At 45.1% G+C, this 144179-nt stretch overlaps 1 protein-coding gene across 2 annotated transcripts; it reads left to right on the top strand.

Annotated features, from left to right (window-relative positions):
- The first annotated feature begins 69998 nt into the window (after nucleotides 1-69998).
- Nucleotides 69999-135769, top strand: LRRC28 (leucine rich repeat containing 28). Of its 2 annotated transcripts, none has more exons than XM_077263388.1 (10): nucleotides 69999-70137; nucleotides 95592-95813; nucleotides 96202-96242; nucleotides 109950-109987; nucleotides 112455-112592; nucleotides 116899-117105; nucleotides 123910-124012; nucleotides 132321-132496; nucleotides 133468-133627; nucleotides 134676-135769. In XM_077263388.1, exons 2-10 carry the CDS (start codon nucleotides 95610-95612, stop codon nucleotides 134746-134748), a joined length of 1140 nt encoding a protein of 379 aa, XP_077119503.1. In that variant the 5' UTR covers nucleotides 69999-70137; nucleotides 95592-95609; the 3' UTR covers nucleotides 134749-135769. The 2 variants fall into 2 exon arrangements, with proteins under 2 accessions (XP_077119503.1, XP_077119504.1); XM_077263389.1 differs by lacking the exon at nucleotides 69999-70137 and adding an exon at nucleotides 70188-70535.
- The last annotated feature ends 8410 nt before the right edge of the window (nucleotides 135770-144179 follow it).

The raw sequence follows: 144179 nt of genomic DNA, 5'->3' as shown, positions 1-144179 counted from the left end.
CTTTGCTGTGCACAGTGCACAGGCTTCCTGGCACCTGCTCTGAGCAGGCACTGTGAGGCCACCTCCCTGCAGAACCCGGATGCAGCGGCCATTTTGGATCCGGGCCTGCTGCAGCGAGGAGGAGGTAAGAGACCCTCGGAGCAACGCGATCACATCGCGTTGCTCCGGGGGTCTCAGGGAAGCACGCAGGGAGCCCCCTCCCTGCGCGATGCTTCCCAATACTGCCGGAACACTGCGATCATGTTTGATCGCAGTGTGCCGGGGGTTAATGTGCCGGGGGTGGTCCGTGACCGCTCCTGGTACATAGTGCCGGATGTCAGCTGCGATAGTCAGCTGACACCGGGCCGTGATCGGCCACGCTCCCCCCGTGAGCGTGGCCGATCGCATATGACGTACAATCCCGTCGGTGGTCATACGGGCCCACCCCACCTCGACAGGATAGTACGTCTAATGTCAGAAAGGGGTTAAGCAGGGGTTGTCCAGTAGTGGACCACTCTTTTAGCTAAAAAGGGCAGCCACAGACAGGTTACAGGTACTAATTAAAGTTAATTGCATTACAAATAAATTAGATTGCAAATTATTCTGCTGGGAAATTTTGCAGCACATGATCCATTTCACGATGAAGATTACCCAAGCATTGTATAATTGATGTTATGAAGAGTTAAAAGTGGATGACTTCAATGTTTTAAGGGCTGCCTCTTTGCACCAGATGGGAAGTAGATTTAAAGCGTGAAGACGATCATCAGTTCTATGAAAACAGCATTTTGCATCTGTCAGAGAGATGAAAACTGGACATAAGATGTTGGAAAATAAAAGCGGCTGGCACAAAAGAACAGCTGGGACACCTCCTGGCAGTCGTGTGGTAGAAGTTTACAGCACTATAGAAAATACTAATTAAAATAGTAAAAAAATAGCGGTCCGTCGTGCAGAGAAAACGTTCATAGGAACGTTTTTTGTGCACGTTGGAAAATTGGTCAGCGACGCATCCTGCACTGCCTGTCACTGGCTACAATGGAAGCCTGACTGTCACACACAGGAATCCAGCGACGTATCACGTTTTTACCTTCTGAGCATGCCCGGAAGGATTTTCAAGTCCGGGAAAAGGTCTCTCTCTCTCTCTCGTCCCTGGACATTTAATTCCCGGAAATTTGTGGATGACGCATCCGTCATTACACTGGATGCGTCACACACGTTTTTCCCTATTTTCGTGACGTCCGTCTATACATAATTTTGCTGTACAACAACGGACAGCAGAAAACGCAAGTGTGAAAGTAGCCTTAGCAGTATTACTATTTCTGAATATACAGGTTTTTTGATATTCTATTTCTCAATGTTAAAATTATAGACTGTTCATGTCTTTGCCAGTGGGCAAACTTACAAAATCAGCAAGGAATCAAATAATTATTTCCTTCACTGTATTATGCAACCCACCATTCTAAATATAAATTGTAATCCACCACTGTGCCTCAACTAACTATAAATAGCCACTTTCCACACCCAATAAATATATAAATTAATTAGCACATGCACTTTTCCCCCCCAATTCATTACCAGTCACACTCCTGCATCATCAACGCCCCCCAGCCTGTACATCTCACTCACCTGATTCATTATTTTTGCATGCCCCCCTCCGCCCCAGTTCAGTATGTCATGTCCTCTCTCTCCCACTCCCACTCTCAATTCATCATCATTTGGTCTCACCCAACTACCAGTCTCAATTCATCATCATCATTTGCTCCCCCCTCAATTCATTATTATATACTCAAAGTGACCAATGATCTTCTGACAGTAAAATGGAACGATGACCACTCTCTTCTCATTCTTCTTGACCTTTCTGAAACTTTTGACACAGATGACCACCATCTCCTATTCTCCATGCTCCAGTCAATAGGCATAAAGGACACTGCTCTCTCCTGGTTCACTTCCTATCTTTCTGGCTGCTCCTTCAGTGTATCATTCGCTGACTCCACTTCATCTCCTCTTACTCTTACTTTTGGGGTCCCTTAGGGCTCAGTCCTTGGCCCCCTTCTCTTCTCTCTCTACACAGCCCCAATTGGACGGACCATCAGCAGATTTGGCTTTGCTGATGATACAAAACTTTACACATCATCCCCTGACCTTACACACGCTGTACTTCAGAACACCAGTGATTGTCTGTCCGCAGTCTCCAACATCATGTCCGCTCTCTAAGTCAACCTTTCCAAAACTGAACTTCTTCTGCTCCCGCCGTCTACAAACCTCCCAAAATCTGACATCTCCCTCTCCGTGGGTGGCACCAAAATAACACCCCGGCAGCAGGCACACAGTCTGGGTGTTATGTTTGACACTAATCTCTCCTTCACCTCCCATATACAATCTCTTGCCCGCTCTTGCCACTTACACCTGAAGAACATCTCTAGAATCCGCCCCTTTCTCACCATGAAAACAACAAAAACCCTCACTGTTGCCCTGATTCACTCCCGCCTGGATTACAGTAAAGCTCTATTAATTGGTCTCCCCCTCACTCAACTTTCCCCTCTCCAGTCCTTTAATGTAGGAGCCAAGGTTGTCCATGTGGCTAATTGGTACTCGGACGCGTCCGCCCAGTTGTTGCACTGGCTGCCCATTCACTATAGGATCCAATTCAAACTGCTTGTTCTCATCCACAAAGCTCTCCACAGTGCGGCACCCCCCTAAATCTCCTCCCTCATTTCTGTTTATCGGCCTACCCGCTTGTTATGTTCTGCAAACGACTTTTGACAAAGCCTCTTTCACACTTCCGTCTTTTTGTTTCCACCAAAATACATAGTTTTGTGGAAAAAACAGATCCAGCAAATGTTTCTGCTGGATCCATTTTTTTCTCATAGACTTGTATTAGCGACGGATTGTGACGGATGGCCTACTGTTTCATCCGTCGTAAAATCGCTGTCCGTCGGGTGGAGATAACGCACATAGAAATGTTTTTTGTGTACTGTACGTCGGAAAATCGCTCAGCGACAGATCCTGCACTGTCCGTCATTGGCTATAATGGAAGCCTATGGATGCAGGATCTGTCGCTGACCTTCAAAAGCAGGAATCCAGGGATGGATGCCGTCTTTTGAAACTGAGCATGCCGGGAAGAATTTCCAGTCAGGGAAATTCTCTCTCGCTCTCTCTCTCTTTTTACTATTGATGCTGCCTATCCACATTGGTGGATGATGCAAGACATGATGTCCCAGATGTGTTCAATCGGATTCAGGTCTGGGGAACGGGTGGGCCAGTCCATAGCTTCAATACCTTCATCTTGCAAGAACTGCTTACACACTCCAGCCACATGAGGTCTGGCATTATCCTGCATTAGGAGGAACCCAGGGCTAACTGCACCAGCATATGGTCTCACAACGGGTCTGAGGATCTCATCTCGGTACCTAATGGCAGTCAGGCTACCTCTGATGAGCACATGGAGGGCTGTGCGGCCCTCCAAAGAAATGCCACCCCACACTATTACTGACCCACTGCCAAACCAGTTGTAACGCACGCGCCGAGACTGGTTGGCGCGGGCGCCTGGGGGTGTGGCCCCACTGGACCACAGACCGAACTTCCCTGGAAGGGGCGTAACTAAGTAGCTTCCTAGGTGTTCACTGGAGCCTCTGATGGTGAGGACAGACTTGTGCAATAGGAAGCTACCAGGTACCACTCCAGGGTGGAGTCAGACTGTGGATGCTGATCCCACCGGGGACAAGACACAGGCAGGCAGGCACAGTTGTGGCACTGGCTGACAGACGGGTTTGGCAGAGGCCCAGACGGGTGGACTGGTTTGACGGATACAGGCAGGCAGACAGGTGCGGCTGGCACTCAGGCAGACAGGCGGGCACGGCTGGCACTGGCAGACAGGACTGATACTCTGGTAGGAACTGGTATTCAGATGGTTGTATGGAAACAGGTAAGAACCTGTTCAGACTGGAGAACATAAAGAAACAGGTAGAGACCAGTACGGCAAGTTGCAGAATAAAGATAGAGCAAGAGTGGAAGCAAAGCAGAATCACAGGAGGCGGAGTAAGAGCAGGAGGTGGAGCTAAGAGTAGAGAAGGAGAAGGCAGAGCTATGAGCAGAGAAGGAGAAGGCAGAGCAAAGAGCAGAGAAGGAGAAGGCAGAGCAAAGAGTAGAGAAGGAGAAGGCAGAGCAAAGAGTAGAGAAGGAGAAGGCAGAGCTATGAGCAGAGAAGGAGAAGGCAGAGCAAAGAGTAGAGAAGGAGAAGGCAGAGCAGAGAGTAGAGAAGGAGAAGGCAAAGCCAAGGACGGAGCTGCAGGAGGTGGAGCCAAGAGCGGAGATGCTGGAGGCGGAGCCAAGAGCAGAGACGCTAGAGGCGGAGCCAAGAGCGGAGACGCTGGAGGCGGAGCCAAGAGCGGAGATGCTGGAGGCGGAGCCAAGAGCGGAGACGCTGGAGGCGGAGCTAAGAGCGGAGACGCTGGAGGCAGAGCCAAGAGCGGAGACGCTGGAGGTGGAGCCAAGAGCAGAGACGCTGGAGGCGGAGCCAAGAGCGGAGACGCTGGAGGCGAAGCCAAGAGCCAGAACCGCAGGAGGTAACGCCAAGAGCAAAAGAGTGCAGAACCACAGGTTGTGGCGAGGAAAGCTGAGAAGCACAAAACCACAGGTTGTGGCAGAACAGAGCAGAGAGATGCAGAACCACTGATAGTGGCAAGCAGAGCAGAGAGATAAGGCGGAGGTACACACAGCAGAGTGGGAAAAGACAAATGACAAAGAAGGAACAGGAACGGACATAGACCAGAGTTCAGACAGGAACGGACACGGATACACAAACAGAACACAGATGAAGGCCTGCAGTATTGCAGCCCTCTGAGACAGGAAACAGACACGACCTGGCAGCTCAGTAGCAAATGCTAACTGAGGGGAATAGTTTGCTCAGGCATCCTCCAATGGGTGAGGATGCTTTATGTATCAGAGGCCTCAAGACTATTGGCCAGGAACACCCCAGGGAGGTGCACACAGTCTCAATAAGAATCCGGAGTGGCTGGCGCCGCCCCCCTATGCACACAGCCAGGAAGTGTACACAGAGCAAGCCGCCATGAAGCACATGGCATGGAGCCGGCAGCAGACAGAGCTCACAGCATGGCACTGAGTGAGTGAGTTGATGTGACAGGTGTGACGGGGTGTACGGCAGAGCAGGAAGGGACAACAGGCCAGGGGATGATTCCACAGATTTATTATCAAGAATGCTGGAACAACACATGCAGATAGATCTACAGAGTCCACAATTAGTCCAACGGAACAGGTTTGGGGGCACCTCCCGATAATCCTTGTGCCAGCTAACAAAGCAATAGTCCACACGAGTCCAAAGGATCCCAAAACAATCTCACGAATGACGAGATATGTCCTCAGCTCAAGTCTCGCCCCGTTCGCTTCCGCAGTCACAGATGGACATGGGGTCTTGCCTCAGCTAAGAATCCCCACTCCTTCTCCTTCCAGCATCAACTCACATCTCCTCTCAAAAAGAAGAATGGATTGTCTGAGCTCCTGGGATCCGCCCATGAAGGGGGTAGGGGTCACACCTTCTGTTCAATGGGTGGGTCCACCAGAAGATTCTATTCTGGTCGGCTCCACTTAGGGTACTGTCACACTCTGCAACTTTCCAACGATCACGACCAGCGATACGACCTGGCCGTGATCGTTGGAAAGTCGTTGTGTGGTCACTGGGGAGCTGTCACACAGACCGCTCTCCAGCGACCAACGATGCCGAGGTCCCGGGTAACCAGGGTAAACATCGGGTTACTAAGCGCAGGGCCGCGCTTAGTAACCCGATGTTTACCCTGGTTACCAGCGTAAAAGTTAAAAAAAAAAAAAAAACGTACATACTCACATTCCGGTGTCCTTCAGGTCCCGTGCCGTCTGCTTCCCGCTCTGACTGAGTGCCGCCGTAAAGTGAAAGCAGATCACAGCGGTGACGTCACCGCTGTGATCTGCTCTTACTTTCCGGCCGGCAGTCAGTCAGAGCGGGAAACAGACTGCAAGGGACCTGACGGACACCGGAATGTGAGTATGTACTGTTTGGTTTTTTTTACTTTTACGCTGGTAACCACAATAAACATCGGGTTACTAAGCGCGGCCCTGCGCTTAGTAACCCGATGTTTACCCTGGTTACAAGCAAACGCATCGCTGGATCGCTGTCACACACAACGATCCAGCGATGACAGCGGGAGATCCAGCGACGAAATAAAGATCCAAACGATCTGCTACGACGTACGATTCTCAGCGGGGTCCCTGATCGCAGTAGCGTGTCAGACACTGCGATATCATATGGATATCGCTGGAACGTCACGGATCGTACCGTCGTAGCGATCAAAGTGCCACTGTGTGACAGTACCCTTAGTCTACGTAGTATGTACATTTGACTAGCCACCTGCTGTGAGGAAGAATGGCTATTCCTTCACTAGTTGACAAAGCTTAATTACATTATAGCTTAGGGCTGCAAGTATTGGGGGAAGGAGACATATTGTTACAAGTGAACTCCCAACACAAGAAAATACATAAATTACAGCTAACAGAAACCAGAGAACAGTTACATACATCAAATGGCATATTATTCAAATACAGGACAGGGCAAAAGTACATATCATGACAATCCCTTCCCCTCCCAATTTGTGTACGTACTAGGGACCTTTACAGGTCGCTGGTTAAGTACACACAGGCAGAGCGTAACTTACATGTGGCTTCATGCAGCCACGAATTGGCATCGTAGCTCTCCCACATCATTGCCCAGGAGAACATCTGCAGGCAGACCCCCCATCACCCCAACCACACATCGCCTGACCCCAAAACCAAAGTTCAGATCCACAGTGGCTGTGGTAATAGTCCTCCATTGTCCACCAGCCAGTTCAATGACAATACCAGGTCCTCTATGGATTGCCTCAGGCCGAACCACTCGGGGATCAGCCAGTGTGAGGAAAGCCCCTGAGTCACAAAATCCAATAAGTCTCTGTCCATCCAGCACGACCTCCTGCAAGTGCTTACCTCGATAAGCAGAAGTAATCATAGCTGCAGGTCGCACACCATAAACTCCTAGTGGTGCAACATGGGTGAGTGAGGCCCTAGGCCAGTCCTCACGTAGTGGTGACACGTCTTCCTCCATGGCACTTGGCTGTACATAATTAATAATACGACTGGGTACAGGATCAATCCTCATTTGAACAGCTGGGCAGGAGGCTTGCAGATGCCCTGGCTGCCCACATCGATAGCATCTGTGCTGGGTCTCACTCCATCCAAGGCGTCCTCTTGGGCGAGGGGTAAGGGAACCTGGAGGCCTGCTCCCACCTGAAGGTGCTGTAGCGGTTTGAGGATGACTCCTCCATTGGCTGGCTGGGCATGAGGCCTGCAGATGCCCCGGATGCCCACAGCCATAACACCTGCGCTCTGCTACTTCCTCTCCTCGTCGCATTTCAGAAAACGCAGTAGAAGCAACTGGAGGCACATTTACATGGGTATCAGCATGAGGTGGTGGCTTAGAGGAACGGGGAACAATGGGGACAGAAGAACTGGGGGCCACCGGTGTTGTGGGGCTGGTAGGCCTCTCTCGATCCTCTAACAGAACCCTCCACTGAGGCTTGATGGTGAGAGCCTCATCAGCGAGAGATGCAGCTTCTTCCACTCTCGCTGGTCTCCTCTCACGCACCCATTCCCGGATCTCAGCAGGGCACTTGAAGTAAAACTGCTCTTTTAGGATAACCTGGAGGAAGGTCTCCCAGGTTAAGGCCTCCTCTGCCTCCAGCCAGCGATGACATATTTGTTTGAGTCTATGAGCATATATCTTAAAAGACACTTCCCCATCACAGGCTAAAGTACGGAACTGAGTCCTGTAAGTGTCTGGCGTCACAGCATAATGTTCTAGAATAGTCTGTTTAATCTCCGCATACTCACGGTTCCCCCGAGGGTCCATAGCTCTATAGGCTTCAGGAGCTCCACCCTCTAAGAGCCCCACAAGATGTCTGACTCGCTCCCTTTCCGGGAGTTCCATTAATCGACACTGATGCTCAAAGTCCTGGAAGAAGCCCTCAATGTCGCCTACAGCCTCATTAAACGGCTTGAAGTCTTTGCGGGACACTCTGGGGAGTTCCCTCATGGTGGGTGCTGGGGTTACAGTCTGTCTGGAGCTTCTAGCTGCTTCCAATGCGATCTGCCTCTCCAGCAATGCCATCTCCTGAGCTCTGTGAATGGCCTCCCTCTCCCTCTCCTGAGCTCTGTGAATGGCCTCTCTCTTATCGTCTATGATGGCCTCTTCTCCCAGCAATGCCAACTCCTCCTCGTACCACACAACCCACTGACTTTTTTGGGTATTTACCTCCGGCTGCAGTCTTTCCTCCATTTGCTGTGAGGATCCTTCCTCAGCGTCATCTTGCAGGCGAACTCCTTCCAAAGCCTCAATTAGCTGCTCCTTGGAGAGTCCTTTAAAACGGACTCCTACTTCATGGGCCTTTGATTGTAGGCTCCCCAAAGTCCAGTTCTTGTACTCTGCTGTGCTGGTTCCCGATGTTGGGCCATTGTCCTCCATTCCTTCTGCTCTGATCCCGCTGCTTGCCACCAGTTTGTGACGGGGTGTACGGCAGAGCAAGAAGGGACAACAGGCCAGGGGATGATTCCACAGATTTATTATCAAGAATGCTGGAACAACACATGCAGATAGATCTACAGAGTCCACAATTAGTCCAACGGAACAGGTTCGGGGGCACCTCCCGATAATCCTTGTGCCAGCTAACAAAGCAATAGTCCACACGAGTCCAAAGGATCCCAAAACAATCTCACGAATGATGAGATATGTCCTCAGCTTAAGTCTCGCCCCGTTCGCTTCCGCAGTCACAGATGGACATGGGGTCTTGCCTCAGCTAAGAATCCCCACTCCTTCTCCTTCCAGCATCAACTCACATCTCCTCTCAAAAAGAAGAATGGATTGTCTGAGCTCCTGGGATCCGCCCATGAAGGGGGTAGGGGTCACACCTTCTGTTCAATGGGTGGGTCCACCAGAAGATTCTATTCTGGTCGGCTCCACTTAGGGTACTGTCACACTCTGCAACTTTCCAACGATCACGACCAGCGATACGACCTGGCCGTGATCGTTGGAAAGTCGTTGTGTGGTCACTGGGGAGCTGTCACACAGACCGCTCTCCAGCGACCAACGATGCCGAGGTCCCGGGTAACCAGGGTAAACATCGGGTTACTAAGCGCAGGGCCGCGCTTAGTAACCCGATGTTTACCCTGGTTACCAGCGTAAAAGTAAAAAAAAAAAAAACGTACATACTCACATTCCGGTGTCCTTCAGGTCCCGTGCCGTCTGCTTCCCGCTCTGACTGAGTGCCGCCGTAAAGTGAAAGCAGATCACAGCGGTGACGTCACCGCTGTGATCTGCTCTTACTTTCCGGCCGGCAGTCAGTCAGAGCGGGAAACAGACTGCAAGGGACCTGACGGACACCGGAATGTGAGTATGTACTGTTTGGTTTTTTTTACTTTTACGCTGGTAACCACAATAAACATCGGGTTACTAAGCGCGGCCCTGCACTTAGTAACCCGATGTTTACCCTGGTTACAAGCAAACGCATCGCTGGATCGCTGTCACACACAACGATCCAGCGATGACAGCGGGAGATCCAGCGACGAAATAAAGATCCAAACGATCTGCTACGACGTACGATTCTCAGCGGGGTCCCTGATCGCAGTAGCGTGTCAGACACTGCGATATCATATGGATATCGCTGGAACGTCACGGATCGTACCGTCGTAGCGATCAAAGTGCCACTGTGTGACAGTACCCTTAGTCTACGTAGTATGTACATTTGACTAGCCACCTGCTGTGAGGAAGAATGGCTATTCCTTCACTAGTTGACAAAGCTTAATTACATTATAGCTTAGGGCTGCAAGTATTGGGGGAAGGAGACATATTGTTACAAGTGAACTCCCAACACAAGAAAATACATAAATTACAGCTAACAGAAACCAGAGAACAGTTACATACATCAAATGGCATATTATTCAAATACAGGACAGGGCAAAAGTACATATCATGACAATCCCTTCCCCTCCCAATTTGTGTACGTACTAGGGACCTTTACAGGTCGCTGGTTAAGTACACACAGGCAGAGCGTAACTTACATGTGGCTTCATGCAGCCACGAATTGGCATCGTAGCTCTCCCACATCATTGCCCAGGAGAACATCTGCAGGCAGACCCCCCATCACCCCAACCACACATCGCCTGACCCCAAAACCAAAGTTCAGATCCACAGTGGCTGTGGTAATAGTCCTCCATTGTCCACCAGCCAGTTCAATGACAATACCAGGTCCTCTATGGATTGCCTCAGGCCGAACCACTCGGGGATCAGCCAGTGTGAGGAAAGCCCCTGAGTCACAAAATCCAATAAGTCTCTGTCCATCCAGCACGACCTCCTGCAAGTGCTTACCTCGATAAGCAGAAGTAATCATAGCTGCAGGTCGCACACCATAAACTCCTAGTGGTGCAACATGGGTGAGTGAGGCCCTAGGCCAGTCCTCACGTAGTGGTGACACGTCTTCCTCCATGGCACTTGGCTGTACATAATTAATAATACGACTGGGTACAGGATCAATCCTCATTTGAACAGCTGGGCAGGAGGCTTGCAGATGCCCTGGCTGCCCACATCGATAGCATCTGTGCTGGGTCTCACTCCATCCAAGGCGTCCTCTTGGGCGAGGGGTAAGGGAACCTGGAGGCCTGCTCCCACCTGAAGGTGCTGTAGCGGTTTGAGGATGACTCCTCCATTGGCTGGCTGGGCATGAGGCCTGCAGATGCCCCGGATGCCCACAGCCATAACACCTGCGCTCTGCTACTTCCTCTCCTCATCGCATTTCAGAAAACGCAGTAGAAGCAACTGGAGGCACATTTACATGGGTATCAGCATGAGGTGGTGGCTTAGAGGAACGGGGAACAATGGGGACAGAAGAACTGGGGGCCACCGGTGTTGTGGGGCTGGTAGGCCTCTCTCGATCCTCTAACAGAACCCTCCACTGAGGCTTGATGGTGAGAGCCTCATCAGCGAGAGATGCAGCTTCTTCCACTCTCGCTGGTCTCCTCTCACGCACCCATTCCCGGATCTCAGCAGGGCACTTGAAGTAAAACTGCTCTTTTAGGATAACCTGGAGGAAGGTCTCCCAGGTTAAGGCCTCCTCTGCCTCCAGCCAGCGATGACATATTTGTTTGAGTCTATGAGCATATATCTTAAAAGACACTTCCCCATCACAGGCTAAAGTACGGAACTGAGTCCTGTAAGTGTCTGGCGTCACAGCATAATGTTCTAGAATAGTCTGTTTAATCTCCGCATACTCACGGTTCCCCCGAGGGTCCATAGCTCTATAGGCTTCAGGAGCTCCACCCTCTAAGAGCCCCACAAGATGTCTGACTCGCTCCCTTTCCGGGAGTTCCATTAATCGACACTGATGCTCAAAGTCCTGGAAGAAGCCCTCAATGTCGCCTACAGCCTCATTAAACGGCTTGAAGTCTTTGCGGGACACTCTGGGGAGTTCCCTCATGGTGGGTGCTGGGGTTACAGTCTGTCTGGAGCTTCTAGCTGCTTCCAATGCGATCTGCCTCTCCAGCAATGCCATCTCCTGAGCTCTGTGAATGGCCTCCCTCTCCCTCTCCTGAGCTCTGTGAATGGCCTCTCTCTTATCGTCTATGATGGCCTCTTCTCCCAGCAATGCCAACTCCTCCTCGTACCACACAACCCACTGACTTTTTTGGGTATTTACCTCCGGCTGCAGTCTTTCCTCCATTTGCTGTGAGGATCCTTCCTCAGCGTCATCTTGCAGGCGAACTCCTTCCAAAGCCTCAATTAGCTGCTCCTTGGAGAGTCCTTTAAAACGGACTCCTACTTCATGGGCCTTTGATTGTAGGCTCCCCAAAGTCCAGTTCTTGTACTCTGCTGTGCTGGTTCCCGATGTTGGGCCATTGTCCTCCATTCCTTCTGCTCTGATCCCGCTGCTTGCCACCAGTTTGTGACGGGGTGTACGGCAGAGCAAGAAGGGACAACAGGCCAGGGGATGATTCCACAGATTTATTATCAAGAATGCTGGAACAACACATGCAGATAGATCTACAGAGTCCACAATTAGTCCAACGGAACAGGTTCGGGGGCACCTCCCGATAATCCTTGTGCCAGCTAACAAAGCAATAGTCCACACGAGTCCAAAGGATCCCAAAACAATCTCACGAATGATGAGATATGTCCTCAGCTTAAGTCTCGCCCCGTTCGCTTCCGCAGTCACAGATGGACATGGGGTCTTGCCTCAGCTAAGAATCCCCACTCCTTCTCCTTCCAGCATCAACTCACATCTCCTCTCAAAAAGAAGAATGGATTGTCTGAGCTCCTGGGATCCGCCCATGAAGGGGGTAGGGGTCACACCTTCTGTTCAATGGGTGGGTCCACCAGAAGATTCTATTCTGGTCGGCTCCACTTAGTCTACGTAGTATGTACATTTCACTAGCCACCTGCTGTGAAGAAGAATGGCTATTCCTTCACTAGTTGACAAAGCTTAATTACATTATAGCTTAGGGCTGCAAGTATTGGGGGAAGGAGACATATTGTTACAAGTGAACTCCCAACACAAGAAAATACATAAATTACAGCTAACAGAAACCAGAGAACAGTTACATACATCAAATGGCATATTATTCAAATACAGGACAGGGCAAAAGTACATATCATGACAACAGGCAGGTGGGGAATGGAAGGCCATGCAGTGATGCCGGCAGGGTTGTTACACCAGTCATGCTGAAGGATATTGCAGGCAGCAGATCACTCTCCACGGTGTCTCCAGACTCTATCACGTCTGCCACATGTGCTCAGTGTGAACCTGCTTTCATCTGTGAAGAGCACAGGGCGCCAGTTGTGAATTTGCCAATCCTGGTGTTCTGTGGCAAATCCAAGTGTCCTGCACGGTGTTGGGCGGCTGTGAGCACAACCCCCATCTGTGGAAGTCAGGCACTCAGACGATCCTCATGGAGTCAGTTTCTAACTGTTTCTGCAGACATATGCACATTTGTGGCCTGCTGGAGGTCATTTTTCAGGGCTCCGGCAGTGCTCCTTCTGTTCCTCCTTGCTGAGGTAGCAGTCCTGCTGCTGGGTTGTTGCCCCCTATGGCCCCCTCCATGTCTTCTGGTGTACTGGCCTGTCTCCTGGTAGCACCTCCAGCCTCTAGGCACTAAGCTGATAGACACAGCAAACCTTCTTGCCACAGCTCACATTGATGTGCCATCCTGGATGAGCTGCACTACCTGAGCCACTTGTGTGGGTTGTAGAGTCTGTCTCATGATACACCACGAGTGTGAAAGCACAACCAACATTCAAAAGTGACCAAAACATCAGCCAGAAAGCATTGGTACTGAGAAGTGGTCTGTGGTCCCTACCTGCAGAACTACTCCTTTATTGAGTGTGTCTTGATAATTGGCAATAATTTCCACCTGTTGTCTATTCCATTTGCACAACAGCATGTGAAATTGATTGTCAATCAGTGTTGCTTCCTAAGTGGACAGTTTGATTTCACAAATTTGATCTACTTGGAGTTATATCCTGTTGTTTAAGTGTTCCCTTTATTTTTTTGAGCAGTGTGTATATATATATATATATATATATATATATATATATATATATATATATATATATACACACACACAGTTATATGAAAAAGTTTGGGCACCCCTATTAATCTTAAGCTTAATGTTTTCTAAAAATTGTTTTTTTTGCAACAGCTATTTCAGTTTCATATATCTAATAACTGTTGGACACAGTAATGTTTCTGCCTTGAAATGAGGTTTATTGTACTAACAGAAAATGTGCAATCTGCATTCAAACAAAATTTGACAGGTGCATAAGTATGGGCACCTCACCAGAAAAGTGACTTTAATATTTAGTAGATCCTCCTTTTGCAAAAATAACAGCCTCTAGTCGCTTCCTGTAGCTTTTAATGAGTTCCTGGATCCTGGATGAAGGTATTTTTGACTATTCCTCTTTACAAAACAATTCCAGTTCAGTTAAGTTTGATGGTCGCCGAGCATTGACAGCCCTCTTCAAATGATCCCACAGATGTTCAATGATATTCAGGTCTGGGGACTGGGATGGCCATTCCAGAACAGTGTAATTGTTCCTCTGCATGAATGCCTGAGTAGATTTGGAGCAGTGTTTTGGATCATTGTCTTGCTGAAAGATCCATCCCCTGCGTAACTTCAACTTTGTCACTGATTCATGAACATTATTGTCAAGAATCTGCTGATGCTGAGAGGAATCCATGCATCCCTCAACTTTAACAAGATTCCCGGTGCCGGCATTGCCCACACAGCCCCAAAGCATGATGGAACCTCCACCAAATTTTACTGTGGGTAGCAAGTGTTTTTCTTGGAATGCTGTGTTTTTTGGCCGCCATGCATAACGCCTTTTTGTATGACCAAACAACTCAATCTTGGTTTCATCAGTCCACAGGACCTTCTTCCAAAAATAAATTGGCTTCTCCAAATGTGCTTTTGCATACCTCAGCTGACTCTGTTTGTGGCGTGCTTGCAGAAATGGCTTCTTTCGCATCACTCTCCCATACAGCTTCTCCTTGTGCAAAGTGCTTCTTCTCTGCCTTTCTGATGTTTTTCTTGGCCTGCCACTTTTGGCCTTAACAAGAACTGTACCTGTGTTCTTCCATTTCCTTACTATGTTCCTCACAATGGAAATTGACAGGTTAAATCTCTTAGACAGCTTTTTGTATCCTTCCCCTGAACAACTATGTTGAATAATCTTTGTTTTCAAATCATTTGACAGTTGTTTTGAGGAGCCCATGATGCCACTCTTCAGAGGAGATTCAAACAGGAGAACAACTTGCAAGTGGCCACTTTAAGTAGCTTTTCTCATGATTGCATACACCTGGCTATGAAGTTCAAAGCTCAATGAGGTTACAAAACAAAAAAAAGTGCTTTAATAAGTCAGTAAAAAGTAGGTAGCAGTATTTAAAACAAGAAAATGATAAGGGTGCCCATACTTATGCACCTGTCAAATTTTGTTTGAATGCAGATTGCACATTTTCTGTTAGTACAATAAACCTCATTACTGTGTCCAACAGTTATTAGATATATAAAACTGAAATAGCTGTTGCAAAAAAACAATTTTTATAAAACATTAAGCTTAAGATTAATAGGGGTGCCCAAACTTTTTCATATAACTGTATATATAGCCACACACACACATACATGTATATGTATTACACAGAGCCCTGTTTTTATTACATACCGTCCTGTGTTGTTAGCTGTATATTGCAATGATGGCTGATGGAGCATGGGAAAGCTTCTTTTCTAAGTAGCTGATGGACTGGTAGTCTGGTCACCTCCATCAGCAGTCATTTTATATCTAACAAGAGAGGGGACTATGTAATAAAAGAGGGTGCTGAGAATAACAAAAATTACAAGAATACACTAAGCAAGACACAGCACTGTACATAACAGCAGAGGAAGCTATATAATAAGTGATGGCATAATATATAACTAGAAAGGATGGTATGTAATAAGGGACGGTGTTATACATAATATAAGAGAAAACTATGTAAATAAGGATGGTGTTATACTTAATAAGTGAGTACACTATATACTAATGAACTGTGTTATACATAATAAGTAAGTACCCTATATACTAAGGGACTGTGTTAGACATAACAAGTGAGTACACTATATACTAAGGGACTGTGCTATACATAATGAGTACACTAAATACTAAGGGGACTGTGTTAGACATAATAAGCAATAATAACGTCTTCCTCCACCTTCCCCTGTTTTTAAATCCATTATAAATCCCCCTTCCTCTCATCCCAATCCACCACACCCCTCATTGTCCTCCCCCTGCATCCCATTATTGTTCTCTCCCCCACCACCCCATCATTGCCGATTCCACCACCTCCATCATTGCCTTCTCCCCCTCCACCCCGTCATTGCCCATTCCACGACTTCCATCATTTCCTCCTCACCCACCACCTCCATCATTGCCCTTTCCACCATCATTGTCCTTTCCAGTACCGCCATCAATGCCTCTTCCCCACCACTCCATCATTGCCCATTCCACCAGCTCCATCATTTCCTCCTCCCCCACCACCCCCATTATTGCCTTTTTCACCACGACCATCATTGTCCTTTCCACCACCACCATCATTACCTTTCCCCCACCACCCCATCATTGCCCATTCGACCACCTCCATCATTGCTTTCTCCCCCACAACCCCCATCATTGTTCTTTCCACCACCTACATCATTGCTTTCTCCCTCACCACCCCATCAATGCCCTTTCCACTATTTCCATTATTGCTTTCTCCACACCACAATAATTTCCCTCTCCATCAACCCCCATCATTGCCTTCTCCACCACCACCCCATCATTGCCCTTTCCACCACCACCATCATTGGCTTCTCGCCCACCACCTCCATTATTGCCTCCTTCCCCACCACCCCATCATTTCCTTTCCACCACCTACATCATTGCTATCTTCCCCACCACCCCATCAGTGCCCTTTGCACCACCTCTATTATTGCTTTCTTCCCCACCACCCCAATCATTGCCCTCTCCATCACCCCCATCATTGCCCATTCCACCTCCATCATTTCCTCCTCCCCACCATTATCCATCATTGGCATTTCCACCATCATCATTGTCTTTTCCGCCACCACCAACATTGCCTTTTCCCCCACTAACCCCATCATTGCCCATTCCACCACCTCCATCATTTCCCCCTCCCCACCATGATCCATCATTGACATTTCCACCATCATCATTGTCTTTTCCGCCACCACCAACATTGCCTTTTCCCCCACTAACCCCATCATTGCCAATTCCATCACCTCCATTATTTCTTCCTCCCAACCACACCTATTATTGCCCTTTTCACCATCATCATTGTCCATTCTACCATCTCCATCATTGCCCTCTCCCCCACCACCCCATTATTTCCCTTTTCACCAGCCGCATCATTGTCCTTTCCACCACCTCCATCATTGCGTTCTCCTCCACCACCCCATCATTGCTCTCTCCGTCACCTCCATCATTGCCTTCTCCTCCATCATTGCCCTTTCCTCCACCTACACACACAGTACTATTCACTTGTCTACACGTTCTCCCGCAGCGCTACGCACGCACACACACCACTCATCTCTAAACAAACACACACATCCGTATGTGTACACACACGTATGTACTTGTGTACACACAGAGCACCTCTCTGCACGCTCTCCCACAGCCACAGCATCACAGTGTCTGAAACTTCCTCTCTCTGGCACAGCCACGTGCTGAATGATGATGTCATCCAGCCGCACTGCTGACTGCTGTGTGAGATAGGAAGTGCGGGCAGGAAGCAGGACAGATCACTGCAGCTCCACTCCGCTGCCATTTTCTCTTGTAGGCAGTGGAGCTGCAGCGATCTCTCCCTGCCCGCCGCACATGAGGGCAATCTGGTCAGGGGCCCCCCCCCCGGAGCCTCAGGGCCAGATAAACAGGCCAGATTGCCCTACTTATTAGCCACCCTGAAGGGGTCCCCTCCACATCCGGGCCCTGGTGCAGCCACACTGGCTACACATGCGATAGGAGCTCCTGTGTATAATGTTACTGGTGATCACTGTATTACCTGTACACTAACAGTATATTCAGAGCTCATGTGCATGATGTCACTGATGATCACTATATTACCTGTACATTGACACTATATACAGAGCTCCTGTGTATAATGTCACTGGTGATCACTGTATTACCTGTACACTGACACTATATACAGATCTACTGTGCATAATGTCACTGGCGATCACTGTATTACCTGTACACTGACACTATATAGAGATATCCTGTATATAATGTCACCGGTTATCACTGTGTTACCTGTACACTGACACTATATACAGAGCTCCTGTGTATAATGTCACTGATGATCACTGTATTATCTGTACACTGACACTACATATACAGAGCCCCTGTGTATATTGGCACTGGTGATCACTATGAGGTGGTAATATGTGGTCTGGTCATGGTGTGGTGGTATTTGTCCCTTGTATGTGGTATTATTCGGTCACTATGTGGTGGTAATATTTGGTCCAGACATAGTGTGGCGGTATTTGTTCCATGTATGTAGTATTATTCAGTCACTGTGTGGTGGTAATATGTGGTCTGGTCATGGTGTGATAGTATTTGTCCTTTGTATGCAGGGTGGATAAAAATCAATGTTTTTTTTAAAAAATCAAAAAAATCGGATTTTTTTGATTTAAATCGGATTTTTTTGATTTAAATCGGATTTTTTTCAATAAACTGCTTTTTGAGGAAAATATTTTACCATCCAAAGGTTCTTCCATCATGAGATAAAGCTGAGTTGTTTAACTCAGTAGAATAAAGGCTGTATATGTGTAACATTCACAATGCCATGCTCTTCCAGAGGTTTCTGTAGGATGCTGACTATCCAACAAGTTTGGGCATGTCAACTGAATGGAAAAAGAAACTAAACCAAAAGTGAAACCAAGCTAGAAGTGTGGAATTAAAGGGGCAGTATGAACAAAATGTGGAGGCTATTAATAGTTTATACAATTAAGACATGCTGCTTTTAAACACCTACCTATTGCCATATAGTAAAACAAAAAAGATTTTTACTTACTTTGGGGTCCCCCCCTCACCCTGGCGTTAGATCGTTGCCCCTAGTTTCGTCCGTGTAACTATGGGCGCACATGCGCACTGCTCTCACTTCTCATTTTAATCGTGATTTATATTAAAAAAACCTTTTGATTTAAATCAGTGATTTAAATCATGATTAAAATCATGATTTAAATCGATCCGATTTAAATAGAAAAAAATCTTTTGATTTAAATCGTGATTTAAATCATGATTTAAATCGGCGTGATTTAAATCAATCCACCCTGTTTGTATGTGGTATTATTGGTCATTTTTAAAAAGTGCCACAAGCGTCTACCTTGTCGTGGTGGCGGTTTAAAAATTAAAGTTGCCAAAACAAAAGCTGCTGGCTATGTATGTGAAATGGTGTTCAATTTGAATTGTTAATGTGTAATTGGTGAGGAAGTGGCGCAGAAGTGGAGTTTTTCCAAGAGTGTGCGGTGGGACTGTGGAAGGTTTGAGGGGTGGAGGCGGGGCTGGGTTGGAGCCTGGGCAGAGTTTCAAGGAGGCCTAAAATTTTTGCCCGTATGGAGCCCTTAAATTCATGAGGGCAGCCCTGGGTGCCTTGTTCAAACTCTCTGCATGACCCGGTGAGTCTACTGAGTGATGACATCACTCAGAAGCAGACAAAAACGGTTCTGGACATCAGATAAAGCAGGGGTATGTGAGTGTATTAATAAACTCACACTACATTACATGCATATACACACATTTAACCACTTCAACCCAAAGCCTCTTTTCACCTTCCTGACAGGCCAAATTTTACAATTCTAGCCAGTGTCACTTGATTTGGTAATAACTCTAGAACACCTCAAAGAATCGCAGTAATTCTGAGAATGTTTTTTCATGACACAATGTACTTTATGAAAGTGGTAGATTTAGGTCTTGTTTTGCATTTACGAAAATATGGAAAATACAGTGGGAAAAAAAGTATTTAGTCAGCCACCAATCGTGCAAGTTCTCCCACTTAAAAAGATGAGAGAGGCTTGTAATTGACATCATAGCTAGACCACATCTATGAGAGTCAAAATGAGAAAACAAATCCAGAAAATCACCTTGTCTGAATTGGCAAGATTTATTTTGCAAATTATGGTGGAAAATAAGTCAGTAGCGTAGCTAGTGGGGGGGGCAGAGGGGGCGATCGCCCAGGGCCCCGCACTCTGAGGGGGCCCACCCAGAGCTACGCTACTGCAGCTGCATCAGCGCACGCTGTGCGCTGATACATTTACATTCTGTGGCAGAGCAGGGAGAATCAATCTCCCTGCTCTGCCGCTATGGGGCCCCTGAGCAGGCGGGAGGCCAGCAGTGGGCCCCCCGCCTGTCATCGCAAGGTCAGCTGTTTCGGCATCTAGCGGATACAGCTCACTGCATTGATGAGAGAAGGAGCGCTACGCTCCTTCTCCCATCATCCCCGTCAGCGTCTGACGTGACCGACGCCGACACTGACAGCAGGCGCGATGATGTCACTGCCCTGCGCCCACTGTCAGGAGATGAGCGGGAGCAGGAGCTCGGAGCACCGCTGGAACAAGGAGGAAGAGAGGTGAGTATTTATTGTTTTTTATGGGGGCTGCGTTATACTACAGGGTCTGCCTATGGGTTTGCTGCCTTATACTACAGGGTCTGCCTATGGGGGTGCTGCCTTATACTACAGGGTCTGCCTATAAGGGTGCTCCCTTATACTACAGGGTCTGCCCATAGGGGTACTGTTTTATACTACAGGATCTGCCTATGGGGTGCTGCCTTATACTACAGAGTCTGCCTATGGGGGTGCTGCCTTATACTACAGGGTCTGCCTATGGGGATGCTGCCTTATACTACAGGGTCTGCCTATAGGGGTGCAGCCTTATACTACAGGGTCTGCCTATAGGGGTGCTGCCTTATACTACAGGGTCTGCCTATGGGGTGCTGCCTTATACTACAGGGTCTGCCTTTGGGGTGCTGCCTTATACTACATGGTCTGCCTATGTGGGTGCTGCTTTATACTACAGGGTCTGCCTATGGGGGTACTGTCTTATACTACAGGGTCTGCCTATGGGGGTACGCTCTTATACTACAGGGTCTACCTATGGGGTGCTGCCTTATACTACAGGGTCTGCCTATAGGGGTGCTGCCTTGTGCTATATTGAGGACTATCTGGCACATTATACTATATGGAGGTTATCTATGGGGCCATCATGCAGTGTGTGGATTACAGGGAAGGGGCCATCATACAGTGTTGGAGCCATCAAACAGTTTGGGGGCTACTAAGGGGTCAGTATACTGTGTGAGTGGTACTATACAGTGAGGGGGCATCCACCCATCCGAACCGCAATTACTCTGTATGAACATGATTTCAATTTAGAAGAGAAATGGCGTGAACTTTGGGTCAGTGCAGCAGACAGTGAGCCTCAAACGTTTCCTCACTTTCAAAATCAACCACCAAGGAAAACCTGGGTCACTTTGAATCGTATCAGAACAAACTTTGGTGTCTGTGCAGATCTTATGCATAAGTGGGGAAAATCTGACTCTCCTGCCTGTGACTGTGGAGCTGACCATCAAACAATTCAGCACATTGTCGAGGAATGTCCCCTCAGATCTTATACTGGTGACAAGAATGATTTCTATACTGGAAATGACAATGTTATTGCATACATAGAAAATCTCTATATCCGACTCTGATTTCTGTTCCTTTGTTCTTTTCAATCACTGTTTATCATTTATGTATTCTTATATGATGTTTAAATATATGTTCATACGAGTAAATAAATAAGGTACTATACAGTGAGGGGGCATTGTACTGTGTATAAGAGAGCATCATACTGTGTATAAGAGAGCTGTACAGGGGGAAACTTGGGACTTTATTAAATGTAAAGTGAGCACTTATTGTTATAGGGGAACTCAGGTTACTGTGACTGTCAAAGGGGCGCACAGTACAATATCACTTTCTAGGGGGTAAAATATGGGCAGTGTTTTCTAGGCCACTTGCGCCCGGCATCTATATATATAAGAGGCATCGTGATTTCTCGCTAATCCCGTCCCCTGCACAGTAGCTCCGCCCTCCACCACATCACCACACATAATCCTGCCCCCCACAAATCCCGCCCCCCACCACATCATTACACATAATCCCGCCCCCCCACCACATCACCAAACATAATCCCGCCCCCCCAACACATTACCACCCATAATCCCGCCCCCTCACCACATTACCACACATAATCCCGTCCCCCCACCACATTACCACACATAATCCCGCCCCCCACCACATTACTACAGATAATCCCACCACCCCACCACATTACCACACATAATCCCGCCCCCCTACATTACCATAGATAATCCTGCCCCCCACCACATTACCACACATAATCCCGCCCCCCACCCCATTACCACATAATCCCGCCCCCCACCCCATTACCACATAATCCCGCCCCCCACCCCATTACCACATAATCCCGCCCCCCACCCCATTACCACATAATCCCGTCCCCCACCACATTACCACACATAATCCCGCCTCCCACCACATTGCTCCAGATAATCCCGCCACCCCACCAAATTACCATACATAATCCCGCCACCCCACCACATTACCACACATAATCCCGCCCCCCACCACATTACCACACATAATCCCGCCACCCACATTACCACACATAATCCAGGCCCCCACCACATATAATCCCGCCCCCCCACCCCATTACCACACATAATCCCACCCCCCACCCCATTACCACACATAATGCCGCCCCCCACCCCATTACCACATAATCCCGCCACCCACCACATTACCACACATAATCCAGGCCCCCCACCACATATAATCCCGCCCCCCCACCACATTACCACACATAATCCCGTCCCCCCAACACATTATCACACATAATCCCGCCCCCCACATTACTACAGATAATACCGCCCCCCCACCACATTACCACATAATCCCGCCCCCCCACCACATTACCACACATAATCCCGCCCCCCACCACATTACCACACATAATCCCGCAACCCACCACATTACCACACATAATCCAGGCCCCCCACCACATATAATCCCGCCCCCCCACCACATTACCACATAATCCCGTCCCCCCACCACATTACCACACATAATCCCGCCCCCCACATTACTACAGATAATACCGCCCCCCAACACATTACCACATATAATCCCGCCCCCCACCACATCACCACACATAATCCTGCCCACCACATCACCAAACACAATCCCGCCCCCACCACATCACCACACATAATCCCGCCCCACCACCCCATCACCACACATATTCCCGCCCCCCACATCATCACCACACATAATCCCGCCCCCCACCACAATTAATCCCACCCCCCCACCACCACATATAATCCCGCCCCCCCACCGACATCACCACACATAATCCACCCACCACATCACCACACATAATCCCGCCCCCCACCACATTACCACACATAATCCCGCCCCCCACCACATTACCACACATAATCCAGCCCCCTCACCACATTACCACACATAATCCCGCCCTCCACCACATCACCACACATAATCCAGGCCCCCCACATCACCACACATAATCCCGCCCCCAACCACACATAATCCCACCCCGCACCCCATCACCACACATAATCCCGCCCCCCCACCACATCACCACACATAATCCTGCCCCCCCACCACATCACCACGCATAATCCCACCCCCACCACATCACCACACATAATCCCGCCCCCCACCACATTACCACACATAATCCCGCCCCCCACCACACTACCACAGATTATCCCGCCCCCCACCACCACACATAATCTCGCCCACCCACCACATCACCACACATAATCCCGCCCCCACCACATTACCACACATAATCCCGCCCCCCACCACATTACCACAGATAATTCTGCCCCCCACCACATTACCACACATAATCCCGCCTCCCACCCCATCACCACACATAATCCCGCCCCCCACCACATCACCACACATAATCCCGCCCCCTCACCACACATAATCCCGCACCCACCACATTACCACGCATAATCCCGCCCCCACCACATCACCACACATAATCCCACACCCCACCACATTACCACACATAATCCCGCCCCCCACCCCATCACCACACATAATTCCACCCCCCCACCACACACAATCCCGCACCCACCACATTACCACGCATAATCCCGCCCCCACCACATCACCACACATAATCCCACACCCCACCACATTACCACACATAATCCCGCCCCCCCACCACACTACCACAGATAATCCCTCCCTCACAACATTACCACACATAATCCTGCTCCCCACCACATTACCACACATAATCCCGCACCCACCACATTACCACGCATAATCCCGCCCCCACCACATCACCACACATAATCCCACACCCCAACACATTACCACACATAATCCCGCCCCCCACCCCATCACCACACATAATCCCGCCCCCTCACCACACATAATCCCGCACCCACCACATTACCACGCATAATCCCGCCCCCACATCACCACACATAATCCCACACCCCACCACATTACCACACATAATCCCGCCCCCCCACCACACTACCACAGATAATCCCTCCCTCACAACATTACCACACATAATCCTGCTCCCCACCACATTACCACACATAATCCCACCCACCCACCACATCACCACACCTAATCCCACCCGCCCACCACATTACCACACATAATCCCGCCCCCCACCCCATCACCACACATAATTCCACCCCCCCACCACACACAATCCCGCCCCCACCACATTACCACACATAATCCCGCCCCCCACCACATTACCACAGATAATTCTGCCCCCCACCACATTACCACACATAATCCCGCCCCCCACCACATTACCACACATAATCCCGCCCCCCACCACATTACCACAGATAATTCTGCCCCCCACCACATTACCACACATAATCCCGCCCCCCACCACATTACCACACATAATCCCGCCCCACACCACATTACCACACATAATCCCACCCCCTCACCACATTACCACATACAATCCCGCCCCCCCACCACACTACTACACATACTCCGGCCCCCCACCACATCACCACACATAATCCCGCCCCCCACCACATCACCACACATAATCCCACCTGCTCACCACATCACCACACATAATCCCGCCCCCCCACATCACCACACATAATCCCGCCCACCCACCACCACACATAATCCCGCCCCCCCAACATCACCACACATAATTCCACCCCCCCTGTTGTGAATTCCGCTCTTGGGCTCCCTCCAGTGGTTGTAAGTGGCACTTTTGTGAGTTCTGCTCTTGGGCTCCCTCCGGTGGTTTTAAGTGGTACTGCTGCTCCTTGGATTTAGTAGTCAGCAGCTGCTTCCACTGATTGTCTTTCTGGCTCGGCTATTTAGCCTGGTTCTATCTTTCAGCCTGTGCCAGTTGTCAATGGTTCCTGGTTGGATTCACATCTCTGCTTGGATTTCCCTGATATTCTGACCAGTTCAGCAAAGATAAGTCCTTGCTTTGTTCTTTTGCAGTCCACTTGTTGTGGACTTAATCTTTCTGTACTTTCTATGTTTTTTCTAGTCCAGCTTGTCAGTATGGATTTATTCAGTTAAGCTGGAAGCTCTGCGAAGCAGATTTACCCTCCACACCTTTAGTCAGGTGTGGAGATTTTTGTAAACTCTGTGGTGGATTTTTCTAGTTTTTAATACTGACCGCACAGTATTCTGTCCTGTTCTATCTATCTAGCTAGACTGGCCTCCTTTGCTACATCCTGGTTTCATTCTGCGTATGTCATTTCCCTCTCCACTCACAGTCAATATTTGTGGGGGGCTGTCCTATCCTTTGGGGATTTTCTCTGAGGCAAGATAGCTTTCCTGTTTCTATCTTTAGGGGTAGTTAGTCCTCCGGCTGTGACGAGGTGTCTAGGGAGTGACAGGAACATCCCACGGCTACTTCTAGTGTTGTGTTAAGCTCAGGAACTGCGGTCAGTACAGGTACCACCTCCTCCAGAGCATGTCCCATGTTGCTCCTAAACCACCAGCTCATAACAGTACAACTGGCCAAAAATGAATTAAATGCATCTCAAAAGAAGGAAAAGGAAGTTCTGAGCCATTTTTTTTTTCTGCAGTCTGTTTTGTCTTTTTTTTCCTCTTAATCTCTGGGTGGTTCAGGATTTTGGCGCTGGCATGGATGTTCAGGGCTTGTTTTCTCGTGTGGATCAACTTGCTGCAAGAGTACAGAGTATCCAAGATTATGTTGTCCAGACTCCGGCTTTAGAGCCTAGAATTCCAACCCCTGATTTGTTTTTTGGGGACAGATCCAAGTTTTTGAACTTTAAAAATAACTGCAAATTGTTTTTTGCCTTGAAACCCCGTTCCTCTGGTGATTCCATTCAGCAGGTTAAAATTGTCATCTCTCTGCTGCGTGGTGACCCTCAGGACTGGGCATTCTCCCTTGAATCAGGGGATCCGGCATTGCTTAATTTAGACGCATTTTTTCAAGCGCTCGGATTATTGTATGACGAACCTAGTTCTGTGGATCATGCAGAAAAGACCTTGTTGGCCCTGTGTCAGGGTCAGGAAGCGGCAGAAGTATACTGCCAAAAATTTAGAAAATGGTCAGTGCTCACTAAATGGAATGAGGAGGCTCTGGCAGCAATTTTCAGAAAGGGTCTTTCTGAAGCCCTTAAAGATGTTATGATGGGGTTCCCCACGCCTGCTGGTTTGAGCGAATCTATGTCTCTAGCCATTCAGATTGATCGGCGCCTGCGTGAGCGCAAAGTTGTGCACCATATGGCAGTATCCTCTGAGCAGAGTCCTGAGCCTATGCAATGTGATAGGATTTTAACTAGAGCAGAACGGCAGGGATTCAGACGCCAGAATAGGCTGTGTTTTTACTGTGGTGATTCTGCTCATGTTATTTCTGATTGCCCTAAGCGTACTAAGAGGGTCGCTAGGTCTGTTACCATCAGTACTGTACAGCCTAAATTTCTCTTATCTGTGACCTTGATTTGCTCATTATCGTCCTTTTCTGTCATGGCATTTGTGGATTCAGGCACTGCCCTGAACTTGATGGACTTGGAATTCGCCAGGCGCTGTGGTTTTTCCTTGCAGCCTTTGCAGAGCCCTATTCCTTTGAGGGGCATTGATGCTACATCGTTGGCCAAGGATAAACCTCAGTATTGGACTCAGCTGACCATGTGCATGGCTCCAGCACATCAGGGAGATTGCCGTTTTCTGGTGTTGCATAATTTGCATGATGTTGTTGTACTGGGTTTTCCATGGTTACAGGGACATAATCCGGTATTAGATTGGAAATCTATGTCTGTGACTAGTTGGGGTTGTCAAGGGGTACATAGTGACGTTCCTTTGATGTCAATTTCCTCTTCCCCCTCTTCTGAAGTTCCTGAGTTTTTGTCGGATTTCCAGGATGTATTTGATGAGCCCAAGTCCAGTTCCCTTCCTCCACATAGGGACTGTGATTGTGCTATTAACTTGATTCCTGGCTGTAAGTTCCCTAAGGGCCGACTTTTCAATCTGTCTGTGCCATAGCATGCCGACATGCGGAATTATGTTAAGGAGTCTTTGGAGAAGGGGCATATTCGGCCGTCTTCCTCACCATTGGGAGCGGGATTCCTTCTTAATAAGATCACGGTCAAATTCCAATACCCTTTACCTTTGCTTTCTGATTTGTTTGCTCGGATCAAGGGGGCTAGTTGGTTTACTAAGATTAACCTTCGAGGGGCATATAATCTTGTTCGTATTAAACAGGGTGACGAATGGAAAACTGCATTTAATATGCCCGAAGGTAATTTTGAATACCTTGTGATGCCTTTCGGGCTCTCTAATGCTCCTTCTGTATTTCAGTCCTTCATGCATGATATTTTCCGCAATTATCTTGATAAATTCATGATTGTGTATTTGGATGATATGTTGATTTTTTCCGATGATTGGGAGTCTCATGTGAAGCAGGTCAGGATGGTATTCCAGATCCTTCGTGATAATGCTTTATTTGTGAAGGGGTCTAAGTGCCTATTTGGAGTTCAGAAAGTCTCTTTTTGGGGTTTTATTTTTTCTCCCTCGTCTATAGAAATGGATCCTGTTAAGGTCCAAGCCATTCATGACTGGATTCAACCCACATCTGTGAAGAGTCTTCAGAAATTTTTGGGCTTTGCTAATTTTTATCGCCGTTTCATTGCCAACTTTTCCAGTGTGGTTAAGCCCCTGACTGATTTGACGAAGAAAGGCGCTGATGTGATGAAATGGTCCTCTGCGGCTGTTGAGGCCTTTCAGGAGCTTAAACGCCGATTTACTTCTGCCCCTGTGTTGCATCAGCCGGATGTTTCTCTTTCTTTTCAGGTTGAGGTTGACGCTTCTGAGATTGGGGCAGGGGCCGTTTTGTCTCAGAGGAGTTCTGATGGTTCTTTGATGAAACCGTGTGCCTTTTTTTCCAGAAAGTTTTCACCTGCGGAGCACAATTATGATGTCGGCAAGCGGGAGTTGTTGGCCATGAAGTGGGCATTTGAGGAGTGGCGACATTGGCTTGAGGGAGCCAAGCACCGCGTTGTGGTCTTGACCGATCATAAGAATCTGATTTACCTCGAGTCGGCCAAGCGGCTGAACCCTAGACAGGCTCGATGGTCCCTGTTTTTCTCCCGTTTTGATTTTGTGGTCTCGTATCTTCCGGGATCTAAGAAGGTTAAGGCTGATGCCCTCTCTAGGAGTTTTTTTCCTGATTCTCCTGGAGTCCTTGAGCCGGTTGGCATTCTTAAGGAAGGGGTGATTCTTTCTGCCATCTCCCCTGATTTACGGAGGGTGCTTCAGGAATTTCAGGCTGATAAACCTGACCGCTGTCCTGTGGGGAAGCTGTTTGTTCCTGATAGATGGACAAGTAAGGTAATTTCTGAGGTTCATTGTTCGGTGTTGGCTGGTCATCCTGGGATTTTTGGTACCAGAGATTTGGTTGCTAGGTCCTTTTGGTGGCCTTCCTTGTCGTGGGATGTGCGTTCTTTTGTGCAGTCCTGTGGGACTTGTGCCCGGGCCAAGCCTTGCTGTTCCCGCGCTAGTGGGTTGCTTTTGCCGGTCCCTGAGAGGCCCTGGATGCATATTTCCATGGATTTTATTTAGGATCTTCCTGTTTCCCAGAAGATGTCTGTTATCTGGGTGGTTTGTGACCGGTTCTCTAAAATGGTCCATTTGGTACCTTTGCCTAAATTGCCTTTCTCCTCTGATTTGGTTCCATTGTTTTTTCAGCATGTGGTTCGTTTGCATGGCATTCCAGAGAATATTGTGTCTGACAGAGGTTCCCAGTTTGTTTCTAGGTTTTGGTGGGCCTTTTGTGCTAGGATGGGCATTGATTTTTCTTTTTCTTCGGCGTTTCATCCTCAGACAAATGGCCAAACTGAGCGAACTAATCAGACCTTGGAAACCTATTTGAGATGCTTTGTGTCTGCTGACCAGGATGATTGGGTGGCTTTCTTGCCGTTGGCCGAGTTTGCCCTTAATAATCGGGCTAGTTCGGCTACTTTGGTTTCGCCTTTCTTTTGTAATTTTGGTTTTCATCCTCGTTTTTCTTGAGGCAGATTGAGCCTTCTGATTGTCCTGGTGTGGATTCTGCAATGGACAGGTTACAGCAGATTTGGACTCATGTGGTAGACAATTTGACGTTGTCTCAGGAAAAGGCTCAACGTTTTGCTAACCGCCGTCGGTGTGTTGGTCCCCGGCTTCGGGTGGGGGATTTAGTCTGGTTATCTTCTTGTCATGTTCCTATGAAGGTTTCTTCCCCTAAGTTCAAGCCTCGGTTTATTGGTCCTTATAAGATTTCTGAGATTATCAATCCGGTATCTTTTCGTTTGGCCCTTCCAGCCTCTTATGCCATCCATAATGTTTCCCATAGATCTTTGTTGCAGAGATATGTGGTGCCCGTTGTTCCCTCTGTTGATCCTCCTGCCCCGGTGTTGGTTGATGGGGAGTTGGAATATGTGGTGGAGAAAATTTTGGATTCTCGTTTTTCGAGGCGGAGGCTTCAGTATCTTGTCAAGTGGAAGGGTTATGGCCAGGAAGATAATTCTTGCGTTGTTGCCTCCGATGTCCATGTCGCCGATTTGGTTTGTGCTTTTCACTTGGCTCGTCCTGATCGGCCTGGGGGCTCTGGTGAGGGTTCGGTGACCCCTCCTCAAGGGGGGTACTGTTGTGAATTCCGCTCTTGGGCTCCCTCCGGTGATTGTAAGTGGCACTTTTGTGAGTTCTGCTCTTGGGCTCCCTCCGGTGGTTTTAAGTGGTACTGCTGCTCCTTGGATTTAGTAGTCAGCAGCTGCTTCCACTGATTGTCTTTCTGGCTCGGCTATTTAGCCTGGTTCTATCCTTCAGCCTGTGCCAGTTGTCAATGGTTCCTGGTTGGATTCACATCTCTGCTTGGATTTCCCTGATATTCTGACCAGTTCAGCAAAGATAAGTCCTTGCTTTGTTCTTTTGCAGTCCACTTGTTGTGGACTTAATCTTTCTGTACTTTCTATGTTTTTTCTAGTCCAGCTTGTCAGTATGGATTTATTCAGTTAAGCTGGAAGCTCTGGGAAGCAGATTTACCCTCCACACCTTTAGTCAGGTGTGGAGATTTTTGTAAACTCTGTGGTGGATTTTTCTAGTTTTTAACACTGACCACACAGTATTCTGTCCTGTTCTATCTATCTAGCTAGACTGGCCTCCTTTGCTACATCCTGGTTTCATTCTGCATATGTCATTTCCCTCTCCACTCACAGTCAATATTTGTGGGGGGCTGTCCTATCCTTTGGGGATTTTCTCTGAGGCAAGATAGCTTTCCTGTTTCTATCTTTAGGGGTAGTTAGTCCTCCGGCTGTGACGAGGTGTCTAGGGAGTGACAGGAACATCCCACGGCTACTTCTAGTGTTGTGTTAAGCTCAGGAACTGCAGTCAGTACAGGTACCACCTCCTCCAGAGCACGTCCCATGTTGCTCCTAAACCACCAGCTCATAACACCCCCCACCACATTACCACACATAATCCCGCCCCCCAACACATCACCACACTATTGTTTTTAACTTCATTTTAAGTTAATTTACCACCTGCGTAAGCGCTATTGAATGTTGTAATTATTTGCTTTAGTTTAATCACCAGCAGCGTTAGATAGCAAAGAGCGTGCCGAGCGTTAGCAGGCTGGAAACATCTAGTTACTATATTATAGAGGGTTGCTTTAGAATTTAGAGGGCAGAGAAAACCACACAGTAGGTGCCATAATATGGACACATATGGCAGCAGTGGCTCAGTATTGGGATATCAGCAAGATGAGGAGTTTGTGCAGGTTGGTAATAGATGGTGATGGTTGGAATATGAGACGTGAAACGTGTCTTTGTTGCAATTTCTGCAGCCGAGTCCTGGGTGGAAGAAGTTGTCATGTCGGTCTGGGCCAGATGGAAAAGACGGGAAAAATGAATGATTCCATCAGAAAGAACGTCAGCGGTAAGTCACCATCTATAACTGCGCTGGGATCTCTTATATGTTCTATAGGGCTGGTATCTACCACTGACCATATGACGGTAATATCCATGTTGGTCTTTATATAGAGACTAGATGGTGGCCCGATTCTAACGCATCGGGTATTCTAGAATATGTATGCGTAGTGTATAGCACAGCCCATGCAGTACATTGAGCAGCCCACGCAGTACAGTGAGCAGCCCACGCAGTACAGTGCGCAGCCCACGCAGTACATTGCGCAGCCCACGCAGTACATTGCGCAGCCCATGCTGTACATTGCGCAGCCCATGTTGTACATTGCGCAGCCCACGTTGTACATTGCGCAGCCCACGTAATATATTGAGCAGCCCACGTAGTATATTGCGCAGCCCACGTAGTATATTGCGTAGCCAAGTAGTATATTGCGCAGCCCACATAGTATATTGCGCAGCCCACATAGTATATTGCGCAGCCCACGTTGTATATTGCGCAGCCCACGTAGTATATAGCGAAGTCCACGTAGTATATTGCGCAGCCCACGTTGTATAGTCACGTAGTATATTGCCCAGCCACGTAGTATATAGCACAGCCCATGTAGTATATTGCCCAGCCACGTATATAGCACAGCCCATGTAGTATATTGCCCAGCCACGTAGTATATAGCACAGCCCATGTAGTATATTGCCCAGCCACGTAGTATATAGCACAGCCCATGTAGTATATTGCCCAGCCACGTAGTAGATAGCACAGCCCATGTAGTATATTGCCCAGCCCATGTAGTATATTGCACAGCCCACGTAGTATATAGCACAGCCCATGTAGTATATTGCTCAGCCCATGTAGTATATTGCCCAGCCCACGTAGTATATAGCAATGTGGGCATCATATTCCTGTTAAAAAAAGAAATATAATAAAAAATAGTTATATACTCACCTTCCGGAGCTCCCGGATCCAAGCAAAGCGATTACCGACGCTGTTCATGCGCTCCGGTCTCAAGAGTGCATTGCGGTGTCACGAGATGATGACGTAGCGGTCTCGCGAGATCGCTACGTCATCATCTCGCGAGATCGCAGCATGGACCGGTTACTGGAGCGTCGCGAGCGGGAAAGGCCTGTTGTCGATCCGGGGGCCGATGGACGGTGAGTATATAACGATTTTTTTATTATTATTATTTTTAACATTAGATCGTTTTACTATTCATGCTGCATAGGCAGCATGAATAGTAAGAGGTTGGTCACACAGGGTTAATAGCAGCGGTAACGGAGTGCATTACACCGCAGCATAACACGGTCCATTACCGCTGCCATTAACCCTGTGTGAGGGCAGACTGGAGGGGAGTACGGAGCGGGCACTGACTGCGGGGAGGAAGGAGCGGCCATTTTTCCGCCGGACTGTGCCTGTCGCTGATTGGTCGTGGCTGTTTTGCAACGACCAATCAGCGACTTGGGTTCCATGACAGACAGAGGCCGCGACCAATGAATATCCATGACAGACAGACAGAAGGACAGACAGACAGACGGAAGTGACCCTTAGACAATTATATAGTAGACTAGATTGTGGCCCGATTCTAACGCATCGGGTATTCTAGAATATGCATGTCCCCGTAGTATATGGACAATGATGATTCCAGAATTCGCGGCAGACTGTTGTGCCCGTCGCTGATTGGTCGAGGCAACCTTTATGACATCGTCGCCATGGCAACCATTATGACATCTACGTCGATACTGTGCCCGTCGCTGATTGGTCGAGGCCGCCAGGCCTCGACCAATCAGAGACGCGGGATTTCCAGGACAGACAGACAGACAGAAAAACCCTTAGACAATTATATATATAGATTATCTTCAGTAACATCGTTGTCATCTGCTGAGGTTCTCCACTATTAGGGTGCGTTGCCGAGTTGTAATCAAGGTTACCTGGTTAGGGGCCCACTCAGAAGCTTAGCCCCTCCTGAACCAAAACCCTAGCTACGCCTCTGAAATAAGTATTTGGTCACCTAAAAACATGCAAGATTTCTGGAACTCACAGACCTGTAACTTCTTCTTTAAGAGGCTCCTCTGTCCTCCACTCATTACCTGTAGTAATGGCACCTGTATGAACTTGTTATCAGTATAAAAGACAACTGTACACAACCTCAAACAGTCACACTCCAAACTCGACTATGGCGAAGACCAAAGAGCTGTCGAAGGACACCAGAAGCAAAATTGTAGCCCTGCACCAGACTAGGAAGACTGAATCTTCAATAGGCAAGCAGCTTGGTGTGATGAAATCAACTGCGAGAGCTATATTAAATTTTCCCATAAATATTAAATTTTCCCACAAAAATGTTACTTTAGCCCAAAATTTTTCATTTTCACAAGGATTACAGGATAAAACTAAGACCCAAATTCCTTGTGCTATTTCTCCTGAGTACGCCTACACTGTGTGCAGAATTATTAGGCAAGTTGTATTTTAGAGGATTATTTTTATTATTGAACAACAACTATGTTCTCAATCAACCCAAAAGACTCATAAATATTAAAGCTTAATATTTTTGGAAGTTGGAGTGTTTTGGTTTTTTTAGATTTGGCTATCTTAGGAGGATATCTGTTTGTGCAGGTAACTATTACTGTGCAGAATTATTAGGCAGCCCATACCAGTACCCCACCTCCACCTTGCTAGCATCTGAGTAGGAGTGGAGCTCTCTGCCCTTTACTGATCCAGCCTCTGGCCCATCAAGAGTCACTCTCATTTCATCAGTCCATAAAACCTTTGAAAAGTCAGTCTTAAGAAATTTCTTGGCCCAGTCTTGACGTTTTATCTTATGTTTCTTGTTCAAAGGTGGTCGTTTTTCAGCCTTCTTTACCTTGGCCATGTCCCAGAGTATCGCACACCTTGTGCTTTTTGTTACTCCAGTAACGTTGCAGCCCTGAAATATGGCAAAACTGGTGGCAAATGGCATCTTGGCAGCTTCACACTTGATTTTCCTCAATTAATGGGCAGTTATTTTGCACCTTTTTTGTCCAACACGCTTCTTGTGACCCTGTTGGCTATTTGCCATGAAACGCTTGATTGTTCGGTTATCACGCTTCAAAAGTTTGGCAATTTCAAAACTGCTGCATCCCTCTGCAAGACATCTCACAATTTTGGACTTTTCAGAGCCCGTCAAATCTCTCTTCTGACCCATTTTGCCAAAGGAAAGGAAGTTGCCTAATAATTAAGCCTACCTTATATAGGGTTTTGATGTTATTAGACAACACTTAATTGGTAGTTGGCTCTCAAGCCTGAACAACTTGGAGTAGGACAACATGTATAAAAATTATCATGTGATCAAAATACAACTTGCCTACACAGTGCATATCCGAAATGTGGGGGGGGAACTACAGTTTGGGCACATGGCAGGGCTCAGAATGGAAGGAGTGCCATTTGACTTTTGAAGCGCAAAATTGGCAGCAACAAACAGCGGATGCCATGTCGCATTTGCAGAGCACCTGATGTGCCTAAACAGTGGAACCCCCCACAAATGACCACATTTTGGAAACTACACCCAAGGAATTTACCTAGAAATGTGTAGACCATTTTGAACCCACAAGTGCTTCACAGAATTTCATAATGTTGAGCTATGAAAATGAAAAAATAATTTTTTCCCACAAAAATGTTGCTTTACCTCCCAATTTTTAATTTTCACAAGCTTAGCAGGAGAAAAATGACCCCGAAAATTGCTGTGCAATTTCTCCTGAGTACGCCAATATGTACAGGAAAACTACTGTTTGGGCACATGGCGGGGCTCGGAAGGGAACAAGCATCACTTGACTTTTGAAATGAAAAATTGGCTGGAATAGATAGCGGATGCCATATTGATGTGCCTAAACAATGCAAACCCCCCCACAAGTGACCCAAATTGGAAACTACATCCCTTCATGGAATCTGTCTAGAGCTTTGAATCCATAGGTGCATCACAGAATTTGATAACGCTGAGTCATGAAAATTTGCTTTAGCCACAAATTTTTCATTTTCTGTTTGGAGATTTTTTTAAACATTTTTATGGGTTTTTTTTCTCAATAAAGATTTAGTGTTAGCATGATTTTTTTGCCTTTGCTCCAGTCCACTTTTTCTTTGTATGATACATCGTGAACAGAAACCACAACGCAAGTGTGAATAGAACTATGCAAATAATTACAAGGCATATCCAATCGAAACACAGCCAGCGATGCGGACACTCACATGTTTAGACAGCACATATACATGTAGGATATATGTACCTACTGTAGCTTATGTAGCGTGGTATTTGAAGAGAACCAGAACACGGAAACAATCCTTATACTATAAATAATATAGTACCAGCTATATTATAAAAGAAGAAATACGCACATTAATAGTCTGTTTATAGCAACCAGCATAAAACCATCAAAGCAAGGAACAAAGTATGCAATCCCTATAAATAGTGCAGGAGTTCTGGTACATAGGACAGTGGTGCCCTCTACTGAAAATTTTTGGTACAATCAAGATTCAGGAAAGATATCTTTGTACCATGTTAGCCAGTAGATAGAAAAATATTTAGATTTGAGAGTCCTCAGTTGTTGATGCTTCTTAGGCTGTGTGCACACGTTCCGGATTTTTTGCGTTTTTTCGCTTTAAAAACGCGATAAAACCGTGAAAAAAACGCTCACACTAAGCATCCTATTGAAAGAATGCAATCCGCATTTTGTATGCATATGCTGCGTTTATTTCCTGAGCGGAAAAGCATTCCGGAAAAAAGCACAACATGTTCATTAATTTGCGGAATCGTGGGGATTCCGCACACATAGGAATGCATTGATCCGCTTACTTCCCGCATGGGGCTATGCCCACCATGCGGGAAGTAAGCAGATCATGTGCGGATGGTACCCAGGGTGGAGGAGAGGAGACTCTCCTCCACAGACTGGGCACCATATAATTGTTAAAAGAAAAAAATTAACTATAAAATAGTGATATACTCACCTTCCGATGGCCCAAGGAGTCCTCCAAGCTCTAAGTGGTGCATGCGGCGGCTTCCATTCCCAGTGATGCTGTGTGCGAAGGACCTGGGATGAAGTCGTGGTCACGTGACCGTGACGGCATCCCAGGTCCTTCGCACACAGCATCCCAGCCGCCGCGTGCACCGCTGAGGAGATCGGGTGACGTCGGAAGGTGAGAATAACCATTTTTTTTAATTTTTTTTACTATTTTTAACATTAGGTCTTTTTACTATTGATGCTGCATAGGCAGCATCAATATTAAAAAGTTGATCACACTTGTCAAACACTATGTTTGACAAGTGTGACCAACCTGTCAATCAGTTTTCCAAGCGATGCTACAGATCGCTTGGAAAACGCTAGCATTCTGCAAGCTAATTACGCTTGCAAAACGCTAGTGTTTAGTGGGAATACGCATGCCAATTCCGCATGCGATATACCTGCGGCAGGAGTTGCAGAATTGCTGCGGAAATTTTCGCGGCAATTCCACAACATGTGCACTTAGCCTTAATGACTAACTGAAAAGTTGGTAACAAAATCTGAAGAAACACATTTATACACAACAGGGCACATAAATAATGCAATAGATAAGACAAGTGACATGAAGCAGAACTATCATTATGGGAGAGAGATACAGTGGTGGCCATAAATATTGGAACAGTTTATAGATAAGGAGTGTAAAAGTTTTATTGTCCTCTGATTGGGGTCTGGTTCTGTGTGTGATGATTCCACAAGATCTGAGGAGCAAATTCCTTAACTGATGTAGAAAGACATAAATCCATGCAACACATTAATTCCTGCACTGAGTGTGTCAAAGGTTGCCATGAGTTTATCAGTCTCTCTGAGATTTGAAGTTACCTTTTAATACAAGTAATTTCATGTGCATGGTGCTGTGATCAGGGATACAAAAGTGTTTGGCTACAGGTAGATCCATTCTTTTTTCTCTTTATTGTGCGATGAGAATTCATCCTTGTTCTAAGCTTTTGCCCTGTTTTCCCTACATACAGACCCGAAGTTGGACATTTAGTACAAATAAGTGCACCACATTAGATGTGATGCAGCTGAAAGTACCTGGGATCTTGTACAGTAGTCCTGATGTGAGTTGGGGATCTTTATCTTGTCCGTAGTCATTATAAATGGACAGGTTTTACATTTTTTCTGATTGCAGGGAAAGGTTCCTGTCGCTGAAGGGGAGGACAGGGAGCTTCTGACAGTGATGCTTCTTAGATTTGGGGGCTGCCTAAAGCACAGTAGTGGGGGGGTCTGGAAATATGGATTGTAATCGGGCATCTTTTTGTAGTAAAGGTTGTAATTTCGGTGCAACTCCTCTTAGTACCTCCAGATTTGGATTGTAGGTGACTACTTGAGGCACCCGGTTATTTTCTTCTTTAGCTTTGTAATGTAGGAGATGATTCCTTGATATTCTAGTTGCTCTTGTAATTTTTTTTTTAATTGTTCTTGGATGGTAGCCCTGATTCAAAAAGGTCTTTCTGAGGCGACCAAGGTGTTCATCTCTATCCATGGGGTTGGAACATATACGATTGTATCTGATGCCTTGGCTGTGAACAATAGAGTTTTTATGTGTTTTGGATGGAAACTGTCCCATTTAAGGTATATTGGATGGTCGATTGGCTTCTGATACAGGGATGTCTCTATTTCATTATTCTGTAGCTTAATCATGGAGTCCAAAAAGTTAATTTTAGTACAGGAGTAGTTGAGTGTTAAGTTGATGGTGGGATGAAATTGATTAAACTGATTCATGGAACATCTTTAGCTGTGTCTCAGACTCCATCCAGATGATTAAAATATCATCAATGTAACGGTAGAAGGCCAGAGGCCTCATGGGACATGAGGACAAAAAGTAACGTTCAAGATTGGCCTTGAAAAGATTTGCGCACTGTGAAACATTTGGTACAATCAAAAAAATCTAGATTCTGCAACCTTGAAGTTGGTCTGTAACACTATTACCAATTTCTTATTGTATATATTGTATAGAGCTAATATGCTCTGGAACATTGTACACAGAATGGAATCTTGTCATTCCTAATCATCTCTGTTGTAGCCTGTGCTATGGTTATTGCCATGCAGTACATAGCGCTGACTACTTTGACATCACTGACTACATGGATGATTCTGTGAGTGATTGGAAGAATGTGCTGTGGTCAGATGAGACAAAAATTGAGTTCTTTGTCATTAACTCAACTCGCCGTGTTTGGAGGAAGAGAAATGCTGCCTATGACCCAAAGAACACCTTCCCCACGGTCAAGCACGGAGGTGGAAACATTATGTTTTGGGGGTGTTTCTCGGCTAAGGGCACAGGACTACTTCACCACATCAATGAGAGAATGGATGGAGCCATGTACTGTAAAATCAAGTGACAACCTCCTTCCCTTCACCACATTAAAAATAGTTTGTGGCTGTGTCTTCCAGCAAGACAATGACCCAAAACATACAGCCAAGGCAACAAAGGAGTGGCTCAAAAAGAAACACATTAAGGTCATGGGGTGGCCTAGCCAGTCTCCAGACCTTAATCCCATAGAAAATTTATGGAGGGAGTTGAAGCTCTGAGTTGACAAGTGACAGCCTTAAAATCTTAATGATTTAGAGATGATCTGCAAAGAGGAGTGGACCAAAATTCCTCCTGACATGTGCGCAAACCTCATCATCAAGTACAAAAATGTCTGACTGCTGTGCTTGCCAACAAGGGTTTTGACACCAAGTATTAAGTCTTGTTTGCCAGAGGGATTAAATACTTATTTGTCACAGCAAAATGCAAATACATTTATATAATTTATACAATTTGATTTTCTGGATTTTATTTTTCATATTCTATCTATCAATGTTAAAATTAACCTACCCTTAAAAGTATAGACTGTTCATGTCTTTGTCATTGGGCAAACATAAAATCAGCAAGGGATCAAATTATTTCCTTCACTGTATATTTTGTGCCATATTCTATGCCCCTAAGCTCATGTGTGACTTTCAGCTTCTCCATCCTAAGGGCATCATCCACAGAGATCTCAAGCCCAAAAACATCTTGGTAGTTTACAGGATATGTAAAGGTCACAGATTTTGGTCTTGCACTTGAGAACATGCTTGAAGAGCACACAGACACCCAATATGTTGTGAGCAAGGAATTTATGGCTTCTGAGTAATTAACCATGTTAGCATATAGCCACAGACAACAGATGGATATCTGTCCATCTTCTTTTGACATACCCAACATTTCTGTCCAGGGCATGTCTGTATACATTGCCACATACAGGGGACATTATTAAGGGGAATATCTTAATATGGGGATATATATATATATATACACTGTATATTTGCATGTGTGGTTAGCATGCAAATACATAAATAAATTTACAACCTGGGGCACTTCCCTTCTACAATCCCCCTGTTGTCGAGAACACGACAATGAAATTTGAGGGAAGTGTTGTGCTGGGATTTATTTGCCTACTCAACCGCAATTATAACTTGTGACAGTTCAGGATGGAGTGAAGCATAATTCTGCACTTAGGTTCCTAGACATCATCCACACGGCCATCAGCTCTTCCCTGCTGTTCACCGTAACCCAATATTTCCATCCATAGAGTACACCTTCTTCTTTCTTGGAGTCTTATTGCAGTCTTCAGTCTGTTTGATGCGGTCTTTGCTGTGTTCATGTCATCGTCAATCTTCAGGTATCCGCCTATCCCAAAGTCATCTATCTCCAGTTGTGATTGGTGAGACTCTGGAGCGGCTTCACCCTCACAGTCCATAGGTCAGTCAACATCATCTTGTGTGCACCCGTCACCCTGCCAGACTTCACGTTACTCTCCTATAGCTTGATTCATCATGATTTTGATTATGTCTGGCATGATGAGACTGCTGGATGTCACTGGTTTTTGTGTTTTTTTTGGCCTTGCAGACTCAGGCACTGGAAATGACTTTCATCAGACATGCATCAGAAACGACTTCCATCAGGCTCTTCTCCTGTAGTCTTGATTGAAAATCGTTGATGACGTTCCTCCATGGATAGATGCGCATATCTTTACTAGGCAGGTCAGAATGTCTTAAGTAGGGAGTGATGTCACAATACCTAAGTTGATTGTGGGAAAGAACACCGTCTAATTCTAACCAACATTCAATCCATCCCTTACGAACTTCATCATTGCTAGGGTTAAAGTGGGAAATACCTTAGAAGGCAAGGGGACCTATTCCAAAAGTACCTTACTCTTTTTCCCCATTCACACAAGAAAACCCAAAAGTAAATCTTTATCTCTCCCCACCCAAGACATCAACAGTAATCAATATTTACAATGCTCTTGGTGTTCAGGACAGAGTTGAGGTCATGTCCTGAACACTCTTAAAAACAGATAAATAAACAATTTACAAATCATAAGGTTTCAAGACTTTTGATGTTAGTTCCTGAACCTTCTTCGTTGGTTGCATTTGTGCACTTCTGTCTGGTTTTGTTGTATCTGGTCAGCAAGTCTCTTTACCCTCCAGTAAACTAAGCACAGTCAAAGGTAAATCACAATAACCAGGATCAGAAGGACTATCACCGGATGAATAAGAAAGTTAAAAAATGAGGTGGCTGTTGGGATATAGCCAAATAAACTCTCCCACCAGGACACTTTTGAGTCTTTAGCTAAAGCGTTGGTAATCCCTATGATCTTTTTCCTATCATGTTCAAGCTGGATGGTGGCTTGATCCTCAGCCTCTTGAAGATTTCTGAGTATATCATCCTCTTGATTGAAATCTAACAAGAGACGCTTGAGCTTGCAACCAATACCAAGTGGAATCTTCTGCAGCCTCATGGGAGTGTCAGGGCAGATGTCGATTCTCTTCTCCGGCGTTATTGGAGTTCTTCCCTGCTGTTCTGCGACATCTACACCTAGGATGGGACTAAGGGTACAATATGCTCCTTGGAGTTTTCCTCTTTTAGTACAGTTAGTTGTATATATAGAATATGATATTTTGCCCTTGATACCAACACCAATACCCTTGACCGATGTATTTGAGATGGGAGGAGGGTATTGGGTTAGCCTTCATCTCACAGGATCCTTCAGAGTCCCAACACTGGTGTCTAAGCACCCAATCTTGACTACCTTGGCAGAGGATGGCATACTCTTTCCTCCAACATCCCTCTGTATTAAACAGATAAGGATGGCCTCCCTCATAAGTTAAGATGTCGGAAGGGAGCTGTGGATCAAGTTCCGTCTGGTTGTTCACAATTCCAAGATTAATGGCACTGTACCCCTGTCTGAGGTTACCTGATACAGGTGCCAATGAAGATGCAGTGCAGGTGAGATTCTGACACCCATGTCAAAGAACCACTCACCAGTTAGTATGGTTGGCTGCAAAAGGGGAGATCAGGGAGCTTACTCTTTGTCGGAGGTTAAATGGGTAGTGGCCCCTATATAAAGAGGACAAAATATGTTTCAGGTTGTCTGAGAGTTCACTCTGGACTGGCGTACATGCTAGGGCAAACTGAACTCTGACTTGCACTTCCACCAGGCGTGCAACTAATCTTCTAAACTTCTCTCGAAGAGCCGAAGATAGAGAGGTAGTGGCATCAATGTGCGAATGCTGTAAACCCTCTAAGGCTGGTTTCACACTTGCGTTTTGATCTGCAGCGTTTTAAAAAAACCGCATGTGGTGAAAAAACGCATGTAAACGCGGTAAAACGCTGCGTTTTTTTGACGCATGCGTGTTTGCATTGGGTAAAAAAAATGCGGCGTTTTGACGCGTTTACATGCGTTTTTTCATGCGTTTGCGTTTTTGAAACGCATGCTGAGAAGTGTGTGACAGCTGCCAATCATCAAAATCAACTAGAAAACCCACTATAAATAGAAATAGCTAGGGTTAGGGATAGGGTTAGGATCTCTAGGGTTAGTGTTAGGGTAGGGTTAGGGTTTGGATCCCTAGGGTTAGCTTTTTATTAGAAGAATGTCCTGGTCACCAGGTCACTGATAAGCCACCCCCCACCATCAAGGTGATAAAGGGATCCAAACCCTACCCCTAACCCTGACAAGCCACCCCCCACCATCAAGGTGATAAAGGGATCCAAACCCTAACCCAACCCCTAACCCTAACAAGCCACCCCCCACCATCAAGGTGATAAAGGGATCCAAACCCTAACCCTGACAAGCCACCCCCCACCATCAAGGTGATAAAGGGATCCAAACCCTAACCCTACCCCTAACCCTGACAAGCCACCCCCACCATCAAGGTGATAAAGGGATCCAAACCCTAACCCTACCCCTAACCCTGACAAGCCACCCCCCACCATCAAGGTGATAAAGGGATCCAAACCCTAACCCTATGACAGTCAATACTCTACGAGTTTATATTTTTAGTACTCTATAGCAATACCGTATCTTGGGGTGTCCACATTGAACAAAGCTTTTTATTAGAATGTCCTGGTCACCAGGTCAACATAATAGCCAATTCCTATGGATCCCTAGGGTTAGGGTTAGGATCCCTTTATCACCTTGATGGTGGGGGGTGGCTTGTCAGGGTTAGGGGTAGAGTTTGGATCCCTTTATCACCTTGATGGTGGGGGGTGGCTTGTCAGGGTTAGGGGTAGGGTTAGGGTTTGGATCCCTTTATCACCTTGGTGGAGGGTGGCTTGTCAGTGTGTATTCTTGTTTTTTTCTATAAAAACGCATGCGTTTTTAATGCAAGCAAACGCATGTGCTTAAAAACGCATGCGTTTACATAGACAGCAATACGTTTTTTTGCCGCAAAAAAACGCATGCTTTTTTTGCCGCAAAAAAACGCCTCTAGAAATTACTACATGTTGCATTTCTGCAAACGGACGCATGCAGCAAAAAAACGCATGCATTGTTAAACGCGGCAAAACGCGTACAAAAAACCGCATGCGTTTTTAATGTTAAACATAGGGAAAAAAACGCTGCAGATCAAAACGCAAGTGTGAAACCAGCCTAACACATGGTTTACATCAAGCTGAGTTCTGAATACTTCCACAGCATGTCGAGCAATGTCCCGAAGTTTACTTCTCAGGACTTCCATATCCATAGTGTTCAGGACACCCACTCCCAATGCACCTTCACCCAATCCCACGGCTATTGTATCTCTCTTCCCCCTAAATTTCCTATGTCGGGGATCATCTTTACTTACCTCTTGTCCTGCCTCTAACCATACTCTCATCATGTCAATTTGGTTCCTGTAACAACTCTGCTGGCATCATGGCATGGCCTCGCATCTCTCACACTATCTTACCCACTGTTCCAGGTCATGTTGTGGTTTGTTTCATGCCAGCTCCATGTTCTGTGTCTCTGCTCTCTGCATGCTTCATGGCTGTGTGTATAGGGGGGCGGCGCCTGAACTCTCTGGTTCTTATAGGAATCAGGTGCATCTGTCTAATCTGTTTCTGACCAATTACCAAGAGGCCTCCAGTATTTAGTGCAGCTCCACCCAGTGGTCTGGGCCTGTGCAATGTGTTAGCTCAGTGTTATGATCCGGTGACCTTGGAGCCGCATGAGAGACTTTCGCAGGAGTAGGTGGTGCCTGTACTAAAAGCAAACTCTAAACTGACACCGCAACTAGAAGTAGCCGTGGAGTGTACCTAACATGTCCTAGACACCTCGACACAGCCGGAGGACTAAATACCCCTATAGGTGGAAATGGGAATTCTATCTTGCCTCAGAGCAGAACCCCAAAGGATAGGCAGCCCCCCACAAATATTGACTGTGAGTATAAGAGGAAAGACACACGCAGGCAGAAAAACAGACTTTAGCAAAAGAGGCACTTCTAGCTAAATAGAAAAGGATAGGATGGAATTCTAAGCGGTCAGTATTAAAATCCTAAAAATATCCACAGCAGAAAATACAAATATACTACATCTAACTAAAGACATAGCAAGTATATCTGCAACTCCTGAGAATCCAGCATGACTGAAAAATCCAAACAAAGTCTAAGCTGGACAAAAACACAATGAATTGCACTGAATTGCAAAGCACACTGCATGTGTGCACAGAGACAAAAAACAGACACCAGAGAGAGATGCAATCCCTCCAAGAACAATGGACAACTGGCCAGGAGTAATGGATCCTGCACACCTAAATACCTAGTAAAGCTGCAATCAGCAGAAACACCTGCCCTGATTACAACCCCAAGACAACTGCACTACCACTAACAACCACCGGAGGGAGCCCAAGAGCAGAATTCACAACAGTATGTACAGGCAGGTAGCAGTGGTATATACAGGCAGGTAGCAGTGGTATATAGAGGTAGGTAGCAGTGGTAGGTGGTATATAGAAGCAGGTAGCAGTGGTATATAAGAGGCAGGTAGCAGTGGTATATACAGGCAGGTAGCAGTGGTATATACAGGCAGGTAGCAGTGGTATATAGAGGCAGGTAGCAGTGGTAGGTGGTATACAGTTAGGTCCATATATATTTGGACAGAGACAACATTTTTCTAGTTTTGGTTATAGACATTGCCACAATGAATTTTAAACAAAACAATTCAGATGTACTTGAAGTTCAGACTTTCAGTTTTTATTTGAGGGTATCCACATTAAAATTGGATGAAGGGTATATGAGTTTCAGCTCCTTAACATGTGCCACCCTGTTTTTAAAAGGGACCAAAAGTAATTGGACAGATTCAATAATTTTAACCTCTTTCTGACCTTGGACGGGATAGTACGTCCGAGGACAGATACCCCGCTTTGATGCAGGGCTCCGGCGGTGAGCCCGCATCAAAGCCGGGACATGTCAGCTGTTTTGAACAGCTGACATGTGCCCGCAATAGCAGCGGGTGAAATCGCTATGAAGCATGGCAAAAGTTTTAAAAAAAGTAAAAAAAAAAATATGTGAAAAAAATATAAAAGTTTAAATCACCCCCCTTTCGCCCCATTCAAAATAAATCAATAAAAAAAATAATAAAATCAAACCTACACATATTTGGTATCGCCACGTTCAGAATCGCCCAATCTAGCAATAAAAAAAAAAAAAGGATTAACCTGATCGCTAAACGGCGTAGAGAGAAAAAAAATCGAAACGCCAGAATTACCTTATTTTGGTCACCGCGACATTGCATTAAAGTGCAATAACGGGCGATCAAAAGAATGTATCTGCACCAAAATGCTATCATTAAAAACGCCAGCTCGGCACGCAAAAAATAAGCCCTCACCTGACCCCAGATCATGAAAAATGGAGACGCTACAGGTATCGGAAAAGGGCACAATTTTTTATTTTTTTTAGCAAAATTTGGAATTTTGTTGCACCACTTAGATAAGAGAACCTAGGCATGTTTGGTGTCTATGAACTCGTAATGACCTGGAGAACCATAATATCAGGTCAGTTTTAGCATTTAGTGAACCTAGTAAAAAAGCCAAACAAAAAACAAGTGTGGGATTGCACTTTTTTTTGCAATTTTACCGCACTTGGATTTTTTTTCCCGTTTTCTAGTACACGACATGCTAAAATCAAAGATGTCATTCAAAAGTACAACTTGTTTCGCAAAAAATAAGCCCTCACATGGCCATATTGACGGAAAAATAAAAAAGTTATGGCTCTGGGAAAAAGGGGAGCGAAAAACGAACATGGAAAAAAGGAAAATCCCAAGGTCATGAAGGGGTTAAATAAAATGTTCATTTTTAGTACTTGGTTGAAAACCCTTTGTTGGCAATTACTGCCAGAAGTCTTGAACTCATGGACATCACCAGATGCTGTGTTTCCTCCTTTTTGATGCTCTGCCTGGCCTTCACTGCGGTGGTCTTCAGTTGCTGTTTGTTTGTGGGCTTTTCTGTCTGAAGTTTAGTCTTTAACAAGTGAAATGCATGCTCAATTGGGTTGAGATCAGGTGACTGACTTGGCCATTCAAGAATATTCCACTTCTTTGCTTTAATAAACTCCTGGGTTGCTTTGGCTTTGTGTTTTGTGTCATTGTCCATCTGTAGTATGAAGCGAGGACCAATCAGTTTGGCTGCATTTGGCTGGATCTGAGCACACAGTATGGCTCTGAATACCTCAGAATTCATTCGGCTGCTTCTGTCCTGTGTCACATCATCAATAGACACTAGTGACCCAGAGCCACTGGCAGCCATGCATGCCCAAGCCATCACACTGCCTCCGCCGTGTTTTACAGATGATGTGGTATGCTTTGGATCATGAGCTGTACCACGCCTTTGCCATACTTTTCTCTTTCCATCATTCTGGTAGAGGTTGATCTTGATTTCATCTGTCCAAAGAATGTTCTTCCAGAACTGTGCTGGCGTTTTTAGATTTTTTTTTAGCAAAGTCCAGTCTAGTCTTTTTATTCTTGATGCTTATGAGCGGCTTGCACCGTGCAGTGAACCCTCTGTATTTACTTTCATGCAATCTTCTCTTTATGGTAGATTTGGATATTGATACGCCGACCTCCTGGAGAGTGTTATTCACTTGGTTGGCTGTTGTGAAGGGGTTTCTCTTCACCATAGAGATTATTCTGTGATCATCCACCACTGTTGTCTTCCGTGGGCGCCCAGGTCTTTTTGCATTGATGAGTTCACCAGTGCTTTCTTTCTTTCTCAGGATGTACCAAACTGTAGATTTTGCCACTCCTAATATTGTAGCAATTTCTCGGATGGGTTTTTTCTGTTTTCGCAGCTTAAGGATGGCTCGTTTCACCTGCATGGAGAGCTCCTTTGACCGCATGTTTACTTCACAGCAAAACCTTCCAAATGCAAGCACCACACCTCAGATCAACTCCAGGCCTTTTATCTGCTTAATTGAGAATGACATAACGAAGGGATTGCCCACACCTGTCCATGAAATAGCCCTGGAGTCAATTGTCCAATTACTTTTGGTTCCTTTAAAAACAGGGTGGCACATGTTAAGGAGCTGAAACTCCTAAACCCTTCATCCAATTTTAATATAGATACCCTCAAATGAAAGCTGAAAGTCTGAACTTCAAGTGCATCTGAATGGTTTTGTTTAAAATTCATTGTGGTAATGTCTATAACCAAAATTCGAAAAATGTTGTCTCTGTCCAAATATATATGGACCTAACTGTAGTAGGTAGTAGTGGTATATAGAGGCAGATAGCAGTGGTATACAGAGGCAGATAACAGTGGTATACAGAGGCAGATAGCTGTGGTATATAGACGCAGATAGCAGTGGTAGATGGTATATAGAAGCAGGTAGCAGTGGTAGGTGGTATATAGAGGCAGGTAGCAGTGGTGGGTGGTATATAAAGGCAGGTAGCAGTGGTATATAGAGGCAGATAGCAGTGGTAGGTGGTATATAGAAGCAGGTAGCAGTGGTAGGTGGTATATAGAGGCAGGTAGCAGTGGTAGGTGGTATATACTGTAGAAAAAGGTAGCAGTGGTATATAGAGGCAGATAGTGGTATATAAAAGGCAGGTAGAACTGGTAGGTGGTATATAGAGGCAGATAGCAGTGGTATATTGAGGCAGGTAGCAGTGGTATATAGAGGCAGGTAGCGGTGGTATATAGAGGCAGGAAGCAGTGGTATATAGAGGCAGGTAGCAGTGGTAGGTGGTATATAGAGGAAGGTAGCAGTGGTATATAGAGGCAGGTAGCAGTGGTATATAGAGGCAGGTAGCAGTGGTATAGAGGCAAATAGCAGTGGTAGGTGGTATATAGAAGGTAGCAGTGGTATATAGAGGCAGGTAGCAGTGGTATACAGAGGCAGGTAGCAGTGGTAGGTGCATAAGAAAAAAAAACAAAAACATGTACTTACCTTCCTTCCTCTCCCAGGAAGTGCTGCATCCTGTTCAGGGCAGAGCAGTGTGACGATCTCCCTGCTGCGCTCTGAACAGGTCGGCAGTGATTGCAGCGTGTACTGTAATACTAAGTACAGGCTGCAATCACCGCTCCTCGCTGCAGATACTTACCCCGGACCCTCGCTTCCCAGCAGCTTCTCCCCGACAGCTCCTGCCATCGCTGTTGTGAATTTTGCTCTTGGGCTCCCTCCGGTGGTTGTAAGTGGTAGCGCTGCTGTCTCTAAATCTCAGCATTTATCAGGTGTTTTCACTTTGTGCAATTTGGTCAGGGCTATTTAGTCTGGCTTCACCCTTTAGTCAGTGCCAGTTGTCCATTGTTCCTGGAGGATTCACATCCCTGCCTGGTCTCTTCTGCTTTGCAGTTCTTTTCAACAAAGATAAGTTCTGGCCTTGATTTTGCTGTCCATTTGCTGTGGTCTTATTGTTCAGTTTTTTCCTATGTTTTGTCTTGTCCAGCTTGGTCTGTATTAGGATTTTTAGCAAAGCTGGTATCTCTGGAGATGCAGATATATCCTCCATATCCTTAGTTAGCTGTGGAGTTTTTGTATTTTCTGTGGTGGATTTTTCTAGTGTTTTAATACTGACCGCATAGTACTCTGTCCTGTCCTTTCTATTTAGCTAAAAGTGGCCTCCTTTGCTAAATTCTCATTTCAGTCTGTATGTTTTTTCCCTCTCCTCTCACAGTCAATATTTGTGGGGGGCTGCCTGTACTTTGGAGATTTTCTCTGAGGCAAGATAGTTTTCCCTTTTCTATCTCTAGGGGTAATTAGTCCTCCGGCTGTGTCGAGATGTCTAGGGAGCGCTAGGTACATTCTACGGCTACTTCTAGTTGCGGTGTTGGGTTCTGGGTCTGCGGTCAGTACCGGTTCCACCTTCTCCAGAGTAGGTCCCATGCTGCTGTACGGCCACCAGATCATAACAGTACAACTGGCCAACAATGAGTTAACCGCATCTCAGAAGAAGGGAAGGAAAGTGCTGAGCCATTTTTTTTTTCTGTAGTCTGTTGGTTTTTTTTTCTCTTCCCTCGTTGCCTCTGGGTGGCTCAGTTCAGCGCTGGTATGGATGTTCAGCGATTCGCCTCTCGTGTGGATCAACTTGCTGCTAGAGTACAGGGTATTTCCGATTATATCGTTCAGACTCCAGTTTTAGAGCCTAGAATTCCAACTCCGGATTTGTTTTTTGGGGATAGGTCCAAATTTCTGAGCTTTAAAAATAACTGTAAACTGTTTTTTGCTCTGAAACCCCGTTCCTCTGGTGATCCCATCCAGCAGGTTAAAATTATTATATCTCTGCTGCGTGGTGACCCCCAGGATTGGGCATTTGCCCTGGAACCTGGGAATCCGGCGTTGCTTAATGTAGACGCCTTTTTTCAGGCGCTTGGGTTATTGTATGACGAACCTAATTTTGTGGATCATGCTGAGACCTTGTTGGCATTGGCTCAGGGTCAAGAAGCGGCAGAATCATATTGCCAGAAGTTTAGAAAATGGTCTGTACTGACTAAATGGAATGAGGATGCCTTGGCGGCAATCTTCAGAAAGGGTCTTTCTGAATCCGTTAAAGATGTTATGGTGGGGTTCCCCACGCCTGCTGGTCTGAGTGATTCTATGTCTCTGGCCATTCAGATTGATCGGCGCTTGCACGAGCGCTGAGTTGTGCACACTATGGCATTGCCTTCCGAGCGGAGTCCTGAGCCTATGCAGTGTGATAGGATTGTGTCTAGAGCTGAACGACAAGGATTCAGACGTCAGAATAGGTTGTGTTTTTACTGCGGCGATTCTGCTCATGTTATTTCTGATTGCCCTAAGCGTACTAAGAGAATCGCTAGTTCTGTTACCATCAGTACTGTACAACCTAAATTTCTGTTATCTGTGACACTGATCTGCTCATTATCGTCATTTTCTGTCATGGCATTTGTGGATTCAGGCACCGATCTAAATTTAATGGACTTAGAATTTGCCAGATGTTATGGTTTCCCCTTGCAACCTTTGCAGAGTCCTATTCCTTTGAGGGGCATTGATGCTACACCGTTGGCTAAAAATAAACCTCAGTTTTGGACACAGCTGACCATGTGCATGGCGCCAGCCCATCAGGAAGATTGTCGTTTTCTGGTGTTGCATAATTTGCATGATGCTATTGTGCTGGGTTTCCCATGGTTACAGGTGCATAATCCGGTATTAGATTGGAAATCTATGTCTGTGACTAGTTGGGGTTGTCAGGGGGTTCATGGTGACGTTCCTGTGATGTCAATTGCCTCCTCCCCCTCTTCTGAAATTCCTGAGTTTTTGTCAGATTTCCAGGATGTATTCGATGAGCCCAAGTCCAGTTCCCTTCCACCGCATAGGGACTGTGATTGTGCTATTGACTTGATTCCAGGCTGTAAATTCCCTAAGGGCCGACTTTTCAACCTGTCTGTGCCAGAACATACCACCATGCGGAGCTATGTTAAGGAGTCCTTGGAGAAGGGGCATATTCGGCCATCTTCTTCACCATTGGGAGCAGGTTTTTTCTTTGTTGCCAAAAAAGATGGCTCCTTGAGACCCTGTATTGATTATCGCCTCTTGAATAAGATCACGGTCAAATTCCAATACCCTTTGCCTTTGCTTTCTGATCTGTTTGCTAGGATTAAGGGGGCTAGTTGGTTTACTAAGATTGACCTTCGAGGGGCATATAATCTGGTTCGTATTAAGCAGGGGGACGAATGGAAAACTGCGTTTAATACGCCTGAAGGCCATTTTGAATACCTTGTGATGCCATTCGGACTCTCTAATGCTCCATCTGTGTTTCAGTCCTTCATGCATGATATATTTCGGAAGTATCTTGATAAATTCATGATTGTATATTTGGAAGATATTTTGATTTTTTCAGATGATTGGGAGTCTCATGTGAAACAAGTCAGGATGGTATTTCAGATCCTTCGTGATAATGCCTTGTTTGTGAAGGGGTCTAAGTGCCTCTTTGGAGTACAGATTTCTTTTTTGGGCTTCATTATTTCTCCCTCATCTATAGAAATGGATCCGGTTAAGGTTCAGGCCATTAATGATTGGATTCAGCCCACATCCGTGAAGAGCCTTCAGAAATTTTTGGGCTTTGCTAATTTTTATCGCCGTTTCATTGCCAACTTCTCCAGTGTGGTTAAACCCCTGACCGATTTGACGAAGAAAGGTGCTGCTGTTACGAATTGGTCCTCTGCGGCTGTTTCTGCCTTTCAGGAGCTTAAACGCCGATTTACTTCTGCCCCTGTGTTGCATCAGCCGGATGTTTCTCTTCCTTTTCAGGTTGAGGTTGACGCTTCTGAGATTGGGGCAGGGACCGTTTTGTCTCAGAGGAATTCTGATGGCTCCTTGATGAAACCGTGTGCCTTCTTTTCTCGAAAGTTTTCGCCTGCGGAACGCAATTATGATGTCGGCAATCGTGAGTTGTTGGCTATGAAGTGGGCATTTGAGGAGTGGCGACATTGGCTTGAGGGGGCCAAGCACCGTATTGTGGTCTTGACCGATCATAAGAATCTGATCTCGAGTCTGCCAAACGGCTGAATCCTAGACAGGCCCGATGGTCCCTGTTTTTCTCCCGTTTTGATTTTGTGGTCTCGTATCTTCCAGGTTCTAAGAATGTTAAGGCTGATGCCCTCTCTAGGAGCTTTTTGCCTGATTCTCCTGGGGTCCTTGAGCCGGTCGGTATTCTGAAGGAAGGGGTGATTCTTTCTGCCATCTCCCCTGATTTACGACGGGTTCTTCAGAAATTTCAGGCTGATAAACCTGACCGCTGTCCAGTGGGGAAATTGTTTGTTCCAGACAGATGGACTAGTAAAGTGATTTCGGAGGTTCATTGTTCTGTGTTGGCCGTTCATCCTGGGATTTTTGGTACCAGAGATTTGGTTGGTAGGTCCTTTTGGTGGCCTTCTTTGTCATGGGATGTGCGTTCTTTTGTGCAGTCCTGTGAGACTTGTGCGCGGGCCAAACCTTGCTGTTCCCGTGCTAGTGGGTTGCCTTTGCCGATCCCTGAGAGGCCTTGGACGCATATTTCTATGGATTTTATTTCGGATCTTCCGGTTTCCCAGAGGATGTCAGTTATCTGGGTGGTTTGTGACCGGTTTTCTAGGATGGTTCATTTGGTACCTTTGCCTAAGTTGCCTTCCTCTTCTGATTTGGTTCCGTTGTTTTTTCAGCATGTGGTTAGTTTGCATGGCATTCCGGAGAACATTGTGTCCGATAGAGGTTCCCAGTTTGTTTCTAGGTTTTGGCGGGCCTTTTGTGCTAGGCTGGGCATTGATTTGTCTTTTTTTTCCGCATTTCATCCTCAGACAAATGGCCAAACCGAGCGAACTAATCAGACTTTGGAAACTTATTTGAGATGCTTTGTGTCTGCTGATCAGGATGATTGGGTGGCTTTCTTGCCATTGGCTGAGTTTGCCCTTAATAATCGGGCTAGTTCTGCTACCTTGGTTTCACCCTTTTGTAACTCTGGTTTTCATCCTCGTTTTTCTTCAGGACAGGTTGAGCCTTCTGATTGTCCTGGGGTGGACTCTGTGGTTGACAGGTTGCAGCAGATTTGGGCTCAGGTTGTTGACAATTTGGTGTTGTCTCAGGAGGGGGCTCAGCATTTTGCTAACCGTCGTCGCTGTGTTGGTTCCCGGCTTCGGGTTGGGGATTTGGTCTGGTTGTCTTCCCGTCATGTCCCTATGAAGGTTTCTTCCCCTAAGTTTAAGCCTCGGTTTATTGGCCCTTATAGGATTTCTGAGATTATCAATCCAGTGTCTTTTCGTTTGGCCCTTCCAGCCTCTTTTTCCATCCATGTTTTTCATAGATCTTTGTTGCGGAAATATGTGGTGCCCGTTGTTCCCTCTGTTGATCCTCCTGCCCCGGTGTTGATTGATGGGGAGTTGGAGTATGTGGTTGAGAAGATTTTGGATTCTCGTTTTTCGAGGCGGAGGCTTCAGTATCTTGTCAAATGGAAGGGTTATGGCCAGGAGGATAATTCTTGGGTTGTTGCCTCCGATGTTCATGCTGATGATTTGGTTCGTGCCTTTCATTTGGCTCGTCCGGATCGGCCTGGGGGCTCTGGTGAGGGTTCGGTGACCCCTCCTCAAGGGGGGGGTACTGTTGTGAATTCTGTTCTTGGGCTCCCTCCCGTGGTTATCAGTGGTAGCGCTGCTGTCTGTCCTTCACAGCAGTTATCAGGTGTGTTCACTCTGGACTGGGCTATTTAGTCTGGCTTCACCCTTTAATGAGTGCCAGTTGTCCATTGTATCTGGAGGATTCACATCTCTTCATGGTCTCTCTTGCTTCCTGGTCTTTTCACCAAGATAAGTCCTACTTGTTTTGCAGCCCACATTTTGTGGGTTTTATTGTTCAGTGCATTTCATGTTGTTTTTTGTCCAGCTTAATCTGTGTAAAGATTTATGCAGTCCAGCTGGAATCTCTGGAGAGGCAGATATACCCTTCATGTCTTTAGTTAGATGTGAAGTTTTTGTACTTTCTGTGGTGGATATTTTCATAGTATTTTATTACTGACCGCATAGTACTCTGTCCTATCTATTCTATCTAGCTAGATTGGCCTCCTTTGCTAAATCCTGTTTTCAGCCTGTGTATGTTTTTTCCTCTCCTTTCACAGTCAATATTCGTGGGGGGCTGCCTATCCTTTGGGAATTTTCTCTGAGGCGAGATAGCTTTCCCTTTTCTATCTATAGGGTTAATTAGTTCTCCGGCTGTGTCGAGGTGTCTAGGATCAGTAGGTACATCCCACGGCTACTTCTAGTTGCGGTGTTAAGTTCAGGGTCCGCGGTCAGTATAGATACCACCTTCTCCAGAGTACGTCTCATGCTGCTCCTAGGCCACCAGTTCATAACAGTACAACTGGCCAACAATGAGTTAACCGCAGCTCAAAAGAAGGGAAAGAAAGTGCTGAGGCATTTTTTTTTCTGTACTCTGTTGTGTTTTTTTTTTTTTTTCCTCTTACCTCTGGGTGGCTCAGGAGTTAGGCGCTGACATGGATGTTCAGGGACTTGCTTCTCGGGTGGATCAACTTGCTGCTAGAGTACAGAGTATTTCTGATTATATCATGCAGACTCCTGTTTTGGAGCCTAGAATTCCTACCCCTGATCTGTTTTTTGGGGACAGGTCTAAATTTCTGAGCTTTAAAAATAACTGTAAACTGTTTTTTGCTCTGAAGCCCCGTTCCTCTGGTGATCCCATCCAGCAGGTTAAAATTATCATGTCTCTGTTGCGTGGTGACCCCCAGGATTGGGCATTTGCCCTGGAACCAGGGAATCCGGCCTTGCTTAATGTAGACACCTTTTTTCAGGCGCTTGGGTTATTGTATGATGAACCTAACTCTGTAGAGCATGCTGAGAAAACATTGTTGGCCCTGTGTCAGGGTCAACAAGCGGCAGAATCATATTGCCAGAAATTTAGAAAATGGTCTGTGTTGACTAAATGGAATGAGGATGCTTTGGTGGCAATTTTCAGAAAGGGTCTTTCTGAAACCGTTAAAGATGTTATGGTGGGGTTCCCCACGCCTGCTGGTCTGAGTGATTCTGTCTCTGGCCATTCAAATTGATCGGCGCTTGCATGAGCGCAGAGTTGTGCACACTATGGCGTTGTCTTCCGAGCGGAGTCCTGAGCCTATGCAATGTGATAGGATTGTGTCTAGAGCTGAACTACAAGGATTCAGATGTCAGAATGGGTTGTGTTTTTACTGCGGCGATTCTGCTCATGTTATTTCTGATTGCCCTAATCGTGTCAAGAGAATCGCTAGTTCCGTTACCATCAGTACTGTACAACCTAAATTTCTGTTATCTGTGACCCTGATCTGCTCATTATCGTCATTTTCTGTCATGGCATTTGTGGATTCAGGCGCCGCGTTAAATTTAATGAACTTAGAATTTGCCAGACGTTGTGGGTTTCCCTTACAGCCTTTGCAGAGTCCTATCCCTTTGAGGGGCATTGATGCTACACCATTGGCTAAAAATAAACCTCAGTTTTGGACACAGCTAACCATGCGCATGGCGCCAGCCCATCAGGAAGATTGTCGTTTTCTGGTGTTGCATAATCTGCATGATGCTATTGTGCTGGGGTTTCCATGGTTACAGGTGCATAATCCGGTGTTGGATTGGAAATCTATGTCTGTGACTAGTTGGGGTTGTCAGGGGGTTCATGATGATGTTTCTTTGATGTCAATTTCCTCCTCCCCCGCTTCTGAAGTTCCTGAGTTTTTGTCAGATTTCCAGGATGTTTTTGATGAGCCCAAGTCCAGTTCCCTTCCACTGTGATTGTGCTATTGACTTGATTCCAGGCTGTAAGTTCCCTAAGGGCCGACTTTTCAATCTGTCTGTGCCAGAACATGCCGCCATGCGGAGTTATGTTAAGGAGTCTTTGGAGAAGAGGCATATTCGGCCATCTTCTTCTCCATTGGGAGCAGGTTTCTTTTTTGTTGCCAAGAAGGATGGCTCCTTGAGACCCTGTATTGATTATCGCCTCTTGAATAAGATCACGGTCAAATTCCAATACCCTTTGCCTTTGCTCTCTGATTTGTTTGCTAGGATTAACAGGGCTAATTGGTTTACTAAGATTGACCTTCGAGGGGCATATAATCTTGTTCGTATTAAGCAGGGTGACGAATGGAAAACTGCGTTTAATACGCCCGAAGGCCATTTTGAATACCTTGTGATGCCATTCGGACTCTCTAATGCTTCATCTGTGTTTCAGTCCTTCATGCATTATATATTTCGGAATTATCTTGATAAATTCATGATTGTATATTTGAATGATATTTTGATTTTTTCGGATGATTGGGAGTCTCATGTAAAACAAGTCAGGATGGTATTTCAGATCCTTCGTGATAATGCCTTGTTTGTGAAGGGGTTTAAATGCCTCTTTGGAGTACAGAAGGTTTCTTTTTTGGGCTTCATTTTTTCTCCTTCATCTATAGAAATGGATCCGGTTAAGGTTCAGGCCATTCATGATTGGATCCAGCCCACATCCGTGAAGAGCCTTCAGAAATTTTTGGGCTTTGCTAATTTTTATCGCCGTTTCATTGCCAACTTCTCCAGTGTGGTTAAACCCCTGACCGATTTGACGAAGAAAGGCGCTGATGTGACTAATTGGTCCTCTGCGGCCGTTTCTGCCTTTCAGGAGCTTAAATGCCGATTTACTTCTGCCCCTGTGTTGCGTCAGCTGGATGTTTCTCTTCCTTTTCAGGTTGAGGTTGACGCTTCTGAGATTGGGGCAGGGGCCGTTTTGTCTCAGAGGAATTCTGATGGTTCCTTGATGAAACAGTGTGCCTTCTTCTCTTGAAAGTTTTCGCCTGCGGAACGCAATTATGATGTCGGTAATCGTGAGTTGTTGGCTATGAAGTGGCCATTTGAGGAGTGGCGACATTGGCTTGAAGGGGCTAAGCACTGTATTGTGGTCTTGACCGATCATAAGAATCTGATTTACCTCGAGTCTGCCAAACGGCTGAATCCTAGACAGGCCCGATGGTCCCGGTTTTTCTTCCATTTTGATTTTGTTGTCTCGTATCTTCCGGGTTCTAAGAATGTTAAGGCTGATGCCCTCTCTAGGAGCTTTTTGCCTCATTCCCCTGGGGTCCTTGAGCCGGTTGGCATTCTGAAGGAGGGGGTGATTCTTTCTGCCATCTCCCCTGATTTACGACGAATTCTTCAGGAATTTCAGGCTGATAAACCTGACCGCTGTCCAGTGGAGAAACTGTTTGTTCCTGATAGATGGACTAGCAAAGTGATTTCTGAGGTTCACTGTTCTGTGTTGGCTGGCCATCCTGGGATTTTTGGTACCAGAGATTTGGTTAGTAGGTCATTTTGGTGGCCTTCTTTGTCACAGGATGTGCGTTCCTTTGTGCAGTCCTGTGGGACTTGTGCGCGGGCCAAACCTTGCTGCTCACGCGCCAGTGGGTTGCTTTTGCCTTTGCCGGTCCCTGAGAGGCCTTGGACGCATATTTCTATGGATTTTATTTCGGATCTTCTGGTTTCCCAGAGGATGTCGGTTATCTGGGTGGTTTGTGACCGGTTTTCTAAGATGGTTCATTTGGTACCTTTGCCTAAATTGCCTTCCTCTTCTGAGTTGGTTCCGTTGTTTTTTCAGCATGTGGTTCATTTGCATGGCATTCCGGAGAATATTGTGTCCAACAGAGGTTCCCAGTTTGTTTCCAGGTTTTGGCGGGCCTTTTGTGCTAAGCTGGGCATTGATTTGTCTTTTTCTTCCGCATTTCATCCTCAGACAAATGGCCAAACTGAGCGAACTAACCAGACTTTGGAAACTTATTTGAGATGCTTTGTGTCTGCTGATCAGGATGACTGGGTGGCTTTCTTGCCATTGGCCGAGTTTGCCCTTAATAATCGGGCTAGTTCTGCTACCTTGGTTTCACCTTTCTTTTGCAATTCTGGGTTTCATCCTCGTTTTTCTTCGGGGCAGGTTGAGCCTTCTGATTGTCCTGGGGTGGACTCTGTGTTTGACAGGTTGCAGCAAATTTGGACTCATGTTGTGGACAATTTGGTGTCTCAGGAGGAGGCTCAGCGTTTTGCTAACCATCGGCGGCGTGTGGGTTCCCGGCTTCGGGTTGGGGATTTGGTCTGGTTGTCTTCCCATCATGTTCCTATGAAGGTTTCTTCCCCTAAGTTCAAGCCTCGGTTTATTGGTCCTTACAGGATTTCTGAGATTATCAATCCAGTGTCTTTTTGTTTGGCCCTTCCAGCCTCTTTTTCCATCCACAATGTTTTTCATAGATCTTTGTTGCGGAAATATGTGGTACCCGTCGTTCCCTCTGTTGATCCTCCTGCCCCGGTGTTGATTGATGGGGAGTTGGAGTATGTTGTTGAGAAGATCTTGGATTCTCGTTTTTCAAGGCGGAGGCTTCAGTATCTTGTCAAGTGGAAGGGTTATGGCCAGGAGGATAATTCGTGGGTTGTTGCCTCTGATGCTCATGCTGACGATTTGGTTCGTGCCTTCCATTTGGCTCGTCCTGATCGGCCTGGGGGCTCTGGTGAGGGTTCGGTGATCCCTCCTCAAGGGGGGGGTACTGTTGTGAATTCTGTTCTTGGGCTCCCTCCGGTGGTTATCAGTGGTAGCGCTGCTGTCTGTCCTTCACAGCAGTTATCAGGTGTGTTCACTCTGGACTGGGCTATTTAGTCTGGCTTCACCCTTTAATGAGTGCCAGTTGTCCATTGTATCTGGAGGATTCACAACTCTTCAAGGTCTCTCTTGCTTCCTGGTCTTTTCACCAAAATAAGTCCTGCTTGTTTTGCAGCCCACATTTTGTGGGTTTTATTGTTCAGTGCATTTCATGTTGTTTTTTGTCCAGCTTAATCTGTGTAAGGATCTATGCAGTCCAGCTGGAATCTCTGGAGAGGCAGATATACCCTTCATGTCTTTAGATAGATGTGAAGTTTTTGCACTTTCTGTGGTGGATATTTTCATAGTATTTTATTACTGACCGCATAGTACTCTGTCCTATCTATTCTATCTAGCTAGATTGGCCTCCTTTGCTAAATCCTGTTTTCAGCCTGTGTATGTTTTTTCCTCTCCTCTCACAGTCAATATTCGTGGGGGGCTGCCTATCCTTTGGGAATTATTTCTGAGGCGAGATAGCTTTCCCTTTTCTATCTATAGGGTTAATTAGTTCTCGGGCTGTGTCGAGGTGTCTAGGATCAGTAGGTACATCCCACGGCTACTTCTAGTTGCGGTGTTAAGTTCAGGGTCCGCGGTCAGTATAGATACCACCTTCTCCAGAGTACGTCTCATGCTGCTCCTAGGCCACCAGTTCATAACAGGGGGGGTACTGTTGTGAATTCTGCTCTTGGGCTCCCTCCGGTGGTTGTAAGTGGTAGCGCTGCTGTCTCTGAATCTCAGCATTTATCAGGTGTTTTCACTTTGTGCAATTTGGTCAGGGCTATTTAGTCTGGCTTCACCCTTTAGTCAGTGCCAGTTGTCCATTGTTCCTGGAGGATTCACATCCCTGCCTGGTCTCTTATGCTTTGCAGTTCTTTTCAACAAAGATAAGTTCTGGCCTTGATTTTGCTTTCCATTTGCTGTGGTCTTATTGTTCAGTTTTTTCCTGTTTTGTCTTGTCCAGCTTGGTCTGTATTAGGATTTTTAGCCAAGCTGGTATCTCTGGAGATGCAGATATATCCTCCATATCCTTAGTTAGCTGTGGAGTTTTTGTATTTTCTGTGGTGGATTTTTCTAGTGTTTTAATACTGACCGCATAGTACTGTGTCCTGTCCTATTTAGCTAGAAGTGGCCTCCTTTGCTAAATTCTCATTTCAGTCTGTGTATGTTTTTTCCCTCTCCTCTCAGTCAATATTTGTGGGGGGCTGCCTGTACTTTGGGGATTTTCTCTGAGGCAAGATAGTTTTCCCTTTTCTATCTCTAGGGGTAATTAGTCCTCCGGCTGTGTCGAGATGTCTAGGGAGCGCTAGGTACATTCCACGGCTACTTCTAGTTGCGCTGTTAAGTTCAGGGTCTGCGGTCAGTACAGGTTCCACCTTCTCCAGAGTAGGTCCCATGCTGCTCTACGGCCACCAGATCATAACACATCGCACGCACTAAGCTGTGTGTGCGATGACAGGGGAAAATAAAGCAACAAAATGGCCGTGGTCTCCTCCCACAGCTGTGACCTAGCAGCCCAGTGGACGTGCCCAGGTCACAGCTAAGAGGGAGGAGGAGCGGCCTCAATGTAAAGGGATGCGGTCGGAGTCCGACCGCAGTCTCTTATGCCCATGGCTGACGTAAGTGAGGTGTGCAAGTGTCGTGTCCAGACACTTACGCCCACAATACATAAAAAAACTATGAAAGTAGATAATTTAATTTTGCATTAAAAATAATTGTTAGGGCATGTTAGGTTAGGCTATGGGTTGAACTAGATGGACTTAAAGTCTTCCTTCAACCTTAATAATAACTATATAATCAATAATTATTAATACAAAAACTAAAATCACGGCACCTTCCCTTTAAAAAATAAACCCTCAACCAAGTCTGTATTGCATGGTGTGTGTACATTTTTACACCACACTTTAACATTTACCTTTGTGAAATGAAAATACGTACAGTTTGAATAAAATAAAATTTTATATATTTTTTTTCTGTTTTTTTTTTTTTTTTTTACTTCACAGTTAGGAGCTATAATGCTCTTTACTTGAAATACAAGTACATTAACTGTAAAGGTTTTCAACAATACAATTAAAAAAAAAAAGCTAAAAATAAAAAAAAAAAAACACACACCGCCATTACACACACACACACACACACACAAACCACATGCTGAACACGCCACAATACTTTAGAAATACATCACAGTAAAAAAAACACACACAGACGCACGCACACACAGACAGACGCACGCACGCACACAAAAATGGCAGGACTCACACTGGCAGGCAGGCCTCTGGCTGGACGCTGACTGGCAGGCCTCTGGCTGGGCGCTGGCTGGCAGGCCTCTGGCTGGACGCTGGCTGCCAGGCCTCTGGCTGGACGCTGGCTGCCAGGCCTCTGGCTGGCTGGATGCTGGCTGCCAGGCCTCTGGCTGGCTGGATGCTGGCAGGCCTCTGGCTGGAAGCTGGCTGGCAGGTCGCTGGCTGGCTGGACGCTGGCTGGCAGGCCTCTGGCTGGCTGGACGCTGGCTGGCAGGCCTCTGGCTGGCAGGCCTCTGGCTGGCTGGACGCTGGCTGGCAGGCCTCTGGCTGGACACTGGCTGGCTGGCAGCCAGGCAGGAGTCTTGCTGGTACATTGAGGAATGAAGCCACAGGCCAGGTTTATAATGATTTGGGGCTGTGGGGCCAAATGGCTACAAAATCCTGATTTGGACCATGCTCAGTGTAAAAAGACGTATTCCAGGGCTGGTTTCCATCATACGATACGATGCGATACGATACACTTTATTGATCCCGTGGGAAATTATGGTATCACAGCAGCACAACTTAAATCATAAATGAATTACTTAATTGACATGACAGTGGAGTTGACAGAAGAACATTATATATTATACATTAGAATAGGTGTTCTGTCTTCATACACGTTGATACGGTGTGTGATCCAACATACAGCATAAACCACTTCTGTCTTCCAAAATAAGCAGACTGTTCTCTGTAGTCTAACTTGTTTATTGGTAACAGGTATTGAAATGCGGTAAAACTATAAGAATATAAATGATACGTATAAGTATTGAGCCAAATAACAATACAGCTGATACTTTACAACTAATAGAAAAGTATACAGAATGATGCAACTTCTACATATAACTACATACAGCAAGTGACTGGTAATAGATTTCCTAAGTACTAGCTGCTATGCAATAATCACATTAGTAGAACACTATATTGCAAGAACAGAGATAACAATCTTACCGGATAAACTTAACCGGGGTGGCAAGTAAGTGAAGTAGTTCCAACACAGCAGATTAACACGAGTGTACAGGAAAATACAGAGAGAAAATGGGGGATTCCCCTATCCCATGATGCTTTGGTGCAATCCCATAATCCAACACTCTGATTATTACTGAAAAACACAGGTAATAAATTTAACCGCCACTGGGTGGTGCTATAACACAGCAAAAAACCAAACACTAATAGCAGTGAAACTTTAATGCTTGAACGAACCCCTGTCTTTCATTAGAAAGGGCAGAACACTCCCCGCTTGGCATCAACCGATGCCACACACAGCTCTTTTGGCGAAAACAGTAAGACAAGTTCCGCAACTGGTCTGAGGAATTAAACGAACGAGGGCACGAACAAGCAAATTCCAAGTTGAGAACCTGTTGAAATGGTGGGATTTGAGGTGATTGTCTTTAGTCACCGTACGTAGAATTGATACCTGAGGGCTGATTTCCTCATCTGCCTCTGGATCTACCAGTTCAAAGATGTTTGACTCGTCCATGTATGGTGTCGAACGGTATAAGAACGTAGGACCAGTAAACCAGGTTGTGTCCTTAAGGTGTCTTGCTTCAACGGATCTGGTTGCGTGGTCCGCAGGATTGTGGTTTGTGGACACATAGTGCCACTGTTTAGGTTCAGTGGATCTCCTGATCCTTAGCACCCGATTGCTGACATAGACATAAAATCGACGAGTTTCATTGCCAATGTACCCCCAACACTACCTTGCTGTCTGTGTAGAACTCGACTTCCTTGACCTCCAGGTCCATCTCTGTCGAGATAAGCTCAGCTAGCTCTACTGCTAGCACAGCTGCACAGAGTTCCAGTCTGGGTACTGTGTGTTCACGGAGTGGGGCCAGATTTGTCCGGCTCATAACAAGCCTTACGTGGCATTGTTCGTTGATGTCAGTAGTTTTCAAATACGCCACTGCTGCAATTGCTTTGGTTGAGGCATCGCAGAAGATACAAAGCCTTTGCATCTTGATTTCTGTTGATGGCACAGAAGCATATGGTCGTGCTACGTAGAGACTTGACAGGGCTTCTAAAGAATTTTTCCATCTTTCCCACAATTCTCTTTTCTCGCTGGGAAGCGGGTCATCCCAATCGGATGTCTCTTGGGTGAAGTCTCTCAACATCATTTTACCTTGGATAGTTACAGGGGTTACAAATCCCAAAGGATCGTACAAGCTGTTTACCACGGACAGGACGCCTCTACGCGTGAAGGGTTTCTCTTCTTCGCTGATCTGGAAGGTGAATGCATCCTTTTTCAAATCCCAGAGTAGACCCAGGCTCCGCTGCATGGGAAGGGAGTCCGTGCTTAAATCCAAGTCTTTTAAATCGGTTGAGTAATCTTGAGAGGGAAAGGCTGCCATTAGTTTTTGGCTGTTGGAAGCAATTTTGTGCAACCTCAAATTGGATGAGGCGAGCATTTCTTGTGCCCTTTTCAGGAGACTGACTGCTGACTCCTCTGTGGGTGTGGATTTCAAGCAATCATCTACGTAGAAATCCTTTTCCACAAAAGATCTTACATCCGATCCATACTTTGCTTCACCCTCTCTGGCTGAATGTCTAAGGCCATAGATAGCGACAGCAGGGGAAGGGCTGTTCCCGAAGATGTGTACCTTCATACGATATTCCACGATGTCCTTGTAGGGGTCATTATCACGGTACCAGAAGAACCTAAAGTAGTTTCTGTGTTCTTCTTTAACAAGGAAGCAGTGAAACATCTGTTGTATGTCGGCCATAAATGCTACTGCATCTTTGCGGAAATGAAGAAGTACTCCCAGAAGTCTGTTGTTGAGGTCTGGACAGGACAGAAAGACGTCATTTAGAGAAACCCCTTCGTATCTGGCACTTGAGTCAAATACCACTCTTATCTGACCTGGTTTCTTCGGATGATACACGCCGAAAATAGGCAAGTACCAACATTCCTCGGAATCTTGAAGTACAGGTGCAATTTCCGCGTGGCCACTCTGGAATATTCTCTCCATGAAGGTAAAGAAGTGTTCTTTTGTATCTGGTGCCTTCTGCAGTTTGCGTGTAAGGGAGACAAATCGACTGTAGACAAGTTCTCTGTTGTTGGGTAAGCGTTGCCTCCGTGGTTTGAATGGTAAAGGTGCGACCCAACTCTTTGATTCATCTCTTACTATCTCTCGCTCCATGATGTCCAAGAACAGTCTGTCCTCTATGGACGTTGCTACCTGGTTGTCTTGTCTTGTCCTGTGGAAATCTGTGCACCCTATATGATCTTGCTCACCGTCGCACGCATGGTCTTCACAGGAAGGATCAGCTAACGGACAAGGTGGAGGGGTGTGGTGTGGCAATTCTTTAATCAGGAAACTGCTCTCGCATGGCTGGAAGAGAGACGGACGTCCATTCTCGAGGGTATTGGTGAGCATGCTGTTGACTGAAGTCGGCCTGTGTGCTCCACCCAAACAGACGTCTCCCACAATGACCCATCCTAGGTCGAGTCTCTGAGCATATGGGGCGTTTTGTGGGCCGTTAATCTGTCCTCTGGCCTTGTGGACCCGTAGTATGTCTCTTCCGAGAAGTAAGACGATAGGAGCTCCTTGGTCAAGCTCTGGTATCAGGTGAGCTATACATCTCAAGTGGGTGTGATGAGCTGCTACCTCTGGTGTAGGTATCTCAGACCTGTTGTCGGGAATCTGGTTGCACTCCAGTATTGATGGCAAGGATAAGCAGGTTTGACCGTCCATAGACTCTACTTTGAATCCAGTTGCTTTCCTCCCCGCCGTCTCGACAGTACCTGCACATGTCTTCAAGGAGTACGGAGAGCCGGGACCAGCAATGTTGAAGGTGTCGAAGAGAAAGGACTTAGCTAGAGACCTGTTGCTCTGATCATCCAAGATTGCGTATACCTTGATTGCCTTATCCCGTTGGCTCGCTGGGAATACACTGACAAGACAGATCTTCGAGCAGGATCTTCCTGCTACGAGTTCCTTGCAGATCTCTGTACACTGAGAAGTGACCACTGGGGTGTCCATGTCAGTGTCCATCTGTTTTTCGGCAGACTCTTCTACTCACGACGATACCCGAGGGTGGTCCAGGATGTAAGGCCGTGTTGTGCTCCACACTACTACATTCTGTGCATTTCACACTGGTTTCACAGTTCTTGGCGAAGTGTGAGGTTGTCGCGCAGCATCTGAAGCATATCTTGTTTTCCTTTAGGAAACTCTTACGGTCTTCTAGAGACTTCTCCCTGAAGGCTCTACATTTTAGCAGAGGATGAGGTTTCTTGTGCAGGGGGCAGTGTTTGCTGAGATCCTGCGGTTTGTCCTCTTCTGGAGAGGACTTACTTGCCCTGTAAGGAAAACCTGTGGAGGTAACATTAGTTTTGTGGACTGCCACTGGTGTTTTACTGGGTTTTACACCGGAGGCAGTGGTACATGACATAGTGAAATCGAAACTGGGGTCATTTCTAACTTTAGCTTGCTGAGCAACAAAGTCTACAAACACCCTGAAAGGAGGAAATGGTACCTTATGAGCCTGTTTGTAACGGGACCCGTGACTGACCCACTTTTCTTGTAAGTTGTAAGGGAGCTTTTGGACAATCGGGTTGACACCTCTGGCAGTGTCCAGGAATGTCAACCCTGGTAGGTCACCTTCTGCCTGAGCAGCATGTACCTCCATTAACAAGTCGCTCAGTTCCCTGAGCTTTTGATAACCCTTATTTGCTATTTTGGGGAAATCATCAATTCTTTTATACAAAGCGTTTTCTATAGCTTCTATAGACCCATAACATTCTTCGAGTCTCTCCCACACCATGCGAAGTCCTGTGTGTGGGTACTTTATGTTAATGTTCCTGATTCTTTTGGCGTGTTCAGCTGACTCGCTCCCAAGCCACTTAACCAGTAGATCTAACTCTTCACTACTGGAAAGATGCAAGTCTCTGATGGCATTCTGGAAAGAGGCTCGCCATGCTCTGTAGCTTTCAGCTCGATCAGTGAACTTTACAAGTCCCTTGGTCACCAGCTCCCGACGGGTAAAGAACCTTGCAAAGTTCATAGTGGCTGAGTCAGTGCCAACGTGAGCTGGTATGTTGTTGTCATGCGGTGTGTGTGGTGCATCCTCATACCTGGTAGGAGCTTCTGGCTTAGAAAAGTCTGTATAAACCCGTTCCGAAGCGAAGGGTGTCCCTGTCAGTCTGGGAGGAGGCCGTACCTTCTGTTCTGTAGGACGGTATTGGTGGTCGACGTCGTTTCGCAGTATACCTTCCTGCTTCCAGTACGGTGTTTGGAGGAAAGATCTCTGGTAATCTGCATAGGCTGGTTGGTGTAACGGATCAGAGTTGTCTTCAATTTTAGGATGTTGGTGGACATATTCTGAGACGCGTTGGGCTGGGTCCTGTCCCTCAAGGTCTGGTCCACGTACATCGCTGCCTCCCTCGGATTCAGGAAACTCCACAGCTTCTAAGAACTCAGCTTTGGCTATTGCGGCTGCTGCTTCTTTTTCAGCGGAAAACCTTTCTAAGGTCGCTCGCAGGCGTGCTGTATCTGCGTCTCTATCGGCTTGCAGGCGGGCTCTTTCTGCTTCTTGCTCTGCTTGCAGGCGGGCTCTTTCTGCTTCTTGGCAGGCTTTCTGCTTCTCTATCTGCTTGCAGGCGAGCTCTTTCTGCTTCTTGCTCTGCTTGTCTTAACTTTAACTGCATCTCTTGTGCAGCGAAGGAGGATCTTACTTTCGCCACCTCAGCTTCTGCTCGGGCGAGGGTGACAGACCTTTTCGAGGAAGACTTGCTAGAGCGGCTTGTTTGGGACCTCGTCCTGAGTGAAGATGCTCGACTTGCAGACATTTTATGTCCGTTTGCAGGCTGTAGGACGTCCCACAGCGGGTAGGGATGACTTCAGCGTGCACTGAGACGTGTGATGCTTGGTGGGCTGCACTCTCGGTACTTGTGACTGTATGGCAGCCGCTGCGGTATCTGCAGGCAGTGCGGTGTGGTACAAGCGGCTGCGTAAGTGGTATTTGCTATCGCTGGTGTCTAGCCTCCTTTTTACTGGCCTCCGCTGGTATTTAGCATCCGTTTTACTGTTCTGTCTTCATACACGTTGATACGGTGTGTGATCCAACATACAGCATAAACCACTTCTGTCTTCCAAAATAAGCAGACTGTTCTCTGTAGTCTAACTTGTTTATTGGTAACAGGTATTGAAATGCGGTAAAACTATAAGAATATAAATGATACGTATAAGTATTGAGCCAAATAACAATACAGCTGATACTTTACAACTAATAGAAAAGTATACAGAATGATGCAACTTCTACATATAACTACATACAGCAAGTGACTGGTAATAGATTTCCAAAGTACTAGCTGCTATGCAATAATCACATTAGTAGAACACTATATTGCAAGAACAGAGATAACAATCTTACCGGATAAACTTAACCGGGGTGGCAAGTAAGTGAAGTAGTTCCAACACAGCAGATTTAGGCTACTTTCACACTAGCGTCGGGCTCGGCCCGTTGCGGTGCGTCGGGCTCGGCCCGTTGCGGTGCGTCGGGCCGAGGTTCCCAACGCTAGCGTTGTCTCCGCCGCACAACAGGGGCAGCGGATGCATTTTTCCAGCGCATCCGCTGCCCCATTGTGAGGTGCGGGGAAGTGTGGGGAGGTGGGGGCGGAGTTCCGGCCGCGCATGCGCGGTCGGAAAAAGCGGACCGTCGTGAGCAAAAAACGTTACATGTAGAGTTTTTTGGTCCTGACGGTCCGCCACAACACGGCGCAACCGTCGCACGACGGTTGCGACGTGTGTCAATCCGTCGCAATACGTCGCTTAATGTAAGTCTATGGGGAAAAAACGCATCCTGCAAGCACTTTTGCAGGATGCGTTTTTTCGGCAAAACGACGCATTGTGGCGGATTGCAGTTAACGCTAGTGTGAAAGTAGCCTAACACGAGTGTACAGGAAAATACACAGAGAGAAAATGGGGGATTCCCCTATCCCATGATGCTTTGGTGCAATCCCATAATGCAACACTGATTATTACTGAAAAACACAGGTAATAAATTTAACCGCCACTGGGTGGTGCTATAACACAGCAAAAAACCAAACACAACGGCTACTTTCACATTTGCGTTTGGAGCCGCTGCGGAGGGCTGTGGACTTCCTCCGTGAAGCCCCGCCCTCCGCCGCTAGCTCCGCCTACTTCTGCATGCGGCCTGCATGCGACCTGGGTACCTATATTTAACATTAGGTACGCAGGTCGTGCCGCAGTATACGGATGCTGCCGCATGCGTCGTTTTGACGATGCGGCGACCAGCGTAGGACGCAGCTCGTAGCAATTTTTTTTTTTTTCCGCATCGTCAAAACGACGCATGCGGCAGCATCCGCATACTGCGGCACGACCTGCGTACCTAATGTTAAATATAGGTACCCAGGTCGCATGCAGGCCGCATGCAGAAGTAGGCGGAGCTAGCGGCGGAGGGCGGGGCTTCACGGAGGAAGTCCACAGCCCTCCGCAGCTGCTCCAAGCGCAAATGTGAAAGTAGCCTAATAGCAGTGAAACTTTAATGCTTGAACGAACCCCTGTCTTTCATTAGAAAGGGCAGAACAATAGGACATACACAACGAGTGAACTGAAATGTAGAGAAATAAAGTAGACATTCACCTTGATGATTTAAGCCTAATGTTATTGTTGTACATTCCCATAGCAGTTGGCACAAACGATTTCCTATATTTTTCCTTCTTACACCTCAGAAGTATTAGCCGGTTACTGAAGGTGCTCTTCTGTCTCATGAATAGCTCATATAATGGATGTGCATTATTGTTCATAATTGCCATAAACTTTTTCAGAGTTCTTCTCTCCACTACCTCCTCAAAAGAGTCCAGATTGCAGCCCACAGCAGAACTTGCCTTCTTGATAATCTTATTCAGCTTATTAGCATCAGAGGCCTGCACACTACTGCCCCAGCATATGATTGCAAAAAAGATGGCACTTGCCACTACAGACTGGTAGAACATTTCTAACATTTTGCTGCACACATTAAAAGACCTCAGTTTCCTTAGGAAATACAATCTGCTCATCCCCTTCTTGTAGGCAAACTCTGAGTGGCATCTCCAGTCCAGTTTGCTATCCAAATGGACCCCCAAATATTTGTAACTCTCCACCTGCTCTACCTCCTGACCAGCAATAGTGATCGGTAAGCATTCCATCTTTATCCTGCTATAGTTAGCCACCAACTCCTTAGGGTACCGTCACACTCAGCGACGCTGCAGCGATATAGACGAGTCGATCGCTGCAGCGTCGCTGTTTAGGTCGCTGGGGAGCTGTCACACAGACAGCTCTCTCCAGTGACCAACGATCAGGGGAACGACTTCGGCATCGTTGAAACGGTCTTCAACGATGCCGAAGTCCCCCTGCAGCACCCGGGTATCGAGGGTAATAATCGGGTTACTAAGTGCAGGGCCGCGCTTAGTAACCCGATATTTACCCTGTTTACCATTGTAAAAGTAAAAAAAAAAAAACACTACATACTCACATTCCGATGTCTGTCACGTCCCCCACCGGCGGCTTCCCTGCACTGAATGTGTCAGCGGCGCCGGCAGTAACAGCGGTGACGTCACCGCTGTGCTCTGCTTTACGGCCGGCAGGCGCTGACACATTCAGTACAGGGAAGCCGCCGGCGGGGGACGTGACAGACATCAGAAGGTGAGTATGTAGTGTTTTTTTTTTACTTTTACAATGGTAATCAGGGTAAATATCGGGTTACTAAGCGCGGCCTTGCACTTAGTAACCCGATATTTACCCTGATTACCATTGTAGAACATTGCAGGCATCGTTGCTTTTGCTGTCAAACACAACGATACACACCGACCTAACGACGAAATAAGGTGCTGGCCTTCTAGCTCCGACCAACGATATCACAGCGGGATCCAGATCGCTGCTGCGTGTCAAACACAACGATATCGCTATCCAGGACGCTGCAACGTCACGGATCGTTGTCGTTCTCGTTGGAAAGTTGTTCAGTGTGAAGGTACCTTTAGTTTTCTTAACATTTAGTTGTAGATAGTTACCATTGCACCAATCCACGAAATTCGACACCACCCTTCTGTATTCCTCATCCCCCTGATCTCCCCTAATGCATCCCACAACCACGGAGTCATCCGAAAAACGTTACATGCAACGTTTTTTGGTGGCGACGGACCGACGCAACACGACGCAACCGTCGCACGACGGTTGCGACGTGTGTCACTGCGTCGCTAATGCAAGTCTATGGAGAAAAACGCATCCTGCAAGCACTTTTGCAGGATGCGTTTTTTCAACAAAACGACGCATAGCGATGTGCAGTGCCCGACGCTAGTGTGAAAGTAGCCTAATTACCTGTCAGTCGACTGCGCTCTCACACAAGTGACGTGGTGCAGGCAAATCGTGATCATGTGACCATGTCATGGAAGAGCATCCAGGCAGCTGCTATGGACCATGCGCTGGAGTAGTCCGTGCCGACCACGTCATATACTACAGTTTGTAACAAAACCGTGCGCCCTTCTGCCCTCCCAGCTCCCTCATAACTGAATGCACCGCGGCGTCAGGCAGAGTATCCGCTCCCGAGTTACCCGGTGACCACGTGACTTGGCAGGACCGTACTACACACTGCTTTACTTTCCTAATTATTATTGTAATTAATGATGGGTTATCGACGCTGCCAATCAAAAAAAAAAACAACCAATTATATGAGGCCATATAAAAACCTCAGCTCAGACCCGCCACCAATAAGGAACAGCGAATCCGAATAACCACTGTGACCCGCAGCCAATCAGTGCTTAGTTAGAACTGTTTGCTTTGTTACCTTAAACATCATTGATCCACGGAAAGCCTGCCCAGTTTATGTTCCAACCAATCAGCTGGTGGCCCTGCCCCCAAGGCCAATCAGGATGAGGGTTTCATGGCTGGTGCTAATAGATTTGCCAGGACTTCAAGCGCAATAAAAAAGGCGAGTAGCTGTGCTAGTGATGAGTGCGAGAGTGGCGTGTGGTGCGGGCCGCAGGGGGCGAGCACGGGGCCGCCACCATAGGAGCATGGCGGGAGGCTGTGCTGGGTCTCCGGTCCCCGTGCACCATCCCGGGTATAGGTGCTCAGAGGCGGCATATCTGTCACTGAGCGCGGTGCATCGGTCCTGGGTGCACGGAGATAGAAGGGGCGAACACCCTGCAGGATCCATAAACGGCACGAAAGCCGCAGATCCAGCAATAGGCGCAGATTCCTCACAGTGGGTGTGAGCTGCTGCACAGGAGCTGGTCAGTAGTTGTGGACGGGACCCCTGAGGGCCAGCTCTGATGGCATCAGCCTGTGGGGCCGGCTAGTCAGCAGCTGAGCCAGGGATGCCAGCAGGTAACAGTAAGCCTGGGGCACGGTCACACACTGCGGTAGACTGAACGTGTTGTGCTATGAATTGCTGCAGTTTTGCTATTACTGCTTGAAGTTTTTTGCCCCCCCCTAATTTTAAAATTCTGACCCACATGTAAAAGCTGACCGGTCAATTGTAGGATTGCCTCAGTGTGATTGGATGAGGGAGAGTGCCTGCAGGGTTATCGCACAGCAGCTTCCTCCATGCTGTGATCCGGCCCATACATTTAGTTTTCTCTGGAGGAGCCCGCGTGATGTCTGCCATGTTGCTGAGCGTCCGCGCCGTGTTGCTGAGCGTCCGCGCCGTGTTGCTGAGCGTCCGCGCCGTGTTGCTGAAGACAAAAAAAAAAAAAAAAAGCAAAACAAAATACCCATTTCTTTTATTGCAGGAACCATTCTTGTAAATCATCGTTTTTGTTTAAAAATAAAAAATAGGCACGCTCCCTTGGAGGACTATCCACGTTCCTGTATTATGCCAAATTCACACAACATTCTTTGTTTTAGTGTGCTAGAGCCATTTTTGGTCCGTGTCAGTTTTTACAATCTTTGTCTTTGAATTTATTTTTCTTCATGCAAAATTAAAACAAAAAGCATCAACTACTCAGTGGAAAAAAGGACCGCACTTGGGTGACGCGCAGATTAGATCAGCAAATCCCAGTAAATCAGGCCGACAGATGTGTATATACTAGTTGAAATTACAGGGGTGGTCGGGGGGAAAATAACATCCTCCTTGTAGGTGCTAACTGATCTGTGGAGGTCTGAGCGGAGGGACCTGCAGTGATCACAATGGGTACGTGACCGAGCATGTGCAGTGCCGGGCCATTCTGCTGATTAGTGCGGGAGCCAGGAGTCAGCCTGTCACCAGACAATATTTTATCACCTATCCTATTGGTTTTACTGGACAACCCCTTTCACCCCTTAATGACAGCCAATGTCTTTTTACTGACCTGGGAAATAAGATACTAGCCTCCCCATACAGGAGACAATCCAGTAGCTGTCGGCTGTACACTGTAGCTGACAACTTGCTGCATCAGTTATAACATCAGTGTTGACACCGTCCATATCTGTTTAGCCCCTTAGATGCTACTGTCAAAAGCGATTATATCATATAAATGGTTAACAGTGTGGGGCTTCCTATTCAACCCCATCGGCACCCTGAGATCATGATTGTGAGGTCCTGATATTTGCCGTGGCAGTTCACGACCAAATATCGGTCTTAGAGTCTGCCAGCTATAACGGTCTGTTTAGAAGTTAGCGACATTTAGGTGATAAAAAAAATAATAATTTCCATCATGCCAGTTTACATCAATTCCTGAAAATCACCTGAAGGGTTAATAAATGACCTGACAGCAGTTTTCAATATGTGGAGGGGTGCTGTTTTTGAAATGATACCGTTTTGGGGGGTTTCCCAATATATAGGACCCTCAAAGTCACTTCAAACATGGATAAGTCCCTAAAAAAAATAAATTTTGTAAATTTCCTTGAAAAAATGAAAAATGATTGATACATTTTCAAACCTCCTAAAAGGCTAACAAAATAAAATAACATTTTACAAATGGTGCTAATGTAAAACAGACATGTGGGAAATGTTATTTATTAATGTTTTTCTATGGTATGACTATCTGGATTAAAGGGATAATCATTCAAAGTTTAAAAATTGTTTTTTTTTCATTTTTGTCAAATTTGTTATATTTTTCTAAAAAAACACAAAACATAATGACCTAAATTTACCATTATCATAAATTATAATGTGCCACGAAAAACATTCTCAGAATCACTGGGATTTGTTGAAGAACTCCAGAGTTATTACCACATAAAGTGACACTGGTCAGGTTTCAAAAATTTGGCCCCATCACTAAGGGGTTAATGTGTCCATGCTTCCTCTGTCAAAACAAACAAAAAAACAGAATGCTCCCTAGACTGTAGAGTTTCCCTATGCATGGTGTAATGTTTCATTTGTCCTGCAGAGGCACTACAGGGTAACTGAGCAATTGCTGCTCCTCATTGATGGTCCCCAGCTTAAAGGGAATCTGTCACCCCAAAAATGGCCTATAAACTGTGGCCACCGGCATCAGGGGCTTATCTACAGCATTCTGTAATGCTGTAGATAAGCCCCCCGATGTAACCTGAAAGATGAGAAAAAGAGGTTAGATAATACTCACCTGGGGGGGCGGTCCCAGTGCGGTCTGTCCGATGGGTGTCGCGGTCCGGGGCCTCCCATCTTCATACGATGTCGTCCTCTTCTTGTCTTCTTGCCGCGGCTTCGGCGCAAGTGTACTTTATCTGCACTGTTGAGAGCAGAGCAAAGCACTGCGGTGTGCAGGCACCGGGAAAGGTCAGAGAGGCCCAGCAGCTGCGCACTGCAGTACTCAACAGGGCAGACAAAGTACACCTGCGCAGGAGCCGTGACAAGAAAAGGACATGATCATATGAAGATAGGAGGCGCCGGACCACCCCTGGGTGAGTATAATCTAACCTCTTTCAGGATCCATCGGGGGCTTATCTACAGCATTACAGAATGCTATAGATAAGCCCCTGATGGCGGTGGCCTTAGGGTACCGTCACACAGTGGCACTTTGATCGCTACGACGGTACGATCCGTGACGTTCCAGTGATATCCATACGATATCGCTGTGTCTGACACGCAGCAGCGATCAGGGACCCCACTGAGAATCGTACGTCGTAGCAGATCGTTTGGAACTTTATTTCGTCGCTGGATCTCCCGCTGTCATCGCTGGATCGGTGTGTGTGACACCGATCCAGCGATGCGTTCGCTTGTAACCAGGGTAAACATCGGGTTACTAAGCGCAGGGCCGTGCTTAGTAACCCGATGTTTACCCTGGTTACCATCGTAAATGTGAAAAAAAACAAACAGTACATACTCACATTCCGGTGTCCGTCAGGTCCCTCGCCGTCTGCTTCCTGCACTGACTGTGAGTGCCGGCCGGAAAGCAGGGCACAGCGGTGATGTCACCGCTGTGCTCTGCTTTTACTTTACGGCCGGCACTCACAGTCAGTGCGGGAAGCAGACGGCGAGGGACCTGACGGACACCGGAATGTGAGTATGTACTGTTTGGGTTTTTTTTTTTACATTTACGATGGTAACCAGGGTAAACATCGGGTTACTAAGGCTGGTTTCACACTTGCGTTTTGATCTGCAGCGTTTTAGCTCTAAAAAACGCATGCGTTTTTTTCCTATACTTAACATTAAAAAACGCATGTGTTTTTTTAGCGTGCGTTTTGACGCGTTTTCGGCAACGCATGCGTTTTTTGACGCGTGCGTTCATTTGCAGAAATGCAACATGTAATTTCTAGCGGTGTTTTTTTGCCGCAAAAAAACGCATGCGTTTATTCACGGCAAAAAAATGCATTGCTGTCTATGTAAACGCATGCGTTTTTAAGCACATGCGTTTGCTTGCGTTAAAAAACGCATGCGTTTTTACCGAAAAACACAAGAAAACACAAGAAAAATCAAGAAAACCCTAAACACAAGAAAAAACAAAAAACCCTAACCCTAGGGTTACTAGGGATCCTAACCCTAAACCTAACCCTAACCCTAAGGTTAGGATCCCTAGTAACCCTAGGGATCCTAACCCTAACCCTAGGGATCCTAACCCTAGGGTTAGGATCCCAAGGGTTATGGTTAGGGGTAGGGGTAGGGTTTGGATCCCTAGGGGTAGGGTTAGGGGTAGGGTTTGGATCCCTAGGGTTAGGGTTTGGATCCCTAGGGGTAGGGTTAGGGTTGGGGTTTGGATCCTTAGGGTTAGGGTTAGGGTTTGGATCCCTTTATCACCTTGATGGTGGGGGGTGGCTTATCAGTGACCTGGTGACCAGGACATTCTAATAAAAAGCTACCCCTAACCCTAGGGATCCTAACCCTATCCCTAACCCTAGCTAATTCTATTAATAGTGTGTTTTCTAGTTGATTTCAAAAACGCAAACGCGGGGAAAAAACGCATGTAAACGTGGGAAAACGCGGCGTTTTCCCGCAGTTTTTTTTTTTGGCGCAAAAACGCATGAGTCTAAAAAACGCAGCCTTTGCACGCGTTTACATGTGTTTTTTCACCACATGCGTTTTTTTAAAAAACGCTGCAGATCAAAAAGCAAGTTTGAAACCAGCCTAAGCGTGGCCCTGCGCTTAGTAACCCGATGGTTACCCGGGGACTTCAGCATCGTTGGTCGCTGGAGAGCTGTCTGTGTGACAGCTCCCCAGCGAACACACAACGACTTACCAACGATCACGGCCAGGTCGTATCGCTGGTCGTGATCGTTGGTAAATCGTTTAGTGTAACGGTACCCTTAGTTTATAGGCCTTTTTGGAGTGACAGATTTAATGGCTGGATTCCTTGCACCACTTCTTATACTTCTGTGCTTTCTTGGGGCGACTCTCCACCAAATCACCAAAAAATCCAGTCTACATAACAATGACCCTGAAATTCTTCCTCTATTAAATCCTTTATTTTCTTATATATGCGGCAGAAAAGCTAGTAATGTTTTGTCCAGAAAACAGCCTTAGGCTATGTTCACATGATGTGGTTTTTGCTGCGGATCCGCAGCGGATTTGCAGCTGCGGATCCGCAGACGTTTTCCATGCAGGGTACAGTACAATGTTACCCTATGGAAAACCAAATCCGCTGTTCCCACGTTCCTTTTTTCCGCTGGAAAATTCGCGCTGATTTTCTGCAGAAAAAAAGAAGTAGCATGTCACTTCTTTCTGCGGATTCCGCAGCGGGTTTCCACCTGCACCAATAGGAAAGTGCAGTTGGAAAACCGCAGTGGAATCTGCAGGAGAATCCGCACAAAAAACCGCAGGGAAATCCACCGCGGTTTAGCACTGCGGGATTTCCAAATCAGGACCTGAAAAATCCGCAGAAAAAAAAGGATGGTGTGAACAAGCCCTAAATCAAGCACAAACATGCCCTATGGAGTTACTTATGCTGCTGGACCAGTAGCCCACTCTTCCCATGATCCCTCCATCATTGGCAAAGAGACCATGTGCAATTAAAAACCCCATTGCTAAATTCACTAATTGAGATAATTCAAAGCAGACTTCTAGAAGGATAGGCCATCAGTGAGTGATCTTAGACAACAATAGGAGGAAGAAAAGGAGTACCAAATCAATAAAGTAAAAAAGTACAAATTTTATTAAAGTATTAATATATAATAAGAAATAAAGATGACAGCAAAGCAAGACAAACACCAAAAGATTGGGGTCACGTGCAATGACTATAGCAAATAACCGTGCAGCCCATAGGTAAACTTAATATAGCATTAGGAATGCACTGTAGAAGATTCAGACATAGCCCAAGAATAGGTATGAGCCCTATAATAAAAAAATATATATATATTAAACCCCAAAGTGGGATATCACACACATATATAATGGCAAGGCTTACCAGCTGACGTATGCACGGACCCCAAACGGATGGTGAAAACCCCCAACGCGCGTTTCGCGTACACACAGGTCGCTTTCCCCTTGAGCAGGGGTGGGCAATTAATGTTGCCAAGGGGCAACATGACAGACCGTGACTGTTGTGGTGGGCCGAACGTATAGGCTGAAATTAATTCTGCTCAATATTATATCAATACATTAATTATTATATTGATAATTAATTGTATCACTTAATATTGAGCAGAAGTAAATACGCTGGCATCCCCTTTATATTGATTGAGCCCCAATACAGACCCTTCTATATATGAGCCCCCCACAGCCCTTTATATGCTGTAAGAGTCCCACACAGCCACCCCATATACACCGTGAGCCCCACACAGCCTCCCCATATACACCGTGAGCCCCGCACAGCCTCTCCATATACACCGTGAGCCCCACACAGCCTCACCATATACAGCGTGAGTCCTACATAACTTCCCCATATCTAGCGTGAGGCCCCCATAGCCTCCCCATGTCCAGAGTGAGGCCCCCATAGCCTCCCCATACAGTTATATGAAAAAGTTTGGGCACCCCTATTAAACTTAAGCTTAATATTTTATAAAAATTGTTTTTTTTGCAACAGCCATTTCAGTTTCATATATCTAATAACTGTTGGACACAGTAATGTTTCTGCCTTGAAATGAGGTTTATTGTACTAACAGAAAATGTGCAATCTGCATTCAAACAAAATTTGACAGGTGCATAAGTATGGGCACCCTTATCATTTTCTTGTTTTAAATACTCCTACCTACTTTTTACTGACTTAATAAAGCACTTTTTTTGGTTTTGTAACCTCATTGAGCTTTGAACTTCATAGCCAGGTGTATGCAATCATGAGAAAAGCTACTTAAAGTGGCCACTTGCAAGTCGTTCTCCTGTTTGAATCTCCTCTGAAGAGTGGCATCATGGGCTCCTCAAAACAACTGTCAAATGATCTGAAAACAAAGATTATTCAACATAGTTGTTCAGGGGAAGGATACAAAAAGCTGTCTCAGAGATTTAACCTGTCAATTTCCACTGTGAGGAACATAGTAAGGAAATGGAAGAACACAAGTACAGTTCTTGTTAAGGCCAGAAGTGGCAGGCCAAGAAAACATCAGAAAGGCAGAGAAGAAGAATGGTGAGATCAGTCAAGGACAATCCTCAGACCACCTCCAGAGAGCTGCAGCATCAACTTGCTGCAGATGGTGTCACTGTGCATCTGTCAACTATACAACGCACTTTGCACAAGGAGAAGCTGTATGGGAGAGTGATGCGAAAGAAGCCGTTTCTGCAAGCACGCCACAAACAGAGTCGGCTGAGGTATGCAAAGCACATTTGGAGAAGCCAATTTCTTTTTGGAAGAAGGTCCTGTGGACTGATGAAACCAAGATTGAGTTGTTTGGTCATACAAAAAGGCGTTATGCATGGCGGCAAAAAAACACAGCATTCCAAGAAAAACACTTGCTACCCACAGTACAATTTGGTGGAGGTTCCATCATGCTTTGGGGCTGTGTGGCCATTGCCGGCACCGGGAATCTTGTTAAAGTTGAGGGATGCATGGATTCCTCTCAGTATCAGCAGATTCTTGACAATAATGTTCATGAATCAGTGACAAAGTTGAAGTTACGCAGGGGATGGATCTTTCAGCAAGACAATAATCCAAAACACCGCTCCAAATCTACTCAGGCATTCATGCAGAGGAACAATTGCACTGTTGTGGAATGGCCATCCCAGTCCCCAGACCTGAATATCATTGAACATCTGTGGGATCATTTGAAGAGGGCTGTCCATGCTCGGCGACCATCAAACTTAACTGAACTGGAATTGTTTTGTAAAGAGGAATGGTCAAAAATACCTTCATCCAGGAACTCATTAAAAGCTACAGGAAGCGACTAGAGGCTGTTATTTTTGCAAAAGGAGGATCTACTAAATATTGATGTCACTTTTCTGGTGAGGTGCCCATACTTATGCACCTGTCAAATTTAGTTTGAATGCAGATTGCACATTTTCTGTTAGTACAATAAACCTCATTTCAAGGCAGAAACATTACTGTGTCCAACAGTTATTAGATATATGAAACTGAAATAGCTGTGGCAAAAAAAAAAATTTTTATAAAACATTAAGCTTAAGATTAATAGGGGTGCCCAAACTTTTTCATATAACTGTTATCTAGTGTGAGGCCCCCATAGCCTCCCCATATCTAGTGTGAGGCCCCCATAGCCTCCCACTGTCCAGCCAAACATCCCATACAGATGAAAAAAAGAACACCACATACTCACCTCGGTCCTGTTCCACCGGCGCTCTGGTTCTGTTCCTGTCTCTGGGGAACTCCACTAATGAAGTCAGAGCAGAAAGAGACAATGGGTGGGCTTGGGATGGCACGGAGTGGCCTGTGGGCCACTGTTTTCCAGCCCCTTGGCTGTTGCAGGCCGGACTGGGAAAGCCAGAGGGCTGGATATGGCCCGCGGGCCGCACTTTGCCAAGGTCTGGATTGGAGTGTTATAGGTGATGCAGTAAAGGGCCATGAAGAGGGACCCAAGGGTTGGCCATGCATTTAAAATCCTGGAAAACTTTGTTGCTAGATGTCTACAATTCTGGTATTTATAGTGTAAATTATCCAGGTTTTCTGTACTACACCGGTGTCCATTTGTATTGCTGTGCCCTGTGTTCCTGGATCTGATTTACCAGTTCAGTGTGTCTGCCTCTGTACACATTGGAGAATGCCATGATGGCGGCTCAGGCACATTCACGTGACTGCATTATAACATTATTGCCGTGTTCATTGGGAAGGACTTCATATTTCCTAGAACCTGGCTGATGTTTGCTCCATGTACATATGTTATGTTTGTACAGGCGTCTACGTAGGTAACATGTCCAGGGTAAACCACGTGCACATTCACCGCAGGCACGGGAACATACACGTAAGCCAGGCTCAGACATTGTTGATACTACGAGGATTTAGACACAGATTCCTGAAAATCCACAGAGGATTTGCCTAGTGCGAATCCTGACTGTGCAAACAAAGCCTAAATGACGGAAGACTCCTGCTCCTAACTAATGCACGCTTTTATTTTACTGCAATGAGAGGAGGTATCAAGTCCTGAAAATGAATTCATGTGTAATATACAAAACATATTGTGATCTTCACTACAAAGCAGTTCTCCACTATCATCTCAATAACTCAGGCAGAAATGAGACTTCTGTGTTTTATGGTCCGTTTTCTGGCCAGCGGTTACTCCAGGTCAGAAGGTCTGTGGCCGGTCTGGGAATTGTGGTCCAAATACAGACTATGAAACATGGAAGTCTGATTTCAGCCTTAGGCTCCTCTTGTGTCTACCGCAATGGCAAAGTACTTTATTCCCCCTAACTGATGTTCTGATCCAGGAAATTCACCCCAAAGTGCTGTCCCCTCCTTAAGTCAAGGGTAAGCCTGTTCACACCGCAGAGACTGAGTACAGGAAGGGAGCAGGGCTTTATATCTGCTGTTCTGCCTGCAAAATTACATACAGAAATAGCAGGGAGGTGGGCTTTTAGGTCAAGGCAGGCCAGCTGTTGGCATGAGCAATGCATGCAGGGAAGTTAGGGAGAGGACATTCCAGCACCTATAAAGCTGGCAGGATGCAGCTGTAAAGAATGGATGGCAGGTTATAGAGCATGAGATGTGGGATATTTCCTGGCCATATTAGACTGAAGTGCAGCTAAAGCAGTTTTAACCTGATGTGGGGCTGAGGCCAGCAAGTCTTGTGCTTTTACAAATTTTGTGTGGAAGGATAGCAATGTCTTAAATGTGTTCCCCCAAGCTAGAAACTTGTCCACAGGATAGGTGATAAGATTCTGACCTCCGGGGTCCCATCAATCCCAAGTACAGCACTCGGCAATGTCTGGCAGTCCCGTGAGCATTTATTGGAGTGGTGGTGCCCATGTACAGCCATCGCTTGGTCCCAAGTGGGCATTTCAGAGCTTGAGGATAGGTGAGCACTTGCTAAGTGGGAACAAACCCTTTATTATAAAATTTATAATTATTGAACATTTGAGCCAAAGATAACAGCCTCTACAACATGGGACAGTATTAGGGTAAGTTCACACGGCGTTTTTGCTGCTTTTTTTTTTTTTTTTGCAGCAAAACCTGATCATTTTGGCAGGAAAAAAGCTGTCAGAAACGCAGGTTTAGGAGCGTTTTGGTGCATTTTTTGTTGCGTATTTGATGCGTTTTTTTTTTCTCTTTGTCCATCCTAATGTCCTTGAATTTTCAGCAGCAAATAATGATACCTGCAGTTTTGCTGCGTTTTTCAACACCCATTCAAGTCAATGGCTAAAAAACGCTGACAGAAGTGACATGCTCTATGTCCAAAAACCCAGCAAAGCACAAAATACTGATCACACAAAAAACCAATGTATGTGCACGAGATTTCTGAAATCTCATAGGCTTTGCTGGTACTGTAAAAAGCAGCTGAAAATTAGCATAAAAAAACAGCAAAAATAGCTGCAAAAACGCCCTGTGTGAACTTACCCTTAAATAGTCAAGGCCAAAAGTGTTGGGACCCTTCAAATTATTCCAGAAAATGAAGTATTTCTCCCAGAAAATTATTCCAATTTCACATTTTGTTATACACGTTTATTTTTTGTGTGTGTATTCGAACAACATAAAAAAACTGAGAAAAAAAGTTGTACATAATTTCACACAAAATCTCAAAAGTAGGTCACACAAAATTGTTGGCATTCTCAACTTAAAGGGAAGGTGCCACCAGTTTTCTTGTAGTTTGATTTTTTTGTGAAATCAAGCTTAAAATAGTAATTAAAATGTATTAATGCAATGTTTGCACTGTTTGCAAACATTTCTATATGAAAAATATATATTTTCTTACAAATATATATATTGACCACTAGGGGGAGCATTTTCCGTTTTAGACCTCAACAGCTATAGTGAGACTTACCAGCTTTACTGGAAAATTGGGTCAGTAACTGCTGAGATCACCATTTCCCTCCCCTTTTGGGTGGTCTAGTATCCCTGGGGCAGAATGAAGAGTAGCATGACAGGGCAGCGCCATTTTGTGGGTGACTGCCCTGTGATCTATCATCAGCAGTTACTGTCTCTCTCTCCCATCAGTCTTCTATGTCTCTCTCACCCAGACTTGTATCTCACCCCCCTCCACAAGTTCACTGCAGACTGGCAGCTCCTTATCTTATCTGAGGGATGAGTCACAGCTCTTGCTGACAGCTCCTGCTGGGATAATGCTGATCTTACACTGTTCCTCCTTGATGTCTTTGCAGTCTCTGATACTCTTCCAGAGCTTTTCTCCTGCATTTTACTCCTGTCAATCTATGATCTGTTGTGCTGGAAGCAGTACTGTTTATGTTATGTTAGCAGATCCAAGTGCTCTATGAATATGGCAGCAGAACACTCCCACTACTGTGAATTGTTCAGCCCACAGAGGCGTGCCCAGTTCACAGCAGTGACTGCTCCATTACAATAGATAGGTCAGGGGCAGTCTGTTATCTCCTATGACCATGGGGTGCTGTATTATGACACTGATAGTGTCATGCTGCTGCTGTGAAAGCAAGATGTCAGCCCCCAGTACCTTCTGTAAACTCCTATAGCACACAAAATATGTTTCAAATGCAATCAAATCTTGGTTATAACAGCATTTTATGCTACATTACATTGATTTATTAATGATCTATAAATGCAGTAACTTCCCTTTAATATTTAGTTGCACACCCTTTGGAATAAATAACTACCATCAATCTCTTCCTAAACCATCAACAAGCTTCTTACACTTCTCAATTGGAATTTTGCACTACTCTTCTTTTGCAAACTGTTCCAGGTCTCTCATATTTGAGCGCTTCTTCCCTAACAGCAATTTTAAGATCTCTCCTCCAGGTTTTCAATAGGATTTAGATCCAGACTCATTGCTGGCCATTTGAGAACTCTCCAGTGTTTCCAAACATTTCTGGGTGCTTCTTGAAGTTTGTTTAGGGTCATTGTCCTGTTGGAAGACCCATGACGTAGGACGCAAACCCAGCTTTCTGACACGGGATACTAAATTTCCACCCAAAATCTGTTGGTAAACTTCCACCATATTTGACTGTAGGTAGTGTGTTCTTTTCTTTGTAGGACTCGTTCCGTTTTCAGTAAACAGTAAAATTCTGTGCTTTATCAAAAAGCTCTATCTTGGTCTCATCTGTCCACAAGACCCTTTTCCATAAGGATTTTGGCTTACTCGTGTACATTTTGGCAAACTGCAGTCTCGCTTTTTTATGTCTCTGTGACAGCAGTGGGGTCCTCCTGGGTCTCCTGCCATTGCGATTCATTGAAATGTCGACAGTTTGCAAGACTCTGACACTGGTGCACCCTGAGCCTGCAGGACAGCTTGAATTTCTTTGAAACTTGATTGGGGATGCTTATATACCATCCCGACTATCCTGCGTTGCAACTTTTTATAATTTTTTCTCTGTCCTCCAGGGCGATTAGCTACAGTGCCATGGGTTGTAATCATCTTGAATATATTGCACTGTGGACAAAGGAACATCAAGATCTCTGGAGATGGACTTGTAATCTTGAGATTGTTGATATTTTTCAACAATTTTGGTTCTCTGCTCCTGTTTCTGTTCTCCATGCTTAGTATAACACACATAATGTAACGATTGTGTCAACTTCTCTCCTTTTTATCTGGTCTCAGTATGATTTTCATATTGCCCACACCTGTTATTTGCCACAGGTGAGTTTGATCCAGCATCACATGTTTGAAGCAAAGTTGTTTACTCACAAGTTTGGAAAGGTGCCAATAAATTTGCCCACTTTTGGGTTTTGTGTGAAATTATTATGTCTAATTTGCTTTTTTTTCCTGTTTTTTTTTTGTGTTCGAAGCTGAATATACTTGTTCTAGTACTCCCACTGAAGTGCTGGCATTAGAAACTGCATATACTTGTTCTAGCGCTACCACTAAAGTGCTGGTGTTAGAAGCTGCTTATACTTGTTCTAGCGCTCCCACTAAAGTGCTGGCATTAGAAACTGCATATACTTGTTCTAGCGCTCCCACTAAAGTGCTGGTGTTAGAAGCTGCTTATACTTGTTCTAGCGCTCCCACTAAAGTGCTGGCATTAGAAACTGCATATACTTGTTCTAGCGCTCCTACTAAAGTGCTAGTGTTAGAAGCTGCTTATACTTGTTCTACCGCTCCCACTAAAGTGCTGATGTTAGAAACTGCATATACTTGTTCTAGCGCTTCCACTAAAGTGCTGATGTTAGAAACTGCATATACCGTATTTTTCGGCATATAAGACGCACCGTCCTATAAGACGCACCCCAAATTTGGGGTGAAAAATGCAGAAAAAAAGATTTTTTTATAAGATGGGGTCCATCTTATTGTCCGAATTTAAGATCTCTTACTTGAGGGCAGGCAGTGGCAGAGCAGGGTCACAGGAGGCATGGTGGTGGCAGAGGTGAGGTGATGCTGAGGTGCAGTGGGATGATCACACATAATGCCCCTATGGATCACACATAACGCCACTATCCATCACACATAACGCCCCTATGGATCACACATAATGCCACTATGGATCAAACATAATGCCGCTACTGATCACACATAACACCAATATCCATCACACATAATGTCACTATCGATCACACATATTGCCACTATGGATCACACATAACACCACTTGAGTGTAGCCAACGTCTTGATTTTATAGAGATGCACTGATCAGAAATTAAAGTTTAAAAAGCATTTAAAAAAATCAGAAAACATTCGCCAGCTTTCCACGGCTCCAGAATGCCACGTCCAGTTCTGCAGTGATATGCCAATGTTGGGTACTCCACCGCTGACAACCCTTGTGCCTGGCTGGCGCGGTTGTCAGCCTGCTCCTTACTGTTGATGGTGGGGATGGTGTGGAGACAGCACATTCTCCCGCACCCACCAGGGGGGAGATGAAGCCCCCTCAGCACACAGACTGCAGATGGGCAATGACAGGGAATGAGCCCAAACAACACATCCTTGTGTCATTCCCACCGGGCATGGGTGGCTCTCATGAAAGAGGGTTTTGTCTGCCACCCAGCTGTAACTGGCAGCTATGCCCCCTAGTCCTGCATGGACCCTCGGCCTGTGCCCTATGGCAGTGCCACCATGTCACGCAGATGCCTCCGCATGCCGTACAATGCTGCAGCGTGGTGCTGGCCCGAGAATGCCACCTGCTCGGGGGCAGCCATGTGCAGCATACAGTGTACACAGGCCACGGAGGAGCAGAGCCGGCCTCAGCAATGCACATGCCTCCATTCTCAGGCACACCGTGCTGTGCCAGCTGCTGGGGCCCGGCGTCCTGCCACCTCCCCGGTCCCGGCCATGTCTATGCGCCCTCCTACCCTACACAAAGGAGCCACGGGGGAACAATGGGACAATAACGGGCCACCTTCCCCCCGCCCGGCGTTCTGTACCTGCACCGGCCAGCAGCGCTGGTGAGTTACGGTATTTTCCGGTGGCGGCGGCCATCTTGCTGAGGCCGCGCGTGCGCAGATTCACTACTCTGCGTCCCAGGGCTTCAGGAAAATGGCCGCCGCGATCTCCATCTGCGCACGCGCGGCCTCCCGCGGCCATTTTCCTGAAGCCCTGGGACGCAGAGTAGTGAATCTGCGCACGCGCGGCCTCCGATGGCCGCCGCCACCGGAAAATACCGTAACTCGCCAGCGCTGCTGCTCTCCATCAATACCGGGCCGCGGATTCACCTCAAATATGGATGGGACCTGCTCACGCCATACAGCTCACCGTGCCACATCATGCCCGCACCTCTGTCGCCGCCACAATGCCGGTAAGCCTGCGTTCCGCATATAAGACGCACCCCCCATTTTCCTCACAATTTTTTGGGGGAAAAAGTGCGTCTAATATGCCGAAAAATACGGTACTTGTTCTAGCGCTTCCACTAAAGTGCTGGTCTTAGAAGCTGCATACACTTGTTCACCTGTTGTGCGTAAGGAGTTAAATAGATTGAGAAGATAAATGAAATGCGCTAAAAGTCTAAATGCATGCAGATGGCTGGATGCCTACTTGGTGTGTTGTGTAGGTTCTATAATGCATGTACCAGTAGTTCCTGTGCTGGGTGGTGACACGGTCAATGAAGGTGTGTGCTGTTTGTTCCTTTAACTCTCGCTGCACCTGATACGTCATGTCGGCAGTGTTCCGGACGGTCACACTCGCCCTGGCACTTCCTTAGAATGGATAAAAAACCTGCCGCCATGTGTTTTCGTGACGTCACTTGACTACCGGCACTCTTCTGATCCAAGTGTTAATTCATGCTAGAAAGCAAATCATTCTGTTCCACTATTGAGACCTGCTGGTCTCAGTGTATTTAATGTAAATATCCATTCTGCTCTTGACAGTTGTTGTATATAATTTCCTCCCCGACAATGGTTTTTTGTTTTTTTTTTTACAACGAGCTTCCCAACAATTGTCCATTGTGTGCCGTCTTGTAATGATATGATAATGGGTGCCCTGTGAATTGTCTTTAAGTGTTATACATATGTTCTTTAATCCTCACTCGTAATTCACATTTTGTTCTGCCAAGAGGAAAACTGTCTGCAGATTTTTGCTACCTCATCTGAGACCAGCATAATATAGGAAAGAGACCCTGATTTCAGCGATGTCACTTAGTTTACTGGGTGCAGCGCTTCTGGTACAATCAAACTTTGATGTAACATGAAACAAAGCTCAGAAAGCTAACCCCTCCCACACCAGGGTCTGAAAGTACATCGTCTACAGACAGTGAGCTGCCTATCACAGAGGGGGTGTGGTCGCGCGTGGCTAGCTAGTACAGCAATCATAATGTCCTAGTGATAAAACCTTCATTGTAAGTACACAGCTTCATAAGTGACACATAGTTGAATTTGGAGTTTTAACCCTGACCTCATGCTGCCCTGGGACCCCAGGGTATTAGCATCTGAATGTAAGCAGTGACAAACCCAAATAGCACGGCTCCGTTCTCTATGTAGTGGCCGTTCTTGGGTGCACTAATGCTGGGTCATCAATCCTAGGAGTGGTCCTAGGGCAATAAGCGGATTGCTGAGGCCGCATTCTCTAACAAGACAGCCCCTTGGAATTACTTTGAATCATTCTGGTTTTTAGGGCTCATTCAGACTGCAGTTTTATGTACGAGGTGTACCTGTTTTTCACGGAGAGAACTCGTACCCTGTTATAGTCTGTGGGGTTGTGCACATGTCCATATATCTTCGGGGATCGAGTGGTCCATACAAAATGACAGAGGGAAGTCCAATTTTCATCAACTCTAAGACTGAACTCAATACAAGTCTATGGGCCAGTGACAAAATCAGATAGCAATAGGGTGCCATCTTGTGCTGGCCATTGTTCGTGGACTGTTCGGTTGAATTTTCATAAATCTTTTTTTTTTTTTACATTTGAGAAATAAATGATGAAACATTGATGGTAAAAATGACTGACCAAACTGCTGAAAATCAAATGTAAACACTGATGAGACTCAGACCCATTTACATCTCTTACAACTCGATACCCCGAACACGGACTTCACCAGGAGGTCCATGTTACTGTTCGGCTTCGGCACCACGAAAGCTGTATGTTTCTCGTGTTGTCATGTGCATGGTAGCGCGGCATACATTGCCTCTGATCGGTGGTAAAATCATTATCAGAGAGCCGCGGTTCCCACACTGTCAAATGCTAGTGTGAGCGCTCCGCTGTGATTGGAGGCAAAAAGGTCACGGGTAAGGAGGCTTATCTAGTGCGCAAGACTCGGTAAAGGGCCGATCGTGACTTGTAGGATCGCTGCTTCCAACAGGTGGCGCTATAGAGTTCAAGTCCTCTGCCGGAGGAGCATTGCACGGTGGCAAATAAGCCTCCTTACCTTGGCATGCCACTCTCCACAAGGAGAAACATTACCCCTTAGACCTAGGATATGGCCAACACACAGAAGCAAGTGCTGGCTAAAGCACGCACCCCTCAGTCTTCTTAGATTAAATAGAAATTATATGACCCATATACCATCCCAAGGCCTTTCATGTCTCTATGCGTTTCTTGCCCCTTTAACAGACAGCTCTTCGCCTCAGATAATGGGTCCGCAGACTATTTCCTAAGAGACCTCAAATTAAAATATGCCCCAAACCCAGTTCTGTGTACTCTAATAACTGAATCAATAGAGGCAGAAAAATGACCCACAAAGCATAAAAAAGCTAAAAAGTTGTTTTTGTATTTTTATTTTACATGGCTTAGTCAAGCAGAAAAATCCTCCCATAAGACAACTCTCTGTGAACATACCCTTATATCTAGCTTATAGGGTCACATGAATATTGTATATGGGATCCGTACACATCAGCGGGTAATATTGTATATGGGATCCGTACACATCAGCGGGTAATATTGTATATGGGATCCGTACACATCAGCGGGTAATATTGTATATGGGATCCGTACACATCAGCGGGTAATATTGTATATGGGATCCGTACACATCAGCGGGTAATATTGTATATGGGATCCGTACACATCAGCGGGTAATATTGTATATGGGATCCGTACACATCAGCGGGTAATATTGTATATGGGATCCGTACACATCAGCGGGTAATATTGTATATGGGATCCGTACACATCAGCGGGTAATATTGTATATGGGATCCGTACACATCAGCGGGTAATATTGTATATGGGATCCGTACACATCAGCGGGTAATATTGTATATGGGATCCGTACACATCAGCGGGTAATATTGTATATGGGATCCGTACACATCAGCGGGTAATTTTGTATATGGGATCCGTACACATCAGCGGGTAATATTGTATATGGGATCCGTACACATCAGCGGGTAATATTGTATATGGGATCCGTACACATCAGCGGGTAATATTGTATATGGGATCCGTACACATCAGCGGGTAATATTGTATATGGGATCCGTACACATCAGCGGGTAATATTGTATATGGGATCCGTACACATCAGCGGGTAATATTGTATATGGGATCCGTACACATCAGCGGGTAATATTGTATATGGGATCCGTACACATCAGCGGGTAATATTGTATATGGGATCCGTACACATCAGCGGGTAATATTGTATATGGGATCCGTACACATCAGCGGGTAATATTGTATATGGGATCCGTACACATCAGCGGGTAATATTGTATATGGGATCCGTACACATCAGCGGGTAATATTGTATATGGGATCCGTACACATCAGCGGGTAATATTGTATATGGGATCCGTACACATCAGCGGGTAATATTGTATATGGGATCCGTACACATCAGCGGGTAATATTGTATATGGGATCCGTACACATCAGCGGGTAATATTGTATATGGGATCCGTACACATCAGCGGGTAATATTGTATATGGGATCCGTACACATCAGCGGGTAATATTGTATATGGGATCCGTACACATCAGCGGGTAATATTGTATATGGGATCCGTACACATCAGCGGGTAATATTGTATATGGGATCCGTACACATCAGCGGGTAATATTGTATATGGGATCCGTACACATCAGCGGGTAATATTGTATATGGGATCCGTACACATCAGCGGGTAATATTGTATATGGGATCCGTACACATCAGCGGGTAATATTGTATATGGGATCCGTACACATCAGCGGGTAATATTGTATATGGGATCGGTACACATCAGCGGGTAATATTGTATATGGGATCCGTACACATCAGCGGGTAATATTGTATATGGGATCCGTACACATCAGCGGGTAATATTGTATATGGGATCCGTACACATCAGCGGGTAATATTGTATATGGGATCCGTACACATCAGCGGGTAATATTGTATATGGGATCCGTACACATCAGCGGGTAATATTGTATATGGGATCCGTACACATCAGCGGGTAATATTGTATATGGGATCCGTACACATCAGCGGGTAATATTGTATATGGGATCCGTACACATCAGCGGGTAATATTGTATATGGGATCCGTACACATCAGCGGGTAATATTGTATATGGGATCCGTACACATCAGCGGGTAATATTGTATATGGGATCCGTACACATCAGCGGGTAATATTGTATATGGGATCCGTACACATCAGCGGGTAATTTTGTGAAAGACGTTTCGGGCAGTTACAAGCGTCTTTCTGTGGCAGTGTCAGGGGTGTTCTGTAACATTACTTGGAGGCCGGAGATTGATGGTCACTTTATGACAGATCACTTTATGACAGATCACGTCATGTCAGATCCCGTCGCGCTTTGGCATTGATGTGCACTGACTCACAGTCACAATGTTGTAACCTGCACCTGTTTCCTCAGCTAGGATCCGGTTTCGACATCTGATAGCCGCCTCTGACTTGTTGGCTGGTGATCTGTAAACTGCTGCGAGCAAAGCTTTTTGGGGCAAACAATCATCAGGAATGATGTCCCAATGATATTCCCTTTACCTGTTGCTGGTTTATCCTGGTTACATATAAAAGAGAAGTAATTCTGAAGTTATTTTTCGCGTTTCCCTGTAGGAGGTGATCTCTGTTTGGAGGGTTTTGACTCCTTCACAATAAGCCAACAAGACCTGATATAGAAGTTCATCTGCTGGTACCAGTGCTGATCCTCAAATATAACCCCCAATTTTTTTGACAGTTTTGTGGTACTCTGTGGATAAAATGATGGATCAACTTTTCTGACGTGATTGAGATTTGTCTAAAAAAGTACCGTAATTGCTGGAAACTCTGTGATCTAAACCCCCCATAATTATTTAAAGGGATTGTGTAATCTTGAGCAGCTTTCTGCTTGCCAGTAGGTGGTACGTTCCTGAAGATTGACAGACCAGGCCTGCAACATGTTCACTCTCTGATGCTACTAGCAAAGACAGCTTTGGCGCCTTAACATCAGAGAAACGCAGGGTCATGGAAGGTGGTCAGATCCCACAATCCTGCCAACTTCTGGGCTGCACTTGCATGCTGTATAGTGCCCGCTCTTAGCTTAGGAAACTGGCCATCTCTGATGGAGAGGTGGTCAGTAACTTAGGCCACGAGCAGTACGCTACTACATTAAAAATCATTTCATTCTTGGGAACAGGATTTTTAATAATTAATAAATAGCAAAGTTGCTTGTTTTTACAGACAACTTCTCTTGTGACAATCATCTGATTACTGTGTCGCTTGAGCTCCATGTACCTGATTTACTGTGGAACCAAATAAAGAGATTTTTACTGTATTTTAAGACTGTTAGATACTCCTGAGTATAGGACATTTCTCAGGTTTAGACAACATTAAAATATGTATAACAAATGTTTTATTCTACATTGTGTGCAGAATTATTAGGCAATTTGTATGTTTGATGATTAATTTTATTACTGAACAACTACTGCACTGTTGGTCAGTCCAAAAGGTTCATAAACCTGAAGCCTGAATATTAAAAATAAAAGTGAGGTTTTGTCTTTCATATGAGAATATCTTTGGGTCCAGAATTATTGGGTAACTATTAGTGTGCAGAGTTTTTAAGCAACTAAATGAAAAATGTAAATGTTCCCACCTCAATCATTTATTTTCATCTGTTAAATTGAGAATAAGTCCCCCTAATTTTTATTAACTTGCTGAGGGAAAGCAGACCGCTGAGAGCTATTCTTAATAACCTGGGAAGGGGGTAATTAGCATGGAGTTTTCCAGGTTATTAATATCCGCTCACAACTGTCTACTTAGCCTTTAATGTTATTAACAAGGGATGATCCAAAGAAATATGACATGGACTCCCCCTATTATTAAAGGGTGTCTGTCACCTAATTTTGGGCCTATAAACTGCGGCCACCGCCATCAGGGGCTTATCTACAGCATTCTGTAAGGCTAAGTTCACACGTTGCAGAATTGCCGCGGAAATTTCCGCGGCAATTCTGCGCCTCCTGCCGCGGGTATATCGCATGCAGAATTAGCATGCATATACCCGCAGAAAACTAGCGTTTTGGAAGCATAATTAGCTTGCAGAATGCTACAGTTTTCCAAGTGATCTGTAGCATCGCTTGGAAAACTGACTGACAGGTTGGTCACACTTGTCAAACATAGTGTTTGACAAGTGTGACCAACTTTTTACTATAGATGCAGCCTATGCAGCATCTATAGTAAAAGATCTAATGTTTAAAAATAATTTAAAAAATAAAAAACATGGTTATACTCACCTGCAGACCTCTGCGGCGTCCGTTCCTATAGCTGGAGTGCAGTGAAGGGCCTGCGATGACGTCACTGTCTTGTGATTGGTCGCGTGAGTCACATGAGCGGTCACGCGACCAATCACAAGACAGTGACGTCATTACAGGTCCTGAACCACATCATCTATAGGAACGGAAGAGAGAAGATCATGCACCGGAGAGGCGGGAACACTTCGGGCGCCATCAGAGGGTGAGTATAGGACTATTTTTTATTTTAATTCTTTATTTTTTACCAATTATATGGTGCCCAGTGCGTGGAGGAGAGTCTCCTCTCCTCCACCCTGGGTACCAACCGCACATGATCTGCTTACTTCCCGCATGGTGTGCACAGCCCCGTGCGGGAAGTAAGCAGATCAATGCACTCCTATGGGTGCAGAATCGCCGCGATTCCGCAATTTTAATGAACATGCTGCGTTTTTTTCTGGAATGCGATTCCGCTCAGGAAAAAAATGCAGCATGTGCACAAAAGATGCGGATTGCATTCTGTTACATAGGATGCTTAATGTAAGCTTTTTTTTTGTGGTTTTATAGCGTTTTTATAGCGAAAAACCGCGAAAAATATGCTACGTGTGCACACAGCCTAAGGGTATGTGCACACGTCCGGATTTCTTGCAGAAATTTCCTGAAGAAAACCGGAAATTTTCTGCAAGAAATCCGCATTTTTTTTTTTTGCGTTTTTTTTCCGTTTTTTCACGTTTTTTTAGCATTCTGCAAGCGTAATTAGCTTGCAGAATGCTAAAGTTTTCCAAGCGATCTGTAGCATCGCTTGGAAAACTTACTGACAGGTTGGTCACACTTGTCAAGTAGGGTTGAGCGACTTTGACCTTTTTAGGGTCGAGTCATGTTTCGCGAAACCCGACTTTTTGAAAAGTCGAGTCGGGCGAAATCGGACGATTACTGCGAAAAGTCGAGGATCGGCCGGAACACGAAACCCTATGCACGTCAATGGAGATTTTTTATTATTATTATTATATATATTTTTTTTTCTCTCTCTCTCTCTCTCTCTCTCCCCCCCTCTCCCCCTCTCCCTCTGTCCCATAACAGAAAATCTCGTGTTACACACTGCAAATCCCTACTGCGCACAAGCGATAAAATCATGATAGCCGTGCACGCCCCTATGTCATCACTCTGCCCACACTCCTTCATTGGCTGAAAAAATGGCGCTAAACGCGTCATACGAAACGCGACTTTGGCGCCAAGATCGCGTACCGCATGGCCGACCCCACACAGGGATCGGGTCGGGTTTCATGAGACGCTGACTTTGCCAAAAGTCGGCGACTTATGAAAATGAACGATCCGTTTCGCTCAACCCTATTGTCAAGCATAGCGTTTGACAAGTGTGACCATCTTTTTACTATAGATGCTGCCTATGCAGCATCTATAGTAAAAGATAGAATGTTTAAATAATAATAATAAAAAAAATGGTTATACTCACTGCAGGCGTCCGTTCCTATAGATGCCGGTGTGGTTCAGGACCTTCCATGACGTTGCGGTCACGTGAGCGGTCACATGACCGGTCTCGACCAATCACAAGACCGTGACGTCATCGCAGGTCCTTCACCGCACACCAGCTATAGAAACCGAAGCGGCAGCATGCAGCAGAGAGGCGGGAAGATAAAGGCTACATTTGCACAAAAAATGCGGAATACACTGAAAATAATGGGAGGCATATGTTAGCGTTTTTTTCGCGTTTTTATCACGTTTTTATAGCGAAAAAACGCGAAAAATACTGAACGTGTGCACATGGCCTAATGCTGTAGATAAGCCCCCGATGTAACCTGAAAGATAAAAAAAACAAGTTAGATTATACTCACCCAGCAAAGGCTAGGCAGATAGCTGCGGGCTGATATTAATAGCCTAGGAAGGGGCCATTGATATTGTCCTTCTTCCATACTAAGAACATCAGTCGCCCCAGAAATAGCGCATCCATTAGGCACCAATTCTAGCGCTTGGCCTTCGCTCTTGTCACTTGCCCTGTTGCGGTTGCACGTGGGGTAATAGTATTGGAGTTGATGTCATCTGACATGAAGCGCAGGAGTTAGTAAAGGAAAGGCATCTATAAGACACCCCCATTACTAACCCCATAGTCAAATGTAATAAAGACAGAAAATTCTCACAATGTGCGTGGTGACGTCAGTAAGGTGACCTGGGTTCATCGACTATGAACTCCGGTGACCTTACGTCAGCGATAGACACTGCATGAGCGTTTCCATGTTGCTATCTCCGTGTGTTCTGGCTGGCTTTCTGAGCTGTTGAATCATTCCACTGCTCAAAAAAACATCCGGCTGGAGACAGAATCACATAGGGATTATCTGCGGACAGGTGAAGAATACTTTTCTTTTTATTTTGATATTAATAAATGGGTAAAGACAGTCGGGAAGTTTTTACTTCAAATAAAGGACTTTACTCTGTGTTTGTCTTTATTACATTTGACTGGGGTTAGTAATGGGGGTGTCTTATAGACCCCCCTTAATTACTAACTCGTGGGCTTGATGTCAGCTAACATCAACCCTAATACTATTACCCTACTTGCCATCCCACCAGGGCAGATGGGAAGAGCAGAGACTAAGTGCCAGAATTGGCATATATAATGAATGCGCCATTTCTAGGGCGGCTGAGGGCTTTCGTTCTTAGTCTGGGAGGGGGCCATTATCCATGGCCCCTTCCTAGGCTATTAATATCAGCCCACAGCTGTCTGACTAGCCTTTGCTGGTTACTAACAATTGGGGTAACCCATGTCATTTTTTTTTTTGAGGGGGGGCACCCTTTGTTAATAACCAGTAAATGCTAAGTAGACAACTTTGGGCTGATATTAATAGCCCGGGAAGCTCCATGTTTATTACCCCCTTTCCAAGCTATGAAGACCAGCTCTCAACTGTCTGCTTTCCCTCAGCTGGTTAATAAAAATTAGGGGGACTCCACTCCAGTTTTTCATTATATTTATTTCAAAATTAAATAAATAAAAGTACAGAAAATAACACACATAAAGCACTGATTATTTCTGTATGTAAAATTGTTTTACTACTAAGAAAACTAGCTTGAAATGACAGAGAACTACTGTATATGAAAGCTGATATTAAAAATATATTGCATACGGATGTTATATGAATGCTCCTTGAAAAAAAATCGCACTCCACTCACATGACGCTTGTCCGACTTTTCAGGAACCACATTGGGGCGATTTTATTTACACTGATGAGTGTGAGCCCTTAGAAGAACTATACAACATTTCTAATTAGGCTAGGGTCACATTGCGTTATGTGACCGCGTTTAACGGACTACGTTACACCGCGGCATAACGCGGTGTTAACGTAGTCCATTAACGCCGCCATAGCCTGTAATAGTGAGCGCGTCGCTAGCGCCCGCCCACATTGGGCGGGCGCTAGCGATGTCGCGTCATTTGAGTGACGGACCTCGGACGCTGCTTGCAGCGTCCGCGGCGCGCCCGAGGTCCGTTCCTCGCTAGTGCAGATCGGGGATCTGCGCTAGCGGGGACGCCGAACGCGGACCCTAGGGAAGCATTGCGTTAGCGCAACCCGCTAGCGCTATGCGCTTAACGGATTGCCCTAACGCAATGTGACCCTAGCCTTAGAGTTTGCTAACATATTGTGATAGGATCTTGGAGATGTGAATAACCCATAATAACCCTTTAGTGTTTAGGAAGACTAAAAGACCCCTGGAAATTGTCTCCGTGTCTTTTTGATATTTTTATCAGCATTTTTAAAATAAAAAAATATTATTAAGAATAGATTTTTTTAATTATTTAATGGATTTAAAAAAAAAAGTCTGGAAAACACCAGTGAAAAGCAGCTTAATTAAAAAGGCATTCCTATGATTGCCAGAAAATGTAGCAGCAGACATGAGTTTGCCCTTACTTTATAGGGAGTTACCCCATGACTATGGCTACGTGATGGCATTTGGTTTACCTAAGTACAGTGTGACAAAATGAGATCTCAGACAACCTTAAAGGGGTTGTACCAGGTTAACACTTATCACTGATCAGCAACTGGGACCCCAATAATCCCAGTGTAGTTCTGCAGTTCACCCTTTGAATGGACTGAATCTGGCCACTACTGCATTAATTGTGGTGAGATTGTTTTTATTATGCATACCCCTCCTTACATGTAAAGTGCCATGGAATAAATGGTGCTATAACAATAAATAATAATAATAATAATAATAATAATAAAGATTGCAGGAAACAGAGTGCAGCCAGTTCCATAGCAGGGTGCAATGGTGTGCATGCTGGAGCCAGGGGGCGCTATAGTGGCCAACCCCTTTAATGTTCTGATTTGATGGTCAGAAGTCATCTTCAGTCTTGTTTCCTAGCATCGAACATTGTAGATGTTGTGATTCCCCAATTTTACAGCTGCGTTACAAGTGGATTAAGGGAGTACCCCGCCATGTTTTTATGTCATGTCTTGACTGAATTTCTTGCCTTCTAGATGATCTGAGATGTTGACATGCACTTTGTCCAGTTGGATGGACCCCAGCCAAACATGGCTTCAGAACTGTGCCAGACCATCTCTGTGGCCAAGCTGGAAAGACACAAGAATCTCTTCTTAAATTACCGCAACCTAAACCACTTTCCCCTAGAACTGCTGAAAGATGAAGGACTTCAGTATCTGGAGAGACTTTACATGAAGCGCAACTCTCTGACCACACTGGTGAGTAGAGGAACATGAATCGTGCGGGGTCATTCGGGCAGCCAGTTTCCAGATGCCACCCACGTACTAACAGGCGGTCAGATGATTTGGCATACATAAATCAGAAGTGGGCATAGCCTAACATGTCACGGTACCCACCGCCATGGAAGGAAGGCTGCAAGACCGACACATCCTGCAGTTCTGTACAAGTGACACAGAATCAATGGATACACTAGCGTCTGAATAGTATATTAATATGCCTGTGCTGCTCGCCTCCGAATACACTGGAGCCTTAATAAATAAGAGGACATTGAATTGGGCCCTTCCGGAAGTAACAATAATGCACAGCTTTCATCTTGGTATATACAGATGTATAATGTGTTTTTGTTCTTTTGTTTCTATTTTGCAGCCGGAAAATCTTGCGCAGAAGCTCCCAAATCTTGTTGAACTGTAAGTAGGTCTCCTCTCACATTAGCTGTTTTATTCCATTGTATCCACTAGAGGGCGGTAAAGTCCTTCTTGTGTCAATCTCATTGATTTACTTACTAAAAAAAAGCGACCTGTTACCAGATTCTCCAGATATAAACTGTATCCGCCACCTTTCAGATGTCTAGAAAAGTATCCCTGCAACCTCTTCATAAGAGTCCTGCTGCCTCACATACTTTGGAATATAGAAAAGCAATATGAAAGGCATTTTCTTATCAGCGCCTCCTCTGTCCCTGGTGTCTCCAGACTGTGCCTCCTTTATTCCCTTAATCACCATCATCTCCAGTCTTGATTGATGTGTCTGACTTCTGCGTTACCCACGGAGTACGTTCTCTTTCCTTCATAGTAGGGAACAGGAGTTGCACAGGCGCAACATGCTGTGTGGATGACGTCAGCCGCGTCAATCAAAGCAAGAGCAACGGAGACTGTGGGGACAGAGGAGTCGCCTAGCACTCTGATCCGTATATGGACCGGAACAATTGTATAAGGCATTTTTGCAGCCAGGCTCTTATAAAGGAGTGCCAGACTACACAGCACAAATGTGGTGGAGACTATTTATATAGGGAAAACATGGTGACACGATCCCCTTAAAGATATGGTTGGAGGCAGTCTTGGCATTTTTGTCATTGCTCTCTATGATGGATGAAAATATTACAAAAGCAGCAATTCTGATGTGTATCTAGGTCTACACGGTGACATTGTGCCACACGACATTGACATTGCGGCGTTGTCTTCATCATTGCACATAATGAGTTCCTTTGGTGTCGCAGCATGACCTACCTCAATTGTGATAGATGGCTGCAATTGTTTCCTAATTTGTTCTGTTTTCTGAGAATGCTCCTGAGGTCGCACATAACTCGCTGGGCAGAGGCTTTAATCCCTCCCAACAATTGCCCAAGTCTTTGCTGTATATTTGGTGCACATGTATGCAGCGGGCTCAGGAGTCCCGATGGGGAGTGCTGGCTGTGTTATACAGCCAGTACCTGCCTCTAATATTAGTGAATGGAGCTCTTCAACCACAGAAATGCCACTTTCTAGCTCAGTAGGGGACATGTGTTTGGGCGGCCATCTTCACAATGATCTCCCCTCCCCCACAGCCTCCTGTGACCCTGGCAATCGGGGCATTGTATGTACCAAAATAAAAACGTCACTAAGTTGTGAATTTGTTTACTCAGTAAAATATGGGGAAAAAACTATACAAGTTTGGAGTTTGGTGTTGCTGTAATGGCACCGCCCTGGAGACTCATGTTATCAGGTCATTTTTACCCTGAACTCTAAAAACAAAACCCTAAAAGAATTGTTTTTCCCCACTATTTCATCCAATTTAGAATAATTTTACCCGGTCTTCATTACATTTTATGGTAAAATCCTTTATGTGATTTACACACGCAACTCGGCCTGCAAAAAACAAGCGCTTTTACGGCTGTGTCAATAGAAAACTAAAAAAAAAAAAAAGATATGGCTCTCGGAAAAAAGGGAAAGGAAAATAAAAGCGCAAAAAAAAACTGAAGAAATCTCCCAGTCATGAAGGGTTTTAAATCCCTCTCACCCAACTGAAGTCACATCCTAATATTATACAATATCCATACAAAGGTTTAAACCTACAGTAAGGCGTTTCTTATCTGAAATAGTAGGGAAGTAAGAAAAATGTGACTTCTCTTTCCAGCACCGCCGACACCACCGCTGGCCATTTAATCCAATTCCTCCACTGTTTACCAAATTTCCCATTGGTTCGACCCCTTTTGATGTAAATCTTTTTTTCAGTTTTTTTTTTTTTTTTATGGTCAATTTCAAGGAGGCCCCAAATCTCTGTATGGTTCCCATTATAACTAAAAGCAAAATGTTTATATTATTGAAAAATAATGATACACCATCTGCATAAAGAGCAATCTTTTCTTCCTGATTCCCAAATTTAAAACCCTCATACCCAGTATATTGTCTAATATACAGGCTAAAGGTTCAATTGATACAGCGAAAAATAAGGGCAGAAGTGGTCAGCCATGTGTCGTTCCCCTGTGCATTTCTCCATTTCCTCTTCTTTTAGAAGTTGGTGCGTTCTACATCAGCATAACCCATTTTCTAACGTTAGGGCCAAACCCCGTTTTTTTTAGCACAGCCCAAATATAACCCCAATCTACACTATCAAATGCTTTGGTGGCATCTAAGGATAAGACGACCTTCTGACTAGGATCCCCTTGTGCCACTCGCAGATTTATTTTTAAAAGAAAGCCTACGGAAGTTTATAGCCATTGACCTAGAGGGCATAAAGCCAGCCTGGTCTAGAAGAATTACTGATTTAATAACCGTACTCAGTTGGCAAGAATTTTAGCCTATATCTTAACATCTGTCGTCAGCAGTGAGATAGGCCTGTAAGAATCAGGTGGTTCTCCATCTTTTCCTTCCTTGGGCAGAACAACAGTTGCCACCTCACATAACGACTTTGGTAACACCCCTGATAAAAATGCATTATTAACCATTTCCAGGTAGTTTGGTAGCAATTCTTCATCAAAATGTTTATAGATTTCTATTGGAAGACCATCTTAGCAAGTGACCGACCGGTGGTCTCTCCCTTCTCATAGAATTGCTGTTCTAGTTGGAATGCCCAAAGTTCCTTGCGTGAATCCTTCCACTATGATAGTTTCTCAGGGCTATTTTTAATTTTTTTTTTTTTTTTAATGAACAGCAATTCCTTATCCCATCCTTTGTGTTTTCAGGTCTACTATCCAATTTTGTGAGCTATTCTTAACAGATTTTATTTCTCTTATTTACACGCCCCTCAAAAAGGCCTTCATTACATCCCACACCACGCTTAGGTGTGCCCAAATTAGTGGGAAAGAATTTGATAGTTGCCCCCTCGGGTTATTACAGTCAATAATTGCCAAAATGGATTACCCCTCCACTCCTGAGAGAACTTAGGCCTCGTCGCATCCACCTGTAGCTGAAACAATAGGAGAGGGTGATCTGATAAAGATCTAGAAGAATATTCATATTAATGAGCCCCGGGATCATAAAAGGATTACATAGCACCAAATCAGTCATTGAGAGGGTTTGATATGTCTATGAAAGATTGCTCTCAGTGGGAAAAACAAAATAATAATCTTGTAGTTGAGGCACAGGCGTAGACCCTTGAGTTAGGAAACCTCTCTCCAGACACCAACCAGACCCATCGTAATAAGGCGGCCAAAGGGGCACAGAGAATTCTCTCCTGCAGAAAATGTGTTTCTACAAGGATTACATGTATTGTTAAAGTCTCCCATAATTACTAAAGGGATATCTGGCCAGTCTGCCAGTTTAATCAGAATTTTTCTTTTAGCTGAATGTTAGAGTAAGGAGGAGGAACATACACTACAACAATGGCGCATTCAAAATGTGAAATTAGGCAACGGACACCTACACACCTCCCTTCATCAGCTTATATATTTAAAGGGAATACTTTTATGCACTATAAGACTGACTCTCCTAGAGTAGTTGGAATAAAAAGAGAGCAGGCCATACCCCATCCTGGACCTATTTGTATTGATTAAATGAACATGTCACATGCATCTCTTGTAGTCCTATTATTGCCAGGCTGATCTTTTTGACATATAGTCAAATATTGCGCGTCTTTTGGAATTGTCCCTGAAACCTCTTTTATTCCAAGATAAATTAACTGTTACACCAATTAACCAAAGTAGTGAATAAATGCAAATATCCTTGTCAATGCTACCCATTCTAGATATTTTACTGACCATACAATCCTGATTTTAGACGCTATGTGCACACGTTGTGGATTTTGCTGCGGATCCTCAGCGGATTTGACGCTGCGGATTCGCAGCAGTTTTCCATGCGTTGTACAGTACCATGAAACGCAGCGTTGTTTTTTCCGCAGCATGTGAATTCTTTGTGCGGATTCCGCAGCGGTTTACACCTGCTCCATAATAGGAATCCGCAGGTGTAAAACCGCAGGTGGAATCTGCACAAAAACCGCGGTAAATCCGCAGGTAATCTGCACTGCGGTTTACCTGCGGATTTTGCAAAAACAGTGCGGAAAAATCCGCACAACAATCGACCAACCGATTGCGCAACAGAAATATTTACCCCCAACCAACAAACGCCCCTTCCCTCCCCTCTGCCACCCAGCATAAACCTGCCTTTACCAGTAAGGGATGGGGCCTAAAGCATCTCGTAACCATTTGGTGCATGCTCCACAGTAAAAAAAGAAAAATTAGTATCAATTGTCTCCAACATAGAGGCTGCCGCACGGATGCTAAACCATATAGCTTGCATATATGCATAATTAACCTTAACACACCATTACTCGTAACTTCCACATTGATCCTGTGAGGGAGAGAACATATGTGACATAGACTTCAATCACCCCACATATAAGTCACCAAACCACCAATGCTCTCAAGGATTTAAATATGTTCAGCCCCTTTTAGCTTGAGGTTCCTCCTGTTCGATCTGCCAAGTTCAGCCATATCAGAGCATCTTTGGGGGATTCAAAGAAAAAAGTGGAACCCAGTGCAGTCACTCTGTTTTGCTGGATAAATCATGCAATATTGCAGCCTAAATGTCCTCATTTGTCTTTTAACTCCTTCCCGACAATTTCATATACCGTAATGGCAAAAACAGCGATCACAGCTGGCAGCTTGGTGTAAGTTACAGCTGAGCTCTGGCTGGCACTGCCAGGAGCGGTGCCCACACCACCCCGGTGAATTAACCCCCTAAATGCTATGGGGTCCATCTTTTTAGGATTGCATAAAAGAGCAGTCCGCCAGTTTTGTGCACTTCTAAAAAGAAGGACAACACTGAACAGAGGCCAGACAGAGTCCAGAATAACTCTTCTGCCTCATTATAGTGAATGGATCCCTCATGGGATTCATCTTATTCATGTCATTTGGAGCTTTAGATGGAAAATCCCCATGTAGGTGTCAGCATAGAGCGCCTGATAAATGTGATCCCAAACGTTATGTAAAATGTTCCCAACAAAAGCTTCAACTCAGTCCATAAAAAAGCAAGTCCTCGGTCAGGTCCGTCATCTGTCACTGGAAATATAGGGGGCTTCCATGTTACTGGTAGCACAAAGGGTCTGCAAAAGCGCTATAGCTCTTGTGGAGACACGGGGTCAGTGGGTGCTCTCGTCCGCTGGCCCGGCTGTCGTTAGAAAGCCTGCATGGACCAGGGCTCATTCCACTGAATGCCCGCTCTCTCTCCCCTTGGGCAGAACACTACTCAGACAACACAGGGTGAGGGTAAAACAGCGTGGCACTAACTTATTGAACCACCAACACCCAATAGCATATAGAACTGTCCCAGCAATTACCTAAGATGGTGCAAATTACAAAGTCTCACCCTTCCGCTGACTCGCCGGGATTAGAGCTGCTTCCAGTGTTGCATACCCCCACCAGTGGCTCCCCACTTTTGGCAGGCCCCCAGAGCGAGGAGGTAACAGCAAGCTTAGGAAGCTAACCGAGAGCAGTGAGGTATGTGGCCAGGTGACCCAATTGTCCCAACCTTCTTTCAGATGTACCTGGTTTCAGTGATGGTCAATGAAGCCGTCCTGTGTCCTTCCAGCCAGGTCCGTAGTACCTTAAGCTGAGAGCCTGAAGAGTCACCCCGATCAGAAGAAAGTCTCTTTATATAGTTATCAACTGGCTTTCAACCAGGATCCAGAGGTCAGAGAGAGATGTGAATGAGGCCAACCTGCATTGTTCAATTATATACGCTATTTGCATACTTTTCCCTCCTCTGTTTGGGAATGCCAACAAACTGGCTGGAATAAACCATGGGAGTAGCAATTGGATACATATAAAACTTAACCTTTATTAGGTATATATAAAAAATGTATAAAATCCCACAAAAACACAACAAGAAGGGAAAAGAAAACCTCTGTGCACCAGTGAACCCTATACCAACACAGAAATGGGGGAGGAGAAATAAACAAAAAAATGCTGACAGTGCTGAATGGTCACCTGACCTGTGACCCTGTAAATGACTAGGGCTAATGGCTCTATAGGGACCAAAATGCAGAGCAAAAATTAGACTCTGCCAATTTTCCAAGGAGGACTATAGGCATGGCAGCCACTGCTGTTCCTTATGATCACAAACATTTGCAGGGTGTGCCCCTATTTAACAAATGCCCTGTCCTATAAGACTCTTATTGACAGTCAATGAATACCCTTAAGTGGTTATTGTCAAATCCACAGAGGATCCTTATGTCAAAATTTGCTTATTCAACATGTGGACTTTTGATCATTTATGGTATCCATAAAGGCCCAATCAATGGGCACCTCTATAAAGTGTCATCAAAACCACATAGATGTGGCACATATCAAAAGTTACTATTCAACATATGTGTATATTCAACCACTGTCAGTACATATAGCAGCATAATAAAGAGGCTGGTTGACCAAGTATAACCGCAGGTATGCACCCATAAATATGTGGGATCATGCTGCCTCATCAGTAGAAATTGTGAGCATCCCTTATGGTCCCCATTAAGCGGTAACTATAAAATTTACACCAGGCATTTAACTACAGCTCTGGCATATATAGAGCAGCATTATATTCAAAACCCATCAATATGGGTAAATCTCACCCAAAGTAGGAGAAACACAGCTTGCTATGTGTTCTCTCAAAAGAGGGTGAAGTAGCAATAAAGCCTCTGTTGAGAATGGCGTCTTCCGACGCGTTTCATCCTTTTGAAATCATCAGGGAAGTGTGACAACCTGTATCCGCCGCTTTACATGTTTCCCCACTTCTGTAGTTTTTAACACTGAGCTCGGAGGCGCGTCAGCGAGGCTCCGCTCCTAGCGTGTGATGCGCTTCCGGTCTTTGGAACGCATTTCCGGTATTTTGGAGCGCACGTCCAGACTGTGGACCGCAGGGCACCTCTAAGGTGAAACGCAAGCGCTCACCTACGCAGATACCAAGCGCCACATCGGGTCAGTAGCCTATTATGCTTCATACCTGAATTTCAGGGCAATACAGCGCCTGATAAGAGTCAGACTCATTTAGGCCTGTCACATATAGTGTCGCGCATATGGAAATGAATGTCTGAATATATATAACAGACATGGAGTATGGGCCAAGCACTTTTCAATAGGACAGACAGACTTGTTTCATTGCTGTCATGTCCACCATTAGATATGATTCAGTGTTAACTCCGCACCGTCATGACGGCACCAAAAAGCGTCCCCACAAGGCATGATTTTGGTCTGCAGAACACATTGTCAAATTGTTGTTCTTCAAATTCGGTGATGGACAAAATCATATAGCTTTTATTTTCAGACTTGAAGGAGGCACATGGAAGTCTAAATTATGAAATATCGGCCTCTGTTTGACCTCCTTTGTACCAATCTTCACTATTGTGTCTGGACAACATGCAAAAAAAAAATCATACCCAGGACTTTATATATAGGTGACAAGTTTACTTTGGGCCATTTCTCAAAAGTTTGATATCCTCATCTTCAGCGTTTGCACGTGCAATTTTTGCTTCTTTTAACACAGCCCAAAATATTGCCCTATTCACTTTGTGCATAAAGGTTGATGACTTTCCATATAAAATCCCTTTACTACACATTATGATTGCTAGTCATGGCTATAACCTCAGAACACTTGTAAGCACCACCATTTAGAGATGGCCATTCTCATATTTACTTTAAATCAACACATAAACCAAATTACTTTGTGGATTACCTTGTGCTTGGAAGCAAAAGTACAAAGTCTAAAGTAAAAAAGCTACAAATCTTATTTTTTCTTTCCAAACAAAACACTTAGAGGACACCTAGTGTTTTAGACTGTATCTAAAAAAAAACTTGCATTTAGACTTGCGTAAAATGATTTGCAGGGCCCTGGCCCAGTCGACCCTCATCAGTAGTCCGTGCCAATGTTGGGCCATCTAGGTGAGGTGGATCCTCAAAACTCAAGGTCCGGGTGTGCATATGGGCCACGGGCATGGGTGCAGCATGCAGTTCAGGCACGTGGGAAATAGATAGATGTGCGGAAGCTGCAGACAGACCGGAGTCCCGGAACAGGTAGCAGCAGGGGTCCTAGAAGACTAATAACAGCAGAGGTCCTGGAAGCCACAGGCGGACAAGAGACGTCCTGTAAGCCGCAATCGGACATGTAGAAGAGGTCCTGGAAGATTGGGGACAGGTTGCAGAGATCCTGGAAGCTGCACATGGATACTTAGCAGAGGTCCAGGAAGAGCAGGGACAGGTGGGAGAGGTCCTGGAAGCTACAAGTGGACAGGAGACATCCTGGAAGATTGGGAATAGGTAGTAGAGGTCCCAGAAGCTGCTGGTGGACGGGAGACATCCTGAAAGCCGCAGGCAGATACGTACCAGAGGTCCTGGAGGACCGGAAATAGGTAACAGACAGTTCTTCTGCGCAACTAGAAAGTCTTAATGCCAAGACACAGGTGTGTGTGTCTCGGTAGGCCCTGGCAGTTGATCATTTGAGATCACTTGGCCATCTGCAAAGCCCGATATGGAGCACAATTGAGTACAGCAGACCAAGTGATGGGAGCAAAGCCCGAATGAAGGTCATGTATGTAACAGCCAGACTTACTAATCAGAAGAGGAGACAGGGATGCTGGCAGGTGAAAGGTTCCCAGGTTCTGGTCCTGCAGCCACAGACAACTGATATAGTTGCTGGATCAGAGTGTTGCAACTCTTTCTGCCCAACACAACACTCTAAATCTGGACAAGATATACCAAGAGCGGTTGCGTTTAGTAAAGAATTACAAGTGCATTTCTTACAAGACAAAGAGGATTGAGGGAGGGAGATCGTCCTTCAGACTGGTGGCATAAACGGCAGTCAGCTTTGTCTAAACCGGAGACGAAGGGCAGGCAAGATCAAGTATATTAACATGGCAGTGTCGCCAGCGGGAAGCTAGCCAGAACCCAGACACTAGTTTTTCAATGTGCCCTTCATAATGGTGAAGGACTTCCCGGGTATCTTGGTGGGCACAGTCTGTACACAGGACAAAGTCTGAACACCCTCTCCAAAATTAAGCAGAGTAGAAAAGTCATTGTGACATGCCTCTGGCACAAATGCGAAAACCGCTGTGAAATCAATTTCTCTTTTACCTGTGTCATTTCCTATCTGTCTTCATATAATTAATGACCTGACGTTTCTTTAGCAGTCACGAAATCCTTGTAATAGACACAACGGGTCACTTAATGGAAATACTGCAACAATCAACCATGTGGCACAATAAATGAAGAATATTACATTGTCTGCTAACTTATATTATCATCTCTAGGCTACATGTTCTGTGCAGAATAAATAGTCCCCAAATGAAGGCCCATAGATGATAAATATTAATTGGATATATCTCAATTGTCTTCAAGGGCTTGTCGGTGACCTGATCAGTTATGTCCCATAGGGAACTAATTTTAAGATTGCTTTTTCAGGACACTTGAGGTACGCCAAGTTCTGTGTACAGGTTGGAATGTTTTCACAAACCTTACCCACAGGCACGGGCCATGCTTCCATTATTATACCAAAGACCTGTCAGCGGAGGACTATTGCTGTAATTTGGTCAAAAACTCTGCTGTTTCGTTTTTATATAATTGTATTACAAAATTCATAGCTCTAACCCCTATAAATTTTTAAGTGCTTATCTTCACAAGAAAGTGATCATGTTGCATGTGCAGGCCCATCTGCAGTATGTTCAGTATATTTTATTTAACACTGCTGAAACCTTGCATAAATCAATAGTACAAACAAATATAAGAAACTTTGCAATATACCTTATTAGTGAAGTCTCCTCCCCCTTCCTAATAAACATATCATCCACTCTGAAAAACAGTTCAACTCCATCTTTCGCAAGAGAACATTTACTGTCAGCGCAGGGAGGTGTTGGATTACCACTCCTTTTGTACTCAGTAAGGATAAAGAGGGAGAAGATAAGCATAGGGAGACACAGAAAGATCATGTAGAGCTTTTTTATAAGTTTTTTATTTTTTTTTATTTTGCCCTAGATCTGGATTCACAGCTGCACAGCTTAGTAGTGCTGCATAATTTTATCCATGCTTCTGCTGCTTTTGTCTGTGTGCTATCTAAGGAATCAAGAGCAAGAATCCCTCTCTTTGTGCTGTGCTACTTTTCGAAGATATTTTAGCAGCTAATCTCTTACCACGAGCTCAGAGTCAATTGCAAATCACGAACTAGAGTCTGAAGAAGGAAAAACGTCTGAAAATGCAAGCTACAAGTCATATAATGACCAGAAAGTGTGTTATTCGTTACATACAATAGCTCATTCAGAAACGTTTGTTGAAAGTATATTCCCCCTTTAAGATTCATGTGAACAGTAATGAATTGCTGTATGCACATAGGGAAGTCGATCAATAAATTGGATCATCATCTAAGCATAGAAAGAGCAGGGATTTCAAATATAGTTATACACTGCAGATCAGAAATTCTGTTTCGAGGGGAATGATTCCTATAAAGATTCCATTTCCTGCAGCTTTTTCCAATTTAATGCCATTGCAAAGAAATCCACATTTCTCTTAACATATAAATGACCTGGTAAGATCTACCCGACATAGATCTGCATGAGAATTTACCTCTTGGGCTTATTGTAAATTAAAGGGGGAGTTACCAGTGTGAGACATGTAATGACTGACAGTCTGCTCTCCTGATCTACATGTCTCACACTGGTAATGCCCCATACCATTTATAAAAACCTCTGGAGGCAGGCTCTCATACAGATCAGTGTCCGGCCCATAGAACTTAACAGTTAATTTACTTTTTAAGAAAAATGTGGATTTTTCTAGAGTAAGACCTCAGATTGCAGATATAAAGGTATCATTTTATTCAGCATCCTACGACCTAAATGCTCATATTGGCGGCTTAGGAGGGTTGATCCTACCGACAGATTCTACTTATTTTTCAATTAAACAATTAGCATTCGATTTTTTTTTTTACTGAAACTCATAACTATTGCTGTTAACAAGCGTAACATACAGCAAAAATAAAGAATGTTTGTTATTTTTCTACTCCTTCTCTTGTCGGTGTTTATAATTGACCGAGTCTAATAGCCAATGTATATCACCGTTAGGACATCCTTGGGTGTCTGTCATAGAGATTAATTGATGCAGGATTCTTTCTCTGATACACTTGGCACCTAGATGTAAAACTAAAATGATACCTGGCTCTTACCTCTGACTTTCTTCACTCGTAAGGAGTATTAGCTAGATAAAATAGTGGCCACCCAAATGGAAACCAAACAGACACCAATATAATTAGTCATAGGATGAATCCCTTTTCAGTTTTCTATTCCTAAAACTGAACTTCTGTTGCTAGTCTGAACCTCGCCTTATATGTCAAACAGTCCTTAAAGTTATGACAAATGTTGGCACACATTTAGTAATACATGTTTCTGTGGTTATGCTGAAATTTTATCACAATTTTGATGAAAATTTGGCTTAATCTGGTGCAAATTTTATGTAATTTTGGGGAAATTGACAAGTGAAGAAGGTCATAGGGGAAAGTCAGATATCACTTTAGGTTATAATTAGTGATGAGCGAGTGTACTGGTTGCTCGGGTGGTCTTCTAGTATTTGTGACTGCTTGGAGATTTAGTTTTCATCGCCTCAGCTGGATGATTTACGGCTGCTAGACAGCTTGATTACATGTGGGGATTCCCTAGCAACCAGGCAACTCCCACATGTACTCAGGCTAGCTAGCAGCTGTAAATCATGCAGCTGAGGCAAGGAAAACTAAATCTCGGAGCAGTCAGAAATACTCGGAGACCACCGGAGTGTGCTCGGGAAAAACCTGAGCAACGAGTATACTCGCTCATCACTAGATATAATCTAGCTATATGAAGTGGGGTTGACTTACTAAGCGACCTGCACCAGAAATTTGTTAATTTTTTCCAATTCGTGCTTTACAACACATTTATAATTCGTTTTAGACATGCTCTTTTGACTTGTGCTCCAAGGAACGTACTAACATTGTGCTGAAATTGCTCCAAACATGCCAACATTTTGACAACATAGTGATTACATTTTGGTAAAATTGAGCTACAACTGCATTCAAATTGTGCCAAAATTGCTATAAAGAATATCCATTTCTTTCACTAAACTGTGTCATATCTTTGTGGAAGAACACAAAGACTATTCATGCTCGATTAGACGTTGTTTTTTTTTTTTGTTCCATTACAGTAACAGTATAAGTCCTGCAAAAGAAAACGAGTCCATTCTATGACTAAGTGCAGTATAGGAGGGCCCTTATGGTCGCCCTTCGGACTAGCTAAGGCATATAGTACTCCTTCTGACTAGTGAAGAAAGTCAGAGGTGACAGTCCAGTATCTTTAGTGTTTTAAATCCAGGAGTCGCACATCTACGGTCAGAGTCATGTAATCAGAGTGAGACATTTCGCTTAAACTTCCATTTATCTGGGGACTTCTCAGTAACTGCAAACACTAAACTTTTTTGAGAACATCAGGGAACGGTGTCTGGCAGAATATTAGTGCTTCTTCTAAGGCTGGTTTCACACGTCAGTGGCTCCGGTACGTGAGGTGACAGTTTCCTCACATACCGGAGACACTGACACACGTAGACACATTAAAATCAATGCATCTGTGCAGATGTCATTGATTTTTTGCGGACCGTGTCTCCGTGTGCCAAACACGGAGACATGTCAGTGTTCGTGGGAGCGCACGTATTACACGGACCCATTAAAGTCAATGGGTCCGTGTAAAACACGGACCGCACACGGACGTTCTCCGTGTGCAGTCCCTGTGGTGTGCAGGAGACAGCGCTCCAGTAAGCGCTGTCCCCCCCCCACATGGTGCTGAAGCCGCCATTCATATCTTCCCTGCAGCAGCATTTGCTGCATAGAAGATATGAATAATAGTGTTTAAAAGAAAGATCGATCTGTCCGCCCCCCCCCCCCCCCCCCCCGCTGTTCAGAGAATACTCACCCGCTTCCCTCGTTGGCTGTCGCTGCTTCCTGTCCTGGCCGCACCTTGGCTTCTACTGTATGCGGTCACGTGGGGCCGCCGATTAGAGTCATGAATATGCGGCTCCACCTCCCATAGGGGTGGAGCCGCCTATTCATGACTGTAAATGAGCGGCCCCACGTGACCGCATACAGTAGAAGGTGCGGTCAGGACAGGAAGCAGCGACAGCCAACGAGGGAAGCGGGTGAGTATTTTCAGAACAGCGGGGGGGGCGCACAGGGGGTAGGAGGGCGGCGGACAGATCGATCTTTCTTTTAAACATTGCTGCTGCAGAGAAGATATGAATCGCGGATTCAGCACCAGATGCTGGTACGTGTGGTACCCAGCACGGTGCGTGTGGTACCCAGTGGGCACACGGGCGGCACACGTGTGCCGCAAGTGTGCCACACTGATGTACACCAGAAACGTAGGGGCACACGGACAATTCCGGTACCGATTGTTTCCGGTACCGGAATTATATGGACGTGTGGGACAGGCCTTAGGCTGCGTTCACACAACACATTTTTGTTTTTTTCTGGAATTGGTGGCTGTAATGAGTTCAACATGTGCCATCATATATTTCTGCCTGCCTTCTTCTCTGTAGTATAACATTATCTCTTCTTCTTTGCCCTTGATGCTTCTAGTGTATTAACATGTCTGGAAATGTATGTCCTAGATGAAGTCCTTCAGGGTAACAGCTGTTCATGGATTTTTTTTCTTCTTTATTTTCGAAGGTATCTCCACTCAAATAACATTGTGTTTGTCCCAGAAGGTAAGTGTCGTTACATGATAATTTGGTCAAGTGTCCCTCTCCTTGGATAGTATGCTTACACGTATATTCCAAAAATCATCTATATATGATCACCTTCTAGCAAAGTGAAATAAATGTGCAGGTGAAAATCTGTAATACAAAAGTAACTGAACACACAGATGGCACCGCTCTCTGCGCGCGTTAAGATAGACAGACATGTAATGACTTCAATCTTGTTTATGTAATTAAGGCTTTTTTTACTGGAGTTATACAGTAAAGGCCCCGTCACACATAGCGAGATCGCTAGCGAGATCGCTGCTGAGTCACAAGTTTTGTGACGCAACAGCGACCTCAGTAGCGATCTCGCTATGTGTGACACGTACCAGCGATCAGGCCCCTGCTGTGAGATCGCTGGTCGTGTCAGAATGGCCTGGACCTTTTTTTGGTCGTTGAGGTCCCGCTGACATCGCTGAATCGGTGTGTGTGACACCGATCCAGCGATGTCTTCACTGGTAACCAGGGTAAACATCGGGTTACTAAGCGCAAGGCCGCGCTTAGTAACCCGATGTTTACCCTGGTTACCAGCGTAAATGTAAAAAAAAACAAACAGTACATACTCACCATCTGATGTCCGTCAGGTCCCTTGGCGTCTGCTTCCTGCTCTGACTGAGCGCCGCAAAGTGAGAGCACAGCGGTGACGTCACTGCTGCGCTCTGCTCTCACTGTACGGGTGCACTGTCAGAGCAGGAAGCGGACGGCAAGGGACCTGACGGGCAACAGAGGGTGAGTATGTACTGTTTGGTTTTTTTACATTTACGCTGGTAACCACGGTAAACATCGGGTTACTAAGCGCGGCCCTGCGCTTAGTAACCCGATGTTTACCCTGGTTACCCGGGTGCTGCAGGGGGACTTCGGCATCGTTGAAGACAGTTTCAACTATGTCGAAGTCGTTCCCCTGATCGTTGGTCGCTGGAGAGAGCTGTCTGTGTGAAAGCTCCCCAGCGACCACACAGCGACCACACAGCGACGCTGCAGCGATCAGCATCGTTGTCTGTATCGCTGCAGCGTCGCTGTGTGAGACGGGGCCTTAAGGTTCAGTTGAGTTTTTTTGCTCATATTTTGATCAAATTGTATAAGCTCACCTGCCAATAAGAAGGCTACCTTATTAAATGGTACTGTCATTGTTTCTGTATGATAGTAGACTCACCTCTCTCAAAAACTGAGCTTTTCAGATACATAGATAGGAGCCATTTTTTTACACTAAGATAAATAAAAATAGCATGAACTCAGCTACTTATTACAGATCCTATGTATTCTAGGACCAGACCTAGCTCCGATCCCAGCACTTTAAACACTCAGATGTAGCTGTCAACAGTGATGGCGACATGTGAGGAGTTCAACAGAGGAAAATCACTCTCAGCCCATCTGCACCCCCGCAGCACGTTCGTGGGGTGCCTATTGTTGCTATAGCAGCAAGGAGGCCTAATAATGGCCTCCGTGTTTGCCATAAACCTCAGCCTATCAGATTCAACCTGATAGGCTAAATGTCAATCAGATACTGACAAGTTAGATAATGCACTGCGCAATATAGACAAGTTCCGTTGTGGGACCAATAAGTGAATCAAACGCCACATCGGGGATCCCAGAAGCCAAGACATTTGTGTGCCTCCCATCCAGCGGCCGGACGTTACTGACCTGGCTGTTGGCTCGGGGTCCCACAAATTGATTTGGCCTCCCCATAAGTGTAATGTAGTGATTAAACAGTCACATGCACCACAAGATGATACCAACAAAAATTACTGTTTGTCATGCAAAAAATAAGCCACCATGCAGCTCCACTGATGGAAAATTGTGAAACTTATGACTGTCGAATATGGAGACACAAAAACAAGTGATTTTTTTTTTTTTTTCAAAGTTTGTATTTTATTGTCTAAAATAATAAGACTATATAATAAATTTGTCCTGAGCACTTTTGAAGTACAGCAAATGGCGTGAAATGCAAAAAAACTGTCAGAATTGTAGACTTGCCTATATTCCTTCCCATAAAGAGTTAACAAGGTATATGTACCCCAAAATTGATTCCACTGACAAATACAACTAATCCTCCTCCCCCCCAATAAAAAAAAAAAAAACAAGCCCTCGAATGATTGTTGTAAAAAAGGTTATAGAATGCAACAATAAAAAAATGGTCTGTCATAAAGGCCAAAACTGGCTGTGAAGCCAAGGGGTTAATGAATGCTGTAAAAAAAAACAAAAAAAGATAGTGGAATTGCACCTTTTTTTCACCATTGCACCCCAGGTTTAGATTTTGTTTTGCTGTTTTTGACGCTTTGGTAAAATAATTGGCGGCATTAAAAGCTACAACTCGCGTTGACACAACAGTAAAGAAGTTATGGCTCTTGGATGAAGAGTATAAGAAATGGAAGAGCAAAACTGACAAGTTGTGTGTTGGGGAAGGGGTTCAAGGCGTTTCTCCTGTTGTCCGCAGCCATCGGCTCCCTGGTGAAGCTGCAGTCCCTGGACCTCAGTGATAATGCTCTGGAAATCTTGTGCCCCGACATTGGAAGGCTTAAATCACTGCGCCATTTACGGCTAACGAACAACCGCCTGAAATACCTTCCTCCAGGTAAGGAATGACCTCCATGCACATCTGCCCACTGAGCCGGCTCCTGCAGGTGTCGGAGACCACCAGATGTTGCCCGTCAGAGCCATGTGTCTTTCTTGTAAAGTAGAAGTGGTAGTGAAAGGAAATGCTGTGTGATTAATACTGCAACTGTCCAGGTACAGCCTGGTTTCCTGAGCGTTCTTTTAACCCTGACATGTTGTTCATTGCGGCAGGAGGGGAACAGCAGAGCGATCCCGTCATGTCTTTGTACTATCATTTACATAGTATTTTTCTGCACATTTTGGTTTTTGGCCACATGATAGCTACATTTTGCATGAAATGAGTACGGTAAATATTAGCAGCATTTTGTAAAATGAAACCGATTACCAGGAATGTAACCGTCAGATTGTGAAGCTTTTGCTGTGACTATCTGCCTTGGAACCTCTTTAAACCCATTTATGTAAAGGAAATGAACGGTGAGAAGTTCTGTCATACGTTTATAGTACTCAGATGGCTTTTCAGGTTGGAGACGGAGCGGCCATATCAAGGTCATTTGCTGCAGAGCTGGTATTGGGGACAGCAGAACGAGGCCGCCCTCTGCCATCACCCGTGCTTGGGTAAGACATGGCTAAGGAGAAGGACCCTGGCCTCTGCAGGATGTGTCTGACAGCAGGCAGGTGCGACAAAAAGCTTGGGCATGTTGGAAAAATGTCCTCCATCCTGTAAACCTGATGTTCAGAGGCAGGCCGGTAACAGTTGTATTACATGATTTCGCCACACAATTATAGGGGCTGTACCGCCGTTAAATCTTACCTTACTCTGCACGGACAGAACAATTTTTCAGCTACAAAGTGTAGATCCTGTTGTTACATACTTGTTATGGCGCCCCTGCTGCTCTTGTTATCAGAACGTCCAGTTACTGTGTCCAGGAGCCGCTTCTAGTTCGTCAGTTCTTGTTGACCGAGCTACAAAGTATCAGGAATCCTATGTAAGGCCATGTTCACACCTTGCGTTTTTTTTCTGCAGGCAAAACCTGCTTTTGTTAGTAAAGATGATGCTTACAAAAAGGAGGTTTTGCTGAGTTTTCATTGCTGCAGCTTTGTTGTCTCTTGTGCATATTGATAAAGTTTAGTGGCCAAAACAAGCAGGATTTAATTTCCTTAGGCTACTTTCACACATCAGGTTTTTAGTGTCAGGCTAAATCCAGCGAATTTTCAAAAAACCGGATCAGGCAAATGTTGCCGCCGGATCAGGTTTTTTTTCCCATAGACTTGTATTAGTGCCGGATTGCATCGGATGACATTGCGTTTCATCCGGTTTTCGCCAGATCCGGCAAATCTGCCGCTTCCGGTTTCTTGAAAAAACGTCCATAGCAACTTTTTGGTCTCTGGCGAAAAAGCGTGAAGCGCCGGATCCGGATGTTTGCTACAATGAAAGCCTATGGGAGCCGGAAGGTGCCGGATCCAGAAAAAGGCGGATCCGGTGGCCTGATCCATTTTTTTTAATCTGAGCATGCTCCAAATTTTTTTTTATCCAATAATCTAGATATGCTAGTCGGGTCCGTAAAAAAAAAAAAACGGATCCATCGCATCAGTTTTTCAAAATCTGCGCCGGATCCAGTTTTTCCAACATTCGCCGGATTTACCCTGACACTGAAAACCTGATGTGTGAAAGTAGCCTTAGGTTTTTGCACTTGTCCATTGTTTCCTTTGGGTGAATAAACACTACAACAATGCTGAAAGAAGTGACACGCTGCAGTTTTCCAGATCGGTCAGAAAAAAAAACAGTATGTGTACGTGAGATTTCTGAAATCTTAAAGGCTTTGCTGGTACTGTAAGGCTACTTTCACACTAGCGTTAACTGCAATACGTCGCAAATGCGTCGTTTTGCCGAAAATACGCATCCAGCAAAAGTTCTTGCTGGATACGTTTTTTCGTCATAGACTAACATTAGCGACGCATTTGCGACGCATTGCCAAACGTCGCATCCGTTTTGCGACGCTTGGGCGTGTGGTAGCGGACCGTCGGGAGAAAAAAACGTTACATGTAACGTTTTTTGCTCCCGACGGTCCGCTTTTTCCAACCGCGCATGCGCGGCCGAAACTCCGCCCCCACCTCCCCGCACTTCCCCGCACCTCACAATGGGGCAGCGGATGCGTGGGAAAAATGCATCCGCTGCCCCCGTTGTGCGGCGGAGACCACGCTAGCGTCGGGAACCTCGGCCCGACGCACAGCGACGGGTTGTTCCCGACGCTAGTGTGAAAGTAGCCTAAGACACAGGTGAAAATTTCCTTTAAAAAAACCTGAGCAAAAACGCAACATGTGAACATAGCCCAAAAGTATCCCGACAGTGTGTGGACACAATAAAATGTTACATTGTGTACAAGCTCAATAAGCAGGCCTTTTCACCACTCAGTAAGGCCCCTTTCACACATCAGGTTCTTGCCGTCAGGCACAATCTGGTGAATTTTGAAAAAAACAGATCCGGGAAAAGTTGCTGCTGGATCCGTTTTTTCCTCATAGTATTTTTTAGTATTAGTTTTTTCCTCATACTTGTATTATCGCAGGATTGCGACGGATGGCCTCACGTTTCATCCTTTTTTTGCCGGATCGAAAATTAGTTTTCCGGCGGCCGGAGAAAACATACAGAGGAACGTTTTTTTCTGTTCAGCGAAAAAACGCACAGCGATGGTTCCGGCTAAAAACAGATGAAACGGGTGAAATGATGGAAGCCGGCAACCGATTCCGTTTTTTTAAAGCATTGCATTTTCCTCTCCTCCCTGGAACAGGAAGTCCAAACTCTATCCCCGGGTAAAAAAAAAAAAACGCATCCGTCGCATCAGTTTTTCACAATTTGCACCGGATCTGTTTTTTTTTTTTTTTCTTTAAAATTTGCCGTATGAGTAGAGATGAGCGAATTTGATTGGGTCAGGGCTTATACGGCAAGTTATAGCTCTTACCGAATAAGCTGCAGAGGGAACCCGGATACATGGAGCGCGCCGGCTGTCCGGCTCTGCAGCTGGTTGTGTCGCGGCTGTGTGATAGTCACAACACATCCACCCTGGAGAGCCTGATTGTTGGGCTGTCCATGCATGTATTGTGACTCTATAGCTTGCCGAACATATTCGCTCACCTCTACTTATGAGCAATAAGTGGGGTCTCAGAACCCATAGTAGTACTGATCTATAGGACATATAACATATAAAAATGTTCGTGCTAGTTACACTTTAATGCTTTAAAGGCTCATTCTCACTATATTAAATGGTTAAATTCACAAAGTGCTTGTAAAATCAATCCGCTTTGCATTCTGCTTGTTACTAAATATCTACTCCGTTCTCAAGAACAAAGTGACTTCTAATTTTGTGCTCAGCTCGCTGCCGATAGTCTATCAGCAATGGCCGGTCTTCTAGGCAATAGGAGCAGCGCTTACAAGCTGTAGACTTTTCAATCACTGCTCTGAAGCTGACAGTAAAGTTCAAGCCTGTTGTGTAACAATACCAGTGGTCCAGACTGTCAGGAATTTGGGAAGCTGCAGAGCAGTGCGCTCCTAAAGAAAGATGGTAAAGTAAACTCTCTCAGTGGGTGTCAGGAGGGAATCAAGAGTATGAGGCGACACGAGTATGTAACAACAATATCTAGACAAGAAGCATTGAATTGGATTATGTCCACAGGTTTTTCCTATGTAATCTGTCAGCACCATGATGTAGAGACAAAGACCCTGATTCAAGTGATGTATCACTTAGTTTACTGGGTTCAGCAGTTGTGATAGTGACAGTTTTCTCTGCTGCAGATTTAGCAGAGCTCAGTTGTTGATCTGTGTATAACTCGCCGACATCACAGCTTTCTGTGCACATTGTATAGTGATAGAGAGCTGCTCATCAGTGTGGGGAAGGGGCGGGGCTGGTTGGACTACCCTGCAATTGCCAAGTTCTCGTGTAGTGATAATCTCCTGCTGATAAACTCATTATTGTATTAAAACAGCAAAACACATCCCCAGTAAGTGACACATCTCTGGAATCGGGGTATCTGCTCCTACGTTATGCTGTTCTCAGATTACATAGCAAAAACCTACTGACAGATTCCTTTTAAAAATAGGACAGTTTTATAACTGGAATTATTACTGTTTTTTTCATGATCTTGTAAATTAATATTTAATCGTAGAGCAGTCCTGACAAGGCTGCAGCGAGCCCCAAATATGGATTTTCAGGGTTTGAGAAAAGGAACATTACATGCAAAACCTAAAGTAGTGTACATCTGTGATGTGAATCCTCTTCTGTGTGAATGGCCTTCTTCAGGCTGTGTGGTTAAGACTTGTACTCACGTTTCAGAAATTGGAAAACTGAAAGACCTGCAGACATTAGACCTCTCCACCAATCACTTGGCCAGTTTACCAGAGAAGCTGCACCTCTGCCAGTCGTTGCGTTATCTGACCGTGGATCGGAACTTCCTGTGCAGCGTTCCACGCCAACTGTGCCAGCTGGCTAGTCTGAACGAGCTCTCCATGGCTGGGAACCGCCTGGCATCTCTGCCTTTGGGTAAGTGCGATGGAGAAAGGCAGATGACAATGTCTTTTTCTGAATTGTTAATGTTCAGGAGCTGTTATATGTAAAATATATCCTGACAAAATAAAAATCACACGGACCCTTAAGGTTGTGTTAACGACAGACAGACTTACAAGAAAGCTAAGACTAGATAGAATCATTACCGGGCATCATCCTGTCTTCTTTGAAGTAATGACGCAAGATAAGATCTAGAAGAACTCAGTGACTGAAATCCTAAACTGAAAGAGATTTTACCAAAAACCATATACTGGTATTCAATAGTATGGTGACATCTATGTACAGTTGTGCTCAAAAGTTTACATACCCCAGCAGAATTTTTGCTTTCTTGGTCTTTTTCAGAGAATATGAATGATGACACCAAAACTTTTTCTCCACTCATGGTTAGTGGTTGGGTGAAGCCAGTTGTCAAACTACTGTGTTTTCTCTTTTTAAATTATAATGACAACCCAAAGCATCCAAATGACCCTGATCAAAAGTTCACATACCCCATTCTTAATCCCGTGTATTGCCCCCTTAAACCTCAATGACAGCTTGAAGTCTTTTGTGTTAGTTGTGGATGAGGGTCTTTATTTTCTCAGATGGTAAAGCTGCCCACTCTTCTTGGCAAAAAGCCTCCAGTTCCTGTAAATTCCGGGGCTGTCTAGCATGAATTGCGCGCTTCAGATCTCCCCAGAGTGGCTCAATGATATTGAGGTCAGGAGACTGAGATGGCCACTCCAGAACCTTTACTTTGTAGTGCTGTAGCCAATGACAGGTAGACTTGGCCTTGTGTTTTGGATCGTTGTCATGTTGGAACGTCCAAATACGTCCCATGCGCAGCTTCCGTGCTGATGAGTGCAAATTTGCCTCCAGTATTTGCTGATAATGTGCTGCATTAATCTTTCCTTCAACTTTGACCAAGTTTCCTGCGCCTTTGTAGCTCACACATCCCCAAAACATCAGCGATCCACCTCCGTGCTTTACAGTAGGAATGATGTTCCTTTCATCATAGGCCTTGTTGACCTCTCTCCAAATGTATCATTTATGGTTGTGGTTAAAAAGGTAAATTTTGGTCTCATCACTCCAAATTACCTTGTTCCAGAAGTTTTGAGGCTTGTCTCTGTGCTGTTTTGCGTATTGTAGGTGAGATACTTTTTGGCATTTACGCAGTGACTCGGTGACTCGACCATGCGGCCCATTTTTCTTCAAGTGCCTCTTTATTGTGCATCTTGAAACAGCCACACTGCTAGTTTTCAGAGAGTCCTGTATTTCAGCTGATGTTAATTGTGGGTTTTTCTTTGCATCCCGAACAATTTTCCTGGCAGTTCTGGATGACATTTTTGTTGATCTACCTGACCATGGTTTTGTTTTTACAGAGCCCCTGATTTTCCATTTGTTAATCACACTTTGAACACTGCTGACTGGCATTATCAATTCCTTGGTTATCTTTTTGTATCCCTTTCCTGTTTTATACAGTTCAACTACCTTTTCCCGTAGATCCGTTGACCATTCTTTTGCTTTCCCCATGACTCACAATCCAGAAACGTCTGTGGCTGGATGAAAGATGCAAGAGTCTGTCTGGATCCCAGAAACTCATTCAGCTTTTATGCACACACACACTGATTACAAGCAAACAGGTCACAGGTGAGGATGTTACCTTTAGTAGCCATTCATACCCATTTGTGTCAACTTCTGTGCGTGTTATCAGGCCAAAATCACCAGGATATGTGATCTTTTGATCAGGGTTATTTGGATGTTTTGGATTGTCACTATAATTTAAAAAGAGAAAACACAGTAGTTTGTCAATAAATGGCTTCACCCAACCACTAACCATGAGTGGAGAAAAAGTTTTGGTATTATCATTCATACTCTCTGAAAAAAGGCCAAGAAAGCAAAAATTCTACCGGTGTATGTAAACTTTTGAGCGCAACTGTATGTAGGCAGCCAGAGACCCTCAATATATGAACGCAGATAATAATTTCTTAACGGAGATTTCCTCATCAAAGATCAGTTGCAGCCAGACATCGTGTCCATGGTACATGAAGTTGTACTATACTACACTTTGGGACATCTTACATATTTCTTACTAAAGGTCCCCAGATGCAAGAAGTGCCAAACCCACCGAATTCAGAGAGACTGGCCAACGTACTGAGGTTTATGGGGGCCTTAGATTATTACTATTGCTTTTTTTTTATTTTTTTTTTTATAAAGATCGTGATTTAAAATTGCCAAATTAAAAAAAAAATACGTGTAACTCAAAAACCTAATTTAAACAATAGGTCTTTTACTGATGATGGCTTCCCTTTATACGCATCTGTCAGTTGTATGCTTCTAAATGTCCACACTATGTGACACATCTTCATTTAGATGTCTAAACAGCCATTAAAAAGTGTTTATGTGCCCATACACTGTGTTCCAAATTATTATGCAAATAATATTTCCTCATATTTTCTCTAAATTACCTATCTGAATTGCAGTCATTGTTATTTTCCAGTCATCTACTATTCTAGTATAATTTCAATGTTTTGGAACAAACTGCCTATGAAAACAGTATCTTTTAAAAAAAAATAAACACTCAAAACGCATGTTCCAAATTATTATGCACAGCAGAGTTTAACCTTTTTTTTTTTTATTTTGAACAAAAAAATGGCCAATTGTGAAGTTATAAGCATTATCAGCTTATTACAAAATGAAATCAAACAGTTTTCAAGTGAAAACTTTATTCTAGGTGATGTTACATTTGCACATAGGACCCCTTGTTCGAAAGAAGCTTCTGAACTCTCTCGTCCATTGAATTTGTCAGTTTTTGGATGGTTTCTGCTTCAGTTGTTTTGCATGTGGACAGAATACCCTCCCAGAGCTGTTGCTTAGATGTGAACTGCCTCCCGCCATCATAGACACTCCTTTTGATGATGCTCCAGAGGTTCTCAATGGGGTTGAGGTCAGGGGAAGATGGTGGCCGCACCATAAGTTTGTCCTCTTTTATGCCCATAGCAGCCAGAGATGCAGATGTGTTTTTTGCAGCATGAGATGGTGCATTATCATGCATGAAAATGATCTTGCTGCGGAAAGCACGGTTCTTCCTCTTGAACCATGGCAGGAAGTGTTGTTTTAGAAACTCCACATAGATTATGGAGTTCATCTTTACCCCTTCAAGGATCATAAAGGGGCCGACAATCTCTCTCCCCATGATTCCAGCCCAAAACATTACTCCACCTCCTCCTTGTTGGCGCCTTAGCCGTGTTTTCATGGGGTGTCCATCAACCAGCCATCCTCCACTCCATCCATCTGGACCATCGAGCGTTGCACGGCACTCATCGGTGAACAAAACAGTTTGGAAGTCAGTCTTCATGTATCGTTTGGCCCACTGGAGCCATTTCTGCTTGTGTGCAGTGGATAGAGGTGGTCGACAGGATGGCTTACGCACAGCTGCAAACCTCTGAAGGACCCTGCATCTTGTTGTTCTGGGGACGTTGGAGGCACCAGCAGCTTCAAAAACTTGTCTGCTGCTATGACAAGGCATTTTTGCAGCTGCTCTTTTAACCTTACGAAATTGCCTGTTGGAAAGGGTCCTCAATTTTTCCTTATCAGCACGCACACGTGTGTGCTGGGAATCAGCTACATACTTCTTGATTGTGCGATGATCACGATGAAGTGTCTTGGCAATGTTGATTGTAGTCATGCCTTGACCTAAATACTCCACAATTTGTTGTTTCTCAGCAGCCGACACATCCTTTTTCTTTCCCATTTTGGCAAAAAATGTAGGCTGCTTAATAATGTGGAACAGCCTTCTTAAGTAGTCTTGCCTTTATTTGGACACACCTGCCAAACTAATTTGCACAGGTATCTGCAATTGCTTTCAGTGAGGCCTGTTCCACACGTCCAGATAATTCCGGTACCGGAAAAATCGGTACCGGAGTTATCCGTGTCCGTGTGCTCACTTGGCACATCAGTGTGGCACACGTGCGGCAGCCGTGTGCCGCCCGTGTGCCCGCTGAGGACCACACGGACCGTGCAGGAGACAGCGCTAGAGATAAGTGCTGTCCCCTGCATCTGGTGCTGAAGCCGGAATTCATTCCTTCTTCCCAGCAGCGTTCGCTAGAGAGAAGGAATGAAAAATCATTGTTTTTTGGGTTTTTTTGTGTTTAAAATAAAGATCCTTGTCACCACCCCCCTCCCACCCCCTGTGCGCCCGCCCGCTGTAAATAAAATACTCACCCGGCTCCCTCGATGCTTCCTCTCAGCGCCGCAGCTTCTTCCTGTATGAGCGGTCACGTGGTACCGCTCATTTCAGTGATGAATATGTGGCTCCACCCCTATGGGAGGTGGAGCCGCATATTCATCACTGTAATGAGCGGCACCACGTGACCGCTCATACAGGAAGAGCTGCGGCGCTGAGAGGAAGCATCAAGGGAGCCGGGTGAGTATTTTATTTCCAGCGGGCGGGTGCACAGGGGGTGGGAGGGGGGAGGTGACAAGGATCTTTATTTAAAAGACAAAAATAATAAAACATTGATTTTTTCATTCCTTCTCTCCAGTGAACGCTGCTGGAGAGAAGGGATGAATGGCGGCTTCAGCACCACGCTGGGGGGACAGCGCTTACTGTAGCGCTGTCTCCTGCACGGCACACGGACTGCACACGGACAGCATCCGTGTGCGGTATGTGTTTTACACGGACCCATTGACTTTAATGGGTCCATGTGATCCGTGCGCTCCAACGGACACACGGTCCGTGAAAACACGCTGACATGCGCAGAGACACTGATTTTAATGTGTCTACGTGAGTCAGTGTCTCCGGTACGTGAGGAAACTGTCACCACATGTACCGGCGCCACTGACGTGTGAAACCGGCCTGATATAAAGAGCCCTGACACACATCACCATCAATGAGTTTAAATGACAAACAAAAAAATTCTAACCTTATCACTCCGAAACTCTTTGTGCATAATAATTTGGAACACAGTGTAAGGCTGCTTTCACACTAGCGTCTGTACGGGCCCGTAGCAGTGCGTCGGGCCGACGTACCGACGCATGCTGTGAAAGAAATGAAAAGTGTGCAGTCTCTCTGTGTGACTGCAGACGTGTGAATCCTCCCAGCGCACGCACTGTGGGCCGCAAGGATTCGCCTTTGTCTTCTTGGGGAACTTGCAAACAAACACTGCATTTTTCTGTAGGGTGACTGCACTAAGATATGCATTAGCAACCTGCTCTGATTATTGTGTTTTTGTTGTGATTTTTTTATTATGCATTTTACCCTTTTTTTTTTTTTTTGCATTTTTCATGCAAATTTGGCTACGTATTTTTAATGGCATTTTTAGTGCAGACAAATTGGAAGTTTTTTAAACATAGTGGGTTTTTCCCCCCTAAAAACCACAGTATTTATTCTACATAAGAACATCGCCTTATGCATTTTTTTTCTTGCCTTTAAAAAAACAAATGCTATGATGTTCTTGCATCTGTTACAAGCATTTGTTCATGTTTTTTTTTTTTTACACAGTCATTTTTTTTTTCATGTTTTTTGTAGAGAAGGTTTTGGGAAAATGCCTGGAAATATACTATGTGCAGAGCATGCTGTGTGTATAAATCATGCAGCCGCGGGGACTCAAACATATTTTTCGAGCACACTGATGACACTCAGTTAGCACCTGAGCATGCTCAGATAACACCTTAGAGCACGCTCGCTCATCACTACTTAGTACGTGACATGTGATCCCCATCCCCTGAAATGCAGGGGTTAACACACGAGTGATTTTTATCGCTACCTCCTCCCTGTCTATTGTAGCACCTCCGTGTGCTCTTGGCGGGTGCGGCCTCTGTACAAGCAGCGTCTGGTTTTGCCCCTTGTGCACAGTGAGCAGAAGTTCCCATATTTGGACTTTGTGTGAGTTTGGCTATCGCCTCCAGTCCATAGCTCAATGTAAATCACAAGCATTACTCGCCAGACAATAGCGCAGCAGCTGCCAACATCTGAGCTGCGGTGATAAAAGAAATAATGTGCTGGGCTACGGCCAAGGGGCCAGCGGAGTGACGATATTCTGCGCTGCGGGAGCCGGTGAGGAGCATGCATGGGGTTAATACTCCTGGTGTCATCGGTGACAGCGCACTCGGGTGACAGGCTCTGCACTGTGCCCACACCAGCTAACAGGGTGAACTCTCTGCCCTCCAGCGTGAAGGTGGCGGATGCCTAGAGCAGATGCCCTCCAGGGAATGTTGTATATTAGAATGACATTAATGTTTCTGCTTGGCTGAGATTCCGTGAACTCGACCAACTACAGGCAGACACAAACCAGGAAGGTTAAAAATTCACCTCTCTTCAACCTTTAATAATTAGGGCAGGTCGCAACCTCTATTAATACCCCACTATATTAAAGGCAAACAATTTGTGTTTTTAGGTATTTAAGGATTACAAGAAGTAATCGTAGTTTTTTTCCCATGAATCAATTGTACACATGAAACTAGGAAAATTTGTAACATATTGTATTAAAGAAATCAGCTTCTTTCTCCTCCAGGACTGATCATTAATTCTCAAAATTATCAGTTAATGGGTAAAATCTGTTTTCAAATGAACATAGACTTTCCCATGGGATAGGAGATGACAGTTGGTGCTTATAAAGTTCTATGGAGAACTGCAGCTGTCGTTTCAGGGGAACGTGTAGCAGAATGTTTGTTTGCATCTCCTATCTCTTCATTTAACACAGATTTAGTCTTGCAATGTCCATGCATTGAATTTTGCAAGAAAAAAATACTTTGTGCGTAATCATTTGCTTTGTTTCATATTTTCTTGTTTTTTTTATCCAGACTTGGGAAGATCCCGGGAGCTGCAGTATGTTTATGTGGACAACAACATTCAACTAAAAGGTCTCCCCTCCTATCTCTATAATAAAGTGATTGGCTGCAGCGGGTGAGTCCACCGCCACTTTTTAGTATTGAGTTTTAATGAAGTTAAAATTCAGTTGAAGGGAATCTGTCAGTAGGACCTACCCTCCTAAGCCATCTATATGGGCATGTAGGTCATAGGAAGCTAAATAATATGATACTGTATTTTCCGGCATATAAGACAATTTTTTAACCCCTGAAAATCTTCTCAAAAGTCAGGGGTCGTCTTATACGCCGGGTACAGCGTGTGCAGGAAGCGGTCCCGGATGGTTCCCAGGGTCTGGGGGAGAGGAGACTCTCCTTTAGGCCCTGGGATCCATATTCATGTAAAAAAAAAAAGAATAAAAAATAGGGATATACTTACCTTCCGACAACCCCCGATTCTCAGCAGTGCACGCGGCGGCTTCCATTCCCAAGGATGCATTGCGTGAAGGACCGGAGATGATGTAGCGGTCACATGACCGAGACGTCATCTCTGGTCCTTTGCGTAATGCATCCCTGGGAACGGAAGCCGCCGCGTGCACCGCTGAGAGCCAGGAGAACTCTGGGGGCCGTCGGAAGGTAAGTATATCCTTATTTATTTATTTTTTTATTCTATTTTTTTTTTTTTTTTTTTTTTTTACATGAATATGGGTCCCATGGCCTGAAGGAGAGTCTCCTCTCCTCCAGACCTTGGGAACCATCCAGACAACACACGCCGTATAAGACGACCCCCGACTTATATGGCGAGTATATCCCAAACTCTATATTTTATATGGAAAAGTTGGGGGTCGCCTTATACGCCGGAAAATGCGGTACATTGATATCTGAGATCCAATGCCTTATTCCAGAAAAACCCACGTTTATCTTTAAATGTAAATGAGCTGTTAAAGGGAACCTGTTACCCTGTTTTTTCAGTATGAGATAAAAATACCGTTAAATAGGGCCTGAGCTGTGCTTTACAATAGTGTATTTTTTGTCCCCTGATTCCCCACCTATGCTGCCGAAATACCTTACCAAAGTCGCCGTTTTCACCTGTCAATCACGCTGGTCTGGTCAAAAGGGTGTGGTGAAATGGCTGTTTCTCTTCCACCTCTTGCTTATCTTCCCGGCGTTGGCGTAGTGTTTTGCGCATGCGCAACTGCCGAATGCACTGCGCAGCAGCAGACAAAGAGCGCGATCTGCGCTATTCACCGGCTTTTCCGTGGCGGCGGCCATCTTCCTGAGGCCGCGCGTGCGCAGATGGAGTGCTCTGCTGCCCGGGGCTTCAGGAAAATGGCCGCTGGATGCCGCGCGTGCGCAGATGGAGATTGCGGCAGCCATTTTCCTGAAGCAGAGATGCGAACTCGGCTTCAGGAAAATGGCCGCCGCGATCTCCATCTGCGCACGCGCGGCATCCCACGGCCATTTTCCTGAAGCCCCGGGCAGCAGAGCACTCCATCTGCGCACGCACGGCCTCAGGAAGATGGCCGCCGCCACGGAAAAACCGGTGAATAGCACAGATCGCGCTCTTTGTCTGCCGCTGCGCAGTGCATTCGGCAGTTGCGCATGCGCAGAACACTACGCCAATGCAGGGAAGATAAGAGGTGGGGGAGAAACAGCCATTTCACCACGCCCTTTTGACCAGACCAGCGTGATTGACAGGCGAAAACGGCGACTTTGGTAAGGTATTTCGGCAGCATAGGTGGGGAATCAGGGGACAAAAAATACACTATTGTAAAGCACAGCTCAGGCCCTATTTAACGGTATTTTTATCTCATACTGAAAAAACGGGGTGACAGGTTCCCTTTAAGATGTATGGGCCGGACACTGGTCTGCATGAGAATCTACTTCCTGAGATTATTGTAAATTAAACTGAGCTTTACCAGTGTGAGACATGTAATGGCTGACAGTCTGTTCTCCTAATCTATATGTATCAAACTGGTAATGTCCCCATTCATTTACAATAAGCTCTGGAGGCAGACTCTCAGGGATATCTATGCTTGGCCCATGGTTCTTAACAGCTTATTTACATATTAAGAAAAATGTGCATTACTTTGTAATAAGACATCGTCTCTCAGATATCACTGTATCATTTAATTCACCTGTCTATAAAATGCATGCCCATATACACAGCTTGGGAGGGTTGATTCTACTGGCAAATAACCTTTTTAATGGAATCTGTCACCACATGTGACCTATCTAAACTATTAATATGGGAATACAGGCTATAGAATGCTGAAAACAGTCCTACCTGTATGTTTCATATCAGATATGTTGTTGGTGAGAAATCATCTTTTATCACTTTATAGAAATGAGCTGTTCCAAGCAATGGGGAGGAAGGTGCCTGCAGGTAACTCTGCCTCCAGAGCTTATTTTTATATGAAGGGGAGCACAGGTGTCCAATTTTGCAGCAATACACACTAGAGGGATTTAAAGGGAACCTGTCAGCAGGATAGTGCACAGTAACCTAAAAACAGTGTGAGGTCGGCACCGTTATACTGATTAAAATGATACCTTGGTTGATGAAATCCGTCTTGTGGTTGTTGTTTAATCTTTATTTTCAGTTTTGAGTTAATGATATGCCTGTGCTCCGGGGTCAGCCTGTGGGGGTCTTCATGTGGTGCTCTGCTTACATATGCATCTGTATGGCTTCTGACAGGTCACCGATCCCTCAATGACCTGCCCCCTAGTTTGCATAATGAATACCTGTACATAGTGAAGAAAAATGTGGCCAGCGGCACCATCTTGCTGGAGGAGAAAAAAAAATTTCCTCCTCCAAGATGGCGCCGCCTGCGCAGTAGCAGCTCTCGGAGATTGCCGACAGGCTGTAGCATCTTGGAGGAGGAAATGTTTTTTCTAATCTAGCAAGATGGCACCGCCTGCTGAATAGCAGCTATCGGATCTCTATACACACCGATAGCTGCTACTGCGCAGGCGTGGTGGGCACCATTTTCAAATGTATTTATTTTTTGTAACTTGCTCAATAACATCAATAATAGTTATTAATACTGGACACTAAACATGCGATTATGCTACAGCGCAGGTGCCACGGCCAGCACCAGCCTGCAGAAGGGTTTTTTCTTCAGTATGTACAGGTATTGTTCATGAAAACTAGGGGGCAGGTCAGTGAGGGATCAGTGACCTGTCAGCAGTCTGTATTGCGAATACCTAAGCAGAGCACCACATGAAGACCCCCACAGGCCGCCCCGGAGCACGAGTATATCATAAACTGAAAATAAAGATTAAACAACAACCACAAGACGGATTTCATCGCCCCAGGTATCATTGTTACATAGTTACATAGTTATTAAGGTTGAAGGAAGACTGTAAGTCCATCTAGTTCAACCCATAGCCTAACCTAACATGCCCTAACATGTTGATCCAGGGGAAGGCAAAAAAACCCCATGTGGCAAAGAGTAACTCCACCATGGGGAAAAAAATTCCTTCCCGACTCCACATACGGCAATCAGACTAGTTCCCTGGATCAACGCCTTATCAAGGAATCTAGTGTATATACCCTGTAACATTATACTTTTCCAGAAAGGTATCCAGTCCCCTCTTAAATTTAATTAATGAATCACTCATTACAACATCATACGGCAGAGAGTTCCATAGTCTCACTGCTCTTACAGTAAAGAATCCGCGTCTGTTATTATGCTTAAACCTTCTTTCCTCCAGACGTAGAGGATGCCCCCTTGTCCCTGTCTCAGGTCTATGATTAAAAAGATCATCAGAAAGGTCTTTGTACTGTCCCCTCATATATTTATACATTAACATAAGATCACCCCTTAGTCTTCGTTTTTCCAAACTAAATAGCCCCAAGTGTAATAACCTATCTTGGTATTGCAGACCCCTCAGTCCTCTAATAACCTTGGTCGCTCTTCTCTGCACCCGCTCCAGTTCAGCTATGTCTTTCTTATACACCGGAGACCAGAACTGTGCACAGTATTCTAAGTGTGGTCGAACTAGTGACTTGTATAGAGGTAAAATTATGTTCTCCTCATGAGCATCTATGCCTCTTTTAATACATCCCATTATTTTATTTGCCTTTGTAGCAGCTGCCTGACACTGGCCACTGAATATGAGTTTGTCATCCACCCATACACCCAGGTCTTTTTCATTGACGGTTTTGCCCAGAGTTTTAGAATTAAGCACATAGTTATACATCTTATTACTTCTACCCAAGTGCATGACCTTGCATTTATCCCCATTAAAGCTCATTTGCCATTTATCAGCCCAAGCTTCTAGTTTACATAAATCATCCTGTAATATAAAATTGTCCTCCCCTGTATTGATTACCCTGCAGAGTTTAGTGTCATCTGCAAATATTGAAATTCTACTCTGAATGCCCCCTACAAGGTCATTAATAAATATGTTAAAAAGAAGAGGGCCCAATACTGACCCCTGTGGTACCCCACTGCTAACCGTGACCCAGTCCGAGTGTGCTCCATTAATAACCACCCTTTGTTTCCTATCCCTGAGCCAGCTCTCAACCCACTTACACATATTTTCCCCTATCCCCATTACTCTCATTTTATGTAACAACCTTTTGTGTGGCACCGTATCAAAAGCTTTGGAAAAGTCCATATATACTACGTCCACTGGGTTCCCTTGGTCCAGTCCGGAACTTACCTCTTCATAGAAGCTGATCAAATTAGTCTGACATGAACGGTCCCTAGTAAACCCGTGCTGATACTGGGTCATGAGGTTATTCCTCTTCAGATACTCCAGCATAGCATCCCTTAGAATGCCCTCCAGGATTTTACCCACAGTAGAGGTTAAACTTACTGGCCTATAATTTCCGAGTTCAGTTTTTGCCCCTTTTTTGAATATTGGCACCACATTTGCTATACGCCAGTCCTGTGGTACAGACCCTGTTATTATGGAGTCTTTAAAGATTAAAAATAATGGTCTATCAATGACTGTACTTAGTTCCTGCAGTACTCGGGGGTGTATCCCATCCGGGCCCGGAGATTTGTCAATTTTAGTTATTTTTAGACGCCGCTGTACTTCCTGCTGGGTTAAGCAGGTGACATTTAATGGGGAATTATTATCACTAGTCATATTGGCTGCCATGGGATTTTCTTTTGTAAATACTGATGAAAAAAAGTCATTTAGCGTATTGGCTTTTTCCTCATCCTCATCCACCATTTCACCCAGACTATTTTTAAGGGGGCCAACACTGTCATTTTTTAGTTTCTTACTATTTATATAGTTAAAGAATATTTTGGGATTATTTTTACTCTCTCTGGCAATGAGTCTCTCTGTCTCAATCTTTGCTGCCTTGATTTGCTTTTTACAGAATGTATTTAATTTTCTGTATTTATTTAATGCCTCCTCACTACCTACTTCCTTTAATTCTCTAAATGCTTTCTTTTTGTCCCTTATTGCGCCCCTTACAGCTCTATTTAGCCATATTGGTTTCCTCCTATTTCTAGTATGTTTATTCCCATACGGTATATACTGTGCACAGGTCCTATCCAGGATGCTAATAAATGTCTCCCATTTTCTTTGTGTATTTTTGTGTCTCAGGATATCGTCCCAGTTAATTGCACCAAGATCCTCTCTCATCCGTTGGAAATTTGCCCTCCTGAAGTTTAGTGTCCTTGTCACCCCCCTACTACCCATCTTATTAAAGGTTACATGAAAACTTATTATTTTGTGATCACTATTCCCCAAGTGACCCCCAACCCTTATATTTGATATGCGGTCTGGCCTGTTGGTTAATATTAGGTCTAGCAGTGCCCCCCTCCTTGTTGGGTCCTGAACCAGTTGTGAAAGGTAATTGTCTCTCATAGTTGTCAAAAACCGATTACCTTTGCTGGAACTGCAGGTTTCTGTTCCCCAATCTATTTCAGGATAGTTGAAGTCCCCCATAATAATGACTTCTCCTTGAGTTGCAGCTTCATCTAATTGCTTTACGAGGATATTCTCCATTGCTTCCATTAGTTTTGGAGATTTATAACAAACCCCTATCAGTAATTTATTATTTTTTCCCCCTCCCCTTATCTCCACCCACAGAGACTCTACATTTTCATTAGATTCACCTATATTATCACGCAGGATGGGTTTTAAGGTCGATTTTACATACAGACACACCCCACCCCCTCGCTTATCTGTACGGTCATTTCTGAAAAGGCTATAGCCCTGCAAGTTAACAGCCCAGTCATGGCTCTCATCCAGCCACGTCTCAGATATCCCCACCATGTCATAATTATGCTCCAACAACATTAGTTCTAATTCATCCATTTTGTTGGCGAGGCTTCTGGCATTAGTATACATGCACTTGATGTTACTCTCTGTACCTCTATTCTTTCCTAAATTACTAACTGTTCTAACCCCACCCCCCATGCCTCCGCCACCCCCAACTTCCTTATTTGTGCCCAGGTCTCTATCTGCACTATCTTCCCCTCCTATAAAATGAATACCCTCCCCCCCAATCCCTAGTTTAAACACTCCTCCAACCTTCTAACCATTTTCTCCCCCAGCACAGCTGCACCTTCCCCATTGAGGTGCAGCCCGTCCCTAGCGTAGAGCCTGTAGCCAACTGAGAAGTCGGCCCAGTTCTGCAGGAACCCAAACCCCTCCTTCCTACACCAATTCTTGAGCCACTTATTAACCTCCCTAATCTCCCGTTGCCTCTCTGGCGTGGCACGTGGTACAGGCAGTATTTCGGAAAATACCACGTTGGAGGTCCTTGCTTTCAGCTTGCAGCCTAATTCCCTGAAATCATCTTTAAGGACCTTCCACCTACCTCTAACTTTGTCATTTGTGCCAATGTGCACCATGACCGCTGGGTCCTCACCAGCCCCTCCCAGTAATCTGTCCACCCGATCAGCGATGTGTCGGACTCGAGCGCCAGGTAGGCAGCACACCGTCCGACGATCCCTGTCTTTGTGACAGATTGCCCTATCTGTTCCCCTAATAATTGAGTCCCCCACTACCAGCACCTGTCTGGCCTGCCCTGCTCTCCTTTTTCCCTCCTTACTGGAGCAGTCACTCCTCCGGCTTTCAGAGGACATGCCTGGCTGCAGCAGTGCTACCCCTGCACTGGCACACCCTTCATCTGCCAACTTAGCAAACTTATTGGGGTGTGCCAGATCAGGACTAGCCTCCCTGGCACTCTTCCCTCTACCCCGCCTTCTATCTGTCACCCAGCTAACTGCCACACTGTCCTGCAGCTCCATCCTACCATCCCCCTCCTCATCTATCCCATTGAGCGTCTGCTCTGTGAGCAGAAGACTCCTCTCCATATTGTCTATGGATCTCAGTGTTGCCAGCTGCACATTTAGATCCAGTATCTGGGTTTCCAAATGCACAACGTGCTCACATCTCGCACAGCAGTATGCACCCTCGACCGGCTGGTCAAGGACTGCATACATGTGGCAAGATGTACACTGGATGGCATTAACAATTGTGGAGCACATTTCCTAATGGGGATTGCACCACACAGAAACGTTAATTAAAAATAAATACAAAGTATTAATTAAACCAAAAAAAACAAAAAAAAAACAGAAGCAATTCCTCCCTTGGAAACTCCCTGATTCCCAAGTCACTGAATCACAAGTCACACACTTACCGCCGTTCACACTTACGCTCAGGTCACACTCAGCTCGCTCACACTCGCTGTGCTGAAGATTTATAGATTTTTTTTTTTTTTTCTCTCTATCTCCCCTCAACAGCAATCCACCTTGCTGTTCAGATGCACTTCCAATCATGTAATCAGTATAACAGCACCGACCCGTCACTGTCTGTAGGTTACTGTGCACAATCCTGCTGACAGATTCCCTTAGTAAGTAAATGGGATATTCATGCTTGGGCATTTTCCGGGCACCTCTGTCCTTCTCACACATCCTGTACACATTAAAGGGAAACTGTAAACCCCAAATGCCTGCAGTAGTGGTCTCTAGTGCTGTTAGTGATTTGCTCGCTGTGAATTAGCTGACAGGTTACCTTTAATTTTAGAGATGTTGACCAGATGTCGGATTGCGCAGCATATCTCGTACATTCATGGAAGGAATAAAAGGTTCATCAGAAGAACTAGATGAATAAAGCAATGCATTGTTACATTAAGCTGCACTGAATCCGTTTTATTTCAGTTAAAAGTCTAAAATCCGTAGCAGTCTCTATTCCTCCCTGTGATGTATCTCCTCCAGTCTAATACTCGGCACCAAGCCCCTCTGGACACAGGCCAGGCTGTGATCACTATTTTCCACTGTTAAGTGATTGGAAATGGCTCCTGCTAAGCGCTTGGTTGGGTGTTTTTTTTTCTAGGGTTAGCTGTTCTAGACATGTAGATGCCTTTGTCAGAGAATTCCAGGAAAGAAAGACACCTTGTGATGTTAACAGTTTCCTTCCTTCCATCCTCACAGCTGCGGCTCGCTTGTTCCCATATCTGAGACAAAGCTGCTTTCTTTCTCCTCTGGGCCACTGAGCGTCCTCCTCCCGGCCGAGGTGAAGACTATTGGTTTAGCCACTGACTCAGTATTGCCCCTGCAAGAACTGGCACTGCGCTCCCTCCATGCTGCTTTATGCGCATTCATACCAGGTGAGCTTTTTTGCATCCTAGATAAACAGAAACCTTTTCACATTTTATAACCTGAATTGTCTGCCTATAAAAATAAAAAAAATCTGACTAAAAATGAACGTTACACTGCGTACTGTTGGGGCACATAATCTGCTACTCACCTTTAGGCCCCAGCCCCTCTCTATGGCATTGGGGTTTGGTTTGTAGGTGTAAACACTGGGAATGATGAGGGATAGGCTGTAGTTGTGTGCGCATCTTGGCTTCTCATAGTGCCCTGTAGCGACTGTCCTTCGGCCAGATGCTCTAACTTTAAGTTATGACCTTTCTCAAACATCAGACTGCAGGAGCTGATTACAGTGCAGGAAAACAGCTCAGTGAGTGGCGGTATAACCGCTCCGGTGAGAAGCGTTGCGAGGCACCAGTTTATTTTTGCCATGGTATATAAGGGGTAGGACCCTACACAAGCACCTTGCCCTGGGACTGGAGTGCCATCCATGTTCCCTTTTCTGTTACTTTTTTGTTTGACCTCTGCTTTGGCTTTCCACGTTGTTAGGGTAGAACGGTGGCTCAGTGGTTAGCACTGTTGCTTTGCAGCGCTGGGGTCCTGGGTTCAAATCCCACCAAGGACAACATCTGCAAGGAGTTTGTATGTTCTCATGTTTGTGTGGGTTTTCTCCGTTTTCCTTCCACACTCCCAAGACATACTGATAGGGAATTAATAGCGCTATAAAAGTGAGTAAATAAATAAAGTAATGTTATTTTTCAGTGAAGCATGGTAGACGCTCCTACGACTTCTCATAAATCTGTATTTTATAATAAGAAGTGTAAAGGATTGCTATAAACATTGGACCGCTCTGTATAGGTGCAGACAGGACCTGCCTTCTGTTTTGGTTTTCTTTGCTTCTTGTGTCATGTACTCAAGCCCCCCCAAAAAATCAAGTGCATTCCTTAAAGAATAACATAAATTGACCTCTTTGTTTCTGTTCCATCAGATGTAAGCTGCCTTTCCTACATCTCATTACCCAGGAGTCTGCTGGAGCTACTGCGGAGTCCTCTAGGGCACTGCCACCGCTGCAGCCAGTCCATGTTTACTATTGTTTATCCAAAGCTCTTCCCCCTGAGAGAGACCCCTATGGCTGGACTACATCAAGGGTAATGCAAAAGATCACAAAAATGGCCTCCGATATTGGGTCTCATGGTTGAGGTGCAGTTATTTGAGCGCTAGCTTTTATTCGGCATTTTTAGAAGCAGTTGACTGTACAAGGTGGGCCATTTAAATGGATACACCTAAATAAAATGGGAATGGTTGGTGATATCAACTTCCTGTTTCTGGCACAGTAGTATTTCGAAGGGGGAAAACTTTCCAAGATGGGTGGTGACCATGGCGGCCATTTTGAAGTTGGCCATTTTGGATCCAACTTTATTTTTTTCAATGAGAAGAGGGTCATGTGACACATCAAACCTATTGAGAATTTCACAAGAAAAACAATGGTGTGCTTGGTTTTAATGTAACATTATTCTTTCATGAGTTATTTACAAGTATATGACCACTTATAAAATGTGTTCAAAGTGCTGCCCATTGTGTTGGATTGTCAATGCAATCCTCTTCTCCCTCTCTTGACACACTGATAGCAACACCGCAGAAGAAATGCTATCACAGGCTTCCAGTATCCGTTGTTTCAGATCCTGCCCATCTCGTATCTTCACAGCATAGACAATCGCCTTCAGATGACCCCAAAGATAAAATTCTACTGGGGTCAGATCGGGAGACCTTGGTGGCCATTCAACTGACCCACGAGGACCAATCCACTTTCCAGGAAACTGTTCATGTAGGAATGCTCGAACCTGACACCCATAATGGGGGTGCAAACTGTTCCCCAGCCTCCAGGCTTCCTGCTTGTCAGGGGGGCGATGCTCTCCTGCATGATTGACAGTTCAGACCAGCAGAACCATCTTGTTGTTGGTCCAAACTGTCCGTTCTTCAGGCAGAGGCGCATCAGAGAAGTGCAGATGCACTGAAACTGACCGGTATGGCGCTAACAAAGGTCACATAACCAATGAGGATTTTTAATAACATGTAAATTGCAAAGTTGCTTCTTATTACAAGCATTTAACAATTTTAAGCATTAAAGAACATGAGAATAACCCTTATGTATGATAATGACCAGACTCCTGACTCATCCCCATTCTTTTCTTGCAGGAGAACAGCTGTCAGTTTTGTGGCATACTGCTGCTCTGTCCAGTGTCTCCAGACATTCGATCTACTAAGTTGATATTTATCTTCCCTGGCAATATTGGACTATCCTATTTTGCCCCATCGTCTTAAGTAACAACCAGCAGTGATATTTCTGAAACGTGTAAATCAGTGTGAGTGAACCCGGACTGACTGACAATGGCCACGTTAACTACGCCATTACACTTGCTGTCCTTTACTGAAGGTTCTTCAATAAAGACTCTCTTCTCCATGTGTGTTTTTGGATGAATCATACATACCACAGGGAGGCGGATCTGCCATCCAAAATACATATGAGGGATGTGACTTAAGGCCAGCGTGGGCCTGTTTATTAACCATTACTCAGTACTGACGCCATAAATATTACAGATGAATCTGACGAGGATCTGTGTAATATGAAACGACACGACATATCTAACGCAGACAGGTGGAGTAGCCTTTGTTGAACACATCCGCAGTAACCCGTTTTCCATGGTATGCAGTGGATCGGAGGCCTTTTTCCGGTATGTTTCTATACATGTCAGATACCCCTTTCAGTAGTATATGAACACAAGGTGCAAGAAAGTCTTCACTGAATTACCAAACATGAAAGCCAGCGAGTGATGCGTCTGCCCTGGTACTGGTTGATCGGTGAAGATAGCAGTGATGGCATTGCCGGACAGCTTCCCAGTACCAGGGCGGCCTTTCAATCCTCCATATCCTGACAGTAACAATGGTGCTTCATTAAGATAAAATATTTCAGAATCTTGTCTTTTAACTAGTTCACTGCCGCAGACGAGAACAAAACCATTATAAGTGATGTTGATACTGAGAGTGAAATGATGGATGCACGTCATCACTCCATGACTTTTACCTGGGATCCGAAGGGTTGCAGATGTTTTCTTCTGGATCACATGTGCCGACAGCAAATCTCTCAACGCCGTGTGTTAAAAAAAAAAACACCATGGCTGCTGACCAGATATCTTATTAAAGGCACTGGAATAGATCATCATTTCTAATGACCTCATCCAAGAAACGTCTCAACAAAATATGGACTGAAATAAAGCTGCTGTCTATGTGAATCTCCAGCCTGTTCTGTGACTTGTTCTTCATCATACAGTAACTACATAAAGGGGTGAAGAGGCTGAACGCCGTTTTATAGTGCCCCCAAGGCAGTATGAGATTTACATTGTAGGATGGTCTGACATGAATATTTATGTTTTCATCTGCCATAGCGTTCAGAACAGTCATCCATCCCTTGAGTTACATTATTCAGCTGACGTCTATTGTATATCGAAAACATTATTCCGGAGCCCAAAACTCTCTGGAAAATTATTATTAGTAAATTCCAATCTAAAATAAGAGAAACAAACAACAACTAGCCAGGTATGTAAGACAGATAAAGCAAGTCCTTATATATAAAGACAGAAAGAGAAGCTGTAAGCTGGACATCGCTTTCTACATAGAGCAGGGGTACAGAAACTTTTTTTTTTTGTCTGAGGGCCATATTCTCCTTTTAAACCAACCCCAAGGACCACAATAAAACTTAAGAGGTATTAAGACCTTTAAAGAGGTGGTCCACTACATTCTTTGATTCCCCCACCGTTTTAACCCTTGTATAGAAGTATTTTGCTAATAACTCTTGCCGTCCTCTCTGCCTCTGAACGGCGCTATCAATGACCACTCACTTGGCATCACGTGACCACGTGTCATGTCAAGTACCAGAATGCCTTGCTTCACCCAGTTGAGAGGGCTGTGGACGGAGCCCAGTATCCACCTCGCGCTTTCCCTCTCCTCTGTTTTCATTGGCCGCACGTGTGCTCTGAGTACTGGACTGTGACGTGCGGTGAAACTCCACCCACGGCCTAGTCACTCAGGAGGGGTGCGCGCAACTGGATCACGCCCAGGTGAAGCAAGGCATTCTGGTACAGGATATCTGTGGGGGCTGCAGCCGGGGTCACGTGATGCCGAGTGAGCGGTCAGCAATAGCACCGCTGACAGGCAGAGAGGACAAAAAGAGGTATGTACAACCCCGATAAGGCTGCAAATGTATTTTGTATAATTTGGTCAGGGTGAATTTTTTTGTTGCAGTTTTTAAAAGTCCATGCAAAAACACTTGTTTTTGCCATGATGTTCAAAACTATAGTAAGCCCACAATATTTTTGGCATAAATTTGCACAAAATTTGCAGTTTGCCACTATTTCAGAAAGCCCTGAAAAAGAAATTCAATGTGGTCAAAATGCATGTGCATGATGTGAACGCAGCTTTATGGTTTACCAAATCTATATGCCATAAACGTCAGGTTCAACTTCCAGACGCCAGGCTATCTGGAGAATTGGGGTAACGTTTTCCCCAATCAGCACATAACTAACAGCCCAGCATTTCACAATTCCCAAACTGCTATGGAGAGTGCACACATGCACGGCCACCTCTGTAACTAATATACTCATTTCAGGACTTTAAGGGGAAAAAAGTGTAATTTCAGCTCATCCCTCTATAGAGACACAATCCGCAGTCTAATGAGCCAGGTAGTGCACAGAATGGGAGAAAAGAATGTACAGTTGAATGCCAGAGAATGCAGCAAAGAAATGTCCAGCACTCATCCCAAAGGTTCAATGACAAATTCCTTTTTATTAGATAGACTTCAAATCCAACAGTACAACATATAAAAAATAAATGTGTATAGACTATTAATCATAACGGATTCCTAGGATTAAGATTCCAAGAACTTGGGTTTGAAACGCGTTAGTCTATGCTCATAGATTTTATATATATCAACTGTTTACAGAACCTTACAGAAGTTCCCAACCGGAGCCAATGGACTCCATTCTCCTGCAATACATGGGAACCACAATGTAGCATTAGGACCTGTCAAAGTCTTCTCCTGAGCTGTGTGCCACTCCTTTCCTTACAGGGGAGCAACCACTCACAGAGGAGCATTTCCAGATCAATGAGGGTCACATGATGTCCAGAGAAGCAGCTCATCCTGGCACAGGTAGAGAGTAGAGTTGAGCAAATTTTTCAGTTCCCATTCCAATCGGCGTTGAATATTGTTTTTGCAATATTCGCTGAACGTCATTGGAGTCAATGGGAGCAGAAATGAACAAGTATGTTCAGAACCAATCATCAAACATAAATTTGTCACGAATAGTGTACCAATATGGCAAATTCAGATTCGGCGACAGATTCCGAATATATTTGCTCAACTCTAGTAGAAAGCCGCAAAGAACCTGTAATACTGTTATACCAATTACCGAGAGTTGTAATTTGTAACATTGTCTAATTACTGCAATGACTGAGTTATAATCCATTCCTAAGACTGGTTTTCCAGGATGTGTGTGGCATATGTACGGTTTATGCTAAAATAACCAGAAAGCAAATGCAGTTGAAAAAACGTCAAATCATAGATCAAGAGATGTCTTTGAGGAAACCTTGGGATAGTAGAACCACTGTGACTTACACACCGTAAGAACCATGAATGGACGCTCTATTTTTATTCTGTACGGAGTCTGCAGACGGTACGGTTAGTGCTGACTGTGTGCTCCACATAACCACATAATGATATATTGGTCACTATTTTTAGGAACATTCAAACTGCATATACAGTACCTTTCAGTAAGGAGCGGAATCTCTGGCAACATTTGCATCTGGCTAGAAGCCCCTATTGAGGAAAGCAATATAAAAGGTGCTGTATTTGTATTCAATCATTGTAATCATATGGTACACAATTAATTTATGGTTAATTTTTGCTTACTAAATATCTATTGTTCTGTCCAGTGATGAATACCCTTCCTGACACAAGTATTGTAGGTATAGCGTAAGCGTACAGACTAAAGCTACACCGTGATTTTAATTACAGTCCTAGGATGCATCCCCTTGTGGGCCACAGATGGCATCTTGTTTGGCCCCTCGCAATTTGTGGAGAAAAGTTTCTTGGCTGATTAGTGGAAAGCGTGTGGTAAGAGGCACAGTGCTTTATATCCGAATGTAAGTGTCATTGTGGCTATGGATTCCAGATTCTTTATCCACCAGAACAAAATAATGTAACACCAAAGTCCCCACCACCTGGATACAGACGTATTCTTAGAAGTATCACCTAATCAAAACCTTGTAATTAATTGTTTCTTAAAACCTTATAAATCATACTGCTCCTGTTAATTAGCCCTGGCACCTTGATCAATCGTTACCCACAAATAATGATGCCCACAATCGCCTCCCCACATGGTACCCACACAGTGTGATTCTCCACAGACCCCCAAAATGGTATAATGGCCCCCAACACAGGTACCGACTAACAAAAAAAAAAAGAAATACCTCCCACAATACGCTGCTCCAGTCTGTGTTGTGTGCAGCTCGAGGCTTTGCACAATCTAGTGATGTAATCAAATATGTTGTCCTAAGACTCAGACGCACAGGCTGAATGGTGGGGCAGTGAGCTGACAGCTCCATGTTCCACCATAATATTTAACTGTATCTATCATGAGGTCGCAGATACCATTGAAATTGAGGCAGTGGGTGGTGCCACCACCAGTTCTCTAAACTCATTGGCGCTATGCCACTGTGTCCAGTCCTTTGGCTGCTCCAGTCCGCAGACTGGACAGGAACTGTCAAAGGGCAAGATGTCTTCAGCGTGCAGTTTTCCCAGGTCTGCTCTACAGGATACAATTTACTAACAGTGCCTTGAAAAAGTATTTCTAGTTGATCTTTGATGAAAAATAACATAGCAAAGCAATTTCACTTTGAAATCGGATGCCACTCACCCATTCAAGTCTGTGGGTGCTTGGAAAACATCGGAGTCCACTCGGATGATATCCAAGTGCAGTCCGATATCCATGGACTCACAGTATGGAGAAGATGGAGAAATTTTGTTTGGGTGCATCATATATTTCATGCATTTCTAGAGTACAGTCCAAAGTTTACCTTTACACATTTATTTAAGAAAAGCCAATAAGAGGCACAGCTCCATAATTCTAGTTCTCATGTCTCGGACTCCCACAGATTACTCAATCACAAAGATCTATGACGTATTTTTTTCTTCATTTTTCACATGATAGATCATTTTTGTATTACCGGTTCTCACATAACGCCAGTAATACAGGTGCATCTCACAAAATTAGAATATCATCAAAAAATTAATTTATTTTACTTCTTTAATACAAAAAGTGAAATTCATATATTATATAGAGTCATTACAAACAGAGTGATCTACACTCACCGGCCACTTTATTAGGTACACCATGCTAGTAACGGGTTGGACCCCCTTTTGCCTTCAGAACTGCCTCAATTCTTCGTGGCATAGATTCAACAAGGTGCTGAAAGCATTCCTCAGAGATTTTGGTCCATATTGACATGATGGCATCACACAGTTGCCGCAGATTTGTCGGCTGCACATCCCAAAGATGCTCCATACAAGGCAGGATGGATCCATGCTTTCATGTTGTTTACGCCAAATTCTGACCCTACCATCCGAATGTCGCAGCAGAAATCGAGACTCATCAGACCAAGCAACGTTTTTCCAATCTTCTACTGTCCAATTTCGATGAGCTTGTACAAATTGTAGCCTCAGTTTCCTGTTCTTAGCTGAAAGGAGTGGTACCCGGTGTGGTCTTCTGCTGCTGTAGCCCATCTGCCTCAAAGTTCGACGCACTGTGCGTTCAGAGATGCTCTTAGGCCTACCTTGGTTGTAACGGGTGGCGATTTGAGTCACTGTTGCCTTTCTATCAGCTCGAACCAGTCTGCCCATTCTCCTCTGACCTCTGGCATCAACAAGGCATTTCCGCCCACATAACTGCCGCTCACTGGATTTTTTTTCTTTTTCGGACCATTCTCTGTAAACCCTAGAGATGGTTGTGCGTGAAAATCCCAGTAGATCAGCAGTTTCTGAAATACTCAGACCAGCCCTTCTGGCACCAACAACCATGCCACGTTCAAAGGCACTCAAATCACCTTTCTTCCCCATACTGATGCTCGGTTTGAACTGCAGGAGATTGTCTTGACCATGTCTACATGCCTAAATGCACTGAGTTGCCGCCATGTGATTGGCTGATTAGAAATTAAGTGTTAACAAGAAGTTGGACAGGTGTACCTAATAAAGTGGCCGGTGAGTGTATTTCAAGTGTGTATTTCTGGTAATGTTAATGATTATGGCTTACAGCCAATGAAAACCCAAAAGTCATTATCTCAGTAAATTAGAATAATAAAAAACACCTGCAAAGGCTTCCTAAGCGTTTAATAAGGTCCCTTACTCTGTTTCAGCAGGCTCCACAATCATGGGGAGGACTGCTGACTTGACAGATGTTAACACACTCCACAAGGAGGGTAAGCCACAAAAGGTCTTTGCTAAAGAAGCTGACTGTTCACAGAATGCTGTATCCAAGAATATTAATAGAAAATTGAGTGGAAGGAAAAAGTGTGGTAGAAAAAGGTGCACAAGCAACCGGGATAACCGCAGCCTTAAAAGGATTGTTAATAAAAGGCCATTCAAAAATCTGGGGGAGATTCACAGGGAGTGGACTGCTGCTGGAGTGATTGCTTTAAGAGCCACCACACACAGACGTACCCAGGACATGGGCTACAAGTGTCGCATTCCTTGTGTCAAGCCACTCATGACCAATAGACAATGCCAGAAGCGTCTTACTTGGGCCAAGGAGAAAAAGAACTAGACTGTTGCTCAGTGGTTCAAGGTGTTGTTTTCAGAAGAAAGCAAATTTTGCATTTCATTTGGAAATCAAGGTCCCAGAGTCTGGAGGAAGAGTGGAGAGACCACAATCCAAGCTGCTTGAGGTCTAGTGTGAAGTTTCCACAATCGGTGATGGTTTGTGGAGCCATGTCATCTGCTGGTTTAGGTCCACTGTGTTTTTATCAAGACCAACGTCAGTGCAGCCATCTACCAGGAAATTTTTCATGCTCCTCTCTGTCGACAAGCTTTTTGGAGATGGAAATTTCATTCTCCAGCAGGACTTGGCTCATGTCCACACTGCCAAAACTACCAATACATGGTTTAAAAATAACTATCACTGTGCTTGATTGGCCAGCAAACTCACCTGACCTTAACTCCATAAAAAAGCTATGGGATATTGTCAAGAGGAAGATGAGACACCAGACCCAACAATGCAGACGAGCTGGAGGCTGCTATCAAAGCAACCTGGGCTTCCATAACACCTCAGCAGTGCCACAGGCTGATCACCTCCATGCCACGCCGCATTGATGCAGAAGGAGCCCGACCAAGTATTGAGTGCATTTACTGAACATACATTTCAGTAGGCCAACATTTTGGATTTTAAAATAATTTTTCAAGCTGGTATTATAAAGTATTCTAATTTACTGAGATAATGAGTTTTGGGTTTTCATTGGTTGTAAACCATAATAATAATTATCAACATTAACAGAAATAATCACTTGAAATAGATCACTCTGTTTGTAATGACTATATATAATATATGAGTTTCACTTTTTGTATTGAAGAACTGAAATAAATTACCGTATATACTTGAGTATAAGCCGAGATTTTCAGCCCATTTTTGGGGTCGGCGGGTGAGGGGGAGCGATGACTGTCACAAACTCACCTGCTCCTGGCGCGGTCCCTGCATGTCCCATGGTCTCCGGCGCCGGCAGCTCTTCCTCTGTTCAGCGGTCACGTGGTACCGCTCATTAAAGTAATGAATATGGACTCCACTCCCATAGGGGTGGAGCCGCATATTCATTCCTGTAATGAGCGGTACCAGTGACCACTGAAAAGAGGAAGAAGCTGCCGCGCCCGGAGACCATCTGTCCGGGAGAAGCTGCCAGGGAAAGCGTCGGGAGCAGGTTAGTATTTCATATTCACCTTTCCTCGTTCCACCGCCGCTCCGTCTTCCGCGTCCTCTGCAGTGACTGTTCAGGTCAGAGGGCGCGATGACGTATTAGTGTGCGCACCGCCCTCTGCCTGAACAGTCACTGTCGTGCCAAGAGACGGGACGCTGAGGAGCAGTGGGCAGCAGTGAGAGGTGAGTATGTAATTTTTTTTTTTATTGCCGCAGCAGCAGCACTACATTTTTATATGGAGCATCTTATGGGGCCATAATGAACTGCATGGAGCATTATATGTGGCGCATTTTTATATGGAGCATCTTATGGGGCCATAATAAACTGTATGGAGCATTATATGTGGCACATTGTTATATGGAGCATCTTATGGGGCCATAATGAACTGTATGGAGCATTATATGTGGCACATTTTAACACTTAACCTACTGATGTCTCAATCAATGTTACTTTTATTGGTATCTATTTTTATTTTTGAAATGTACCAGTAGCTGCTGCATTTCCCACCCTAGGCTTATACTCGAGTCAATAAGTTTTCCCAGTTTTTTGTGGCAAAATTAGGGGGGTCATCTTATACTCGGGTCGGCTTATACTCGAGTATATATGGTAACTTTTTGATGATATTCTAATTTTGTGAGAAGCACCTGTATCTACCCCCACAAGGTAAAATTATAATTTGCTTTGTCTTTTAACACGATGTATTAAGCCAAAAACGTGCCATAAAGGGAAAGGACCCTTTTCATTGTGTGACTTATGTCCATGAGATGAAAGTACACTTGCAAATTTCCATTAACTGTTGCTGAAAATTATTAGTTCACACATTTATATGCAGCAAAATGAAATCATTTGGAGGCCTGTGGAGCTCCTCCACCTACAATTAAATATTTCTTCCTGCCTTACATAAAAATTACAAAATCTGAGGGTTATTGATGCATAAAGATTCAAGGGCAGTATTAATCAAGGAAAAAAAAATATGTATTGATTTCCTCCTACTGAGTGCAGAATATTTGCAAATGACAGAAAACTAGCTCAGAAATGTCATTAGTGTGAACAGGAACTATGCATTGTGCTTATGTATTATTTTCAGTCTTGGTTTACTTATGTGTCCAGCCAGATGTTTTATTCCGGAGCCAGACGTAATTAATGACAACGTTGTGCACTTTGCGCATGCAGCATTTTCTATCCAGCACAGGGAGTCAAATGATGGTGCGGGACGCAGAAATGTTCACATAGAAGAATATAGGATCCGTTTTGTCATCACTTTTCATCCTGTGATTTTTGCTTTTGTTTTTTGCTACTTTGAAATGAATCGTGGCAGTTGGGCCAGATACAAGAGGATTTTCAGTTGACCCGAAACATACTGTAAAAGTAATCCAAAATGTAAAAAGTTATAGGAAAAAATAGATTGAAATGTTATAACATTGTGTACATTATCTAGAACGTGTGTTTAGCCTGCATTGACAGACACAGTGCTCCCAAATATACTGATTGCAGTATTGTCTCCAAATGCAGTGAATGACACAGTGACCCCATATATAGTGACAACCAAAGTTACCCCCAACACAGTGAGGGCTCCACTGCTCCGTTACTACATGGTAATCATTGTCCCCCCAGGTAGTGACCGCTTCAGCTTCCCTAATACAGGTATGGCTACATTTCCACAGAGTGGCCACAGATATAGTAATAGCC

This window comes from Ranitomeya variabilis, chromosome 5 (assembly GCF_051348905.1).
Source record: "Ranitomeya variabilis isolate aRanVar5 chromosome 5, aRanVar5.hap1, whole genome shotgun sequence".
Lineage (NCBI taxonomy): Eukaryota > Metazoa > Chordata > Amphibia > Anura > Dendrobatidae > Ranitomeya > Ranitomeya variabilis.
The sequence above is the reverse complement of the archived record's forward strand: the minus strand, read 5'-3'. Positions and strand labels throughout refer to the sequence as shown.

What these genes read in the sequence shown, in the direction of transcription:
- LRRC28 (XM_077263388.1), top strand. Translation starts at nt 95,610, where the DNA reads ATGCACTTTGTCCAGTTGGATGGACCCCAGCCAAACATGGCTTCAGAA. An exon ending in AAAGTGATTGGCTGCAGCGG is followed by an intron (nt 124,013 to 132,320) that starts GTGAGTCCACCG and finishes CCATCCTCACAG; the next exon opens with CTGCGGCTCGCTTGTTCCCA. An exon ending in TTTATGCGCATTCATACCAG is followed by an intron (nt 132,497 to 133,467) that starts GTGAGCTTTTTT and finishes CTGTTCCATCAG; the next exon opens with ATGTAAGCTGCCTTTCCTAC.